This window comes from Bos indicus x Bos taurus, chromosome 19, assembly GCF_003369695.1.
Source record: "Bos indicus x Bos taurus breed Angus x Brahman F1 hybrid chromosome 19, Bos_hybrid_MaternalHap_v2.0, whole genome shotgun sequence".
NCBI lineage: Eukaryota > Metazoa > Chordata > Mammalia > Artiodactyla > Bovidae > Bos > Bos indicus x Bos taurus.
In genome coordinates this window covers 26,223,501-26,358,955 of record NC_040094.1, presented here as the reverse complement: position 1 = coordinate 26,358,955, position 135,455 = coordinate 26,223,501, and the positions used below count along the sequence as shown (strand labels likewise).

The 135,455-nt window shown below is 46.8% G+C and overlaps 5 protein-coding genes and 1 pseudogene across 13 annotated transcripts; 2 read left to right on the top strand and 4 right to left on the bottom strand.

Moving 5' to 3' along the window:
* Positions 1-16,168: 16,168 nt before the first annotated feature.
* Positions 16,169-74,324, bottom strand: KIAA0753 (KIAA0753 ortholog). Of its 5 annotated transcripts, none has more exons than XM_027517267.1 (18): positions 74,036-74,324; positions 68,481-68,643; positions 61,798-62,422; positions 59,889-59,995; positions 57,798-57,860; positions 57,171-57,386; positions 55,132-55,342; positions 47,318-47,553; positions 44,892-45,058; positions 43,140-43,259; positions 41,982-42,071; positions 38,766-38,844; positions 37,628-37,711; positions 34,171-34,356; positions 32,339-32,420; positions 27,251-27,371; positions 26,543-26,767; positions 16,169-17,673 (listed from the first exon to the last, which is right to left on the bottom strand). In XM_027517267.1, the coding sequence occupies exons 2-18, from the start codon at positions 68,571-68,573 to the stop codon at positions 17,556-17,558; spliced, it is 2,823 nt and encodes a 940-aa protein (XP_027373068.1). In that variant the 5' UTR covers positions 68,574-68,643; positions 74,036-74,324; the 3' UTR covers positions 16,169-17,555. The 5 variants fall into 5 exon arrangements, with proteins under 5 accessions (XP_027373068.1, XP_027373070.1, XP_027373069.1 ...); XM_027517269.1 differs by lacking the exon at positions 74,036-74,324 and adding an exon at positions 73,383-73,850; XM_027517268.1 differs by lacking the exon at positions 74,036-74,324 and adding an exon at positions 69,515-70,309.
* Positions 17,680-23,208, bottom strand: LOC113877277 (annotated as a pseudogene).
* Positions 74,325-74,419: 95 nt separating the features above from the next.
* Positions 74,420-76,673, top strand: TXNDC17 (thioredoxin domain containing 17). Its single transcript, XM_027517276.1, has 4 exons — positions 74,420-74,635; positions 75,235-75,316; positions 75,726-75,801; positions 76,434-76,673. Exons 1-4 carry the CDS (start codon positions 74,491-74,493, stop codon positions 76,500-76,502), a joined length of 372 nt encoding a protein of 123 aa, XP_027373077.1. The 5' UTR covers positions 74,420-74,490; the 3' UTR covers positions 76,503-76,673.
* On the bottom strand, positions 76,534-83,567 carry MED31 (mediator complex subunit 31). The gene is made up of 4 exons (XM_027517271.1): positions 83,453-83,567; positions 82,520-82,597; positions 81,956-82,052; positions 76,534-78,283 (listed from the first exon to the last, which is right to left on the bottom strand). The coding sequence occupies exons 1-4, from the start codon at positions 83,478-83,480 to the stop codon at positions 78,091-78,093; spliced, it is 396 nt and encodes a 131-aa protein (XP_027373072.1). The 5' UTR covers positions 83,481-83,567; the 3' UTR covers positions 76,534-78,090.
* A 57-nt stretch (positions 83,568-83,624) lies between these two features.
* On the top strand, positions 83,625-100,282 carry C19H17orf100 (chromosome 19 C17orf100 homolog). 5 transcript variants are annotated; one of them, XR_003506726.1, is made up of 5 exons: positions 84,304-84,620; positions 86,645-86,802; positions 90,843-91,475; positions 92,837-92,996; positions 96,992-97,128. XR_003506726.1 is itself a non-coding variant. In XM_027517272.1 (4 exons), exon 1 carries the CDS (start codon positions 83,922-83,924, stop codon positions 84,297-84,299), a length of 378 nt encoding a protein of 125 aa, XP_027373073.1. In that variant the 5' UTR covers positions 83,625-83,921; the 3' UTR covers positions 84,300-84,620; positions 86,645-86,802; positions 92,837-92,996; positions 96,992-97,128. The 5 variants fall into 5 exon arrangements, 3 of the variants coding, with proteins under 3 accessions (XP_027373073.1, XP_027373075.1, XP_027373076.1); XM_027517272.1 differs by lacking the exon at positions 90,843-91,475 and having other exon boundaries at positions 83,625-84,620; XR_003506727.1 differs by lacking the exons at positions 90,843-91,475; positions 96,992-97,128 and adding an exon at positions 97,686-100,282 and having other exon boundaries at positions 83,630-84,620.
* A 3,775-nt stretch (positions 100,283-104,057) lies between these two features.
* SLC13A5 (solute carrier family 13 member 5) lies at positions 104,058-131,330 on the bottom strand. Its single transcript, XM_027517216.1, has 12 exons — positions 131,202-131,330; positions 126,304-126,432; positions 125,904-126,040; positions 123,390-123,577; positions 122,211-122,376; positions 120,410-120,532; positions 116,494-116,703; positions 115,416-115,516; positions 114,269-114,387; positions 112,121-112,282; positions 109,228-109,365; positions 104,058-108,079 (listed from the first exon to the last, which is right to left on the bottom strand). Exons 1-12 carry the CDS (start codon positions 131,301-131,303, stop codon positions 107,954-107,956), a joined length of 1,701 nt encoding a protein of 566 aa, XP_027373017.1. The 5' UTR covers positions 131,304-131,330; the 3' UTR covers positions 104,058-107,953.
* Positions 131,331-135,455: the final 4,125 nt, after the last annotated feature.

Sequence of the window (135,455 nt, the reverse complement as noted above, 5' to 3'; positions counted from 1 at the left end):
CCGGGCTCTCTGCTGCTGGAGAGGGCTGGGGGTATCTGTTCTCAGGTGATTTTTCAACCCCCAAGCTAAGCTCCCTTGGGAAGATGCTTTCGGCTTCCTTCTGAGGAACCAGAAAGGGCTAAAACCCAGTTGCAACCTGTAGCCAATCTCCCCACCCACCCGGTCCCACTCCTGCTGTCCACGGAAAAGAATAATTCCATGCTCAGGCTAGCCATGGTCCCAACTCCAGGGTCCCATTAACCCGTCTATAGAAACAGGGCACATGTGGGGCTAAAAGGGTCCTCAGTGGGCATTTGGCCCAGCATTGACGCCTCACCCTGGGACTTTGTCTCCATCCACAGGATCCCCCTCAAGTGGCCCTTCAGCTGCTGGTTTATTACATCCAAGGACCAGGAGCTCAGTATCTCAAACAAGAGTTTTTCCATCTTTGGACACTGCTGATCGTGGGAATGTTTCCCTTTGTTTTAGCTGAAATCTGCAGGTTGTATGACCCCACCCCCAGTGGGTCCTTCTGGGACCTCATTCAACCAAACCAAGGACAATCTGTCCAAACCACCTAGTGTCGCTTCACCAAAGGAACCAACCAGCCTGATTTGCCAGAGACCCCTGGTTTTAGCACTGAAAGTCACGTATCCCAAGAAGTCTCTCAGGCCCCAGAGTGCTGGATCTTGGAACCAGACAGCAGTGCTGACCAGTAGACAGAATTTCAGCAGCTCTGAGGTTGTAGCCAGAGCTCTTGGCCAGCATGCGCCATCCGTCAGCAGCTGGGAGCATGTGAGTGAATCCCTGCAGCCTTTCCCCATTACTCAGGCGTGGTGGGGGTAGACTTAGCCATGCGTGGGCAGGCGGTATGCTCAGGGCTTTACATTTATCATGTCATTTAACCCTCAGGCACTCCCTATATAATATCCTCGGATGTCTTGTATTATGCCCAGTTTACACATAAGGAAGGGCTTCCCTGGTGGCTCAGTGGTGAAGCATCTAACTGCAATACAGGAGACATGGGTTTGATCCCTGGGTTGGGAAGATCCCCTGGAGAAGGAAATGGCAACCCACTCCAGTATTCTTGCTGGGAAAATGCCATGGGCAGGGGAGCCTGAAGGGCTACAGTCTATGAGGTCTCAAAGAGTCAGACACAACTTAGAGACTGAGCATGTAACACACACAAGGAAAGGGAGGCTGAGAAATTTCGGTGCTTAGTTTAGAGCCTGTGTTCTGTCCCTTGGGCTCGACTGTCTTCACCCTTCCCTGCAGGTGGGGCACAGTCAGAAACCTGACTGCTTGGACCATGTCCAGGTTTGGCCACCTGCTCTGTGGGTGTGAGTTGTCACAGGGGAACAATAAAGTGGCCTCAGAGCAGACACACCTGGGCCGAGCACCTCCCGGGACCCTTGGCTCACAGCGGCAGCAGTGACCACAGCCTAGCAGGGACCCTGCTTCCAGGCAGCACCTCGCATGTGTGTGCGTGCATGCATGCGTGTGTGTGTGTGTATGTGTGTGAATGCATAGGCAAAGACATCATGCATCCTGAGGTGGGCACTAAGACCCCTCCCACCACTCCATGCAGTCACCACAAATCCTTGCAGGGGAGTGTGGCGGGTAAGGGGATGCGCCAAGTTGATGGGAATGACAGAAATCATCTAGCCAGACCCTCCTCCATGTCCCCATTTCTCAGATGGGAAGGCAGTAGGCCAGAGGTGAAGGAGACTTTGCCACATGACAACCCACTTCCAGGCTCCATTCATGGCTTCCCCACTTCCAACCTCCGCCACAGTCCCAGCCCCAACATGAAGATCAGTGTTGCTGTGTGGCTCTGGAGTTCAACAGGGAATGTGGGGCCCTGGCCCCCCAGGGCAGCTCCCGAATGTGCTGGCTGTGACCTGCTGGCCCTGCCTTCAGACAGCAAACACATCAGGACACAAGGCCATTAGATTAACTGGTGGGAGTTAACTTCCTGCGTCAGAAGACTCGTCCTTAATTGAAGAAAGGAGTAACTAGCAATTTAGAGACGCTGACCTCGGCTGCCTGCAGAATAGAGAAGCCAGAGTCAGTCAGGGCTCCCAGCTCTGCAACCGAGAGAAGGTCTCAGAGTTCCAGACAGGATCCTTCCTCTGGGACCTGCTTCCCAGGCCCTTTCCCCTGCCTACCATCTGGTCAGCTGGTGCCTCTGGACTCCCAGGTGCCCCCAGGCTCAGCCAAGCTTGCCAGCCCAGAGAACTAGGGGAAAGGTGCAGAGGCCAGTGCTGCCTGTTCCCCAGGAGAACATGAGCACAGATGTGGACACAGCAGAGGGCTTCAGGCAGGTGGTGAGTGGGAGATGGCCGGGGAGACTCCTCTACACCATAGACGGAAGACCTGGGTGTCCATCCTGGGGAGCGGTTGCCAAGGCACTTGGACAGGTAAGTGACCGTCAACAGGAGCCAGTGTGGCCCTATGGAAAGGTAGCCACACCAGGTTATAATTATTTTCGGACACATGGCAGCTGGTGGACTTCGGTATTGCAGTGCCTGCTGGGCCTGGCATGGCCGCTGCCCAGCTTTCTGATGGTGACTTGTGGACAGTATGGGGGTCAGCAGCAGGATAATGGGCTGGTTAAGTGACTTACTCCTATCCACTGCTGATGGATGCTTGCAGAAGGAAGCCTGGAGCAGGACTAGGGCCAGTTCAAGCCCGGCAGCAACGGTGCCCACCACACTGAGTCCCCCAGCCTCTACCAGTTTCACAGGATCCTCTCTCACTGGAACCGCTGGAAATACCTTCCAGCTCTGTCTCCTGGCCTGGCTCTCCCCTTCTTGGCCCCCTCCTCACTGGTTCCATGCTTTTTTTTTTTTAATTCAAAGTCTTTATTGAATGTGTTACAATATTGCTTCTGTTTAATGTTCTGACTTTTTGGCCAAGAGGCTTGTGGGATCTTATCTCCCTGACCAGGGATCGAAGCCGCAGCCCCTGCTTTGGAAAGCTAAATCTTAACCGCTGGGCCGCTAGGGAAGTCCCTGGTTCCCACACTTTAAAGAACCTAAGTGGTTGTTCACTGCCATGAGGATCGCCTCCAATCACAAAAGCAACCTTAGGAACAGATGCTCTTCTCTGGAACCTTCTAGAACAGCTGGGAGGGGCTGGTTTGTCCTCACTATTGCGTTCTCTCACCTGGCTGCCCCCAATTCATCCGGGACACTGGAGAGAATGTGCTTTTTTTTTTTTTTTTTTAATTTTATTTTTAAACTTTACATAATTGTATTAGTTTTGCCAAATATCAAAATGAATCCATCACAGGTATACATGTGCTCCCCATCCTGAACCCTCCTCCCTCCTCCCTCCCCATACCATCCCTCTGGGTCGTCCCAGTGCACTAGCCCTAAGCATCCAGTATCGTGCATTGAACCTGGACTGGCATCTCGTTTCATACGTGATATTTTACATGTTTCAATGCCATTCTCCCAAATCTTCCCACCCTCTCCCTCTCCCACAGAGTCCATAAGACTGTTGCATACATCAGCGTCACTTTTGCTGTCTCGTACACCGGGTTATTGTTACCATCTTTCTAAATTCCATATATATGCGTTAGTATACTGTATTGGTGTTTTTCCTTCTGGCTTACTTCACTCTGTATAATAGGCTCCAGTTTCATCCACCTCATTAGAACTGATTCAAATGTATTCTTTTTAATGGCTGAGTAATACTCCATTGTGTATATGTACCACAGCTTTCTTATCCATTCATCTGCTGATGGACATCTAGGTTGCTTCCATGTCCTGGCTATTATAAACAGTGCTGCAATGAACATTGGGGTACACGTGTCTCTTTCCCTTCTGGTTTCCTCAGTGTGTATGCCCAGCCGTGGGATTGCTGGATCATAAGGCAGTTCTATTTCCAGTTTTTTAAGGACTCTCCACACTGTTCTCCATAGTGGCTGTACTAGTTTGCATTCCCACCAACAGTGTAAGAGGGTTCCCTTTCCTCCACACCCTCTCCAACATTTATTATTTGTAGACTTTTGGATCGCAGCCAGAATGTGCTTTTGCATCCAGAACTCTCCTTCTTGCTGGGAGCTGTGGCTTATCTAGTCCGTGCTTCCGCCTCCAACCTCAAGAAACGTTAGGACTCTGCCTGTCCCCTTTCCTGCTACATCAGGAACTGCAGCCTCATGTTCACAGCAAATGCTGTAAAGGAAGCATTGGATCAGCAAGGGTCTCATCTGCCTCTCCCTGCAGAGGCACAGAGGCAGGGAGATTCCCTTAGGATCAACACAAGTGACCTTTTAGGTGAGTGCCAGAGCCCAGGTATAAGAACCTCTGGCTAGGACAGAACCTCACCCAGCAGACCAAGCCAAATGCTCCTCCTTTACATAGACCATGGTCCACCCCATGCCCACAAGAGGGTGGGGGGTGGGCTGCAAAATTTAGATGACATTCACATTCCTGAGTCCTCACGGGTTTTAAGAGATGCTTGGAGACATCTTGCAGAACCTGTTGAACTGATACCTTGCCTGATTTTTTGAGTGCTGAGATGAACTGAGGCTCCAGTCTAGATTTTATCTCATCAATTGCTGTTTCGCTGGCACCTCTCTTCTTTTGAGTGGGGCACGCCGGTAGATGGGATTTTGGAGAGAGTGTCTGGAGAGGCTGAGGGTAGGTGTTTTAAGAAAAGAGGTAAGCTGTTTGGAGGCAGAAAGAGGTGGCCGCTGCTGTAAGGAATGAGCTGATTTAAGAGGCTGCCCAATAGGTTAGCAGCGATTTATCTCTGAGTCTCCCGTTTGCAGTTGGAGCTGCATTTTGTGTTTGTTTGATGTCAAGTCTGTTGAGATTGGCCCCAAGCAAACCCAGTTGTCTTCAAGTTATATTTAGACCAAATACAAATGAAGAACTGGGTGAAAATCGAAAACACACTGCAAGAGTGGTCCTTGGAGTCTGCGCTCCTGCAAATATCCATCAGTACCCGGGGCCTGAAACAAGCTCTTACTGATCCGCCCACCTCAGCCCTGTTGCTCTCCTGCCCTGGCCCTGCACGTGACACTGTTTATATATGACAGATTCCAGTACGCAGAGAACCAAACACAGGTATAGATGATAAGGCCCTAAGGAGACAATAGATCAATCAGCCTGTGGGTCCTGATTACTAATGTAACTGTATTGACAAGACAGGAAATCGCAACCAGATTATGTGACTAGATTATGTAATAGACTGGCTTTATCAGCACCTAGTATTAGTAATAGATTACCTACACCTATTCACCTATTAGGGCTCTTGTATACCTCAGATACAACTTTCCTCTGGCTGCACTACTCCACGTCGTCCTTGCTCTGAACCTCCACAAGGTCCTAGCTCTGGCCATGCTGACCGAGGACCTGGACGGCAGTGCTGGAAGGTCCTGAGGGAATCATCTTGACCTGAACCATCTTTATCTGTTTTGTTTTCACCCAAGGTGCACCTCCTGCTGCTGCTGCTGCTGCTAAATCGCTTCAATCGTGTCCGACTCTGTGCGACCCCAGAGACGGCAGCCCACCAGGTGCCCCCATCCCTGGGATTCTCCAGGCAAGAACACTGGAGTGGGTTGCCATTTCCTTCTATAATAAGATTGGTGTTTACGAGCTCATGGCATCTCCTAGCAGTCTGGGCAAAGTCTTTTTTTTTTTTTTTGGTCTCTTTTTGTCCTCATTCCCAGTCCATTCCTCTCCTCCAAATGCTTATGTTTTTCCAGTCTACCTTTAGAAGCTCTTTCTCCTGTCCGTTTAACCTGAGCGTTATATACCTGCATGTGTGCGTGCTCAGTTGCTTCAGTCGTGTCTCTTTGCCACTCTATGGACTGTAGCCCACCAGGTCCTCTGTCCCTGGGATTCTCCAGGCAAGAATACTGGAGTGGGTTGCCATGCCGTCCTCCCGGGGACCTTCCCAACCCAGGGATCAAACCCTCAGGTTTCTTGCGTCTCCTGCATTGGCCCTATATACCTGCGTGGATGTATTTAAAACTTTCCATAAGGGCACCATGGCTAGCTGGTTCTGCTTCTTACTTCCCCCCTTAATATTGTTTTTAGATCTGTTCACACTGATAGTGGTAGGTTTGGCCGGTTCCTTTCGATGATAGTGTTTCATAGTGTGGTAAGACCTCGCCTTGTATTCCCTCATCCCCTCTTGATGGGCATTTAGTTTTCACAGCTCCTCGCTGCTACAAATACTGCTGCAACAAACATCCCCTTGCGCTTCTTGGGTTTCCGTGTTGGAGATTCTCCAGGGCACATGCACAGCACAGGAGCCCTAGGGCCACTGTGAACACATAGATTCCCCAAATCATGGCAACAGCAAGCTGCTCTGAGAGAGCATGTTCTGCCAGTGCCCCATCCCATAATAGTAAAATGGAGGCCAAAACAGGGAAAAGGACTTGTCCTAGTTTAGAACCGGAGGCTCCATCCGCTCAGAACACTCCACAAAGCCAGCAGGACGGCCGCAGCCTCGCTGAGCTGGAAGCTCAGCCTGTGATAGCAGTTTTCTCTCTCTCCTCCAGATCGAAGCAGGGTGGTACCCATCACACACCTCCCTAGGAGGTGATGGAGAAGGAGGGGGGTGGTCTGAGCTGAAGTCAGCACAGAAAGGCCTCCTGTTCAACAGGAATAAACGCTGGCAGCCCCTGTGGCCCACGTGTGATTAAAACTCCCACTGCAGACCATGCCTCCTACCACTCTCTCTCTCTGCAGAGGCATCATCGGTATTTGTTGATACAGATATCAAAGTGTATTAGTCTTAACTCCCCAGAGAGGACCCCACACCAGCAGGGCTCAGATAACTGCTGAATAGAAGCCAAGACAGAGTCATTGTAGAGACTCGGAGAGAACTGCTAAGAAGGGGTCATTCTGTCCATCCTTCTGTCTCCAGACTTTGCTAAAACCTTCGGACCTCTCTGTTAGGCCAGCTGGGAAGCTCTTTACATCCACTCTGTTTCTCTCCAACAGTACAACAATAACAAGAGATACTTGCTGAGTGACTACTGTGTACCTGGAAGTATTTTAAGTGCTTTTCACGTGGTGCCTCATTTAATCCTTACAGCAATATAATGAGGGAGGCATTATTATCAGTTCAGTTCAGTCACTCAGTCATGTCCAACTCTTTGTGACTGCATGGACTGCAGCACGCCAGGCTTCCCTGTCCATCACCAACTCCCGGAGCTTGCTCAAACTCATGTCCATCAAGTTGGCGATGCCATTATCATAACCGTTCCCATTTCACAGATAAGAAACAGGCTCAGAGAGGCTAGGTATCTTTCTTTAGGTCACACAGCTAGTAAGTGATGGGCCAAGTATTCCAAACCAAGCCCTCTGATGTCTACAATTCTCTCCCTTAACCTCTACACAGAAGAAGATGAGAAATAAATAAGACAAAAGCAAGACACAGGAAGCTGAGATTCTGCCACTAAACTCCAGGTGCAGCCTCGGGCACCGTCCTTCTGTCTATGCTAGATTCTTACCCAGCATCTTTGCTGCTGGGCTCTGACTCTGTGGTTTTCCAAAGCCCACACTGGAGATGCTTTGGCAGGTGGAGAAGCTGAGTCAGCAGGACTCTCCAGGGCACTGATGCTGCAGCCTTGGCCAGGGCAGAAGCCTGCTGGGGCTATCAGTGCCTCCCTCCCCTGAGCTGCTGGCCCTGCATCCCAGGGCAGATCTCGTGGGTGGGCACTGCTGCAGCTCTCTATTCCTATTGGCATCTGAACACTTCTGGTCAGAATGACTCAAAGGCTGAATCTTACAAGGGTTCCAAAAGTGAATTGACTCCACTTATTAAAGATATACTAGATTACTCGCCCGAGTGAAAAGACGCTCGGGGGACTCTAGGCCTTTCTCGAAGACAGAAACATCCCTTTCGGAGCCGAATTGCTCCCCCCACCCTTGTCAACCATGGGGGGAGACATTGCACGGGGCAGGTGCCAATTAAATTACCGGCTGAAGGATCGCAGTCCATCAAGGAAACATTCAGGCCCAGAAGGACTTCGGGTGAATAAAGAGGCAGTTGTAGAAATTCCCTCTGGTTATTTTATGCAAATCCATTTCTAGAGGCAGGAAGGCAAAGACGGCAAGGAAAGGATTCACGGGAAGCTTTGACTTTCAGTCATGAAATGTGTAAGGAAGAGAGAGGGGGATGAGGGCACGTGGGATCCCAGCTCCCCAACTAAGGATGGAACCTGTATTCCCTGCAGTGGAAGCACAGGGTCTTAACCACTGGACCGCCAGGGAAGTCCCCCAAATCACTGAGGAATTGGGGGCTGTGTCAGTTCATGGATGACATAAACTTTGCTGCTGCTGCTGTTTAATCACTTAACTCATGTCCAACTCTTTAAGACCCCGTGGACTGTAGCCCACCAGGTGCCTCTGTCCATGGGGATTCTCCAGGTAAGAATACTGGAGTGGGTTGCCATACCCTCCTCCAGGGGATCTTCCCCACCCAGGAATTGAACCTGAGTCTCCTGCATCTCCTGCATTGCAGGAGGATTGTTTACTGCTGAGCCACCAGGGAAGCCTGACAGAGCCCCTGCCATCCCACAAAAGCTCAATCCTGAAGACTTGCTGAAGTTAAGGGTTCCAGAACCTTCTGGAGAGCACTGCTTCTGCTGCCTAGAGCCATCTGCGACTGGAGTCCTCAGAACATGAGAGTCCTGGTGTGTCCCCTGCAGGAAACTGCAGGGAAGGGGCCAGATGACCTCACAAACATAAGGACGGCTGTCAGTCCTTCCGTAGTGCTTCTTAGTCCAGGCTGCTGCAGGCTATAACAGGATTTCAAATATTTCAATGTTAAGATATTTCATACTTAGAAAATAAGAACAACTATGATTTCCAGAGTTCCCGTTATATTTCAAGCTCTAGAAAGTAAAATTTAGCCACCTGGCCTGAGATTTGGTGCACCTCAACTTGGGGAGGTAGATTTCTGCTCCCCTCCCTACCGTGAGTTATTAGAGATTTCTGGGGTGGGGAAATGAGATCTTTTCCCCCATGCATCAAAAGGAACACAGGGACGTCCCTGGCAGTCCAGCGGTTAAGATTTCGCCTTCCTAGTACTTTGGCCACCTCATGCGAAGAGTTGACTCATTGGAAAAGACTCTGATGCTGGGAGGGATTGGGGGCAAGAGGAGAAGGGGGCTACAGAGGATGAGATGGCTGGATGGCATCACTGACTCGATGGACGTGAGTCTCAGTGAACTCCGGGAGTTGGTGATGGACAGGGAGGCCTGGTGTGCTGCGATTCATGGGGTCGCAAAGAGTCAGACACGACTGAGCGACTGATCTGATCTGATCTGATGCAAGGTGTGCGGGTTCAATCCCTGGTCGGGGAGCTAAAATCCCACATGTCTCCTGACAAAGAAAACAAAACATAAAACAGAAGCAATATTGTAACATATTCAATAAAGACTTTAAAAATGGACCACATTTAAAAAAAATCTTTTCAAAAAAGAAGGCACAGTCTTAAAAAGTTAGAGGAAGCAGTAGTGGAGGTAAAGAGACCCAATTCCACTACTGATTTTCTATAAGATCTGTGGTTCAGATGGTAAAGGATCCACTTGCAATGCAGGAGACCTGGATTCGATTCCTTGGTTAGGAAGATCCCCTGGAGGAGGGCATGGCAACCCACTCCAGTATTCTTGCCAGGAGAATCCCATGGACAGAGGAGCCTGGTGGGCTACAGTCCATGGGGTTGCAAAGAGTCGGACACGACTGAGTGACTAAGCACAAAGAGGGTGATAAACCTCCTCTGTCTACCTCGGAGTAAGAGGTTAGGAAAAGCTTTGTGATGGGACACTGCTTATATACAGACAGCTTCAGGAGGATGACAGGGGAAGAGGTCAGACCCAAAAATCATTCAGTTCAGAGTTCAGGCCCCATCCGAGCCTGCCTGGATCCCCCTGACATGACACCATAGGTGTGTGTATGTGTGCATATATATTCAATATATATATATATGTATGTGTATGTGTGCATATGATATATATATATATATATATTATATATATATATATATGTGTGTATGTACTTGTGTTTGTATGTGTGTTTTTTGAGGCAAGAATCCATGATTTTTTCCAGATTTTTGAATGGACTCTGACCCTTCAAAACAGCCAGAACTCCTATTTCAGTCAAGCCCTTTGTGCGGCTGAGGAAAGAGGCCCCCCGAGTTAGTGTGGAGAGACCAGGGTGTGTTGGTGTCTAAAGCTGTGAACGATTATATGAGTTAATTAAAAGCTTTGGCAGAGCTGAGCCGGCGTCCCTGTGCCCTCCCGCAGCAAGGTGGCCTTCTGCCATGCCCGCCACAGACAGGTCACAGGGCTGCGGCAGTGCCCGACCATGTGTGCGTCTCAGGGCCCAGCATGGAGTGAGGAGTGGGCCACCCAGCTGCCCCGCCTTCCCCAGGCAAGGACCACAGAATCAGCACCAACGGGAAAGCTATATCCCAGGGCCCAGCCCCGATTGTCCTCGAAAAGCCCCCACGGCTCAGCGGGCCCCACATCTGTTCCAAACATGCCTGGGATTTCTTTTTGACACAAAAGTAAATGTTGGCTGGAGAGCCACCTCCGTGCCTGACGAGGCTGCCGGCTTCTCATTGGAGGGCCTAGAGGAGACTCTGCAGGTCTTGGGATTGCCAAGACGCCTCCGTCACACTGAGCAGATATAAAATCCATTACCAGGAGCTAATAAGGGCGAGGAGGCCAGGCGGAGGACGTGCTGAGGGCACAGCAGGGGCCCTGGGCGGGTGGGGCTCCCTGGGGCTCCCTGGGCCACTGCTTAGGCTTCAGGATCTGCCCCTCTTGCAGCACGTCCAACGGATCCCCATTGTTCTCATTTCAATAGTTTGGGCAGCTATTCTGTTTCTCATTCACTATAGAAGCCCGTCCCTGCAGACCTCTCGGCACATTTATTGCAAGGCTGGAATTTATGACGGATTGGATTTCAGAGGAGGGATTGATTAAATACAGATGGAGTGCTTGGCAGGGGCCTGGGGCTCCCAGTAGACTCCCCCATTTAGAAACAGAGTACAGATTTAGGCGGCTTGAGCAGGGGCAATCTGGGGCAAACGCTGCTTTCAAGGGAAGGGAAGGGAAGGGAAACTGCTTGTTTCAGTTCAAGGTATCTTCTCGAAGCCGGACAAAAATTCCTCGTTGAGAGGAGTCATGAGCTGCCGAGGTCACTCCCCACTGCCTCACATGCGCTCAGTCTCGGGTCACACAGGCTCCCGGTGCAGGCATCTCAGCTCTGGCTAAACCCCTCTAGCACCTTACCCTAATCGCATTATATTCACCCATGCCCTCCCCCTTTGAGAGTTCAGTCCTTGCCCTGCTGTTCCCTCTGCCTGGAGGATCCTTCCCTCACTTCTATAATTACTAGAGTTATCTTTCAAGGGCGAATGCAAATACCACCTCCTCCATGAAGACAGCCAGGATCGCAACTGTCAATCAGTAAAAATGAATCCCTCCTTTCAGCACATACTCTGTTACTTTTCTGTTTCACCTTGGTTTTCATTCTGCCTTAGGAGGCTCTGTGCCTTAACTATCTGAATTTCTGTACATGTAGTGAACTTTGAATGAATATTAGTGCAAACAAAAATGAATCTTGTGATCTAGTCTTAAGAAGACATATTACATTGTTTTTTTTTTTCTTTTTTGCCACACCATTTAGCTTGTGGGATCTTTGTTCCCTGACCAGCATTTGAACCAAGGTCCTTGGCAGTGAGAGTGTGGATGCCAGGACCCAGGGAGAGCCATTGCGGTATGGGGAACAGCCCAAATTTGTCATCAGACCTGGAACCACTTTCTAGCTGGGCATATCTCCATCTCACTTGGCTTCAGTTTCCTCTGTAAAAGGGGTTAATAATCTCTATTTCAGTTTAGTGTCAGTCGCTCAGTCCTATCCGACTCTTTGTGACCCCTGACTCCTGTAGCTACTTTTTGTAGCCTGCCTGACTCCTCTGTCCATGGAATTCTCCAGGCAAGAATAATGGAGTAGATTGCCATTCCCTTCTCCAGGGGATCTTCCTGACCCAGGGATCAAACCCGGGTCTCTTGCAGCGTGGGCAGATGCTTGACCACCTGAGCCATCAGGGAAGCCATGAGAATCAAATGAGATCATGTAAATAAAGCCCCTAGTACCTGGTCAGCACTCAGTGGATTATCATCGAGGCTCTGTGGGTGGGGTTCTGGGCGGATGGTTCAGAGCCCAGCAGGAGGGCAGGGAATGGAGACACAGACGACGAAAACTGAGGCAACAGCTCGACTCTGAGCAGTGGTGCTGCTGTGCTGGGCTGTGTCAGGAGGGTGGGAAATACATCTTAATCATCTTTGTACGCCCAGAGCAAACCGAGTGCCTGGCAGAGAGCAGGTCCGTAACAAGTGTTTTTAAATGGAGATTTCACTTACAATTATATCTACCAAGATTTTCTAGACTGTCTGAGAAATATCTGCTGGAGAGAAAGACCAAATGGTGTCACAGGATGGAAAGGTTACTAGATTTGAAGTTGAAGGAGGCAGATTGAGTTCTGGTCCATCACTGTGTGCCCGGAAGACATCTTCATTTCTGTAGACCTCAGTTTTTTCATCTGTAAAACAAGGCTGTTGAGACTTCCCTGGCAGTCCAGTGGTTAAGATTCCACGCTACCAGTGCAGGCGGTTGTGAGTTCAATCCCTGGTCGGGGAATAAAGATCCTGCACGCTGCCTGGTGCAGCCAAAAAAAAAGAAAAAAGAGGATAAAACAAGGCTATTCATACTTTATCCGTCTGCCCCATAAGGATGTGGTCTCTTTCAGAAGGTTTTCGGATCCCTAGAGCAAGCGTACAGGATCACTGTCCACGGTAATACAGTTAGTCCCATGGCCAAAGGGGACAGCTCTCTGAGGAGACCAGGGGACCAGCTGGAGAGGAAACCAGATGTGGTTCAGGGCAGCCATAGGTATGGCGAAGTGTCGCCGAGTGTTCAGCTTCAAGGCAAGAAGAGACACAGGGCTGTGAGTAGGAAGAACAACAGGAGCAAGGAGGCAAAGAAAGTACTTCAGAAAAAAGGCTATGAGAACAGCCAAAAGTTCCCCCTTTGTGATAAACCTAGCATTTACTATCTGCCGGGTGCTCTTTTCGATAGTCTACATGGATTATTTCCCTTAACATGCGTAGTATCCCTGGGTGGGGGCTACTGTTAGCCCCATTTTGCAGATTAGGAAACTAAGGGGCATGGGGGTCCTGGGAGATTTTAACTCACGGCTCACACTCTTCTGTAGTCTGTTACACAAAGCAGGATGGCTGCAGTGACTGAAAGAGAGAACGGATGTACCGAAAGGCATTTTGTGACTTACAAAGTGCTGAGGAGATGTGGGATGGGGTCAAACCCCAGGTATTCACTTGACCTTCCGGGTGTGTTGGACAATCGTGGTTAAGGAGAACCACTGTTTCCTCCTGATCCTGGCCCTGGAGATTGGTCTTTAGGGGCCGTAAAGGCACGGGATCCGGTGGCCAGCCTCATCTCCCCAGCTCTCTGGGCTCCCAGCTTCCCATGCCATCTTGAGGAATCGTCTGCTGGGGGCCTCTAGAACCCAGCCCAGACTCAGGGAACCCTGGGGACCGTGGGATAGATAGCAGAGCCCAGGTGTCCAGGATCTGGTCACAGTGTGTTAGAGAAGGGCACTGCTGCAATTCTCCTGTTCCCAAACAGGTTGCCAGGCGGGGACAGAGACAGAGTCGAGGTCTTCAGGGCCCCACCCAATGAGTGGCAGAAGTGTAGAACGGGTTTCTCGGCACGGGCACATGACTAGTGGGAGGCCTTGGGCTGACCTCACCCACACCCAAGCGAAGACAGAGGAATGGTGTGTAGGTGGAAGATTCCAGGGAGCCAAGCAGAGCAGAAGGGTGAGGTCCTAGGAGGGGGCAGTGAGGAAGGCTGGGAATAGGGGAGAGCAGGGAATGAGCAAGGTGAGAAGACACCCCCAGAGCAGGCGTGGAAGGGCCTGGGGGAGGGTTGCAATGGAAGCAAAAGTGCCTGGGGAGGCAAAGGCTGTGACAGAAGGGGCTCTGGGGGAGGGTGACTTCTGGATCCAGAGTGGAATGAGAGGGCAGCAGCCCCTCCGGCAGCTCCCAGGAGAACCAGGGCTCAGGGAAGGGTAGCGGGTGCAGGTGTGGGACACATTTCATGGCAGTGGGACGTGGAGGGGCCTGACCTCTGGCCACACCCACTAGGGCACTGGTGGTGGGGGTGCCAGCAGGTTCATGGCAGGAATGCATGGACTCAGCCACAGGAAAAAGTTCAGTTGGGTAGACGGTAAGTCAGTCAGAAAAGTTGGTGAGAAGCAGCAGATTTGGTTCAAGAATAATCGATCAGGGTTACTAAGCAGATGGGCCCAGAAACAGCTAAAGAGGACCCCAGGAAGAGCAGCAGATATAGGGGGTTTATCAGAGAAGGTGGGGGCAATTTGGGGGCTCCCTGCTCCAGGCTGAGGGTCTGAGGCCACACCTGAGGTCCTAGGAAGACCGGCGAGGCCAGAGCAGGCCCAGTGTTACAGAACAGGGCCCCCCGCAGGCTGGCGAGAGGGACTGAGAGCTGGAGCCACAGCGCAAGGTGGGGCCTGGCCACAGAGCCAGCCAGCCTAGGGCCATTAGCAGAGCTACGCACCGGGTCGGGGTGAGACCTGCCCTGATGGACCAGTTGATAGAGATCGCTTGGGGTCAGGCTGCAGCCCAAACTGGGATTTCCTGGGAAGATTATAGGAAACCCTCGAAATGCCTCAGACTCAGGATCTACAGTTCCTCACAGGCAGCATCCTACAGCAGGTCACCAAGAGTTAACAAAGATTTTCCTGGACACAGCAGAGATATGTGATAGAGCCCCCATCCCAAACCAAAACCTGAGGAAAAAGCATGCCTTCCTTAACTCAAAACAATTTACAGAGCACTACCTACCTGCTCCCAGGCTTCCCTGGAGGTTCCGAGGTAAAGAATCCACCTGCCAATGCAGCTGATGTGGGTTTGATCCCTGGGTTGAGAAGATCTCCTGGAGAAGGAAATGGCAACCCACTCCAGCCTTCTTGCCTGGGAAATTCAGAGGAAATGGACAGAGGAGCCTGACAAGAGTCAGACACAACTTGGTGACAACTACACGGCTAGGCAGAGGCCTTGCCCTCAAGGAGCTGAACAGACAACAGGCAAACACGTTAACAGGCGAGACCCCCAGTGGCCAGGGCTGTGAAGCTGGACAGATCAGGGTGAGCAACACAGGAATTTCAGCATGTCTGTCCATTGGGACAGCCTATGTAACCCAGGAATACTACACTCATGCACTTCTCTGTTTCTGAAAAGAACACCTGGACAGGTCAGGAGAAAATTGGAGGGGACTAGAGAATGACCTAGACAGGACCAGCCTTTGCTCATGAACAAATGCTAGAGGTCTGGGATAATTGCAAGGCTGTACACAGGAAAATTTATATTTGAAGGATTCAACTTCCATTTTCAGATGAAAGTTTTAATTTCTTGTGGTTATTTTTGCATCTTCAAAGAATAAGCTTTGGCTCAGGAGGTTCGCTGTGGGCCAGGGTGGTGGAGTAGTGAGCAGACCCAGAAGCAGGTGTAAGCCTCACCCCCAGGCAGCAGAGACAGGGAGTAGGAGAGATGCTGGAAAGATCTGCAAACAAAGCAAAGGAGTCTGGACTCCACCCTATAGCAGACAGGACTTAGCAAAGGACTGCTCCAGACCACAGCGTCTGGAGGGGTGGCGTCACACGCTGAGCGCAGACAGGGAGATGTAGGAGGATGCATTCAAGTGAACTCTCAAAACTTCAACAACTATCTTTACAAGAGTAAGTAAACGAACCCATGCCCATGGCGTTGCTGAACATAGCTTGTTTGATCAGATTATCTCCCCATCCTGGGCCTCATTTGATTCATCTAAAAATGGGAATAATAATGGTATCCACCTCACAAGGATATGAGGATTAAATATATTAATACAGGGAAAGCATTTAGACCTATGGCTGGTACATAGTATGTGCTCAATAAATGTTAGCTTTCGTTATCATGTATTTCTTTCTGGGGGTGAATGAGAGGTGGCAAATAATCCACTATACTCATATTAAATATAAAAGTATTCTCAGTGGTTCCCGTAAATCCCACTTCACTTTGCCTGAGGGGGAAAAAGGATATGTAAATTATTTTAAACCAACATGTAGCTACTTTAAAATATCAACTTTATTTAAAAATCAACAATAAAAACTGCCACACAAATTATCAGTAACAGACACTTCTATCAATTCAAGTGTACATTATGTAATTCCTCAAATTAAAGACCTATAATTTCCCTTGAGGCCTTTTAAATTCTGAGGTTATATAAAATTAAGCAGGAAAACATTAACATTAAACGAAAATCAATTTTGCACAAGTATGTGTGATCAAGCAGCTTAAATTACCACCTGAAATACTTGTACTTCAGAGGCAAACCCCAGATGACAACACTGCATGCGCTATAAAAAGATTCACATTATCCCGTGGGGTGTGTCTCACGTCACTCGCTCTCTACATTTCTTTCACCAAGGCCTCAGGCAAAAAAAGTGAGGGGAACTTTTTCCAGGCAGTGGCCTTATTTTAGACACGTTCCTTTTCTTTTTCTGAACTCAGTTTCTGAAAGCACAAGAGGCTCTCCTCCTGAAAAAACAGGACTCATATAAGATGCTCGAGGACTAAGCTGTCATGGTTCCTAAGTTTCTTCCTGTCTTGGGGGAGACCCTGTCGTCTTCACGCCATCCGGATCTACTCTGTCCTCCCACTCAGGCTCCCTTCCAGTGAGGAGACACGAGACACTCGTGACCTCAGCAGAGAGGAGAGTGAGCTCGTACCTCCGCCCAAACCCCAGAGAAGGCCAGCCTCTCCTGAGGTCCATAAACCCTCTGAATTCAGAGTTTTGTGTATCAGAATACGTCAACTCACAGCAACAGAAGACTTGAGGAACTAAAAATGTGAGGAAGCACCTAGCAACTGAGAATGAGAGGAGCATATGTTTACTGTTACACGCGGTAACTGCTGGGTTCCTGTTTTAATAACAGAGCAGGGTTAGGCAGCATAACCAAGTCCTGTGCTCGACAAAAGTCTGTAACTCAGCAGGACAGGTGTCCTGGTAGGAACTGTCAGAGCAGGGAACATGAGCCAGGTGATGGGACCAGAAAGTAACTGCTCTTGTGCTGGCATCAGGGCAGGTCAGCAGCAACTTGAATCCCTGTGTGAGGCAGACTTAATCTATTACCTTTCAGAACCTGCTCATCATCAAACTGAGCCAGTAGAATGACCATGGTATTTCAATGGGAAAACTACACATTCAGGAAATATTATACTGTCGTTGATTCATGTTTCCTGGGCACTCATAAACAGGACACATCCCGTCATAAGCTACCAGAACCATTCGCTCTGACAATGAGGATCAGAGTGAGGCACGTCCTTCCTCCCGGTGGGCAGCTCTTCTGGTCCTGGAGGGACAGCTGAGGACAAAGCCTTCCTGTGGCTAAAACCAAGCAGGGGTGCCGCCCCTTGGTCAGTGTGACATGAGGGGCCCCGCCTTGGAGAGCCATCACGTAGCAGGTTCCAAGAATTCTGAGGTGAACACGGCTTCTGCGTAATCTTCACACATGTCCTGCAGTTCAGCGGCCACAGCCCCCAGGGCTTCGTCGACCAGCTCTTCTGAAAAGCTGGAAGACAGACAACACAGCTAAAGGTACATACAGCCAAGTATGGGAGCCATTGTCACTCAGCTGAGGGACTTACCAAGCCACTTCTAAGATTTAAATGGAAATTCAAAAGGCCAAGAAGAGCTAAAGTATTTTGGAAGAAGAAAAACAAGGTGAGAGCCCTTGCTTCCTTAGACAGTAAGAAGGTGGTGCTTAGACTCCAAAGTCAGGCTTGAGGTAGGGGCCTGTAACACCTACTGGATGGACCTCACCCTCGAGACAGCTGAAGCCAGAGACGGCTGGACACTAACTAACTGGCCCAGCCCACTTCCCACGGCTTACCAACTGCCTGACAGAAGAAAGGATGGGGGCCTTCTCTATGGGACAGGGGCCAGGAAATTGCAAGTTTCTCTACACACACATACACACACACACGTGCATGGTACTTCTGGATACATTTTCCGAAAACATTCTCTTAAATAAGCCTGATACAATTATAAAAATCTTAACATTAACACTCACATAATACTATTATCTTGGAGAAGGAAATGGCAACCCACTCCAGTATTCTTGCCTGGAGAATCCCACAGACAGAAGAGCCTGGTGGGCTACTGTTGATGGGGTCATAGAGTTGGACACGACTGAGTGACTAAGCACAAGCACAATGCTATTATCCAATCTCACCTACAGACCTTCTCAATGTTTTTGCCAACTGTCCAAAAGATGTCCTTTGAAAGAAAAGATTCTGTAGATTGTCCAGGATTCAATGGAGGATTGCGAGTTGTAGTCGATGGTCAGTCACACGTCTTTAGTTTCATCTAGAATTGTTCTTCAGCCTTTGTCTTTTATGATCTTAATATTTTTTGAAGAGTAGAAGCTTTGTTTTTAAGAATGTCTCAGTGCGGATTTGTCTGACGCTTCCTCATGGTCAGGTTCAGGTTCTATGTTTCTGGAACAAATGCCCAGAAGGGATGTTGTGTCCCTTCGTGCATTATCTGTCTTGTTACAATGAGGTTAATTTTTGTCACTTGGTCATGCTGATGTCTGCCAAGTTTCTACCCTGCAGTTACTACCTCCCCTTTGTAATTAATACATACGTTGCAGGGAGATACTTTGAGACTATGTAAATATTCTGCTTCTCATCAAACTTGCTGATTCAATTATTACAAGGTTGCCAACACTGATTTTCTAATTTCATCATTCCTTCTCTGTTCAATAGTTGGCATGCTACTATATGGAAGAGCCTTCCCTTCTCTATTACTTATTTATGAATTTATGTATCCATTCATTCATTCGTATCAGCTTGATCTTATGGATTCTTATTTTATTCAACAGTTTGTAATCTGTTTCTTTATTACTTATTATGATATTTAGTGTCCCCCCAAATGGTCGGCAGGAGCCCCTTCAAGTCAGCTCCCACGTCCTCTTGAGATGCCCCCATCATTCTTTGAACACTTCAGTTCCGGAACAAAATGAAGTTTCAGGTTCTTACATTTTCCCAGCCCCGTTCTTGGAACTGGCCAATTCTCCACGGAGCCCTGGTGCCTTGTCATGGAGAAGCGTATTTCAGAAACCACAGTCTGGGTACCAAGTGTGCCAGTTGCTAAGTGTGTCACGGCTTCCAGGTCCTCTCAGCAGACAGGCTCAGACAGACAGGTGCACAGATGCACCACCCGTGTCTCTCTCTGTATCTATCAAAAACCGTAAGTCGTAATACCTCCAATCTCACTTCAAAACAGAGGATTCATTCTAGCCTTTCCCCTGAAACCTGACTCTCATTATTCCCAATATACTTATTCAATCAGTACTAAAATACAGAGAAAGTAATTTTAGAATTGTTAACCCATGCTGCTGGGTAAAAGAAACTTACTTATTAGAATCTAACATGTGTTTACAGTCTTTGTCTTTAGCCAGAGGGTACAGAGTCAAAATACTACATTCAAAAGTGACTTAGACAAGTTCTTATCTGTATGTATCCCTTTAGTGTGGCTACTTCTTGGATATACAGTCAGTTTCTTCCTGTATTCCAATTTAGGGTCGCTCAACATCCTCCAAACCTTGTTGAATTTGGAGGGTTGTATAGGAAACATTAACAGTTCCGAAGTATACAAAAGAGGAAATGAAGCTAAGTGTCCCTCCCCTTTTCCTCTCCCTTCTACCCCATTCCTGTCCCAGCTGTTTTCTGGTTTTGTTTTTTTTGAGGGGGGACAGCTAATCTGACCATCTTTAGTCTTTTAATGGGTGTGTAAAGTGCTCTTTGATTAACCTAATTCTGATACAGCCGAATTTCTACTACTAAAATACTAAGTATTTTCTTTATGTCTATTTGTTCTCTCTTTTTAACTTTTTTAGGATTCTGTGATTGTTTAAATTACTTTTTCACTTTTAATTTGGGTATTATACACTATTTTACTGTTCTTTTAGTGGCCACTCTAGATTACAATAAGCATCCTTGACTTAAAGTCTAACATTAATTGATATTCTTACCAGTTTCCCAGATAATGCAAGAACCTTAGGACACTAAGCATATTTATCCTCTTCCCAATTTCTATGCTACTGTTATCATGTACTTCAGTATATATTCATACACCCCCATAAGACATCAGTTTATTGTTTTATACAGTCAATATTCACTTGCCTACATATTGACTTTTTCTTAATTCATGCTTCTTGTATTTCTGACTTTTCATCTGTGACTGTTTTTGCTCTGCCTGAAACATACCCTTTCGCTATTTCCTATAGTGACGGTCTACTGGTAATAAATTTTTGCGGCTTTGTTTAGAACCTTTCCTGCCTTCCTTCTTGAGGTACATTTCACTGGGCTTACATCCAGACTGGCAGCTTTCTCTTTTGGAACTTTACACCAGGGCATCCAGCCTCCACTGTTTGTCCTTCTTCTGGCTGATTTTTAAGATTTTTTTTCTCTTGGTCTTTCATTTTCCAACAATACTGTGATATATGCTACATACGGATTTCTTTTGTTTTTCTTGCTTGGGACTTTGAGAGTTTCTTGAATCTGTGGCTTGACGTCTAGTGTTACTTTGGGTAAGTTATCGGCCATGATCTCTCTGGATGTCATTCTGACCCATTCCCTCTCCTTCCTCTCCTGTGACCCCAGCCACATGTGTATTAGACCTTGACCTTTATCCTCCATGCCGATCATCCTCTCTCTTCATTTTCACCTTTTTGTGTGTCTCCATGCATCACTCATGGCTTCCCAGGTGGCACTAGTGGTAAAGAACCCACCTGCAAATGCAGGAGGCATAAGAGTCCCAGGTTGGATCCCTCGGTAGGGAAGATGCCCTGGAGAAGGAGATGGCACCCACTTGTTTTCTTGCCTGGAGAATCCCATGGACAGAGGAGCCTGGCGGGCTACAGTCCGTAGGGTTGCAAAGAGTCGGACACAACTGAGGCGACTGAGCACAGCACGTGCTTCACTCCAGATATGTTCTTCTATTCTATGTCCAAGTCTCTAACTTTTTTCTCCCCCCACCCCCAAACAAGATACTTTGTCACCATTAAAGTCTGAATTTTAAGCAGATTCATGGACTGGTGGCTCGTATCCATCAGTTCGTCCAACTTTAGCACCTGTCTCTAGCTTTTGCAGAATGACCACCTTCACATGCAGCTCCATGAGTTTTCCCCACTCAAACTCAGGCTTCTTCAGCATTTTTACTTTTCTAACAATAATGTCATGGAGCAGATAAATAGATTGGCAAGCTTTTCTACCTTTTCCCATGCTGTCTGGAATCAACTTACTGACTGCCTCTTTCATGTCGCCTGTCTGCAGCTCTCGGGTCATGGTTTCTACCATCTTGTGGATTTGGTGAACCTGATGGTGCTGGGCGTAAGAGGTCTTCCAAATCTCTTTGTTGCCTTTTTTCAGTAAAACCCACACAGAACAGATGAAGCACACGACTGTTGGTTAGTCTTGACATCAACGTGAGCTTCAATCACCGTCTGCCATTTTTTGGCCACGGAGCACCTTTTGTCAGATCATATCATGGAAATTAATCAGGCAGCTTTTGCCCTGAGCATCCACAGTAATTAGCTTGAATTTTCTAAATGCAACTGCACCAGTCACAGATCAGCAAGGCTCACTTCAAAAACACAACCCTTGAGGCCACCATATGTGATTTGGGTTGAGTTCTCGTGACTAGTGTTTTCCCAATATTTCTTATACTGAACATAGTTGGTCCTCTCACATTATACCAATGTTTCTTAGAAAATAGGTCAACCACTTTCTTCTTGGCTCCCTTTTCACCTCCTTTCGTAAGATGCTTACTCATGCTAACCACCATAGGTGCTACTCAGAGAGCCAAAAGGCTCTAAATTTTTCTTTTGATGTGTCTAATTTGTTATTAAGCCCATTTGATGGGTCGCTTATCCCATGGACGGAGCAGCATGGTAGGCTACAGTCCATGGGGTCGGTCAGACACGACTGAGCCACTTCACTTTCACTTTTCACTTTCAGAAACTGTTCTTTTCAGTTCTTGAATGTCCACATGGATTTAGTTTTACTCCCAGTTCTCTGCCAAAATTCTACCTCTTTGTACACAGTATGCACAGGTATTTTAATATCTGAGTCTGATGGCTCTAATGTGTGGAGCTGCCGTGGGTCTGTTCTTGTTATTGTCATGTCTCTCCACAGCCAGGCTTTTTTACCATTTATCAGATACTAAGTTTGAAAACTGCAGGAATAATTTAAATCCTAAGATGGCGTTATAAATCTTCTGAGAAAAGTTACGTTTGCTTCTGCTCAGTGGCTGTGAGGCAACAATCTAGAATGACTTCAGCTCAGTCTCAGAAGTGAGACGAAGTGGAGCCAAGTGGAGTCCTGGGAGGGCCTGCCGGCATCCAGGTCACCCTTATTCCAGAGTGCCACCCTGCAGGGTCCCCATCAGAAGTGAGCAAAGTGCGTCAGGTCAGCCCTCGGCAAGCCCTTAATTCCCACCGCTATCCTTTGATCTGAAAAGACCACTGGAAGTGCCATTCACCTTCCCCCAGAACCGACAATCCAGGGTCAGACGAGGGCTAACTTCCTTGGGTCTCTGTCTTCTCCAGGATCCTGGCCCAGTTATTCCTTATTACCTAGTTAACTTCCTGGTGCCTTCAAGCATGTATGTTTTATTTTGGATCTAGCTTTTCTATTAACAGTGATCCTCAGTGGGAGAGGCGGTCCAAATTACCAAGTACATCCTTACTAGAAGCAGAAGTGATTATTTGTGCTTTTGTTTTGTTTTTATGCTCGCCTTGCTTTGCTTTCTATATTCCTATCACGAATTCATGCCCAAACTATGAGAGAAACACACATTCAATGTGTGCTCCCAATACAAGCTCCAAGGCACATTAGGTCATGTATCTGTTTTCTTCTTTGTTAACCTTTCTTACCCTGCCTTCCCTGTCTGGAAATTATTCCTCCTAGAGCCCTCTGTCCTCCTATTCTAGACTAGTTTTCTATGCTCACCGAAAAATTCTCTTGGAGGGACTTCCTTGGTGGTCTTGGTTAAGACTCTGCACCTCCTCTGTAGGGGGCTCAGGTTTGATCCTTGCGTGGGGAACTAAAGATCCCACATGCTGCGTGGTGCAGCCAAAATTTAAATTTAAAAAAAAAAAAATTCTCTTGAAAATAGCTTTTGCTGTTTTCCTGGAAGTTCCATGTTAGAGTTCCCAATTTCCCAAATCCTCTTTCTTCATGCCTTCCTCTTCCTCTTTCTCCTGCTGATGGTAAACACCCTCTAGAAGCTTACTGAGAAACTGCATTTTTCGACACTTTGCATACCTTAAACTGCCTTTATTCTACCCTTTTATTTGATAAGTTAGCTGGGCACAGAATTCCAGGGTAAACTTTGGAAGCATGCTCTTATATCCTGTAGCAGGGCTGCTACTGACAACACACCCTTCTCAGTTCTGATTATTTGAACGTGCCCAGTTCTAACTCTGGAGCCGTGCGTCACCTTCTCCTTACACGAGGATGCTCGCATTTCCTGTGCACAACAACATGTCATGAGGTGTTCAGTTTCATTTATTTATGCATTTATTCACCCACACACTCGCAGTGAACAACTAGTGAATCCTTTCAATCTAGAGACTAATGACCTTCTGGAGATTCTTATAGTATTTCCTTGTTCGTTTTCCATTCCTCCTTTTCCCCTCTTCTCACATTCTGTAAATCCTGATATTCCAATGTTTTCTGTTACTCTAGCCTCCGTAGCTTTCATGGTTTTCAGCAAATGTTGGGATCTTTTAGTGATCTGCTCTATTCAAGAATGAGAATCAGTTAAGCCTCCTATGCTCTGACTCCCTTGCACGCATGCATCCCCAGTGCTTCTCCTTCCTGAGTCTTACCAAGATTCTTCTGCACAAATTAGCTTGATTCCTGGCTCTACCCTCATCGGTTCTTGGCTCTCTCTGGTCTGGTAAGTCACTGCCCATTTGTCTAACTGCTTCATGGCTTCCAAAATTTTCCTGCTGGTTCTTACCTGCTGTCATTTCTGGTTTCATGCCTTTTATTCAGGTTTTCAGTGACATACAGTGGGACAGGGCTACAAGGAGTAGAGATAAATCATATGTGCAGTCTGTTGTTTTCAACCAGAAGTCTCCTGATTTGTTTTTCCAACCAGGAATCCTTAAGAGTTTGCTTTCATTAAAAGCATCATCACCTTAAACCTTTCCTTTCAGAATCATGCTTTTATTTACATCCAGTTTATATTATCTGCCCCTTCTGATCACTGGAATAGTCCTTTTCTCCAGGTGAAGGGAGGAATGGAGACAATAAAATAAAGAGGAAAAACTCAGCTGATTTCTCCCTCACCCAAGAGGCATCAGATGAAGCCAACTGTCCTTGGATATTTCTTCCAGATTAGATCAATACACTTCTCATCTTTGGAACACCCAAACAAGAAACAAGAGAGATCAAAAGCAGAGCTAGAATATTTAGATGTGCCGTCACTTGAGGGTCAGGGACAAGAGAGGAGAACATCTGTAAAATTCAGGCATATTTTAACAGCTCTAACTTCTACGTCTTAGGGTATTTGTCCTCACAGGGGGAGAGAGCTTCCTCCTACATCTACAAAACAACTGTAACAGAATGTATCACTAATCAAGTGGTAAGAATGTCATACAGGGAACAGTCTACCTTCTTTAACTTATTTTAAATTTCCCAAGATGCCAGTTAGCCTAATCAATCCAGACAGGCTCTGTGCAAACCAGTGGGCATGCTACAGGGCTGCAGGTTAATGCACGGAAGCAAGTCAAGTTCACTGTACTCTCCTCCCCAGGAAATACACGTGGCATCTCAACCAGAACAAAGGGTCTTCATATGCTTCAAAGGGTACGTACATTATGAGAAGTCTTAGGACTTCAGGTTTGACTTAAGGGAGTGGACATGTGATTATCTCTGATCCCACCCAAATCTCAGGAGATAAATGAACACATGAAACTACATGAAGAAAAAGACAAAAGTAGATGAGACAGGTAATCAAAACGACTCAGCAGTTCAGAGGAAATGCAGAGGAAGCAGAAACCTTAGGGTGCATAGAGAAAGACAACAAGGAAAAGCAAGCTGATCTGTCTCACAGAACATTACAAAGTCTCTGGAAGTAAGAGAACCAGGAACCATGAAAGTGGAAAGAAGTATTATTGGGTAGGGGATGAGAATGCAGATTGAGACTGCAGGATGAGCTGGTAGATTGATGGGTCTCCACCCCTGCTCGTGGCAGCTACGTGACAATCCCTCCTTCACCCCCACAAAGGAAGGGAGGCATATTCTTTGGGAAAAATTAACCAGGAATTTAAAACTCAACCAAATCATCAGTCAAGTATGAAGATAAGACACTTTCAAACATATAAGTCTCAGGAACTGTCCTGTGATACACAAAGCAGGATAGGCTCCATCAAAGTAAGGGAGTAAACCAGGAAGGAGGAAGACACGTGGAAAGAGAACACAAAGACCCTAACACGGGAGGGAGAACCTCATGCCAGGGTGGTGATGAAGACACGTGGCAGGACAAGAGCCACACCGCAGATCTAGAGAGTGCTTGGGCCAGGCTGGGACAGAAGGAAAGAGAGTCTCAGGAGAAAGAGTGGGGGTAGAGGTGAGATTAACCAACACATCGAATCATGAGGAAAATTATGTTGAGAGGTGTTGGCTAGAGTGTGAAGAACTTGAATAATATATTAAAAAAATAAGCAACTTAAAAAGAGGCAATTATTAACTCCTGGAACATGTGTGAAACCTGTTCAAGAAAGATGTCATAACAGTATACTCTAGGTTCACTGATGAAAATTATCTGCTCGTATAATAATAAAATGATACTCATAAGGACTTTAAATTTGAGCACTATTTCTAAAGAATGAATCTGCACACATCTCTCAATTGAATATTTACATGAAAGAAGGCTGCCCATTCTTCAAATGCCTAGCAGCAGTGGGACTGATTTCTGGTTGAGTCCCACAGAACTCCCCTTTCTCAGGGGAGGCAACAGCCAAAAGAAGGTCAAGTGTGAAGTCTATAGACCTGCTGTCCTGGTGCAAGTCTGACCTGACCATGAAGATTTCAAGATCGTAACTGCTTCCTGCCCAGTCATAATTCACGTTCTCTGATGATGCTGACCTCACTAACACCAACAGGAAGCCTGCTCTGAACGAAGTTTCTACTTCTGGCAGAAGGCTGCAGTATGCTCCTTGGGATGGCATCAGCCATGCTGTTTTCCCATCTCCTCTCCCTGAAGAAAGGCACTTGGCAGAGAAAGCTTGTTCCTCAGCCCCAGAGCAGCCACTGGAACTCCAGGGCCCAAAAGCTCGGCCTGAGACCTTGGCCAGGCCTTTCTGCAGTCAAGTTAACACATGGCAGCCTGTTCCCCAAGAGAGCACACGCCCTCCTACTGACCTTTCAGCTATGAGCCATGGGTTGAAGGAGCCCACGGCCTCGTGCGCGATCACCCGCAAGTAGTGCTCGAAACGGTGGCAGTAGTCACCGATGCTACGACGCATGGCCGGCGGGACGAAGAGGGCAGCTCGGCCTTCAGTCTGTTGAGCATCTTCTAAAAGGGAGGGAAGGGGAGCTTCTCTTTTCTCCGATCCCTCCTCTGTAACCACACTTTCATCCAGGGAACTGAGAGCAAATAAAAATGATGAGAGCATTCAAAATCATCTGCAAGTGAAAGTAAACTGTTAATGCATCCTGATGGTTAGACAACCAAAGGCTGACCTTCATTTCCCTTCCTCACGCTGCACCAAACCCAACATCACCACTCACTGTTTCTCCTTTACATGAACCAACCATCCTCATGGGAGCAACATCTGGACAAAAGAATTCTTAAAGCAAATCTTGCCGTAATGACCTGCACAAGTCACCTGTGCCACTGTGATGCTTTCAATCGTAAAATTCAGCTGTTACTAAAGGCTCCTTAAGATGCAACACACTCAGTGCCCATCTTATGAACACACTGCTTTGCTGGGCCATCTTGGAGTTTGGCAAGATCTTGGTCAAGAGAAGAATCTCTCTCTGTCTTGTGGTTATCAAAGGAAAGCAAAATCTAACAAGGTCAAAGGTAACCAACTACAAATGAAATCAGACAGGCTCGTGACCACTTACGCGCCATTGCAGGGCCCTTCTAACACGATGTTCACATCTGGGTCTTTTCGAGCTGCTGTCTTTGTGATCCTGATTGGATGAGGAGAAAGAGGCCTTTCACTCACCGCTGGAAATTTGTGGTCTAGAAAAGGAGAGGTATAAAATGACTATATGTAAAGAAATGCTGGAGTAGACATCAGAGCTGTCCTACTGGCCAGTAACCTGTGAGGAAATGCACAGGCATGTCTCTTAAGCGGAAGGGTTGAGCTGGCAGTGCAAAAGGCACACAATGCCTTTGTTCTACCTGAAAAGGTGAATTCAAAAGTCAGCAAGAAACAAACCAATGAGAAGTTAGTTTTAAAAAACAAGGAACTTGTTTCAAAGCTTCTGTCAGCTCTGAGGTAGACTCCTTGAAAAGGCCTGTGCAAAGCCAGGTTCCATTAGGATCCACTCCCCATTCAAGGAGTCTTGAGCAGTTGGGTTTGTTTTTAACCTTTAAATTATCTGATTACTGGAGAAGGGGAAAAAAAAACACTCACACCTGAACACTTGATTAGCTGACAATTTGTCTCAGCTTCGCTGGGAAAATCTGCATGATGACAGTCAAAACATTAACTTATTAACTATACATTGGGGCAGGCTTGACAGCTCTTTGGAGTTTCGGATTATTTATATTTTTAAACACATTTCAGATGTAAAAAGAAAATTGCCCTTCTCTTAGGTAAAGAGCATGTATAAGTCAAACACCTTTCTCTGACTCATGTATTTCTTTGTTTATGATTTTTAACACACAGGAATACAGTATAGGTCTTTCCCTGGTGATCTAGAGGTTAAGAATCCAGAGGTTAAGACTCCACACTTCCAATGCAGGGGGTGTGGGTTCGATCCCTGGTTGGGAAACCAAGATCTCACATGCCATGCAATAGTGGCCAAATTTTTTTTTTTAATTTTCAAAAAAATTTTAAAAATATTAATAAAAAGAAATACTGCATAAGTCAGTTTTTATAAAAATATTACTGAAAGTACAATCGATTTTTAATTGACTTCAGAAAAGACAGAATAAGAGATACAGATTCGACACTGCACAATTCACAAATCACTTTAAATTTGGTTTTTGTGATGCAATTAAACATACAATCAGAATAATTAAAGACAGAGGGTTCTTATGAGGATTTCATGATTCTGGATTTAAAGTATCCACAAATTTGTTTCAGTTCTTAGTGTTCTACAAAGCTCCTTTGAAATGCATACCTAGACTCCAGCAGAGTCAGAGATAGTGACTAATAATTTAAATTGTCCTTGAAAAAGAGAACACTGAGTCCTTGGTAAGGCTATCTTCTGCACGATGCAACCTGACTGTGGCCAATGGCCAAACCAACAGTGAAACAGTTGCCCTTCAGCACTCCCCTTTCCTCTGCTTCCAAACCGAAAGATGCCCAGTAATTCACCAGGCAATGATGAGAAGGCTCCTCCCTGGGTCATGCCCCTGCTAGGTGCAGCTGGGATACTACTTAATATGATAAACCTCTCTGGCTTATTTGGGAGACATAAAGACCCTCCCGGAGAAGGCAATAGCAACCCACTCCAGTACTCTTGCCTGGGAAATCTCATGGAGGGAGGAGCCCGGTGGGCTGCAGTCCATGGGTTGCGAAGAGTCAGACACGACTGAGCGACTTCACTTTCACTTTTCACTTTTGTGCACTGGAGAAGGAAATGGCAACCCACTCCAGTGTTCTTGCCTGGAGGGTCCCAGGGACGGGGGAGCCTGGTGGGCTGCCGTCTATGGGGTCGCACAATGTCAGACACGACTGATGCGACTTAGCAGCAGCAGCAGCAAAGACCCTCCACAAACATCTCTAACAGGGTAGGACACAGCAGAAGTCTATGGGAGTTCACAGGAAGAAGCGAACATAAAGCGGGCCTGGAAGAATGGTTCACCTGTCATGTGAGGACAAACACAGAAGCTAGAGTAGGGCTAGGGGAGAGAGAGAGAGAATGAGACGAACAAAGAATGGAGCTTGAAAGATTACCAGCACTGGGACTTCCCTGGTGGCTCAGTGGTAAAGAATACACCTGCCAGTGTAGGAGACACAGGTTCGATCCCTGATCCGGGAAGATTCCACATGCCGTGGAGCAACTAAGCCAGTACGCCACAACTACTGGGCCTGCGCTCTAGAGTCTGAGAACCTCAACCACTGAGTCCACACGCTGCAACTACCAAAGCCGGCATGCCTGAGGGCCCCGTGCTTTGCGTCTAGAGAAGTCACCACATGAGAGAAGTTTGCCCACAACCAGAGAGTGGCCCCTGCTTGCCACCCACGCAGCACCAAAGAGCCAGCACAGCCATAAATACATAAAACTATAAAGTGGTACACTTTAAAAACAATTACCCAAACTGAAAGGAATGAATCTCTATTGTGTTTACATGGCTCATTTTTCAGTCAAAATGTGACACAGAGAACATTTTACCTAAGACAATACCCAAAACTCATACTCTTTTAAAGAAGTGTATGTACATATGCTGCTATTATGAATCTTCTATACCCACAACTTCCTTTCCTTCTCTTAATACTCACAGTACCAAAAATCCTTTAGAGGTAATGTTTAACCACATTTTATTTTCCTTCTTTCGTTGAGTAAAGTACTAACTGATAAGCATGAGTCAAAGAGAACTTGAGCAACACACCCCAGCCCAAATTGCGACACTGGCCTAGCAACTGCAGCCAAAAGGCATATGTATGAATTTTTAAAAGTGGAAGAGAAAACTGAAAGTCTTTTCAACAAATAGTGTAAGAACAAATGAATATCCATTAGCAGAAGGAAAAATGAACCTCAACCTCTACCTCAAACCAGAGGCAAGTTTTATTCAAGATGGATCACAGGCCTATACATACAAGCCAAAACCATAAAGCTTCTAGAAGAAAACAAGAGCTTCTCTTCTCAACTTGGGAATAGGCAAAGGTATGAGATCAAAGAAAGCAAAATCTATACAAGAAACATTGGATAGCTTAGACTTTATCAAAATTTAAAATGTTTCCTCGTAACAAAACACATTTTAGAAAATACATACGTGAGCTACAGATGGGGGAAAACATTTGCAAACAGTCACCCGAGTAGATTAGTGGCTGCTGGGAAGAGATGGGGGAGAATGAGAAGTGATTGCTAATGGTAGCTGGGATTCTTGTCAGGGTGATGAAAATGTTCTGGAATTAGACAGCAATGACATTTGCAACATTCTGTAAATATACTAAAAACGACTCGACTTTAAAAGGATGAATTTTATGGTATGTGAATTATATCTCAATAGAGCTGTTTTGAAAATAGTATATATATGGCAAAGAATTCACACCCAAATGCATGAAGAATTCCTATAACTCAAACATAAAAAGTCAATCCAATTTTTTTTAATGTAAAAAAAAGACTTGGACACTTCATAAAGAAAGATATGCAAATGACTAATAATTACCTGAAAATGTTCTAAACTTCATTATTTACCAAAGAAATGAAATTAAAGCCACAAAGACATATTGCTACAGGTCCACCAGAATGGTTATAATGAAAAAGACTTTGACAATTCAAATGTTGGCAAGGATCTCTAGCAATAGGAACTCAATGCAGGGAGTGTAAAATGGTACAGTCACTTTGGGGAAATGTTTGACAGTTTTTTATAAAGTTAGACATGTGCCTAGCCCATAATCTGGCAAATCTACTCAGGTTTTTATCCAAGAGAAATGAAAACCTATGTCCATAAAAAGATTACACATGAATACACTCAGCAGATTTCTAATAGACCCAAATTAGAAACAATCAAATGCAGATCTCCAGGCAAATGGCTAAACTAGATGTGGTCCCTGTGCACAAAGGAATACCGCTCAGCAATAAAAAGGAACGGACGCTGACACAAAGTGGGCAGGCTGAACAGTGGCTCCCCAGGATGTCCAGATTCTGACGCCGGAAACCTGGGAATGTCTCTAACATAGCAGGAGAGACTTTAAGGATCCTGAGATGGGGAAAGTAACCTGGATCACTGGGATGGGCCCTAAAGGTAACCAACAAGTCACTGTAAGAGGCAAGCAGAGGAAGATGTGACTCGGGAGGAGAAGGCAATGTGAAGGCAGAAGCAGTCTGGAGCAGTACAGCCACAAGCCAAGAACGCAGGCAGCCTCAGAGGCTGGAAGAAGGCACCAGCCCTGCCAATCCCTTGCTTTTAGCCCTTTGAGACATTCAGACTTCAGACCTCCAGGAATTCATTTGAGAATAAATTTATTTTAAAACCACTACATTTGTGCTATAACTTGTTACTAACTTAAGCTTGTTACCCTAGCAACAGGAAATGAGCAATAGATAAATTATAAGACATCATGCTAAATCAAAGACAAAAGGTTAAATATGTGTATGATTCCACTTATATGAAATTCCAAAATAGGCAAAATTAATCTAAAGTTAAAAAGCACAGTGGTTGGCTGGGTAGGGGGACACTGACTGGGAAGGAGCACAGGGCGATGGAAGGAGTACGGGTAACAAAGATGCACCCATTTGTCAAAGCTCATCAAATAACACAGTTAAGATCTGCATATTTCATTAGATGTAAATTTTATCTCAAAAGGAAAAAGAACCCTAAGTAAATATGAAGCTCCAGTTGCTGATACACAGGTTGAAACGTTTCGGGTAAGATATACTGATATCTGCAACTTACTCTAAAATGCACCCAAAAATAACACAAATTGATGGGTGCTCATGTGTGCTCAGCCATCTCCAACTCTTTGCAACCCCATGGACTGTAGCCCACCTGGCTCCTCTGTCCATGGGATTTCCCAGGGAAGAATACTGAATGGGTTCCATGCCCTCCTCCAGGGGATCTTCCCAACCCAGGGTTCAAAACTGCATCTCTTGTGTCTCCTGCATTGGCACGTGGATTCTTTACCACTGAGCCACCTGGGAAGCCTGAGAGGCTAAGGAGATATATGATAAAGCAAATGTAGCAAGATTTTAATTGTAGAATCCAGAAGATGTACATATGAGTATCCACTGTACAATTTTTTTCAACTTTTCTGTATGTGTGAAATTTTTCACAGTACAATGTAGAGGGAAAAGTGGGGGAACACTCACCGTTTTTTTCTTCCTGCATCCAAAAATGAGGATCGGTATATACAATTTTATTATATCTTTGGCGAACTGTCTCCTGGTATTTCTTAAAAAAAAAAAAAAGATTAATTTATGCAGAAAAAAATTAGTTCGTTACAAACCAGAGACTAGGAAGGTTGTAACAGTCCAGCAGACATTTGATACAGACACTTCGCCAGCAAACAGGCACCTCCCAGGCCAGGAAGTGGTTAGCTCATGAGGGGAAGTGTAAAATAAAATGAGGCAATTAATCTATACTAATTAATCTAATCTGGACCAGAACTGCCCACTAGAATCTGAATTGATGATGGAAATGTTCTATTTTTGCCCTGTCCAATGTACTAGCCACTAACTATTGACCACTGGTAACGTAGTGATGTATTTAATTTTAACTGGTTTACATTAAATGGCCATGTGTGTAAATAGCCGTGTATGTAAACAGCCATGTGTGTGGCTACAGACTACCATTTGGGATACTTCAGGTCTAGACAGTTACCCCCAAGAAGGGGAAATCAGTTACAAGACTAGGATAAACTACACATTTTTAAATTGTCAAAAACCAACTAAATGTTGTCTTCCCTATGTTTTTGGTTTAGCAGCAAAGCCAAAATGAGATTTCATCCAGGTGGAGTTAAAATGATTCTCAGCTCCGCTCTGGTGGAAATTTTTGGGTAGCCTTGGCCACGTCACTCACTCCCTTACTGTATCTAAATTTCCTCCTCAGAACCATCCAGGGCTTGGTTTGCATAATGTCTGAGGTCTAGAATTCTCTACGAGCATTCTAAAGCAGTGTCACAGGAATTAAGAAAGGTAAAGCTATCTGTGGTTTGCCAGGATCCAATGGGAGGAGAGCAGAAGAGGCAACTGGGCAGCAGTTATAAGCTGAGGGACGAAGACGTTGTTGGTTCCATTTGTAGGACTGGGCTCTGGTCCAGCGTTTTTGGTATCACATATCAATGATGAGTTATGTGTCACGTAGTATACAGACACCTCATACCTCATTTTGTCCTTAAAAACACCCTCACTTAATTAAAAAAGACACATGTACTCCAGTGTTCATTGCAGCACTATTTGCAATAGCCAGGACATGGAAGCAACCTAGATGTCCATCGACAGATGAATGGATAAAGAAATTGTGGTGTTTATATATATACATATACACACACACAATGGAATATCACTCAGCCATAAAAAGGAATGCATTTAAGTCAGTTCTAGTGAGGGGGATGAACCTAAAGCCTGTTATACAGAGTGAAGTAAGCCAGAAAGAGAAAAACAAATATCATATATTAACACACATTTATATATTTATAGGGAATCTAGAAAAATGGTGCTGACAGGAATGGACACAGCGGGGGAAGGAGAGGGTGGGACAACTTGAGAGCAGTACTAACATATATACGCTACCAAGTATAAAACAGACAGCCAGTGGGAAGCTGCTACACAACACAGGGAGCTCAACCCAGTGCTCCGTGATGATGAGAGGGGCGGGGTGGGGTGGGGGGTGGCAGGGAGGTTCAGGAGGGAGAGGACATATGTATACTTATGATTCACGTTGCTGTATGGCAGAAACCAACACAACACTGTAAACCAATTATCCTCCAATTAAAAAATAAATTAAAAAAAGCAAAACCACCCCACTTATCAGAAAGGGTAAGTGACTTTATGAAGGCTGCACACTTGGCTGACAGTCGAGCTGGGATTTAAACTGAGGACCAGGTAACCCTGATGTTTTAAGCTACAAAACCATGAGGAGGAGCTGTGCTCAACAGAAGCCAGCCACCAGCAGCCAACTGGAGCTGCCACCTGCAACCTACTTCCATTTCCTCCATTCGGAGCATCATCGTCTCCAGGTACGGGCTGTCCTTGCCGTCCCCTAAGGTGGCTAAGGCATCAGACTCCCAGATCTTAGAGTGAGTCATGGGCCAGTGCTCATGAGTGGTATTTTCCAAAAAACCATCCAGCTGATGAATGTTACTGGATTCACCATCAACAGCTGTAGCCTGCGAAACAAGCAAAGGGGGTGGAAAGGCAATATGAAGACAGCACGAGACTCATACACACCAACTGTGCGATGATACAACAGGCATTTCTACACTAAACCTAGCCTCTTCTAAGTCAGTAAACATTGATAGCAAGACATCAGGACAGTCAGGACAGTTTCTACCACAGTCATTTCAGTAGTTGCATCAACTGAGTAACACCATTAATCTCCATGAAAATTATTGTTACTACCTGTTTTGCCAGCTGGTAAAGCAAGTATCTGCCTTGTGCTAGACTCAGAAGAATGTCCAACTCTGCACATGTCATGGGGCTTCCCTGGTAGCTCGGTTGGTAAAGAATCCACCTGCAATGCAGGAGACCCCGGTTCAATTCCTGGGTCGGGAAGATCTCCTAGAGGGCATAGCAACCCACTCCAGTATTTTTGCCTGGAGAATCCCCATGGACACAGGAGCCTGGCGAGCTATAGTCCATGGGGTGGCAAAGAGTTGGACATAACTGAGCAACTAAGCATACAGCACATGTCATATTCTCCAGAGGACACACCTACACTATTCTTTTTCAGTTCAGTGCTTTGTAAAAACGTCTGTTCACAACATCACAGTTGATGGTTCTTGTCTGTTTGAGACTTTCTACCACTAACCTGGGGGCTTCCCTGGTTGCTCAGACAGTAAAGAATCCGCCTGTAATGCGGGAGGCCTGGGTTCAATCTCTGGGTTGGGAAGATCCCCTGGAGGAAAGCATGGCAACCCACTCCAGTATTCTTGCCTGGAGAATCCCCATGGACAGAGAAGCCTGGTGGACTACAGCCCATGGGGTTGCAAAGAGTCAAACACGACTGAGCGACTAAGCACAGCACAGCACCCCTAACCTGGAAGAGTTTCACCAGCCTTTCTTGACTTTGTATCCTTTACATTGAAAAAGCACTTTACGGCTTGCAAAACATTTTTATATGTGTTGTATTTCTGTTGATTCTAATATGTGTCTATAATCTGCTCTGAAAGAAGCTTTTTAACAAAGAACGTCTGCTGGGGAAATGATCGTATCAGGCTCTGGAAGGAGACATTTCTGGGACCCAATCCTGGTTCTGCCACTGATAGGCCTCAAAGTGGGGGCGAGTATACTTAACCTCTCTGGGCCTCAATCCTCTGGTTTGTAATATAGAAACAATAACCCTACATTTCAGAGTTATAAGGATTATATGCACACTTGTACACTGGAACACTTAAAAAACAGTGATTGGCATGAAGAACGGTTACCGCCATAGTAATTTTTAAAACCTTTTAACGGTTTACAGAAGAAAATACATTAATGACCAACAAAGAAATGTTCAACCTTGACCAAAGTTAAAGAAATAAAAATCAGCTGAATAGCCAGTACAATAAAATTACCAAGAAATCTAGAGTTAACTAAACCAATAATGCAGGTCTAGTTAATTAAGATGTATGTATCTGTTATTTTCATTCTTAAGAATCAAATATCAAGAATCCTGTGAGATAAGGAAGGACCCAATGAGCTGATATGAAAAAGATCACCAAAATATAAAGAAGCTGGATACAGATGAGCATACGGTACCCACTGGTGGGGAGATTTTACATGATACTTTTCCTGAATTGTTTGCCTTTTTAGCCAGGTACAGCTTTTAATTAAGAGAAAACCTTACACACTTCGGAAAAATGTATTTCATGCGCAAGTTCAGTTAATGACAATAGTAGCAGCAGGAGACAAATATGCCATGATGGCACCCTCCCAAAATCTATTTCCTGACACCAGGGATCATCCTGTCTGCAAGCAAATCTACTGAGAGCTAGAGCTGATTTGCAAAGTGCAGCAAACGTCTCCTCCCTTTGAGAGATGAGAATTCTGGGTATCTGGGATCAAGGTCCCACAGCTCTTTTATAAGTTAACACAGCAAAATATCTCTTTTTTAACTTCATCATGCCAACTTCAACAAGTTTGCTTCTATTCAGTTATTTATAAACACTGACCCTCAATGGTGCTGCCAGGGAAACTCTTGTATGGTGATGCTAAAGTTTAACAGCAGCTGAGAATGGTAAATACTGGACAGAGTTACTTTTCCTTTTTAAGAAATTGTATTAAGGCCCATTTAATGCCTATATCATACATGGTTCTCAAGTACAAAGCTGATCATTTCTAGTAATACTCAAACATGCCTACTTCACTGACAGCATTTATGACCACTTCATTTCTCTTTCCTATGAAAATACCACATGAGTTGCCTCCCTAGATGAGAGGTGAGTCTCATTACTTTTCTAGGGAAAAAGGCATCACTGGTGGCTCTGCAGTACAAAAGACACAGCCATCACGCACTTGGTCTACAGAGCCATATGCAGGGTTTCAGCTTCCAGTCTCAGATGCCTTACCTCCCATGAGATTCTGTCCTAAAATACTGGTACAATAAAATTACAACTGCAAAAATTACAGAAATATGCCAAAGCTGAACTATTGCTTAATAATTAGAACTGGGATATATCCTTGGGACCGACCATCTTCCTGTTGCTCAGGTCGTTGGGCTGCTGGAGCTGCATCCAATTTCCTTCTCACTCTGAGCTCGGCCCTTGCTCGGCCCTTCACTTGCTCTGAACACAGAAAGCAGTAACTTCTCTCCGCCCTCCACGAACAGCCGCCCGAGGCAGCCTGCACCTTCCTGTCCCTACACCGAGGTGGAAGGGCAGGGAGGACAACATTCCCACAAATGGGGAACACACGTCCAGAGGAAGAGCACAGGGGCGGACAACCACATGCCATGCTTTCATTTCTCTCAAATGCTGTCATTTGTTCCTGGGCCACCTTTGGTCTCTGCCAGGCCAGATACTGGTCATTACTAGGCACTCAAAACATGCTTGCCTAACAATACATGTTAGGCCCTCAGTATAAAGGAAATTAGGCCAGTAATGAGCAAAAGTAGGCTGAACGAGAGGAAATGAGGGCAGTCATTGTTCTGCCGAGGGCCATCAACATTCAGGCTCATGCAGTCTACCCATGCTCTGTCATTGGAAGGAAAGCAAAGAGCTAATGACAAAAACCTGTGGCTCAAGAGCTTTCTGTGAGCTGTTCACAAGGCTCATGGAAGTCATAATGCTAAAGATACACTGTAGCATTAACATGCCAGATGTGAAAAACCTCCACCCTCGGGAGTGGGGCAGTCTAGTGTCTGTAGGGTCATCTATGTGTCATTTTTCCTTATACTCGAGGATATCATCATGTAATAATCCCAGTGTCAGTCCAGAATGCTAGCCGCACCACACGCACCTCCTCTGCAGGCTGGGCTGTTGTTGCAATTTCTGATGGCTGATCCTTCAAATGAGTATCTACTTCCAGAGAAGAATTGACTCTCTATTAAAACAGACAAGCACACTCATGAATTATGAAAATTTACAACCCATATTAGTACAAATGAATTCTGCTCCCAGAATAACTTCTGTGTGGAACTGTTCATCAGTTTTAGCTATATTAGGCTTTCTGTGGAAATTTAAGCACTCTGTCTTCATGAAAATAAATGCCATGTGCTGGTCTTGGCTTTCTGCCCCTTTTCTTCCCTCAATTTTGAAACTGTTATCAGAGTAGCTGTGTGTTTTTGTGCAAATTACTCAACTTCTCTGTTCCAGTTTCCTCATTGACAAAATAAGGAGGTTGAATGGTTTGGCCTCTATGAACCCTCCCAGTTCTATACTTCTGAGATTTTCATTGACTCTAAAAATGATTTAACATGTCTCAGACCAAGAGATAGAGAAGTTCAGTGCCCTACTCAGAGACCCAGAATGTTGTTCACTCCATTTAAGATTCTAGTGCTCTTCCATGGCTTCATCTAATCACACGAATAAGAGCATTCCTATTTACAGGATGGATTTACAGGGTCTGGCCATAGCATTCAGCTCACTACTCAGAGGAAGATGGCAAAACCTACTGGTGATGCTCTATACAATTTCATCTCGAAAAAAGCACTAATTTGTGCACAGAAGCTGTCCTCACATTTCTCTCCTCTGGAAAAAATACAGCAAATCATTCCAGATCACTGAGGTGAAAAAGCACAAAATTAAGAGTGGAAGCAGTGAACTGAACACTAATGCCAACAATAGCTTTATTTGATTAGGAACATAAATTGCAATCGAAACTCATTCCCTAAATGAAAATCTCACCTTTCGCAAAAGTGGTACTTTCTCTCTCCTCCCCATCTTGAACCCTCATCCACAAAGGAAGACACATCAGTAGTGTGGGTGCCGAAAGGGGCCCTGGCAGCACTGTGCCCACACCACGACACACAAGCAGCAGTGCAGCTGCTGACTGCCGGACAGACACACAGCCCCGCAAAGGGTCAGTGTGACCTCTGGGGCAACACTTTTTATTTGAGAGCTTCCAAAAGGCAAGCATATGGGATGAACTAGATTACCTGGGCCTTGGCCAGGAGAGGCTTCAAACGCTCCAGAACTGCCTTCTCTACCTTGTCTGCTAACTGGGTGGTAGAAACACTATTTAGAAATAAAATTGAAAATTAAAATCAAAAGCAAGAAAATATCCTATTGTGCATATTTATTTACCACCCCAGGCGAAGGGAAATTGAATGACTATAAAACCACAGTGCCGTTCTAATTTTCATACAAGATCCCAGGGGATCTTGTTAAACGTAGACTCTGATGCGGCTGGCCTGAGGGAGGCCTGAGAGTCTGTGTTTCCAACAGGCTCTCAGGTGATGTGATACTGCTGGTCCTGACCCCAACTTTGAGGACAAAGGCTGAGATAACATCTGAAGAAGTATATTAGGCTCTGAGTCCATTTTGAAAGAATAATGGCTGCCTCGAAACAACTATAGAGGGCACAAGACTCAACAAATGAAACTAATTTTGTTCCCTCCCAAACCCCACAATAACAGAATCAGACATAAACTCACAATGACAAGGCACGGGAAATGGTGCTAGTAACTCAAGGACAAAAGTGCTAAGTAACTTCCAACCTGAGAAGGCTGAATTCTAGGGTTGTAATGGGGAAAGCTAAGGACTCACACAATTTGCACTGCTGACTTAAGAGGCTCAAGACTGGGAGCACCAGGTACCTCGAGGCCTAGGGGTAACCTGGGAGGAGGTGGCTTAACTATAAAAGACAAGAGTCAGATGATGTTTGAGAAGTTAGGGTCCTAGGTCCCTTCCCTCCTTCACGCACTGGACCATGGCCTCTCCGCAACTCTGAGGGAAGATGGGTTGGTTGCTCATTCTCGGGAGGGGCCTCCTGAGATGCAACTGCATTGAGACTGTAGGTGCCCTACTAAAAAGAGGGATGCATGGATGCAAGCTGAATGCCTAGGGGTAAGACTCACAGCCTCCTGACCATCTCAGCTCCAAGGACACACAGGTCCTCACTCTCTAGGCAGCAGATCAAAAGACTCATCTCTGGAGAACGTGGTGTACCCCAAAGGAAAGACCTAAACACCTGCATGACGGTCCTTAACCAACAGTTCACCCAGATGACCCTAGTGTAGAGCTCAAGGTAAATAATCCTTTCACTGGATGGTGCTTAGACTAGTCAGATATCCACAAGGAAAACAATCAACCCTGATAAGCATTTCATCTCACACACAGAAATTAATCAAAAATGGGATCACAGATATAAAAAATAAAACTGAAACTAAAAGCATTTTAGAAGAAAATATAGAATATCCTTGAAACTTCAGCACTGGTCATGATTACTTAGTTCATAAAAAAGATTTAACTGTAAAATGAAAAAACTGCTAAGCTGATCTTAATCAAAATTTGAAACTTCTCATATTCAAAAGATCCCATTAAGAAAATACATAGGCAAGCCACAGGACTGGGAGAAAATATTTGCTGCACATATTCTGAAAGAGGCCTCAAATCCAGACCATATTTTTTGAAACTCTTAAAAATCAGTAATTATAAAAACAATAAAAAATGGATACAAAACTTGAATAAACACATCACAGTAAGCACTACCAAGTGTTCATCATCATTAGACTTCAAGGAAATGCAAAGTAAAATCCCAGCGAGATACCACCACACTCTCACCAAAATAACTGAAATTTTAAAAATCGGACATTACCACATGTCAGCTGGGATGCAGAAAAACTAGAAGGGAACTCCTATACTAACTAACAATGGAAAACAACCCAGAGGTTAATTCACAAGAGGATGTATAAACAGACTGTGGAGGTGTGTGTGTGAACAGTCACACGATGGAATACTACTTGGTAGCAAAATGGAAGACTACACCGGGCAGCCTGCTGTCCCCCTGCCCAGGCCTCTTCCGGAGGTCCACTGCACCTGCTGCATCTCCGGATGCCCCAAACGTGGTAAGCCCTACATCTGCCAGGACTCATTCATGATCTATAAACTTTCCGGATGGGCACCTAAAAACTCCCAGAAGTTTAGGAAGGACCCTGCACAGCCTGCTTTTCCCGGGAGTCCTCATCTAATCCCAGCAGCACACTGCCTTTCCAGGTTTGGGCCTGCGTCTCAGCTGTCCAGATGAAACAGTATGCCATTAGGGACACACACAAGGGTAACAGATTTATGAATACAAGAAATGAAAAGATGAAGACAGGAATCAGGACAGTGGTGAGCTCTGGGGAGAAAGAAGGAGATGCAACTGAGGAGGGACCCACAGGGGGGAGTTTGAGAGTAGGGGTGCTGACCTATCTCTTGGTTTGGGGGTGGTGGTAGTTCACAACACTCACCCTCTAACAAAAGGGCCACAGCCCTTCTAACCTGGGAGTGGACGCTCTCTCATGACTGGTGATAGAATGCACAGCTGTATCAATGAGGATTCTGTTCACGTGACTTCAGGGTGACTCTATGAGAGCGAGACAGATGAGCCAACTGCAGCGGTAACAACTAAGCCTGCTCATGAACTTCTTCGTGCCTGGATTTAGGTGGTGACACTCTTGGGGGCAAATGGGAAAAACAACCTCACTCGAAAACCTTAGGCTGCACTCAAGCTAACATGTGAAGCAGAAGTATCCTAGCAGACTGCATATGTATGCCCCACCTGGCCAAGAGACAAGCATCTCCAACGGAAACACAAACAGACATAACACTGGTCTTTCAGATAAAACTCCCCCTAAACTGTAGATATCATTCAAACTGCACACAAAAGAAATACTTTCTAGAAAAAATACTGTGCAAATACACGCAGGCATGCAGACACTCATTCATTCATTCATTTGGTGAGGTCAGGCCCACACAGTCCAGGATGATGGTGAAACTGTCTGGACCAATTTAAGAATAGGCAAGCATGCACCATCCTTCAGAAGCAAACACATATCTCAGTTTCTGACAACTATCCCTTTCTTCCGTTTTCAGCTCATTCAGTTCCTTTGTTCTTCTGGAAGTTTCAGCATCAAGCCAATGGAGCCTAAAGGATACTATCACAGAGACATCCCAACTCTCCTCAAACTAGCCAGGACTCCCAGGGGCTCCCGTCTGAGCTCCGCTGTTGGCTTCTCAGGTGACTTCAAAGAACTTTAAGCAGTCTGACAGACAATAGACATGAAAAGTGTGACAACACCAAAAAACAATCCCAACAAGTTGTAAAAATAGCTAGATGATATAAAATAGGCCTGCTGTGTTTTTCTCTACCTCAGAAAACAGACAGTTACCTCTGTTTTTGCATTTTGTCCATTTGTTCGGCTTTTAATTCTTCTAATTCCTTCAATCTTTTGGAAGTTTCAGCATCTAGCCAAGCGAGTCTAGCAGAGAATACAAAAGTCAGGCCAATTCTGCCTCAACCTGCAGGTGTCATTACCGCATAAACAGACCAGGAGTCAGGACCCCGCAGAGCACCCATCTCGGCTCCATCAAAGACTCAGGAGGTAACTCAGTCTCTGGGCCAGTGAAGCTCTCGGTGTAATGTTCCATGTAAAAAGACATTTACCCACAAGAGCATTCCTGGTTAGCATGCAGTGCCACAAAAACCTGGCCACAAATATTCTTGAGAAAACTAGCCTTCGCTGCAATTAGAACTTCTTGCTCAGCTGTAAAACAATGCTGCTGCTCTATCTTCCAGCTCAGACAAAGAAATGGGCTCCCAGGAGAGCCCTCAAGGCAGAGTGAAGTCAAATAAACACAGTAAGGAAAAGCGAGCTCCTAACAACCTTATTGTATGTGTTAGGGCTTGATGCTTTCAGCCCAGGACAGTGAACAGTATCAAATTATCTAATGGTCCACTTTCACCCTGGCTTCCCCATAATTGCAAGAACAATTCCAGCCAAATGAATGCAGGCAACCTGTTTTCACTGTTCTCCTGTCATGGAATGGCCTCACCTCATCACCCCCTATTTAAAGCCTATTCTTCAAGTCCTAATTGCTTTTCCATCTCCCTCCAGGAAGCCCAGATCTCTGCAGAGGTGTCCTGTCCGCCTTCTGAACTCTCTCAGCATTTAACACTTCAGGTTTCAGGGGACATACACCTTTCTGTCTTATAGTCAGTAACATGTCCTCCCTGTTGACTATAAATAAGCAGGGGCTGCGAGTCTGTCCTTTTTGCCCACCCCCTTGACCCCTGCAAAGGTCTCCAAAGAGCTCACAACTGTACCAAAACAAGCAATTGGTAGACAACTGAAACGCACATAATTTTTGAATGAATTAGGCAAGGAATAAAAGAGGGGCTCACTGTCTAAGCTGTATAATTTGACAGGAAAGTTTAGTAATTTCCATTTTAAACAGCCAACATTATACATGGGCAAGAGGAGAGCTCACTTCAGAATTCCATTTGAAAGGGAGCCCATTTCAAAGATCTGACAAACGCCAGCACAAACCTCACTGCTTCGTGTTCAACAGCACCTCTCAACCGACTGTCCTCTTGCGTATCTTCCTGCTGGAGAGACTGTTCTTTGGTGGTATCTTTGGGGCTAGATTTCGCCTTGAGCCAGGCGGCACTGCAAAACAAGGAAAACTTACACCTTTGTAACCATTCCCTCCACACCTGATCACTCATAAAAGGTGCCAGCTGAGAAAAGACAAGAGTGTCACAGTACTGGTGATCTACGGGGGGGCTCTACATTGGAAGCTGAATGTGAAGCAGAGTGACAGCATCCAGGATTCAGGTTCAGTGTCAAAGAGAAGGTCCTTTTTGCTTCACAGAAGCAATCACTATTTTAAATGAAAAAACAATTGTCAATTACAGAATAATGGGTGAAATTCAACAAAACCCTGTTCTAATATACAGATTTGGGTCACAAATTATATTTCACATTACACAGAAACTCTGTACCTTTTATCAGGTCTAATACAGCACTTTGAACCCCAAAGCCTTCCCCCTTACCTCCCCTATCTACCACATGTACACTCTAGAAGACAGTGCATTGTATATTTGGTTTGCAATATAAACTCCAACCAACTTCTGTTTTCATGAGCTTACCAACTGAATTTACATCTCTACACTAGTACATACATAAAAACAGAGAATTAAGAGCACAGAAATAAAGCAAAGCAGCACATATATTATGAAATCAGAAGACCTGATTTTAGTCCTGCTACATAAGCAAGGCATTAGATTCTCTGGACAGTTTCTTCACCTTTAAAGTGAAAGCTGATGAATAAGCATAACCGTCCACTGAGAATCACTCAGCCCTCAGGGGACCCCATCCCACCAAGCTTCTCACCACATCTCCTGCGGGCCTCTTAGAAGTGGGACCCTTCATGTCACCTACCTTCTCGCTCGCTCTCCTCCTCATGTGACTGCTTCTGCCTGCCTTCCTGTGACTGTCCTAGCTCCAGGTCCTTTCCACTGTGCTTCTGAGAACCACTGTCCATGGTACACGAGCTCCCATTTTTAACCACTTCCCTGAAGACTGTAATTTCTGCCTCACTGGACTCTGTGCCCCAGAAGGACAATGCCTTCTTCCCAGCTCTGCAGAAGATTGGGCCCTCATTCTCTATGTGCTGTGAGTAAGTGCTGCTGCTGCTGCTAAGTTGCTTCATGGCCCCATGGACTGCAGCCTACCAGGCTCCTCTGTCCATGGGATTTTTCAGACGAGAGTACTAGAGTGGGTTGCCACTGCCTTCTCCTGAGTAAGGGTGACAAGGCAGTAATGTCAGCTCTATCCTAACTGTCCTCTGCGTCAGGACAGCATCTATGAGGTTTGTACGGTTTTTTAATTCATGTTGTCTTGACTTGGACTAGGAATTATTTTTAAGCATTCATTCAGCAAAGATTTACTAAATGCCTACTAAGATTGACTACATCAGGCACTGTACATTCAGATATAAGGCACAGTTCCCAGCCTCAAGTAACCAGGATCCACTGGGTGTAGAGGCAAGTGAAGAGCAGCCCTCGAAGTCCACAGGGTACTGGAGTAACCTATGGGAGTTACTCAACCCACAGTCAGGTAGGAAAAAGGACCCAATGGGCTTCCAGTCAAAAACATTTCATGTATTACCCATCCAAATAAGCTTTTTTCCGTAAAGGGGACTAAGGCCACTGCTTCACTTGCTCTAAGCAATAGGTCACCTTTGATCTGTGGAGGAAAAGTAAGATCACATACCTGAATGCTTGAATTTTTACATACCATTTAGGAGATGCTGGTGGGGATGTGGGGTTTGGAGGTATCCAAGGAGCCCTACTGTCTTTCACAGGCTGTTGGTTCATTTTTAATCTGGAGGAGACTGTTGTCCTTTGCAACCTGCTTTTGCTGTAAGAGGGGATTAGTCTACTTTTTTCAGCTTTGTGGAGTCCCTGCAAGAGATAAATATGAATTATAAAGCCAAATGGATAGCAAAGAAACTGGTTTTAACCTCAGGCTTACTGAAGGTTCAAATGTCCCTATGCTGTTCATGCATTCATTCAGCAAAAACTTAAGTGGAAAGCACTGTTGTAGAAATTTGGGGACAGCACAGATTACACTAAAACAACCCTGGTTGTGGGGAGAGGGGCACACGTGTAAAACTGAATCCCTGGCTTGGCCATCTTTATATATATACATATAAAGAAATATATATTTATATATTTAATATAATTAAATATAAATATAATATATATTTAAATATAAATTAAATATTTATATTTTAATATATATAAAGTCACATATTTTATATTTTTTTTATATTTTTATATTTATAAATATATAAAATATATAAAAAATATAATATATACTATATAAAATATAAATTTATAATATACATTGTAATATATAATATATAAATATATATTTATAAATATATAAAATATATATAACGTCTTATATATTTATAATATATTATAATATATAAATATATGAATTTTATATAAATATATATAATATATAAAATATGTAAATATACATAATATATAAATATAAATATACTTGTATATTTAATATAAATATATTAAATATAAATTAAATATTTATATTTAATATATATAAAGACATATTTTATAAATATATATTTTATATATTTATATATTTATAAATGTAAATATATAAAATTTATAAATATAAATATAAAATATATAAAAATATATAATATATAAATATATATTTATATATATATATAAATATACAATATAAACAATATATTTATAAATATATAAAAATATATATAATATATATATTTATAATATATATTATATTTTATAAATATATAAATATATGAATTTTATATAAATATATATATACATACTATATATAAGTATATATTTGTATATTTAATATAAATATATTAATGTTAAATATATTTAAATATAAATATATTAAATATAAATTAAATATTTATATATTTAATATATAAATGTATATATATAAAGAAATATATATTTCTTCCTAACTAAGCAAAAGAGATAAATTGTAAAACATTCTTGGATAAACCACATCTCTCAGTCTTGAGGTTTCCTATCTGTAAAATGGGAGATAATGTCTTCCCAAATTTCTAGAAGATTAAAAGAGCTAATAGAGAAGGAGTATGATGAAGTCAGGAGAAGGCAATGGCACCCCACTCCAGTACTCTTGCCTGGAAAATCCCATGGACGGAGGAGCCTGGCAGGCTGCAGTCCATGAGGTCGCTAAGAGTCGGACATGACTGACCGACTTCACTTTGACTTTTCACTTTCATGCACTGGAGAAGGAAATGGCAACCCACTCCAGTATTCTTGCCTGGAGAATCCCAGGGATGTGGGAGCCTGGTGGGCTTCCGTCTATGGGGTTGCACAGAGTCGGACACGACTGAAGCGACTTAGCAGCAGCAGCATGATGAAGGCAGGAAGGTATATGCCACCTAAACAGAACAACTACCATAAAATGCTATAGAGAACAAGGCTGTTTCGGAGAAATATTCCAGGCTGAATTTGTATAAGCTCAACCCTGACTGCCCAATGATCTCCCTTGAGAGTCTGTTTGAAAAGCAATAAAGACTTGATCTTAATCCATAATTTATGAGTAACAGGTGATTATGTTACAGAAGCCTATGGAGAAGCCATCAAATTGGAGTAACCACATTAAGCATATTCAGACTAGGAGGTGGTCTTCTAGCCAGTTCTCCACTGGTAGGGCCTAAAGTTAAATTTTAGATAGGCGCTTAAGAATATAATGTACTTTGAAGCCAGCTGACTCCCAAAGCCATGTTAGAAAGTACTCACCCTAAGATGCCTTTCAATATCAAGTGATATATTATGTATCAATATTTAGCAGAAAATCTTCATCTTAAACCTTCAAATTTCATACTTCCAAATCAGAAGCAGAAAAAAATTGTATTTTAAAATAGCCTGCCCAATGAAGACCATGGTATCAAATCAGAAAGGCTCTTACTAAACCTGGACAAGAAAGAATGCCCTGTCCTTAGTAACAATACTAAAACTTGTTTTTTGTTTATAAGCTATGTCAGCTTAGACAGCTGGGCTTAAGGGCTCTGGCATTCAAATGCCCAAGAACTCAAATCCTGACTCCACCACTTACCAGCCTGTGTGACCTTGGACAATGTCAGATTAATACAAATGGGCCAAAAGAGAGGAGTGATTTCATACTTGCTGTGGTCTTGCTGGTGCCAGAGTATCTTTCTTCCTAGACGGTGGCACGTTCTCAGTCACAAGCTTCTTTCTCCCTGCTTTTATTTTTGCCAGGGCTAATGCCTCTTCTTTGAAGCCTGCATTTTGGTCGAGGATAGATGGAGCGTTTTCCTGAAGGATATCCGCCTCTAATCCATCAAGCTCATTTTCCAGCCTCTGGGTCACTGGAAGCTCTGTATTGGGTTGATACTTATCTACATGGAGATTTCAGAAGGACAAGCGGAAGGAAATGCTATTCAAATCAAGTAAGAATGATTATCCAGAGGCAGATAAGCTCACAAAACCCTGTTAAAAGCTGATGTGTCTTGCTGCCAAGAGTTGCTTCTGATCCTATGACTCCTACTGCAGTTCTATGGCAGAAACCTAAGTATCATGGGTGACTCCTAAATCTCACCTCCCACATTTACTTACTCACCTGGTCCCTCAAATCCTAATTCTATCAGTAAAATACCTCTTGCCCTTTTCTTCCCTCCTGCCACTCCCTAAGGTCAGGCTTGCAATAAATATCTTGTGACTGCAACAGCAGCATCTTCTAACAGACCCCTTCCTTCTCTTCAATCACACCTTCTCCTGACTACCATAATTATGTTTTTAATGTAAATATTTAAGTATCACTTCTCAAAACCTTCGATGGCTCCAAATTTGATACAGAATAAAGTCTGAAATCCATACATGACATATAAGCTGCAATGGGAAAGAAAGTAAAACTGTATTTGAAGATGAGATATTTTGTATATAGAAACAATCCAAAGAGAATCTACAGATAGGCAATTACAACTAAGAATAGAGTTCAGCAATGTTTCTGGATAGAAGAAGAAAAATAAACAAAATTCAGTATCATTTGCAGATACCAAAATAACTAATTAGAGAAAATATAAGAGAAAAAGTACCCCATTAACAATAGCAACTAAACTATAAGGCACTAAGGAAGAAATCTTAGGAAAGATGTATAAGACTTTTTACCAAACAAAAAAGTTCAAAGGTATTTTTGAAGGACAAGAAAGAAAGTCTGGATCAATTCTTTTCATGAATGAAAAAAATACTGTAAAGCGTCAATTCTCCCCATAGTGATCCTCAATTTCAAATGCAAGTTCAATTAAAATCTCAACAGATTTCTTTTTTGTGGATGTAAAGTTTTAATGCTAAAATTCTTACAAAGTGTAAAATCCCAAGACAGCCCAACTAATTCTGAAGAACAACAAAGTGAGGAGTAGGGCAGGGGTGGGAGTCTTATTTTCCCAGAGACAGTGTTCGTGATAAAGCTGTAATAATTAAGGCAGTGTGGGAGTGATGCAGGAACAGGCAGAAACCAACGAAGCGGGACGGGTGTGACAAAGGCAGTATGACAGATCAATGAGTGTGAGCTGCAGCGCTCAATAAATGATGCTGAGATCACTAGTACCCATAGGTAACTAAGGAAAGATCTAAGTGTTCCGTGTGAGAATCCTCACCCTCACACGGAACGCTTACATTCTAAATGTAAAGAAGACCTAAATGCGAAAGCAAAACTTTTAAAGCTTTTACAAGAAAATATAAGAATATGAGTATGACATCAGGGCAGAAAATGCTTTCTTAAAGCCAAATATAATGTTAACATATGTAAACTTAATTACACTAAACTGCACCTTGCTTTTGACAAAGACACCAAAAAAGTCACAGAGAAGCCAGAGTCTGAAAGTAGATTTCTGTAAGGTATATAATTAATATAGGCTTAATATCCAGAATAGATAAAGAACAACTGTGAATCTATAAGAAAACAAACAATGCAATAGGGAAACAGGCAAAGGACAGAAAATGGCAGAGAGAAAATCTAAACTGTCAATAAAAACATGAAAAGATGAGCACCAGCAATCAGAAAAATCGAAATTAAAGCAATGAGGTACCGTTTCAAATTCATCAGATTGGGAGGAAAATTTTTAATGTGACAATACCAAGTACAAACAAAGATGCAGAAAAACAAGTACTCTCATAGCTATTAGTGCAGGAGTGAACTGGCGCAGCTACCAGAAGATTCGCCCACACTGTCGCCCAGAAGCTTCACTCCTAGGAACACCCTCAGCCTTGAGGGAGCCTCATGCGTACACAGGAAGACATGAGATAGACAATCACTTCAAAGCGTTTATAATAGCAAAAATCAGACACAACCCAAAGGTCCATCAGTTTTACTACATTTAGACTGCTTTTAACAGCAGTAGGCTAAAGGCCAGGTTCCTCTTGCATCACTTTTTTAATCTGGTACTTTTCAAGGCCATGGAGGTTACACAGTAAGGATACATAAACTGAAAGGAAAGAATGCTTAGAACAAATCCTAGTCTAAAATTTAATTATTAACCCTCAGGTTTACATATAGCAAGGTGACTCTGACCTCTAGGTCCCGATGCCTTTCCAGTAATGATCTGTATAAACCAACTGCAAATGTAGTACAAGCTCCAGGGGCAGCTGAGTTTGAGGACATTGCTGGTGGTGGGGAGGGATTGTCCTTACGTCTGACGAGTTGTGCTAATGCAATCCACCACTTCAAGAACATTCCAGCAGCTGCTAAAGAAATGCATCAGTTACAGAAATCACAAGACCAAATCAGGCTCACACATTTAATTCAAATGAAAATGGCAAAGACGTGATTTCCCACCTAACTGGCTCCCTGTGACTTTTAGGGGCGGGAGGTCAGAATGGAGGAATTAGGTAGAGCGACATCTAAAACAGAAAAGACACCACAACCTTCTGAAATCCGGTTCATAAAGAAAAAAAAAAATAATACACATAAATAAAAATAAGAGGACCACAACCTTCGCCATAAGCAACTGTACCAAATTTGCCAAGTGGCTAAGCATAATCACACCTCAATTTGTAATGATGATAACAACAATGATTTTATCATCATCTCTTACATCTGTACATCTCTTCAGTTTCTAACATCCTTCACATTCACATTTGAGGCTCACCGTGACACAGAGCAGGCGGGGCAATGATTAACTTTCCAGATGAGGAAATGACAGTCAAGTGTTTTACTCAAGGTCAAGGACAGCAAGCAACAGCGTCACATCTTCTGACCCCCAGTCCAGGGTGAGGCCCATTCATCCTGCCGTCAGAAACTGCAGCGCTGTTCCAGACAACTGAAGCGCTGTTCCAGACAACTGAAGCTTACGTACTTCTGGATGAAATACCTAATTTGCTACTTTAAACAGCTCAGTCAGTCACACAGGATAAGGACCACCAGCATACCTGAGAGAGGTTGCAGGTTCGATTCCAGACCACCACAATAAAGCAATATCATGATAAAGTGAGTCACTCAAGTGTTTTGGTTTCCCAGTGCATACAAATGTATGCTTATATAGTATGTAGTCTAGTACGTGTGCAATAGTGCTGTGTCTTGAAAAAATGTACACACCTTAATTAAAAAATACTTTATCACTCAAAAATGCTAACCATCACCTGACAACACAGGGTTGCCGCAAACCTTCAACTTGTAAAAACCACGGTATCTGCAAAGCGCAATAAAGTGCAGCACAGTAATGTGAAGTATGCCTGTATTATCCGCATTCACAGATACAAAAATGAAGGTTCAGAGAGACGAAATTACCCACCCAGGATCACAAACGGGCCGAGCTGGGACCAGAGGGAGGGCTTTTTGGTCCCCGTCTTCCCCACAGTGGTCTGTCTTCCTGCTTTCCCTCACTGGTACCTGTGGTGAGTTTTAAATGAACAGGTTTCCCAACTTTTCTCTCTGAAGCTGGTCCCCGCCTGTTGGTGCACTCACAGTTACGGGTCCCTCTCATCTTTCAACTCATTTGGGAAACACGTCTCTGTGGGCAGGCCTGTAAAGTTCTCTACATTTCCTCCAGAGCGTGGTAAACGAGCCCCTAATACCCAGAACTGAAGTTACCATGATCTGTTGCTCAAAGCCTTTTCTTGTTCTACCACACCCTCTTCAGAGCTGGTTGTTTAAGCGCCTAATTACTGCCGGGCCCTGGGCTCCCACAGAGGATACAGCATCCAATAAGCATCACACCCACACTGAGCGGAAGGCGGCCCCTGGGTAGAAGGAAGGTGGCAGCATTGGTTCTACCCGCCTACCAATGAAGGGAACAGAATGCCCCGTTACAGCAAGTGAATATCTAACAGCGACTGAGGAGGTTAGGTTTTGTTACATTCACGATACAGGCAGGACATTATACTATGCAGGTGCCATAGAATTAGTGACAAATTGAGAAAGTGAACTGATTTATAACTTCAGATCAGTAGAGGAAACAAAATGAAACAAGAACTCGATTAACATAGTAAATTACAACAAAGAAAAAGAAGTGGCAGATCAAAATAAAAAGGGAGAAAGAAGTCCAAATGTGCCATTAATCTCAGTAAATGTCAGTAGGTTAAATATAGAACTCTACAACAGGGTGAAAAACACTGACAATGAAGAACTTACAACAAACATTCTTAAAAGAGCAAAGACGGACTGTACATAAAGGGATGTGAAATGTTATTCTAGGTAAATGCCAAATAAGTTGGGTAGATGAAACAATATTTGTATCAAACAAAACAGAACCCAAAGTGAATGACATTAGCAAGACAAATATTTAATAATAATATATAAAATCCACCAAAAAAGATTTATCAGTAAGGAATGCTTATGCATCTAATAGCATGACTTCAAAATGTACTAAACAAAAATGAATACAAATACAATGAGAAATTTTAAAAGTCTTCAAAGACTTTAACATACCTTTATATCAGTCGTCTAAATCAAGTAAATAAAACCAGAAAACCATAGAAAAAAAATAATAAAAGAAATAAAGATTGGAAAGGAGGACATAAACCAATGGTTATATTTATAGATGACATGACTATATACATTGCAAAACACAAATAATATGCAGATAAATTACAGAAATAAATTAGCAAGGTTGCTAGATACAAGATCAACACACAAAATCAACTATGTGTATACCCATAATATACGCTAGAAATTAAATTTTTAAAAAGACATCCTTTACTAGAGCGCTGGAAATAGCAATAATTCTAACTAAAGATGAACACACACACACACACTGTAAGTTACTAAGAGTATTTAAAAACAACTTAAATGAATAGAGGGACATATACCCTGCCTGTGGATTGGGAAATATAATTTTGTAAAGATATCAATTCCCCATCAAAATTTCAATAGGTTGTTTGTTTGGGAGTGTTGAGAGAGAGAGGGCAGGGAAGCAACAAATTCTGATCCTAAGATTTCTATGGAAATACTGAGGGTCACTGGTGACAAAAGCTGCCTTAGAATAATTAAGATAGTATACACTAGCCTAAGAACCTACTGACTTAGAATAATTAAGATAGTATACACTAGCCTAAGAACCCACAATTAGATCAGTGGAAGAGAAGAAAGGACCCAGGAAGTGACCCTACACATGTGGACACTTCACTTATGACAAAAGTGACATCGCCACTGCGGGAAAAAGGATAATGTTTTCAACGAAGAGTGCTACCTCAAGTAGATATCCACCCGGAAGAAAATGAACCTTTTCTAGAAAATAATATAGGAAAATGTTTCCTTAACTATAGCAAAGGGAAAAGCTTTTTTTTTCCCTAGTAATTAATTCTTTATTTTTTCCCCCAACCAGGGCGTTATTGTTGTTTCCTCGCTAAATCATGTCTGACTCTTTGTGACCCCATGGACTGTAGCCTGCCAGGCTCCTCTGTCCATGGGATTTCCTAGGCAAGAATACTGGAGTGCGCTGCTATTTCCTTTTCCAGGAAAAGCCTCTTAAACAAGATCCAAAAACAATCTTAAAAAACAAAAACCTTATATAGGAAAAGATTGCCACGTTGGAATTAAGTGAAATTAAGAATTCTGTCCATCAAAAGACACTACAGCAACATTTAAAAGCAAGCCACATCTTATTTCTAAGAGAATATCTATAACACAGGTAATTGGGAAAGGGCCCATATGCAGCATACTCCTACAAAGAACTCGACAAATCAATTGAGAAAAGTGAAAGGAAAAAAGGAACAGAAAATAAGAAAGAGAGGGAGGCAGAGGGAGGACTGGGAAAGAGACTTGAACTGGCACTTCACAAAAGACATGTAAATGGCCAATAAATATACGAAAAAGTACTCACCATAAATCATCCAGAAAATATAAACTAAAACCACAATGACAGCCTTACACACCAAGCAGGTGGCTAAAATTTTTAAAACTAATAACAAGTGCTGACAAGGATGTATAGCAACTATTCTCATAGGCGACTGGTTGGAATATAAAAGATAAAACTACTTTGAAAAAAATCCTTATTACAGTTGAACAAATACATACCCTGATGACCTAACAATAATACTCCTGGGAATAAACCCATAAGAAATACATACACACATGTACCAAGAGACGTATATAAAAACAATCACAGTAGTTCTCCTTAAAACCACTCCAAACTGGACAAAATCCAATGACTGTACATTCCACTTCAACTTATAAAAGGAAAACTGTTGTTGCTTAGTTGCTCTGCTGTGTCTGACTCTTGGCAAACCTTTGGGATTTTTCAGGCAAGAATACTGGGGTGGGTTGCCATTTCCTCCTCTAGGGGATCTTCCCAAACCAAAGATCAAACCCACATCTCCTGTGTCTCCTGCACTGCAGGCAGGCTCTTTACCCGATGAGCCATCATATATTCTACTTCAACTAAAATAAGGGAAACCAGCTTATTGGATTTGTCCATACACTGATATAATGGCACATTAAAAATTTCAATATTAAAATTTTAAAACTACTTTAAAGTACTATCAGTATGAAGTTTAACTATGAAGAAAAAAAAAGAGGACAAGAAAATCTCTCAGCAAAACAGGAACAGAAGAAAATTTCCTTAACTTCATATGCACATTTGCCAAAACTCAAGAGTCAGTATCATGTGTCAAAATGCATTCCCTTTATACTGGGAAAGGGGGACCCTGCAAAAGTCAAGCATCTTAAGAGAAAATATTTATGATATATGTAAACCAGAAAAGGATGAAGATCCAAAATACATAAAGAACTTCTGAAGCAAAGACAGAACCCAGCAGGGAGATGGCAAAGGATATGAACAGACAAATCACAGAAGAGGAAGAAATAAACAAGGCCAAGGAACATGTGAAAGAAAAATCTTCCTCACCAGGAACCAGGGAATATAATATAAAACAATAAGATATTCAGTAACATTTTCCACCAAGAGACTGGAAATTTTTTATATTTCATTGTATAAAGTACTTGGTAAGGATATGGGGAAATATATACTGATGGTCAGTGCTAGTTGAAAACATAACTGTACACCCATTTTCAAGGGCAAGTTGGCAGTGTCTGTTTTAAATGGGCAAACCACATAAGCTTGTAATTCTACTTACTGGAATAACAAGAATTTATTTATTACCTATGTTAAAAAAAAAAAAATCCATTCATATCAACCAAGTATGTGTTTGTGTGTATATGTATACACAGCTATCATTAAAATGTAAATAAACAAACTCAGAAGAGAAAGTAGGGTTCTAACTGTCAGCTCTGTAGGAATTTACTTTGGTTAGCCCAAATGCAGGAAAAGGAAATTTTACTTTCTTCACTCTCCCTCCTCTATGGAAATACTCCAGCCTCCAGCCTAAAGTAGCATCTTGGCTGCTGTTCACTTATCCTAGTTCAAGTGCACTTATTGTTGACCAGACATAAATCCTGTGGCATAAATCAATGTGGCAACTGTTAAAGCCCAGACAATGTCAAGGAATAAAGTATCTTGCAGTAAACACTTTAGGACACATACCAGCAAGGAGCTTCTTTGCCACTGAAGGTTGTCTTGTTTCCTGTGGAAATATCTCCTTTGCTACAAAGGGCTTCCTCTCACTCTTTGGGGATGTGTTTCGCCATCTCTCTAAAGCCCTTTGGCTACCAATGGGAAATCTGCTCCGAATTTCACCGAAACATTTCTTTGCCTTTTTTGGAGACAGTTTCTTTTCCAGGAGAGATTCCAAAGCCTGCCATGAAACAGTCAATCATTCTCTTAGTTTGTCTCACAGAAGTCTGACTGTTGATCACAAAATGGAAAATGGGGACCCTGGAAAAATATGTTATTAAATAGCCATCTCCAATTGTTAGTGAACCATCACTTACTTTTAAAACTTGGTTATATAGGACATCCAGTTAATAAAAGGAATTCTGCATGTTCTTTTACATGTTTAGCTCATGAAAACCAATGATCAACAAGTAAAGAATATCATTACTATTAAAGGTATCCAAATTCTAAAACTAAGGATCCCCGTTTAAAAACTAACCACAGTCTTCAGAATATAATCCAATATAATTTATTTCATTAGTTTCCAATGAAAACCTCATAAACTTAAATAATCTTTTAAGTGGGCACACAAACTATAACGCACATCTTCATAAACTAAAGGAAACTTAGCATGTTAATGGCTCTGATCACTCATCCACCACAATGGGGGAGATCTGTCCCTGCCAGCCCCCTTTCCTGAGAGAGGCATGTGCTCTAACAAGCACCCACTCACTCATCACCAGGCAGCAAGGGCCCAGTCTCCCATGGTCAGTACATGTTAATGAAAACTGAACACAGTCAGGGACATTTAGTTCAGATGACAGTAAGGATAAGAACATAAACTGTGGGATAGTGTAGTACACATCAACAAGAATAAATTTCTTGTGCTACTGAATATTTCCAAATGTAGGGGAGATAAAGGGTATGTTTAAGAAACATTATGTTAAGGTACTCTTGCCCAAACTTTGGGATAGACAGTTTCTATCTCTTGAGATCCTTTCTAGAATGATCAAGCTATGTTCTTCAAATAAAATTGCATTCCTGATAGTGATTCCATATACATAAATGTAAGCAACATAAATCACAAATATATTTGCTGGATAAAGGTAGAAAGGGTCTTAAGGATCACCAAGGGCTAGCTAATGGTAGAAATGGTCTGTCACTTGCTCTAGAATTCTTCCCACTACAGCGTGCTTCCCTATAGCTAACAGTTTACTATTATATATCTCACACCAACATAAAGGCTTTTTTTTTTTAATCTGTGGATGAAAACGTGTGTTACAGTGGAAATAACAATGGTACGGGAGTTCGAAGACAGGTGTTTGATTCCCAGCCTTCAAGAGAAGTGTCTGTGTCATGTCTCTGAGCTTTGCTTTTTTTAATATGTAAAATAGTAATAAAACCAACTGCAAATCACACCAATATAGTAAGGATGAATGGCAGCATTCTCTAAACTTCAGAGAACTATCAAGATTTAAGGACAGACTGTTTTTGTCGTCTTCATCACCAAAAACTAAGAACATCACCAATAAAAACAACTTAGTACACACCAGTTGGGATCTCCAGAAGTCTCTAGCCGTAGCACAAGACTTTAGGCTTGCTTCCATACATTTTTGTGCTTCTTTTCAAAAATCTATCTAGTTTTCAAAAATCTATCTAGTTGTACACTGATATGCTAACCTAACTACTAAACAGTGTTTTACTGTTTTCCTTTCATATGCTAATACATTCTTTATTAAATGGCATGGTCATGGAATGGAATATTCTGCTTAATTAATGGCCTGGTTATGAGTTGTTTTATGTCCTAGACTTAAGACACCATTTCTCAAAGAAGTAAGACACAATATTGACTAGACTATAAAAACAATGAAAATGAAGTGCTCCTTCTGCTCTCTGCAAAGCTTGAATTTACTAGGTATCAGACAAGTCTTGTATTCTCTGTGAACCTCAATGAAATCGGGCAGTGGTGAACACAACCTCCCCGCTTAGAAATAATACACTTTAAATACAAATCATGGTCAATTTCATACCTCGATCTGTTGCAGGATATCTATCACCACATCAGGGACAGAAGACTCAGCCTCCAGCTTGGCAGAACAGAGAGAGAGCTGGCGGATAAGACTGCCCAGCTCCTTGCACCAAGTAGGAACAGGGTACTCCCCTCCGGCAGTGAACTGAGTGACAAACGTCTGTAAGGCCCGAATTGCTCCTCGATGGGCAGCAGCCAGCCTGGACACTGCCCATGACTGGCAGTAAACGAGATGCAAGAGTTACTTCAATACTCAGAACATCTAAATGTTCACCCAACCCTTAACAAACATTTACAGTCAATCTTCTGTGTAAGAACGACTTCCATTGTGAAAACGTTTTCATAGTAAAGGGAACTGTAAAGTTTAAAGTTTTCCTAATGACAAAGTGTTTTCCCTCTCATGCTCAATTTCTTATACCAGCTGCAGCAACAAACAATCTATTTTCAGAACCTGTTTCTTGGAAGGTGATCCTCGAAGTCAGGATATTTAAGACGCTCACTCCCTAACAAGTTTCTACAAGTGTTGATGATAAATATCAGTGCAGAGAACCCACATGTAATACCATCAAAGCACTGGAAATGTAGTTTATAAATAATAAGAATTAAGCATAATTAAATTGCATCATACCTTCTTAGTGTGTTTAATCTTATGTGGACTCAATTTATCCAATTCTTCCTGGATTTCTTTAACCTGGTTCATAAAGGGGGGGAAAAATGAAAATCTTTGTACCTTTCCACTGATCTTTTTTGTAGAAAAGGATGCATCTTATCTTGTCCAAATATAACCATTATTGATTCAAGTCACTTGAAAATGAGAACAGACTCCTCATTCAAGCACTCCCACAACAGCTACTGGTTTCCAGTTTGAGATGGTGACTACAGCACAGGTCTCCCTTCCATCCCTTGATTCCCACTGAAAGAGGAATTTAACATAAAGGAGGTGACTCGGGAAAGGCAGGAGCACATCAGGAAGTTTGCAGTGCCGTGCTGCCAAAGAATTCAGCTTTTGGACTTTCCTGATGGTCCAGAGGTTAAGAATCCACCTGCTGATGCAGGGTTCAGTCCCTGGTCCTGGAAGATCCCACATGCTGTGGGGCAACAAAGCCCATGCACCACAACTACTGAACCTGTGCTCCGAGAGTCCAGGCGCTGCATGCGACTACTGAAGCCCACGCGCCCTAGAGCCCGTGCTCTGCAGCATGAAAAGCCACGGCACTAAGAAGCCTGTGCGCTGCGACTAGAGAGTAGGCCCCGCTCACCAAATACAGAAGCCTGTGTGCAGCAACAAAGATCCAGCACAACCAAAAAGAAAATAGTTAATCAATGATAAAGAAAGAAGTCAGCTTTCACCCTCTTAGATACAGACAGCCAATCACACATTTCAAGCAGAGCTCTGACAGGCTAAGATTCGTGTTTCAGAACAATCCCTGTGACAGCAGTGTAGAGTAAGGACCAAAATAGAAGCCAACAAGAATAAGAACAAAATCTCACTCAGGCATTATCTTTCAATCAAAGAGCCCAGTTCGGGGTTCAAGCAAGAAAGCTAACATGTGACCTAAGCGACCAGAAATAAGTTCAATGCTTACTAACAAGTAAGACATTAAAATTGAAAAAGTGAAGTCGCACAGTCATGTCCGACTCTGCAACCCCATGGGCAGCTCCTCTGTCCACAGGATTTTCCAGGCAAGGATACTGGAATGGGTTGCCATTTCCTTCTCCAATTAAAGTTGAAACAAACATTTTTAAAAATCTACCCATAATGTAAATAATATAAATGCCTATTCATGAGCCACTACATGTATCCTGGACAGAGAAGACTGGCATGCTGCAGTCCACGGGGTCGCAAAGAGTTGGACACGACTGAGCAACTGAACAATGACAAAACGTATCCTGAGTGACATTTAACATAGTCTTCATTCTTTACTATTTAGTAAAGACAACCAAACTATCTACTACACGGTGGTAGTGGTTTAGTCGCTAAGTCATGTCTGACTCTTGCAACCCCATGGACTGTAGCCTGCCAGGCTCCTCTGTCCATGGGATTTTCCAGGCAAGAATACTGGACTGGATTGCCATTTCCTTCTCCAGGGGATCTTCCCAACCCAGGAATCGAACCCGGATCTCCTGCATTGCAGGCAGATTCTATACTGACTAAGCTATGAGGGAAGCCCTTCTCCAGGGGATCTTCCCAACCCAGGGATCGAACCCAGGTCTCCCACACTGCAAGTAGATTCTTAACCAGCTGAGCCACCAGGGAAGCCCATCTACTGTGTACTAAGCTTCTAATATACAATAAACATGCAATGGATGGGAAACTAACAAAGTCCCTTTCCTCTAAGACTACAAGGTGCGTTACTGGGGACCAAGGATTTCAGGGTAACCGATACACTTAAACTTGTCTACAAAAATATGTGCTGTATAAGCATTTCTTCCTGGGGAAAGGACACACAGCTTTCAGAAGATCCTCAAGCATCTGTGACCCCCCAAAAGCAGGAAAAAATGAACAAAACAGTATTTAAAGAGTTTGGCTGTATACACACAGACACATAAAGACGGAGGGCAGAAAGAGGAAGAATTGCTTGTCCACACATTCAGGAAACTTAGACGCACAAACATATCAGAATCCATGTAGGATACGCTGATGCTGATACTTCTGGCACGAAAGGAAAGCACGATTCCCTGGGAAGCCCACCCCACCCTCGTCCCTGCGCCTCCGCACCTGTTGCTGGAGGACATAGAGCGTGCGGGCAGAACGGACTGCCTGCTCCTGTCTCCTGACCCGGATCCTCCGCTCCTCATCAGGATCCAAAGCTTCTTCCACGCGATCTGAAAATATTTTCCCCCCGAAAGTGGATTATAAACCATATATAAAAGCTGATTAAAAACTTCAATGGCTCAAAGAAATAATGAGGTTAAAGATCTTTAGTTTTACTAAGAAAAAAAATGAGGCTGTCATAACAAAAAATTTGTTTTCATCAGCCAAGAAACTAGCAACGGGCAAGGGGGCCTGTGTACTTGACTCCGAGATGGAAGAGACAGGAAGGTGTTAATCAAATCCAAATGCCCCGGACAGCCTAGCCCACTGTTGTGCAGTTATTACTTTTAAGCTATTTATACTGAACCCAAATCTATGCTTTCCATTTAAAAAAAAATAGTTTATTGACCTATTTTTATATATAGCAAAATTTCTTTTATACTTTCTGATCCTGAACCCAGAAGAGGAAACCTTTCTCTAACATATTAAGATAGCAAGGGCTAAAATTATTTGCCAAAGCCTTTGTCTATTTCTCAGAAAGCAGACCCTTGTACACAATGCTGCTCCGTATTTTCAAATGATTAGTTCAAAGAAATTATTTCTGGAAGACTACCTGAGCAGCTGTGCTCTAAGGCCCCCTATACAAGCCCCCCTCAGTAGGGCGGCATGCCTCGTGGCTTTGCTTCCCCCACCTCACCCCAGGAGCATGGTTTCTACCACACTGTTCCATGGGGTCATGCTACAGACCACCACTGAGCAAAGCTAGGAGAAATAAGCCAAAACATTTCTGTTACTGTGATGTAGGAATGTTTTTGGCTTGTTTATATTACACAACATATTCTTTATGAAGACCCACCAGAGAAATCTTCCAACCTCTATACCTGGCATAATTTTCTCCTTGTGCAATTTTTTTTTCTTTCTCTAATTGATCACATTTTCTTCTTTAGCAGACTCTGTGGAAGCTTAGAAACAAATCTTTTGCCCATTCCTAATAAGTCTTATTTTGTACTTTCCTTGTTTTTTTCCCATGCCAAAATACCCTCATTTACATATCTTTGTTCTATTTTGTTCAATCTGTTTCTGTACCGTACCTTAAATTCATTATGTAACGTGCATATGCATACATTACTTGACTTTAAAATGCAAAAGATCATCATAGACTCTACTATCCTGGCACAGTAGCTCCTTTTGATGCCAACTCCCTGTGCCTTGCAGTCTGAAAGCCAGGCTTGACTCCCCTACTTCTCAGCTATGGCAACCCCAAATTTTCCATGTGCAACCAATCCTCTACTCTCCAAGAAAATGCAATGGTGTAGAGAAAGCTGAAAGATTGTAGAAAACAGTATGAGAGGGTTATATACCTTCCTTTCTACTCTGCGGTCAGATATCTCATACATATTCTGTAGCTCCCTATCACTACGGCATACTCATCTAAACATTGCCCAACTTAGAACTGTTTTTATCTAGAACATACATGTTTATATAATGTTCTTTTCTGAACAAATTAAAAATAACTTTTCCAGAAGGACTTCTGGATACAGAAGCAAAACATTATAGGATGATTTGCACTCAGGCGCCAGAAGACAGCAGGTACTGTGATTACTAGGTGGGACCCTCAGTCACTCAACTCACCTAGCACAGCCTAAGGAAAAGGGGCTGTTCCAGGTGCCTCTGCTGGAGAGATGCTAGGGCAAACTCTTCAGAAAAAAAGACACTGGTCAAACTCAAAATTCACCTGTCTTGCCATGAATGCTCATTCTAGTGACAGAAGGACAGAAAGGGAACTGATGAGGGGCAGGGGTCCTGAAGAACGTATTTGGCCTCTACCCTCTTGGAGCGTTTTTTTCAAAGTCAAGAGTCCAATTTGTCTCACCTCTTTTAGCTACTTCTTCAATTTTACGGATACAACTGCTCAATTCTTTCTGGAGTCGCTGAACTTCCAGCAGGCATTTGTGTTCACATAGGCTTTTGTGGTCATCTATCCTGGAATGTGGCTGAAGGCCTGGATCATGCGTGGGTGGAGAATTTGGCACAGGAAGACCCGACTGTCCTGGATGAGATGTGTACAGGTATACCTTGGCGCCTGAGCTGGAAATCTCTACTTTGGACGGCTGGTGGCTGCCATGACAGGCTTCCCGACGCCTTGATTCCTCTCTTTCCACCCCAAGGTCAGACGTTTTATGCTGAGAGTGTCCACAGTTCCGAAAGACGTGGGGTGGACTTCTGAGGTGATGCTCTTTTCTATGTTCTTCTAACTGTCTTCGTTTTACATCTCTTTTGGCCAGATGAACCGCATAGCTAAGTCTCTCTTCTGATACAACAGAAAATGAAACGGAGCTGCCCAGGCCGGGACCATCTCTGAAATCCAAATCTCTACAGTGGTAAGACTCATTGTATGAGTGCTTCAGTTTCTCGATTTTAATTCCATGTGGGCAAGAGTATTGGGTTGCCAAGTTGCTTGAATGTGTAGGAACATTCCTATTAAACTGCAGCTGGTTCTTTAAAAAAATAAATAAAAGCAAGCACATGTTAGAAAAATACCATATTGCATAGCTGACATATGTCTACAATCAAGTTTCTAACATTTCACCCACACTATTATTAGTGCTTATGGGGTATTTATTTTCCTGTTGCAAAGAATTGGCCACTCTCACACCCTTGAATTGATCACATACCCCTGGTTTTATCCTACAGTCATCTGCTGCTGCTGCTGCTGCTAAGTCGCTTCAGTCGTGTCCAACTCTGTGCGACCCCATGGACTATAGCCCACCAGGCTCCTCTGTCCACAGGATTCTCCAGGCAAGAATACCAGAATAGGTTGCCATTTCCTACTCCAGCACATCTTCCCTACCCAGGGATCAAACCTGTACTTCCTGCACCTACACCACCCTTCAAAAGAGGACAAAGTTCATGAGAAAGTACAAATGCACCTGATCATCTGTGCAAAAACAAACACAGGGAAGAAAAATCAAAGATCCCAACGCCAGGGATCGAACCCATATCTCTTCTGTCTCCTGCATTGGCAGGCGGGTTCTTTACCACTGGTGCCACCTGGGAAGCTCTTAGAAATCACTGAGTCCCTTGTATTATCCTTCTGGTTACTAGCAGCATACTATGATCCTCCTCACAAAGTCAACCCAGAAAGCTTCAAGCAAAACCAGTAAGTTCTTCAACTGCCCAGTGGTGGACTTCTGCCCTGTGTCAAAATGTCAGGTTGCAGTAAGTGACCAACACAGTTCATCACAAGTGTTCCTGAAAATTGTTCCACAGACGTACCACCCAGAATCTAAGCCAGTGACAATACTTCTTCAGGTTTTCCTGAGACTTTCTACCTGGTGGTTGGACCACATCTTTTATCCTGCGCCTAAATGCATCTTGCTCTAAATAGTCCACTTACACCTTTCCATGCAGGTTGAAGTTTTTGTAGGTTATTATCATGATAGATGGGGCTTCCCTGGAGGCTCAGAGGTAAAGAATCCACCTGCCACTGCAGGAGATGCAGGTTCAGTCCTTGGGTCAGGAAGATCCCCTGGAGAAGGAAAAGGCAACCTACTCCACTATTCTTGCCTGGGAAATCCATGCAGAGGAGCTTGGCAGGCTATAGTCCATGGGGTTGCAAAAGAGTCAGACACAGCTTAGCAACTGAACATCATCCTCATCATAGACACAGGTTTTGTTTTTCACTTAATAAACATAGGCGTGCTTCCATCTTCCCACAAATTTTATTATTTTTCATAGTTGCATTTTCCAAAATCCAATGAATGGCCTTTTCATGCTTATCCTAACTATAATCTTATTATTAAAGACTGAGATTATTCCAGGTTTTCCAATAATAGAAATATTAGTTCAATTAATATTCCCATGCATTTAGTTTTTTTCTCTTTGCAAATTATTTCCTGAGGATAAATTATCTGTTCTGGGATTACTATGTCAAAGGGAGCAAATTGTTCTGTGGCTTTGGACGTGTCCATGTCTGTGGCAGGTCATCAGCCTTGGAAGATTCTGCCAGCAAGCTTGGCAAGGCCTGTACGAAGATGTCTTGTTCGTGGAGACAGCCTCCCCAACTCTCACAGTGCACATAATAATGTGTGTTTATATAATCATGTACATGAAGAGTCAGTTTAAAATAAACCCAGTGCGAGAAAACTGAAGGAAAGAATTTTAGGGAAAAGAAGTAGAGATTATGAGAGAGAAAAAAAAAAGTTACCATCTGGAAAGTGCAAAGAATGAGGAACAGTACTTGGAACTTGTGGCCTTATTAGAGAAATCCTTCCCCCCAGAGTAAAAAATGACCTAAAATACCTAGGAGATTTGATATACGTACTAAAGTAAATAAACAAAGAGTGAATTCCTATTTAACCTGGGTGTAGAGAAAGGCTTTCCAACTATAACTCAAAATCCACATGTAATAAGAGTGATAAATTTTATTACTTCAAGTAAAAATTTTAAAAACAACTTGTTTTTTATGGTTAAAAAAGAACACCATCTGGAAAGAACTGGAAAAATATCTGCAAATACAAAGGGCTCCCATATATAAAGAAATCTTAAAAACTGAGGTGAAAAAAAGATCAAAACTCAGTAGAAAATGGTAAAAACACATGAACAATTAACAACAACAAAAACAGATAGAAATATGACCCTTAAATGCATGAAATGTTGGTCAGGCTCATAAAAATACTAAGTGAAAATACACTGAGACAGAACAGAGCAGCAAACTCAAGAGACACACCACCACAAGAGCTGGCAGGGCTGTGGGAAGACAGGCCTGCTCAGGGGGTCCTGGTGGGAGCACAGGTCCCGGGCACGGGGCTCTGGCAACAATGAACAAAACCATATATGCATTTGCCTTCTGACCTAGCAGTCTCACTTCCAGAAATATATTCTGAAGATATACCCACAACAATACATGCGCACAGGGTATACATGTGTTGTTTGCAACTGCAAAGCACTGAAGTTGATCTAAATGCCCATGTAAAAGCATGTCTCAGTCTATGGTACACCCACGCAGAGAAGTACCATGAAGATGTAAAGAAGAATGAGAAAGATGTACAAGAACCCATGTGTAGGGATTTCTCAGGTATGCTGCTGCTGCTGCTGCTGCTAAGTCGCTTCAGTCATGTCCGACTCTGTGCGACCCCATAGAGGCAGCCCACCAGGCTCCCCCATCCCTGGGATTCTCCAGGTAAGAACACTGGAGTGGGTTGCCATTTCCTCAGGTATGCTGGTCAGTGCAAAAAAGAGTATCTGTAATATGTGCGTGCATGCATGCTCAGTCGTGTCCAACTGTTTGCAACGCCAGCGCACCAGGCTCCTCTGTCCATGGGATTCTCCAGGTAAGAACACTGGAGTGGGTTGCAGTTTCCTTCTCCAGGGGATCTTCCTGACCCAGGGATTGAACTCACGCCTCCTGTGCCTCTTGCATTGGCAGGCTATTCCACCCTTCAAAAGAGGGGAGAGATAGTTCATGAGAAAGTACACATGCAGCTGATCATTTGTGCAAAAACAAACACAGGGAAGAAAAATCAAATAAGATAAAGTATCTACAGGGTATGGGGAGGAATCGGGTGGAAAGGACAGAGGGAATGGTTGGGGGTGGGGGTGGTAATATTTCACTGTTCTTTTTTGCATAGATCTGTTTGGAATCACGTTAATGTTTCACATACACTGGAGAGAAAGGAAGGAAGAGAGAGGGGAGAAAGGGAAAGAGATAATAAACAAAATTCAGAAGGATGAAGGAAAACACTACAAATTAATACTAACAGAAACCAATGAAGCAAATTGAAGTTCAAAAGACTAACACAACCAGACTAAAAAGTGAGGGCTAAAAAAAAAAAATCAACCCAATCAACTTCTGAACATAACATGTGGACTATCTGCCCTCAGGCTAAAGACAAGTCCTCTGAACAAACACTGAGCTCTAACCTGTAGTGTTCTTTTTCTTTGCAGAGGCGTGGGTCGCATTTTCAAACAGTTTTGTACATTCTAGGATTAAGCAAATGAGTACACACACTGTGGGTAACTGGAAACTGGTTTTACTTGAATATGGGAGTTACAGATGCGAAGTGTTGGACTGGACTGGAGACACCTATGTGCATTCAGAGGGTTTTAATATAGACGATAGGCAGGCAGACAGGCAGAGAGACACAGAGAAAGGAGGGAAAGAAGGGAATAAGAGAGAGGAGAGGAGAAGGAAGGAGGAGGGATGCAGATGTAAGTGCAGAGCTGCATATGAATTGTGTTCAGGCACACGAGTGTACACAGCTATTCCCCATCTCAGTCCTAGGGGACAGCATAGGACAAAACACTGACATCCAAGAACTAACAAGCATATCCAGTACCTAGACACTGACTTCTAAAATCCATTCACCACCAAAGGGATGAAGGCTCCTTTCAAGAATGGCTGGGAAGGGGCAAAATACTCTGAGCATGGCATATCTTTTTATACCAAAAAGTGGTCAAAGATTGATGGCAACGTGAAAAGGACACTGGAATCAACTTGAAGTGACTCTCATTTCACTGACCAAATAAGAGACCGTTTGAATATCATATTTAATTAAGTAAAATGCTAAAAGTATCCTCTGATATAAGTAAATCACCACTTGTCAACTGTCATAATAAAAACCTGGTTCAGGCCAAAGTCATCAATGAGTGCTAAAAGCAAATGAAGTCTCGGAAGTAAAAGGATATTAACATGGTCTCAAAGACAGAAACTTCCAATTACAAAAGGTAAGAGAATAACTTTACAATGGAAAACTTGGCAGACACCACCTTAATTAAACAATAAAAGTGAACATGGTCAGTAACGGGAATGAATCGACCTATGTACCTCTTGAGGTGATGCACTGAGAAGAACTCAGCATCACTTCAGAGGTCTTCCCACCGCAGGGGCACAACCTGAATGTAACTGTGAGAAAATTTCAGACAAACCCCAATTGAGGGGAAATCCTCAAGTAACAGGTCTGCACTTTTCAAAAATGTCAATGTCATGAAATACAGACTCAGAAATCATTCAGATTAAAGGAAACTAAAGAAACGTAACAAAAGTCATGATTTTGGATTTTCTTTCACCATTAAGGACATTATTGAAACAACTAAAAAAATCTCAGTGAGGTCTGTAGATGACCCGATAGCATCATTTTAATGCTAACTTCCTGATTTTGGTCACTATACCATGATTATACAAGCTCAAGTACTTAGAGGCAAAAGGGTATCATGTCCTTAACTTAATCAGTTCAGAAAACAATTCCATGTGTGTGTGTGTGTGTGTATGTGTGTGTGTGTGTGTGAAGCGAGACAGAAAGAAAAGAAAAGAAAAAGGAAGAAGAGAGGGAGCAAGGGAGAGGGGACATGTAATAAAAAGTTAACATCTGGGAAATCCAGGAGAAGAGTATCCAGGAACACTGTGTGCCATTCTTGCAACTTTTCTGTCAGTCTGAAATTAAGTCAAAATTTTATCTGACATATTACTACACACCCACCAAAACAGTTACAATTAAAAAACATACCAAATGCTGGCCAAGATGTGGCACAGCTGGAGCTCTCATTCATTACTGGTAGGAACATAAAATGATACAGACTGCTTTGGGAAAGTCTGTTGGTTTGTTAAAAAACGAAATATACACCTACTCTATGAGCCAGTAATTTTACTCCCAGGTATTTACCCAAGAGAAATGAAAACATGTCTGCAAAAAGATTTGTATAAGAATGTAGCAGCTTCACTCACAATGGCTTAAACTAGAAATAGCCCAGGTGTCCATCAATTAGGGAATGAATAAACAGTGGTATGGAACAGGACTCAGTATTAAAAAAGTAACTACTGATACACCCAACAAGGTGGATCAATCTCAGAAACATTATACCCAGTGAAAGAAGCCTCACGCCAAAGAGTACGTAGTATATGATTCTGTGTACATGAAGTTCTAGAACACAGAAACTAATCCCGGTGAAAAAAAATCAGAATAGCGGTTGCCTGTTAAGGGTGGGCAGCACGACTGACTAGGAAGGGGCACAAGAGAACGTTCTGGGGTAATGGAAATGATCAGTATCTGAGATATGACTTAAACATGTGTGTACACACTGATCAAAACTTAGCAAATATGACAAAATGTATACATTTCAATGTAGTTGCTTAAGATGTAAAATATACATCAAAATAAAAGAAAACAGTATACAAAGAAAGAATTCTAGTCTATGATATGCATGCACAAGTACTTAGGGTACTCACATCTGCAATTTAGTTTGATATGCATCCTAAAGTAAGATGGACTGATGAACGGATTCTAGAGGCATGGACTGAAGGACAGATATATTCACTGTAAAATGCAGCTTGCTGTATGTGTGAGGATTTTCATTAATACAAAAAGACATTTAGAGGACAAGTGGGTGAGGCTGAAAGAAGACATTATTAGAGAATATGAGGGAGTTACTTTTTTCCATTTTCTTAGGTGTGATAATGCTTAAATCTAAACGGTGATTTAAAATGTGTTCACTGTCCTTTTCTCTTTGTCTGAAAAGCTTCGTAACAAAAATCGGAAGAGAAAAACAAAACAAAACTACCTGGGTGTGAAGTTTCCTGGGGTCACTCCTCCCATCGAGTTGGACACCAGATGCTAGATGAACGCAGGTTGAGGCTGGTCGGCCTGGTCCCATGGTGTCAGACAGTGTAGACGGAGAGTGAAAGCTCAGTCATTGGCCAACAGTTTTCTCCTAAAATCATTGCCTGACATAAAAGAAAGCACTTTTAGACCAACCTTTTCCAACAAAGTGAAAGAATAAGTAAAACACAATGCTCTGCTCACGTACGAGTCTTCTAGTAGTCCATAGCAACCTCACACTAGAGCGAATGCTTCTGCTGACCGTTTCTTTCATATACTAAAGCAACTGCACTGTTGAAAGTCTACTTTCCACGAGAATAGGGGACACACTAGCCTAATGACATGGGCTTTCCTCGTGCCTCAGTGGTAAAGCATCTGCCTGCCAATGCAGAAGACGCAGGAATTATACTTCAATTCCTGAGTCAAGAAGATCCGATGGAGAAGGAAATAGCGACCTACTCTGGTATTCTTGCCTGGGAAATCCCACGAACAGAGGGACCTGGCAAGCTACAATCCATACGGTCGCAGAGAGTCCCAGACAGGACTGAGCAACTAAACAACAACTAGCCTGATGACTACTTCCTGAGTCCTTTTCATTCCAAAGTTCACAGCTCAAGGGTCGCCAATAAGATGTTATTCCAAAAACGGAGCTCTTCTATGGTAAACATGCACTTTCCAGCAGGAGTTTTATGGATATACAGCCTATGTTAATAAATTCTAATTACCAACCAAAAGGCAGTACACTTCACTCTTCTAGGTAGCTCAAAAGGATCTAACTCTGAGTGACTCTAAATAAACCAGTGGCATCAGAATACCTAGACGGATGCCAGAAATGGCCAGGAACTAGCGGAATGACCTCTGTACCTCTTCAGGTTCACCCTAACTCTCCCCCACCCTACAGCTGTCCAAAGATAGGAAAGTGTTTTGTAAACCACAAGGGAGGGCCTCTCCCTGTTCTGAATGCCTCCTTATAGACACCACGCCCCCTGTACTCACCCACTTGCTTGCGTTGTTATTTACCTATTTCACAGGTATCTGTCTCAGCTTCCCAGCTAGACAAGGTTCCTTGAGGGGAAGGACCTTGTCGTGTGCTTCTCTGAGATTTCCCCCAACACAGTGTTTTGAGCACGGTAGACAATTCAACTCAACATTTGTCGAATTAAGCAGATTTTCCATAAGTTGACCGGCATTAAAGGTATGAGGAGAGCTTGTCCTCTTAAAGAATTCAATAGGAACTCAACTGGAAAACTCAGGATTTCCCAAACTTTTGAATAAAGCCAAGGATTGTAGACTGGATTTGCTTAAAGACTGATACACGGGTAGGAATATAAAGATTCCTTGTTTCTAAGGCTGTAGAGATACAATCAAAAGCGAAGACGGGAAGAGGAACGCGAGTGAGGCCATCGCAATTGGCCTGATGTCAACAGAGTTCAGGGGCTGGAGCCGCAGGAGGAAGGAGCCTGCAGAGTCGGGCTCTCGCAGCTGGGACTTTTACGATGTCAGTACTCCCTGGCTGGATGCCGAAGGCCTATGGGTCCATTCTCCAACAGGAAAAAACTAGGTGATCCCACAGTTCCAGAATACCTCGAGTGATGCTACACACACACACAAACACATGCACACACAAAGTCCAGGGACACCGACCCCAAACCTTTCCCCCATACAAAGTTTCCATACAAAGGAGAGGACATCCCTCTCCTTGCAACCTGTCCCTTTCCCACTGCACCAGGGAACCTCCCGATTTGCCATCCCGTATGTGTTGAGGTGTCTCCACAAAGCCTCTCTCCTCCATCCCAAGACATCCCTACACCACAGGACAAACCTCTCCCCAACCTGTTCCCTCCCCAAGAGCCCCAGGATCCCCCAACGCCATCCTTACTAGTGGAACACCCCCCTCAATCTGTCCTCCCCTTCAAAACTGTCTCCCAAATTGTTCCCCCCTGCCCTGACAGCAGACTCTCCTCCAGCCTGTCTCCTCCCACCCTGCCGTGCGTGATCTCTGATGAGGCCGCTGCCTGTCTCCTCCCGTGAAACTGGGGGCACCTCCTCAGCTCCATTCTCCCCCACAGTCACACCTGTTCTGGACACTCCTGGCACATTCTCATAGTCCAGTTCTTCCCCCGCTGACCTCAGGCACCTCCATAACCTGGTCCCATGCCCACAGGTGTAAGACACCCCCACTGGCTGGCTCCTCCCAGCCAGCGCCAGGACATTTCTACCTCCGATCTCCCCTGTGCGGGGAGCCCTGGGGCCCTCTGTGAACTGTCTCCTCACCCCTGTGAGGTCTGAGACAGCTGCCCTGGGTTCTTCTCCTGCAGGCCCAGTCACCCACACCACCGCAGGCCTGGGCCCTGCCATGGGAACTCCTACAGCTGCAAGCACCCCCAAAGACAGAGGCACTCTCGCAGCCTCAGGGATGGCTCCGTCAGGTCTCCTCCATGGGTCTGCAACGCCTTCAGAGCCAGTCTCCCCGTCCACAAGTCCTACAGCCCTGGCAGCCACGGGCACCTCAGTCACGGGTCTCCTTCCCCATTCACCTGAGCTATCCCCAGAAATAACATCGCCCACCAGCGGTCCAGGGGCCCCGGCAGCTGTGGGCACCCCCACCGTCAGGGAAATGCTGGCAGCCGCCATCGGCACCTCAGCAGTCTGTCTGCTTCCTGATAAGCTCGAGAAATGCCCAGAGAGCATCTCCTCCCCCACAGGCCCTGGCATCCCCATGGCTGTGTGCAGCCCCATGGCCACACATGCTCCCCCAGACTGTCTCCCTCTCACCAAGCCTGAAATGCCCCTAGGCCCCATCTCTTCACTCATGGGCCCAGGCACTCTGGCAGTGGTGGGCATCCCCATTCTGGTGGGATCCACGGCATCCATAGGTCCCCACACTGTCTCTCTCTCCCTGCACAAGCCTGAGACGCCTCCAGAACCAGCCAACTCCTGCACAGGCCGAGGCGCCCTGAGAGCCACGGGCACTCCAGCATCTGCAAACACCCCTGCAGTCAGAGAAACTCCTGCTGTCTGTCTCCTCCCCGGCAAGTGCGAGAAATCTCCAGAGCCAGTCTCCACCCCCAGGGAACCACACACCCCAGGAGCCCGGGGCACCTCAGCAGCCACGGGCACCCTGGCACTCTGTCTCCTTCCCCACAAGCCAGCATCCTCCCCCGCCAACCACAGCTCCTGGGGAGCCATGGGTACCCCTGAAGCCGTGGGTCTCCTGGCAGGATGAACCCCTGCCCGCAGGTTCCAGTCCTCCCTGAAGCTGTCTTCCTGACCCACAGAGTCAGACACCCACACAGCGGCGGGCACCCTGGCAGCTTCACTCCCAGAACTTAGCTCACATGGAGCTAGGGCACACCTGTAGCTGGACACCCCAGCTGTCTCTGGCACCCTCACGAGCTCAGACAGCCCTACAGCCTGTCTCCTTAGGCAGAGACAGGAAGAGTCCCCACAGCCAGTCTCCTGACACACAGACCCAGGACCCCCTACAGCGGCGGGCACTACAGCCTCCTGCTCCCCTAGGGCCTGCCTCCTTTCCAGGAGACCCAAGACGTTCCCACCATAGGTCTCCTCTCTGACCACGGCCGGCACTGCCTCAGCCAGAGGCACCCCCAGAGCCTGCTGTCTAGCCCACAGGCCCGGGACGCAGCAGCAACTGGTCTGCACTCCTCTGGTCCCCGATAATCCCACCGCCTGGGACACCCCCAATGGCTGCTGTGTTCCCCACAGGCCCAGGACACACCCACACCCTGTCTCTGTCCCGGGAGCCCAAGGTACCCCTGTAGCCTGTCCTATACCCCAGTGGCCTGGAACACTGCCAGGGCCTGCCTCCTGCTCCTCGGGACCACACATTGCCCAGCCTGCAGTCTGGGCAGCTTCCCAGGACCCTGAGTTGCCCCCAGAGCCTGTCTCTGCCCACCCGGCCTGTCCCCTTTCCCTGTAGCACGGGTCACCCCCACATCTCACTCCCTCTTCAATCGCACAAGGCACCTCTACAGGCTGTCTGGTGCCCGTCTCCCCCACAGCTCGTCTCCTCCGCCACACGGCTGGGGCATCCACAGAGGGGGTGTCCCCTTGGGCTGTTCTGTGCACAACTGCGGTCTGCCCTCTCCCCCAAAAGCCTGTGGTATGCCCACAGATCACCCCCTGTGCCAGAGCCCCAGGCACCTGTGCTGCTCGCTGTCTCCCCCAAGGATCTGGAGCCCCCCCCCAGCAGAGCTCTCCCGCCACAGCTCTGGGTACCTCCACAGCCTCAGGCCACCCCGTGACCCCGGGCACCCCCACAGTCAGTCCTTTTACTGAAGAGCTGGGGGCAACCCCATAGCCAATCCCCTCCAAGGGCCCAGGGACCCCCACAGCTTGTCCCCTCCCAGGCAGGTGTGGGGCAATCCCGGAACTTGCCTCCAGAGTTCCAGGCATAGCCACAGATGGCATCCTTACAGCCTGGCCCTGCCCACAGCAGCCCATGGCCCTCTCACAGCCTGCCCCTGGGCCCGGAGGGATGGATAGTCCCCGGCCCCGGGGGGCTGCCCCCGCCTGTCCTTTCACCCAGGGTCCGGTGAGACCTTCACGGCTGGTCTCTACCCACGAAGCCCGGCCAGGAACCCCCCTTTCAATCGGGCCCTCTCCTGCGGGCACAGGATGGAGCTCGACTCTGCTTCGTTGCCCACCTCCTGACGCTGCCCTCAGAGCCTGCACCTTCAACCACAGTTCCAGAATGCTCCCATGCCCCAAGGATCCCGGACGACCTTTTCTCTCACAGCCCGGGGGACTCCTGTAAACCGTCTCCTCCTCCCCAGTGCCAGTCACCCATACAGAGCCGACAGGCCCCACCACCTGCGGTTCCCCCACAGCCCCGTTTACCCACACGGTCCCACGGTCTCGTGCAGCCTCCTTCGAGACTACAGCGCCAGGTGTTCCCGCAGCCTCGTTTTCCCCCGAGGCCTGGGCTTTTCCCGCTGCTTGTCTTCTCCCCCATGGCCGCCGACGGTTCGGCAGCCTGTCCGCATTCACGCAGCGCGTCTCCCGCACGGAAGACCTCGCCCGGCGCCTAGTTCCACGCCCTCGGAACACCCCTGCACCCCATCTCTTCCCCCACGGCCGCCGGACTCCGCGTCCGGACCGGCTGGGTCCCACGCACAGGCCCGGTCTCTCCGCCGGGAGCTCACGCACGCTCGGCCCGGGCAAGGCCCCTTGGCCAGCCGCCCCACTCATCTATCCAGGATGACTCCCGCCTTCCCAACGCAGCCCCGGGGCACTTTCTGTCTCAGAACGAGCTCCGAGGGCGGCTCCACACACGTTCTCACACACTCAGCTCTAGCCCTCGAAGCCTTCTTCCCTCCCAGCCCCCTACTCCCGCCCAGTCCCGGACGCCCGCCCCCAACTAACGCCTCGGCAGAAGAAAAGGTAACTAGTGCCGACAAGCGGCAGGATCCGCCCCGGGTCAAAGTCTCCTCTCCCTCAGATCGCTGACTCCTAACGCAGGTTCCCAGAATCCCCCCAGCTCTAGCTGGAGCCCACCTGGCCTGGGGAGCGGCGCGGCTACCAGGAAGCCGGCAGGGGGTGGGTCGCGCCTAGGCCCCGCTTCCGGCCGCTGGCCCAGTCGCCATGGCAACAGACGCAGCGCAACTTGGGAGCCATTAAAGCTCCGGAGCCACCAAGGGGCTCAGGGACCGCGCCGCGGCAGGTTTTGCATCCACTGCATATGGGGCTGGTACCGGGACCAGACTGGGGCAGACGCCGGGGTTGCGGGGTACCACCGGGGCAGAAAGACCTGACAAACCAGAGCAGACAGATTGTGCGGAGGCGTTTTGGCCCTCAGAGGCTCCCATAGCACCGCAGAGCCGGGCGCGCTCCCCCAGGCCCCACCCCAACCCCCGCCCATTCAGAAACTGCTTCGCCCCACCCCGCACAGAGCCCCGCCCCGCAGTGGCGGAACCCGAGACATCCCTTGTGTTCCGAGGCACGCTTTCCCGATGGCCAGCTACGAAGAGGTGAGCGTGTCCGGCTACGAGGAGTTCATGCAGGTGGTGGAGCAGCACAGTGACAAGACCATTTTCGCCTACTTTTCTGGTTCTAAGGACGCCGAAGGGAAAAGCTGGTGCCCCGACTGCGTGCAGGGTGAGGCCAGGATTCGGGAGGCAGCTAGCTGCCCAGAGGAAGTGGCTGGAAGGCCGAGGTTATAGCCAGATAGCCGGGTGGAGAGGAAGCGGAGGGAGTCTTGCTCCTGGACTCCCGCAGGGCGATTTGAGCTTTCCTCTTGCCTTTTCCTGCCCTGTTCCGACTCTCAATATATTAAGACCTTCCTGCCCCACCAAAAGTGCTCTTCTAATCATTCGATCCAGGTAATCTTGGAATCTAGTCTTTTAGAACTTTTCACTTCCCTGGTATGACTAGTGTCTTGCAAGACACGTGAGATGGTCTCTTCTCCGTAATTCAGCAAAGATTTATGTCTTTGATTGTGCTGGGCGCTGTGGCCTGGGGACAAATCAGGACTGAGAGTCGGACCTGTGGCCTGGGGACAAATCAGGACTGAGAGTCGGACCTTACCCTTAAAGGAGTTCTGATTTCTCAAATCCACCTAACTTGTGTTAACCTCAGTTAACTGCACGGTAGTCTAAGTACTTACCAAGACTGAAGGGGAGAGGGACGCCGATTGTCAGCGCCTGATTGTAGAGTTGGTGTGTAATTATTTTCATTTTTATCAACTTTTTAAAAAGCTGAACCAGTCGTACGAGAGGGGCTGAAGCATGTTGGTGAAGGATGTGTGTTCATCTACTGCCAAGTAGGAGAAAAACCTTAGTAAGTGGCAATGGGTACTCTATTTCTCAGACACGCACTAGACTTTTGCATACAGGTGAGAAGGGCCTTTGTGATTCAGCTTCTGAGTTCTAAGGTTCAGTCATGGATAAGTCAAGCAAGTAAAAGATATTTTTGAATGTTCAGCCATTTGTATTAGGTAAGGGCAATTCAATAATTTGGCCTGATGTTAGTTCAGAACTTAATTGCCTTTACATTTATTTTATATCTTAGTATATATTCACTTAAATGAAATTTTGCACAGGAGAATAGGTCATAGACCTCAAGGTTTTTTAAATGTTTACAACAAAAATGATTACTAAAGGCTAAAAGTGGGAATGTATCAAATATCCAGCTGACTTTAAGATACCAAGTAAATCTTTTTCATGATCATTTTCTCTTTTTGAAATAGTTGGAAAGATCCAAATAATGACTTCAGGAAAAACCTGAAATTAACTGCAGTGCCTACACTACTTAAGTATGGAACAGTGAGTATCCTTCTTTAACTGTTTTGGAGATACAATTCACCCTATCAACACTCTTCACTTGTTCTGGATTCAAATTTGAAAAGATTTTGACATTTCATCCCAAACATCATACTGCTCTCTGCAATGCATTCAAAACAGACAACTTGGCCGTTCATCCCTATGGCCAATCCCAATAACATATTAATAATGCAAATACTGGGGTTTTTTCGTGCCTTTTAAAAGCCACTCTTATTTTAAAATTCTGTAACCACTGCTGAAGAAGGCTGATTCACATATAATTCCTTAAAACAGTGGCATCAATAGTTGTTTTCAACTTAATTCATAATCCTGGAGGAAATGAAAGGGCACCTCCTCTAGTCATGGCCCTGGGATTCTCAATTAGAGTTAAGGGGAAGGGGTGAAATTGGGCTTGCTCTCTCCTGTTTTAGTCCACGGAACCAAGTATTTTAATGATTCACCTTAAGGTAAATATCTTAACTATTTCATAAAACTTGTTACAACTAGTTGATAGTTTCTGTATGGCCTAATTTCTCTGTTCCAAGACTTGTGTCATTCAAAGCGTAACAACTCATTCCCTTCCTAATAACATTTTTGTAACCGTGGGTTAAGATATGACTGTTCTTCTCTTACAGCCTCAAAAACTGGTAGAATCTGAGTGTCTTCAGGCCAACCTTGTGGAGATGTTGTTTTCTGAAGATTAAGATTTGCTGATGGCAAATTATGTCTATTTCCTGATTTGCTCTACTATAAAAGAAACTGTATGCCTACTTTGAATTCATGTTAACAAAAAGTAAATTAATAAAGGATGATGTAAAAGAAATCAGTATATATCTAAACAATAGAGCACTATTAAAATGCTCATGAACCCTCAAGTTTGCTTTAATATAAGGGTATTTTGGGGCTTCTCCATTGGCTTAGCGGTAAAGAATCTGCCTGCAATGCAGGGGATGTTATGGGTTCTATCCCTGGGATGGGAAGATCCACTGGAGGAGGAAATGGCAACCCACTCCAGTATTCCTGCCTGGAAAATTCCATGGACAGAGGAGCCTGGCAGGCTACAGTCCATGGGGTCGCAAAGAGCCGGACACAACTTAGTAACTAAACAACAACAAGGGTACTTTTAAGCTACCGTAGATAAAGTAAGTCTTTAGGAGTGGCAGTAGTAGCACAAAGGTATTAGTGGAGATGACAAATACCTAAAAGACCCTAATAGTCCAGTAGACAGCTTCCAATTTGAGTTAGGATCTTTTACCTTAAATTCCATGAATTTACAAAGAATCATCATTCCTAAAACACCTTTGGCTTTACAGTGTAGAACTTAACCTAACCACTGAAGGAAAGTCCAGCGCCATCTACTCCAGCCTCTGCCTAATGCTGGCAGTGTTGTTACAGCTCTCTGGATGTGCTTCACTGGGATGAGGTGGGTGGCCGAGAGATCAGAGACTGTATAACCTAGTGGTGGGAAGGACTCCAGTCTGTGAGTCAGTCTCACTGATTATGACTAACTGTAACCCTAGGCAAGTTATTTAACCTGTCTAAACCTCAGTTTCCTCCTTTATGAACATGGATCATTCTGAGGATAAAATGAGAATGCAGCTAAGCCTAGGGCCTGGGTTTGTGGTATCTGCCAAATAAATGTCAGCTTTCTCAAATGAGTACAAGTATCTGAGGCTCCTCACTTTTGTTCTAGTCCAAGGTCAAGAGTCCAATTAGTAGTTAACTACCAGTTTTCTCCCTGCCGTTACTAGGTCAGTGACATACCAATGATTCTTCCTTAAAGCTCTCCTGCAAAGCAACCCGTGACACAGGTATGTCTCCAGCCTGTAGAATTTAAGAACCTTAATGCAGTTCCTAGTGTCTGATGTCAAGAGGTCACTGACTATCACTCGGCAGAGGACGGGTCGGGTAGCTGATGTGAGGGACCGCAAGGCTCCAGGAGACAGACCTGTCCCAGGCCCCACTGTACATGAGGAGCAGGGTTTGGCTTGGTGGCCCTCCCCTTACCTCATGCCCCACTGCCTTAAATAGGTCTGTAGCACCTAACATTTCTGTTCTTCAGACATTTCTGTGTTAAATACTAATAAAAGCTTACAAATCCACAGAGAAATCAAAGTAAAACAATTCTGGTTTAACAAATAATCTAGTAACAATAAGAGTTCAATTAAATAAGCACACTAACAGTTCTGGCTGCTACCATAATAAAGGTACGTAGGAACAGTCTTGTTTTTTGTCTTCACTGTACAAAAGCAATATATACATGTCTTAGGAGCCTGGTGGGGACCCAGCTTTTTACTTTCCCGAGGCGTTATTCTGCTGTTGCTGCTCCGCCAGGGCTTGCTGAAGGCGCATCCGCTTCCGGGAATAGTGCTGCCAGTGCAGAATCTGCTGCTCGTCAATAAACTTCGCACACTGAGCGTTCACCAGCTCCTTGCGGAAGTGCTCGTACTGGAGCAGCTCTAACATGTGTAAACACTGAGGGTACCTGGGGTCAAGTTTATAAGTTAATGATTGACGTCGTAATACCACGCTCTAGTTAACTCACTTAAACATGCTTTTGCAGTCTATCATTTCTGTAACATTAACTTGGTATACTTTGGTGATACATTTTTTTTTCCTGCTTATACAGAAAAGCTAATCATCAAAAGTCAGCACAATTTTCAAATGTGAGAAAATGTAAGCTTAGAAAAATTAAATAATTTACCTAAGACCACACAGTAACTGGTAAACAGTGTAACTGTCAACTGGTAACACAATAACTGGTCAACATCTGGGGGCAAATCACACTATTCTCTTCTGGTGATTTCCAAGGTAAGGAACAGGAACACTTTATTTTCATAATTATGTGTTTAATACTTATTGGTTTTCCATAAACTATGGTAAGAAGACAGCTTTTAAAAGTGAGTCAACTTCAGAAAAAACTATGCACAGATACTGTATTCCTGTTTTCCACAGGGATATAACAATTCTGAAATTATGTACATATACTCTGACGTTGAGCAAGTACACTATAAACAGAAAGCCAAACTTCTGGCTCTCAGAAAAGTAGTTTCAGATAAGGAAGGGGGAAGGCTAGAATGAATCCTGTTATTAAGTTGGAATTGAAAACATCAGGATGAACTCATGGCTTTATACACACACACACACAGATATAGAAATAGATACACACAGACACATTTCTAGCTTTATGTGTTGAGAAAGCCTTGAATCAACGACACTCCAGGACCAATGAGCACACCGGGTACCCAGATCATGGGTTTTAAATAGTATTATCCAGGGTTGGTTGGAGACATGGCTAATGCTACGGCTAACACAGGAAAGTACAAGATGAGCCTGGACTATTACATAGTGGCAGAAAGAAAAATGCTCAAAAAATATACGGATTTGTTGAAAGTACACAGGAGCCAATTTGAAGGGGCTCCCATTGGCTATATCTGGGATCACTAGTTCAAGAAGATACATAATTATAACCCACAAGATAAAGAATCCAGGAGTCCATACTGATGTAACTTTATAAAATGAATAAATCAGGAACAAGGAAATATTCTGTCCTTACAACTGAATTTCAACAAACAAAATGAATAAAGAATTATGGAATTAGAAAATCACCACAGAAAAAGCTTTCAAGCAAGTATTTTCCATAGATTGCCAAAGTTAGGTAAAAGACTGAAATATGAAACACGATACTTACATAGTCTCAAAGCATTGCCTCACAAGATAGGTATTAAATACAAAGCGAAAAACAAGTAACTTGATACAGAGAAAACTAGCAGCCACCAGCTGAACCAGGTCATCAAAAGTCTGGGGTGGAGCCTGAGCTCTGCATTCAATGCTGCTGGTCTGAGGACCACAGCAGGGCCCAAGGCCATGTTTCTTTATTGAACATTTGCTTCCTATACTCCAGAGATACATAGTTGGTTGTAATTCTCAGCAGCTAAGCCTGGAAAGCCCTACTCACACCTACTCTAGCTATTTCCTTCTCATGAGGATGTTCTATCAACAAAGACCTAGGTTTGAAACCAGCTCTGCCCATTCTCCAGCTGGGTGTCCTTGAATAGGGTACTTAACCCTTCTTAAGGATTAGTTTCTTCCTCCGTAAAATAAATTAATGTGATACCCAAGAGGACTGTCTTCAAGTAACAAATGCTACTTCTCAATAACTGGAACTTAAGACATACAGTGGTCATTTATAAGACTTGGAGAAGACCATGCTCAAAATAAGGGACTATAAATATTTTAATAGGCTACAATTATAGCATCAACCAACAAGATGAAATAGAGGACATACAAAAGCAAAGTTTGCATTTAGATTTTTTTTTAAACAAATTAGAAATAAATGGAGAACTCAACTAACATCACTGATGAAAATGAGAACTGAAGGATTTTAGCTGACATAAAGCTCCCAGCAAATCAACACTGTGAATCTTTGAATGTAAGAGATAAATTACAGCTGCAGGTCATGGCTATTAGTGAAATTGTGGAGGAAATTGTCTAGAAGAGGTAGCTGCTCCTCTGCTCTAGCCAATGACTGACCTGGGAGAACAAATACCTGGGGTTACCATATCTTCCAGAATTTTAAAGAGAAGCTAGAAATCTGAATCAAAATATGAAACTCTCCAATCTTTAAATGTTGGCAACTAGTAAACAAAAACCTTGTGCAGAAATGAAATGGGGGTTAATTTGCAGCCTCTCTTAAATTTAAATATCTGAATGGTTATTCTTCAAGAAGGCATAGATTGGTTCTGGATTAATTCAGGGACAAAACTCAGAACATGAGTTAAAGTTATATAGAGGTATATCATGTTATAGGACTTCCCTGGTGGCTCAGACGGTAAAGCATCTGTCTACAATGCGGGAGACCCGGGTTCGAGCTCTGGGTTGGGAAGATCCCCTGGAGAAGAAAATGGCAATCCACTCCAGTACTATTGCCTGGAAAATCCCATGGACAGAGGAGCCCGGTAGGCTACAATCTCTGGGGTCGCAAAGAGTTGGACACGATAATACAAGGAGGAACTTTATGGAATCTAGCTAACAATGGAATTGGCAGCCCCTGATGGAGTAGTATGTGTTCACTGGAAACCTCCAGCCAGTAAACAGATGACCATCTCAGCAATGTTGTGGGTAAAATTGAACCTGACGGTGTCTAGGGCTCAGTGTCCAACACTGAGTCTCTAAGTCTATGATACATACATATAACATGTTGCAATCTAGTAAAAAAAACAATCTTTTCTCTGGATTATTAAATGAATAAGTGGTTCTTTTATAAAGGGCCAGTAAGGTGGCAAGGGTCCCACAGGCAAAAGGAGGATGTGGACTTCATAAATCAGCTGTTATTAGACAGAGAAAAGTGGCTTGGCCAAAGTACAAGTCTGAAACATTCTCCTCTCAAACTTGTTTGTTTAGGGGGAAAAAAAGACTAGACGTGTCAACACTGCTTTTTGACTATCTATTTAAGACAAAGCAGAGGTGGGAGTTCAAGGCTTATTTTTTACCATTAAAAAGAAATGTTTGTGATTATAATATACTCCTTGCATTTCAGTAAGCCTTAAAACGAGAGTATCTATTGCACAACCTGAATGATAAATTCATGTATTTATTATGTAAGATATATAAAATAAGAAAGCAGCTATTAAGACTTGGGTAAGGTTACCTTCTTCAGAAACCCTTGCTTACAAGTAAGTGCCCCTTTCTATGTTCTTTCGTTTTCAGGCTATGGCTGTCATTGCATATATAGACTGCGGGTTCCTTGAGGTCAGAACTCAGTGAGATGCAGGGAGTGGTATAAGATAAGGTCAGAGAAGACAGGGACAGATCACACAGGACTAAGAGACTAGATTTTCTTCTGCATGCAATTGGAAGCGACGAAAGGGTTCTAATGGAATGTAATTTCTATTTTTAAGAGACCAAGTTGGCTTCTGTGTAGAAAATGGTTCTTCTTTGTTTGGCAGGGCAGGGAGAAAGGAGGAATACCAATAACTAGATAACTGCAGTTAAGTTAGAGATGAGTGTGTCTCATATTAAAATGGAGGCAACTGAAAGGAGACCAGAGATTCAACAGGTATTTTTTCCAACGTGAAAGTAAGAAGTCTATTAAATATCAGTGCTTTGGGGTATAAGAAAGTACACACACATTTAGGACTATAAAAATTAAACTTACTTTAGATACTTGGCATATTCTGGTTCTTTCCAGTAAAGCAAGTACTTAAGATAATTAACAAAAGCTTTATCTTTGAAGTAACCTCTTTGGGCAAGAACTGAAAGGCATAAAAAAAAACAATACATCTGTAGAGCACACCAGTCCTTGGACTACTGATTTGTGACTCACATAATCGTAAAGAATTTACTTACATAACATTCCCACCACCAACACACACTGAATTCAAAACAGAAGTCCCAGTTTGCTCAATTATATATACCAGTATAAGGGCAACAGTCATTCCATTCCATTGAGAATGTGTCAGACTAGATACTAAAGTCATCCCTCAGAATCCATAGGGAGTTGGTTCTAAGAGACCCCGCAGACACGAGAATCCACAGGTGCTCCAATCCCTTGTACAAAACAACACAGAGCCGGGATGGTGTTGTCACCCTCAGGATGGGCAGATTCCACCAACTGAGGCTGCATCCAAGGATACAAAGGGCCGATAGTACTATGAATTTTGACTCTTCTATCAGAAATCACAATTAGCTACTCAATTCAATGAGGTGCTCAACAACTTACAGTTAAGGTAATTTGGGTTGGCTAAACACTGTACAAATTCCAACTCCAACTGAAACCGCAGTCGATTTCCAGCATCATCTAGGACAGAAGATAGCAAAATCATCCAAATAAATGTCACTGTATATAATACTGATTTGTAGACAGAAAACAGCAGTACAGACACCTGACTAATGCTGGGTTACATGAAGAAGAGCGTGCAAAGGTTTTCCTAAACTGGGTGTGGGAGGAGAAAAACCTTCCTTAGAAGTCTAAGGAAAGCAAAGCCCTGATTTTAATTTTAAAAAAAAAGGTTTCTCTAAAGTTAAATTATCAAAGAAAACAAGATCATACATGGAGCAGAACATTAATCACTCATGAGCCACTATGTTGGAACTTCACAGTGATCACTAGGATAAGCTGCAGCAATGTGCCTTGCCTTAGTTTGATAATGCGTTACAAGCTGTTAAGTGATCAAGCTTAGCAAAAACAAAGTAAATGCTAAATCCATCAAGAGACGTTCAGAATGCAAGATGAAAGAGACCCTGGTGAGTATGCAAGATCAAGAAACGCGTGCTTAGGTGAGACCCGTCAGTGGCACAGTAATACAAGGGTTCGCTGACGATATCTTAAACTTAGGCAAGCTCATCTGAGATGCAAAAATACAACTCGAGGAAGCGGTTTATGATCCAAAATCTCTCCTTTAGTCTTGCCGGAAGCCGGTGGGGCCAGTGTTTGAATAACTAACGGGGAGAAAGGATCGGCCAACAAAACAAATTCTGAAAAGGCCAAATTACCTTCACCCTTGCAGACGCTAAAAAAGCCCTGGTCCCTCCCGCTCCGATCACTCCCTCTGCCGGGAGTTGGGCCTGGATTCTCAAAAAATCCCGGGAAGCAGGTGTCTGGGCCCGGGACAGTTTCTATTTGACAAAACGCGAGGCTCAGAGCGCTACTCACCTGTCTCCATAGCGACGGCCGCGGCCATCACCAGCAGACACTCCAAGTCCCCAACAACCCCACACAGCCAGGATCGGAGAAACGGGGAAGGTCCGGAAGTCGCGGCGTTCCCTTCCTGCCGCGGGGCGGTGTGGGATGCGGGGGCGGGCACAGCTTCGCAAGGGGGCGGGTGGCTCCGCCCATCCAGGGCCCGCCCCGCCCCAACCCCGCCTCCACCAGGACAGGCTCTTGACAGGATAGGGGGCGGTGCGGGGGCCCTCGAGCGGACTAACCCAGGGTTCCCAAGGAATCTTAGGCCTCCCCGCCCCAAGATCACGGTGCCTCCACGTGGGTCGCGGGACCCTCGACCACCGCTCTCCCTGCATCACAATGGCATGTGACGTCGTTCCTCACCGTATAAAATAATCCTTCGGGGATCGTGGGGCTGTGGGGCCTCCAAAGGTCAGCTTGGCACTGTTACCCCCATAAGATGGCCTCACCCCTTCGGGGAAAGCCCTCTCCGGCCCGGGCGGAATCCATCTGCTCCGAGGAGAAGGCGACGGTCAGCGTGGAGACCTCGTCCCACCGCGTGGAGACATCCTACCGTCACGTGCGGACATCTTCCCGGCAGGTGGAGACCACCTATCGCAGCAGCGAGGGGCCCTCCGTCTCCCCCTCTGGGAAGCGACTCCCTCGAGTCCTCGAGGTGTCCTCCCAGCACGTGGAAACCGCCTCGCAGCTCACAGAGACGGCTTCCCGCCACGTCAGGGCCTCGTCCCTGCGTGTGGAGACGTCTGTGCACCGCATGGAGAGCCCGCCGCGGCGGGAGAAGCCGGCCGCCCGCCAGAACGTCCAAAAGGCCCGATGAAATGCTGCCTTCCTTGGGGCCACAAGAGGGCCATGGCCCTTGGCCAGGGCAGAATCGCCTCCAGTTCGCAACCTGCCTGCTGCCAGGTGGACCGATCATCTTTGGTTTCCTGGAAACAGTCCACAAATCAATTTAAGAAAGAGCCAAGCTGCGGTTTCGGGACTTAGCCAACATTCATTGACCCTCCTGCACCTTGGACCAAAGGCAAGCCTTTGACCCAGTGAACTATTTTAATTTGAAGCCTGCATAAAAAGTTTTTAGGCTCTAGATACTGTATGTGTTAAGCTGATGGAAAAGAGACTGTTTGAGCCTCCAAGGCAGGTGAGTTTTGAATTTGGGGCCCCTTGAATGACCTTGGCTGCTTCAAACCTGGAGAAGGAAATGGCAACCCACTCCAGTATTCTTGCCTGGAGAATTCCATGGACAGACGAGCCTGGCAGGCTACAATCCATGGGGTCACGGAGAGCTGGACACAACTCAGCGACTATCGCTCACTCACTGAATGACCTTGGCTGCTTCAAACTTAGGGACAAGGAGCAAACAAATCATAACAAGTGGAATTATATGCCTGCTGTAAACCTGAGGTGCAAGCAACAGACTTTCCTTAATTAATTAGTTGGCCTCTGTTTATGTTTCAATATATTTCTCTTTATGCCAAGTCCTTGTGCCTGGTAGCCATACACACAGGTTTTAATAGAGGTCACATGTAGTTCAAAGTGAAAAGTGAAGGTCAAGAATAATCTTGGGAAGGAAACCTGACCTGTGATTTGAGGAGGTGCAGGGGAGGAATATTTATTGAGCACCTACTCTGTGCCGGGCGTGCATTTGGGCTATAGCAGTGAAGAAGGCAAACAGGGTCCTAGCTCTCTGGGAGCTTACACTCTAGTGAAAAGGCAGACAACAGATGACAAACCAAGAGTTTTCTATCGTGATGAGCACTATGAAGGAGACAAACAGGTGATGTGATAGAGAATATGCTGACCAGTACCTAGTTTTTCTAAGTTAACCTGGTTAGCAGCAACTGAAGGCAGGTCAGGGCTACCCGCCTAGATCAGCAAATCTTAATAGATTAGTAGGTGGAGCCATTCAAGGTGGCCTTGGCTGGGAATGAAGGGACATCCCTGCTTTCAACAATATGTGCTATTTATCCCATTTAGCAGGATGTAAAGACCTGGATTCTGTGGGACCTCATTGGGAGATAGAGTACTTGCTGTTGGCAGGCACTGTGATTCATTACTCACATTAATTCATGTAATTACAGGGGAGTGCACTGGAATAGGACTCAGGCCAGGGGAATGTCATAAAACCCCAGAGGCACCCCTGATGCTTCTGCTTCATCAAACTTCTGCTATAGACTAATGCTTTGGGATTTTAGTTTTTGGTGAGCTTATTCACTCTTTTTAACGTGACAGACCATGTGCATTAGATACACACTCTTAATCGGTGTTTTTAAATGAGTAAAGTGGTTGCTTTTCTTTAACTGTTCTTTATCAATGTTTTCATTACAAAAGTGATAACGTGCTTAATGTAACAAGTGAAATAATTCAAGATGTGTAAAGAATCTGTCATCATTGCTTTCCATTTTCTCCCTCTGGAAATAATTCGTGTCAGTAACTTGGTGTATACCCTTCCAGACCTTTCTGCAATAAATGCTCCTGATCTCCTTATTAGTCGTACCTGGAAAACTGGTAGAAAGGTTACTGTGAAGAAGCCAAGAACTTGATTTCTAGATGATTGACTCTCTTGGAATCTAATCCCTTTGTTTTACTTAATAAGGAGACTGAGGCACAGAGTGAGAGCACCTTGCCAGTCACATGGCACTTAGCCTACCTGCAGCAGCACTGCCTCCACTGGACTCTCAGAACAGCAAAGATTTTTCCACTGGAAACTCATTCATTTAGTTGTCAGTGGCCTGTCCACATTACCCATTAAAGATACCAGGAGAAAGGGCTAATTAAATGGTTCTTTAGTGTGTCTTTGATGAGATTCTTTACCAGTCCCAGGGCCACTTTATTCATTAGGCATGGCAGGCTGTAATCCTAGGACCTGCAAAAAATTGTTGAAGCTTCAAAAATCCATTGGCTTCAAAATACAAGTAGAAGAAAATAGAAAAATTGAAATTAATAAGGGTCAATGGGCACATCTTGTAATACATGTGATATGATATGGATCAGGACCTCCAAAGATAAGAGTATCTAAGATCCAGGCTTAAAATGGCTCTGCCAAGGTAGCTCTACACTGATATCTGGGCTCCGATGAGATTACAGGGTAGGGCCTCTCTCCAAAAATGTTAAGACTGATAAGACTTTGATTCCTTTATATTCTCTTTTCTCTCTCCTGACCAGACTGACCTTCCCACTGACTGAGAAACTAGACCTCCGAAAGTGAATTCATCCCTCTGGGCCTCACTGCCCCCACTGAAAATGAGATGTTTGGACCAATCTTTGAATATGTGATTCCCAAAGTGAGGAATGCAGACACTGCTGCAAGATGATTTTAGGAGGTATGAAAACATTTTTTATTTTGATAATTAAATTTTTTTTCAGTGTTTTTCTTTTGTTCAGTCACTAAGTCATGTCTAACTTTGCAACCCCATGGACTGCAGCATGCCAGGCTTCCTTGTCCTTCACCGTCTCCCAGAGCTTGCTCAAACTCCATTGACTCGGTGATGCTATGTAACCATCTCATCCTCTGTCGCTCCCTCTCCCCCTGCTCTCAGTCTTTCCCAATATCAGGGTCTTTTCCAATGAGTTGGCTCTTTGCATCAGGTGGTCAAAATATTGGAGCTTCAGCTTCAGCATCAGTCCTTCCAAAGAATATTTAGGATTGATTTCCTTTAGGATTGACTGGTTTGATCTTGCTGTCCAAGGGACTCTCAAGAGTCTTCTTCAACACCACAGTTCAAAAGCATCAATTCTTTTGGCGCTCAGCCTTCTTTATGGTCCAACTCTCACATCCATACACGACTACTGGAAAAGCCACCTGGACCTTTGTCAGCAAAGTGATGTTTCTGCTTTTTAATGCTCTGTCTAGGTTTGTCATAGCTTTTCTTCCAAAGAACAAGTGTCTTTTAATTTTGTGGCTGTAGTCGCCGTCCACAGTGATTTTGGAGCCCAACAAAATAAAATCTGTCACTGTTTCTACTCTTTTCCCCATCCATTTGCCATGAAGTGATAGGACCAGCTGCCACGATCTTCATTTTTTGAATGTTGAATTTTAACAGTGAATTATATATAATATAAATATAAATGTATTATATATATATAGTTATATATATGTATATAACTAACATTCATACTTGTTATTTCACCAATATTTTACTTCAGCTATAGTGGGCATTTTTAAATGTTTAAATGAATTGATTTAAAGAAAAAATAGATTCCATAAACAGTCAGCCTTCAGTGTGGCCAGAAATTTGAAAGTGATATGGAACACACTGATTAGTGTTTGGGAAATGAGGCACTAATTTTGTTCCCTAAGTGATTGGTTTTTTAGATGCATGAGAAAGCCTGGGACTGTGAGGTCTATTTATTGTATTGTAATCATAATTTTTCTTACTCATGAAATAAAAAATAGAAAATACAGAATATATCAGAGTGTTCACACATAGTAAAGGTAAGAGTTGCTTTGTGAAATTTTTCTGTATTGTCACAGTGTGCTAAGTTTCCTCAGTCGTATCTGACTCTTTGCAACCCTATGGACTCTGTCCATGGGATTCTCCAGGCAAGAATACTGGAGTGGGTTGCCAATTCCTCCTCCAGGGGATCTTCCCAACCCAGGGATCGAACCCGGATTTCTTAACATCTCCTGCATTGGCAGGAGCGTTCTTTACCACTAGCACTGCCTGGGAAGCCCTGTCACAGTGTAAACTATGTTAATATTGGGAGTCACTGTCCAGAACGCTGAAAAAAGAAAATGCATCCTCTGAGTCCATGACAGTGTCTGAGTTTGTGCCATGACAGACCGTGGACAGCAGAGGTCAGACCATCCCCACACCGCACGGCAGCAAAGGCTGATTCTTAGCTGAGCAGAAATCTCAGGGGCATGCCAGGCAGCAGAGAGGCCTGAGGCCAGGCCTGAGGTGACAGAAAATCACAGTTGTTAACAGATAATCTAGCTTGTTTGCCTGCGGCAGTGACCACTTCTGAGAGGGACCAGAGCGCCAGGAGCTGCCTGGCCCTCCCCGGGAGCACTCCAGGCGGCACTACCGCAGCCACTTCCCAACCTCCACCCGCAAGCTGGATTCTCATCTCTGAACTTTTCCTAACACCCTGGAGCTGCTTCCATGTCTGGTGCTTCTCGGTCTAAGGCCCCGTGATTGAGGATTACGCCCAGACACGTTCATCTTGAAAGTTAAAGCATCTTCGTGTAATTCGCCCACACTGATTTAATTTGAGTTACATGTTCCATTCCAAAAGGAGCCTTGAGAGTGGAGACCAGCCAGCACACGGTGAGCACTCCCTCTCCCCTAGACACTGTCCAGAGCACCCCTATATCCTTCACACCAGCATGAGGTGGATCAGAACACGGGAGCACAGAGACGTTAAGGCACCTACCCCAAGTGACCAGCCAAGAAGAAGAGGGGCTGAGACCCAAGCTGACTCCAGAGCTTGTGCTCTTTAACTACTAGCTTCTGCTGACACGAGAGGCTGGAGAGCCTGAGAGCCTTCCCACATCTCTCTTTTTTTTTTAATTTCTTTTTTTTTCCAAGTCTCTTTCTGCTAGTCCCAGTGTCACATCCGGCAGCCTCTTCGGTCCACATCCTCTCTGATCCCCCTGTAGCATTTGACCTCCTGTAACATCCCCCCCTTGAAATTTTCTCCTCCATTAGTTTCCATGGAGGAGAAAATCCTGCTTGTCCTCAAAGCCCTGCTCCATTTCCACCCCCACCAAGGAGCCTGGTCTTCCACCCGACCCTGAGCCTGCTTCCCGAATCTTCTCACTCCCCATTGCTGCTCCCTCTGTTTATAGCAGCCATGTGATTGCTCTTTAAATTACTCCTCGTTGTTTACTCCTGTCTCTCCCATGAGACTGAAAGCACATCAAGGGCAGGGACTATCACAAAGCCTCTTTGTGCCCAGTAACTATGCCCTGGCCGAATGAACAAGGTTTGGTTTGTCTGGACACAGGCATGGTCACTGAATGTTCTTAGCCCCCCTGTAAGGCAAGGGCATCCCCTGGCAGTAAGCAGGGAAAGCACAGGGGATGTAGCTTCTCCAGAGCACAATTAAGGACACATTTGCAAAGCCGGACGGGCTTTGAATAAAGACAGAATTGTTCAGTGACACATGCTCACTCATACTACATGGTCTTTTTTCCCTTCTTTTTATTCACCCACGATTTACTGAATTCCTGCTCAGTGCCAGCTTCTGAGATGGTCGCCAGGAGCTAGGGGAAGAGGAAAACTGGATGATTCAAGTCCAGAAGCACATCTGTGCCTACTGTTGGGGTAGGCCAGGAAAGGTGACCCCATGAGCCCTCCTTCCCTTTGCCTTCTGTTATAAATTGCCTTCACCTCATGATGCTTCAGCTGGGAGTCCAGACTGCAGCTGGCTTAAACAGATTGCTGTGCTTGAAAATAGCAAGACACTTCAGAGCCTGCAAAATCAAACTTTATCCCTTTTCTTAAATAATAATGCAACTCCATGGTGTCAGTTCAGGCTTGACTTCTTGGGGTATGACCTTGGAGAGACTCAGCGGGCATTACCCAGATTCTCTGGGGCCACCCAAGTGAGCTGGCCAGGTGGGCAACCTCAGCTGAGACTGTCTCCCCACCAGTCTGAGGTCTGCGGATCAGGCTTCATGGTTAGAGAGCTCCAGACAGGGAGCGGCAGGGCAGGTCCCTTGGGAAGACAGGAGTGTGTGAGGAGCCAAGGACCACTGTTCCCCACAAGCAAGGGTGGGGCCGCCCAAACATCCAGATGGTGGGATCACGTATGTATTATTTTTTATGTACTGATAGTTTTATTTTCTGTTTATTTGCATGTACCACAGTCTTCATATTCTCTATTTGTGTAAATATTTATAGCAGCCTTCCTATAGTGTGTTGGACAGAACGGAGAACACTGCACTCGTCATCCTTTAATGTACAAGCCTGTTATTTTTCTGTTGAATTGTTTCCTCGCAACCCACTCCCAGGAGTTTAATTACCACAGGCAAGGGGATGAACATTTTAATAGCTCGAGAGCCGTATAGCCTAATTCCTTCCCTAGAAGACTGTGCTAATTTGCAGGGCCCCTGACAGTGTGTTTAAGCTGGCTTTACCACAGCCTCAGAGCATGAGATGTTGTCATTTCCCTAATGAGTGCTAATTTAGTAGGTGTGGAGTAGCACATTCAGCTACTTTAACGTGCATTTCCCTGACTGCATCGAGGATGAGCGTGTTGTAGGTACTGGTCCCTTCTTTCGATGGCCTTCCTGCATTGTAGGCCCTGTGTGTCTGTCTCTCTCTGCCTCTCACTGCGTGTCAGCCTCTCTCTTTCTAAGCCGGTCTCCATCTTTCCACCTCTGAATCCTGTTTTTCTCTGGTTTCTAACTGGGCAGACACGTGGCTGATCCGTGACGGTCCTGGACGAGCCCTGACACGCTGCCGGCTGGACCCAGACACTGGGCCCTCCCCAGTGAACTCAGACGAGATTCTTCCTTCCAGCGGGGGCTCCTCTGGGCTGACCTCCCAGGAAATGGCTGGGAATGACCAGGCTGTCCCTCCTCAGTGAGCCCTTCTAATGATGTGTTCCAGGCTCTCCATCCTCGGGACAACGCGCCAAAAGGACCTGCATGTCCTGGCAGTTGGGAATGTAGGGTCTGACAGAGCCAGTGAGCTGGGTCCCAAAGTCCAGATAGGTGACAGCAGAGGGGCCCATAGAGGCGAACGGCTCCAGCGAGCCTTTTGCCCAAAGTGGCAGAAAGAGCTCACCTCTCAGGCAGAAAACCCCCTTGGCCCCAGGTAGATGGAGAGCACCCAGCACTCCATAGTGTGGCAGGAATGGGGGGCTGGCACACTGCTCCACTTCCAATGGTCTTGAAGGTTCTTGGGCACTTGGGAAGATTCCAGAAAGACTTCAGAAAAGCAGCTGACCTCAAGGGGAGCTATGCACTTGCACTCGGCGAATCCCCGTGCTTGGCGAGTTGCTGACTCCAGGCACCAGACCTGCCTGCCGCCACTTGTCACTGAAGGTAGACGGGCCTTGGGGGGTCTGGGCCTCTGCAGTCACCTCTCAGACTCCGTGGATGGTTCTAGAACGTTAGAGTCAGAGAGATTGTTAAAAGCCAGACAGGAACTCTAACATCAAGCGTTCTGCCCTTTCATTTAATGTTTTCAACATAACTCAGCTCTTTCTAAAACCATTATTATATAACAAATGCATGATAAAAGTGAAAGTGTTAGTTGCTTACTTGCGTCTGACTCTTTGTGACCCCATGGACTGTAGCCCACCAGGATTCTCTGTCCATGGAATTCTCCAGGCAAGAATACTGGAGTATATAGCCATTCCGTTCTCCAGGGAATCGTCCTAACCCAGGGATCGAACCTGTGTCTCTGTAATTGCCGGCAGATTCTTTACCAACTGAGCCACCAAGGAAGCCCATAAAAATGCATGCCCACTCTTAAATATTTGGAAAACACAGAAAACAACAAAGAAGGGAATACAGTACCATAGATTCACCAAAGATCATTTTAATTATAAGTAAAAATAATATTTTTATTATCACCAAGATCATACAGTATATATTATACAATTTTGTATGCACTTTATTCACTTTAAATTATACATTATAAGCATTTTCAACATAGTGAAATATTCTTCATAAACACTTTTAATTCTTACATACAAGTTTTGAGTGAGACACAAATAAATACTGAGTTAGCCAAAAAGTTAATTTGTTTGGGGTTTACTATGGAAAACCCTGGATGAACTTTTTGGCTAACCCAATAGTTACTGTCGGAGAAGGCAATGGTACCCCACTCCAGTACTCTTGCCTGGAAAATCCCGTGGACGGGGGAGCCTGGTAGGCTGCAGTCCATGGGGTCGTGAAGAGTCGGACACAACTGAGCCACTTCACTCTCACTTTTCACTTTCAGGCATTGGAGAAGGAAATGGCATCCCACTCCAGTGTTCTTGCCTGGAGAATCCCAGGGATGGCAGAGCCTGGTGAGCTGCTGTCTATGGGGTCGCACAGAGTCGGACACGACTGAAGCGACTTAGTAGTAGTAGTAGTAGTAGTAATACTTACTGTTATCCCAATGTTTGTCATCTATGTGTTTTGTTTTTCAAGGATGTAAAAACACACCAGGGTGGTGGGGAAACACTGAGGTAAAAATCTTTTAAATATAAATCTTTGTCCACAATTTGAATTTCCCCTTAGATTATTCATACACATAGAGTATAAACATGTTTTTAGTCTTTCGACTTTGCTTTCCAGAAAGGTTGAGCTAATAACACATATTTGTCTCACCACATACAACTACATGAAGAAATATCACTTTAAAAACATTTACTGATCCGAAAGGCAATGAGTCTATCTCTTCCTTTTAATAGGTAATTTGAGACTCGGTGAGGAAAAGAGACATGCCTGCGGTCATCCCAGGAATGTGTTATCTCATGCCATCCTCTCAACAACCTACAGTATCAGGGAGCTAAAGCACGTGGATGGGATAACCTGCTCAGACTCTCACTCAGCTCATGAGACATGGAGCCTGTGAGTTTAATCCCGCATAGTTGGGAACCCCGGGCCGTTCACCTCAGTTCTATGGCTGCTTCTTGTTCCCAGACAAGATGCTGAAAGGTGGTTTGGGGCCAAGACCTGAAAGAACTAGGAGTTGGATGGATTTACCCTATAGACAGAGGGGCACCACCATTAATGGGTCTTAAGCCTCAAGACTGTGTTTTACAAAGATATTTCTGGTGGACTGGCTGGGGGAGGCTGGAGGCAAGGAGGCTGGTGGGGGAGACGCGGGGCACAGATAACGTGGACGACAGAGGCCTGCGCGGAGCCATGTGCACGTGTGCTTGTGGGTTACGGGCCGTGGGCAGTCGGGAACACGAGGGGTCTGGGGAGGCCTCCTGCCATGCCCTTTTCACTGGGCAAGGGCCATTTTTATCTGCTACACGTCAGGCAGAACCTGTGCCAACTGCCCAAGACTGCACCTCAAATCTAGCAAATAAGAGAGAGGACGGTGTGGATTACGTTATATTTAAAACAAACCCACACAATGCCTGTAATTTTTCATTCTGACTCCGTAATTATAGCCCAAGACCGGTCAGATCATAGTTATCCCCACACCGACCCGCTGTTGAGACACATTGAATTAAAGGCTCTGCTGCTCCTTCAGATTCTATTTTGGACGCCAAGCACTGGCAGGTAACTGGCCTTTCACGAGACCCGTCTCAGTGGAGCCCCTCCCAGAGCAGCCTGCACGAAGGCCAGGTCAGCACTGGGCCCTTGAGAAGACCCCTGATGCTGTGATGCTCTGCCCGGCCTGAGCCTTGGCCTGGAGCCAGGGCCTGGAAAGCTTTGGAGGCGCCATCCTTGGAGCAGGCCTGCTTCCCACAGTCAGGCCCATCTCGGAGCTTCTGCACTCTGAAAGATTCCTGCCCCAGACCTTGACCAGGGTCCCAGGGTCAGATAGGCCAAGCCCTGGCCGTCGGGCACAGTTGTCACAGATAGGCTGGCATTGCCCAAAGGGGCCTGGTTTAGAAAAGAGGAGAGAAAAAGCACAAAGAGCACAAGCCAGCTGGGCTCACACAGGCAGCCCCTGTGACTAACCCGCTCTGGGATCCACCAAAGAACACCACCTCTTAGCCCCTGATAGAGCAAGAGTGGGCTTGTCCCTGCCCACAGACCTGGAGCCCCACTGCCCTTCCTCCCCGTGCCCCCCGCCCCCACACACAGGCCTGCCTCCAGATTACCCTGGCAGGGAGATCAGCTAGCTCCCACTTTACATAAACTGCATGTCTGGGCTCTGTCGGAGGCCCTTCACTTGTATCATCCCATTTACTCATGTCACCCCTGCCAAGTAGGTGTGACTAGTGTTATCGCAATCTCCAGTTTAGACTTGAGGACGTGGAGCTGAGAGGTCAAGCGTGGGGCTTCAGGCCACTAGTTCATGTGTGAAGGAGTGGGAACCGGAATCCAGTGGTCAAACGTCTCCCCAGATCTCATGGCTCGTCCACAGGCAGCTGGCCTGAAACCACCAGGCTTGCACCCAGCTGCTGGGTGGTGGTCTCACACTCCCCCTCCCCCTCCTCCCACCGCCGGCAGCTTGCTTAGCACTTGGGCCCAAAACAGTCCAGTCCCAGTACCTGAGCACAACTCTCCTGCTACACACGGCTCCGTGCCTCAGCCAGCTCCCTGCTCCGACCCTTGCTCTCACGTCCCGCTATAGAACGAACAGTTCCTTCCTCTGGCCTTTGATGCATCTTGCACACGCTTCTGCACTTCTGTTTTTACATCTAGGACATTATTGTCACTATTCACATGGCTCTCCTACCAGACTTCTCAAAGGGAAGGGCCTGTGTCCTGTCTCTCAGTTACTATTTTGATACCTGTGGCTGCCTACTCTTTGTTGTAAGAAAAAAGGAGAGTCTGAAAAACTATTCATCCTTCAAAACTATGGCTAGGTCAGTTCAGTTCAGTCGCTCAGTCGTATCCGACTCTTTGCGACCTCATGAACCACAGCACACCAGGCCTCCTTGTCCATCACCAACTCCTGGAATCCACCCAAACCCATGTCCATCGAGTCAGCGATGCTATCCAACCATCTCATCCTCTGTCGTTCCCTTCTCCTCCTGCCCTCAGTCTTTCCCAGCATCCGGGTCTTTTCAAATAAGTCAGCTCTTCACATTAGGTGGCCAAAGTATTGGAGTTTCAGCTTCAACATCAGTCCTTCCAATGAACACCCAGGACTGATCTCCTTTAGGATGGACTGGTTGGATCTCCTTGCAGTCCAAGGGACTCTCAAGAGTCTTCTCCAACACCACAGTTCAAAAGCATCAATTCTTCAGCACTCAGCTTTCTTTATTGTCCAACTCTCACATACATACATGACTACTGGAAAAACCATAGCCTTGACTAGACGGACTGAAAGATGAACTCCCCAGGTCGGTAGGTGCCCAATATGCTACTGGAGATCAGTGGAGAAATAACTCCAGAAAGAATGAAGAGATGGAGCCAAAGCAAAAACAACACCCAGTTGTGAATGGGACTGGTGATGGAAGCAGGGTTCGATGCTGTAAAGAACAATATCGCACAGGAACCTGGAATGTCAGGTCCATGAATCAAGGCAAATTAGAAGTGGTCAAACAGGAGATGACAGGAGTGAACTATGGCTAGATGGGACCTAAATTAACTTAAACGCTTTTGCATAGCAAAGGAAACCATAAACGAAAAGAAAAGACAGTCCTCAGAATGGGAGAAGATATTTGCAAAAGAAGCAGCTAAAAAGGGATTCATCTCCAAAATATACAGACAGCTCATTCAGCTCAGTACCAAGTAAACAAAGAACCCAATCAAAAGATGGTCTTCAAAAAATGGCAGAAGACCTGAATAGACATTTCTCCCAAGAAGACGTACAGATGGCCAAAAACACATGAAGAGATGCTCAACATCACTAGTTATTAAGAGAAATGCAAATCAAAACTGTAGTGAGTTATCACCTCACACCAGTCAGAATGACCACCGTCAAGAAAATCTACAAATAATAAATGCTGGAGAGGGTGTGCAGAAAAGGGAATCCTCCTACTCTGTTGGCAGGAATGTAAATTGGTGCAGTCACTATGGAGAACAGCATGGAGGTTCCCTAAAAGATTAAAAAGAGAACTGCCATATTATTCCACTCCTGGGCATGTACCCCAAGAAAACTGTGATTCAAAAAGATACATGCTCCCCAATGTTCATTGCAACACTATTTACAATAGCCAGTACATGGCAGCAACCTGCATGTCCATCAACAGAGGAATGGATAAAGACGATGTGGTACATATATACAGTGGAATACTATTCAACCAGAAAGAGGAACGGAATTGTGCCGTTTGCAGACATGTGGATGGACCTAGAGACTGTCATACACAATGAAGTCAGAAGGTGTAAAACAAATACCGTCTATTAACACATATGTGTGGAATCTGGAAAAAGTGGTATAGAGGAACATACTTGAAAAGCAGAAATAGAGACACAGATGAAGAACAAATGGACAGCTACCAAGGAGGGAAAGGGGTGGTGGATGGCATGAATTGGGAGACTGGGATTGACATATTTACACCACTATTATGCAATAGATAACTAATGAACACCTACTGTACAGCCTAGGGAACTCCACTCAGTGCTCTGTGGTGACCTAAATGGGAGAGGAGAAAATGGGAGAAAAGAGGGGATATGTTTATAGGTATAGTTAATCCACTTTGCTATACAATAGAAAGCAACACAGCATTGTAAAGCAAATATCCTCCAAGAAAAATAGTCAAATAATTGAAAAAAAAAAAAAAAACTATGCCAAGGGATAGATCCTGGGAAGCCTTCCCTAATTCTGGCCAAACCTGTCTGCTCCAGTACAACCAGGAGGAGGATTGTTTACCTGGGTATGCCTTAGGGGGCCAGGAGAGAACCCCAGTCTTCCCTGTGACCCCATCTCTCAGCGCAGAGAATGCATCTCGCAGGGGTCAGTAAACGTAGGACTGAATTGCTCTTTGCTTCAGAGACCCAGATCAATGGCACCGTGACCTGAACCAGCCAGCCGCCCAAGTCACCAGGCTGAAACCACCGAGAGCTGGCATGCCAAGGATGTTTGCTGAGGAGGGGAACACAGAAATAAAACCTGACTTTAAAAAAGAAACATGCCCCATAGGTATACTATTTATACGAAAATCAGCTGTGATTTTAGTAACTGCCCTCCCACCTCACCTCTCCAAGGTGTGCCCTGCCTTCCAATTCCCACAGGGCGCCTCTACACCCCACACACCCAGTAATCATGGCCCTATCTGCCCCGTCCCCTCCTCTGTTTGCTCTCTGGGGTTTCCCTCGATTGCAGGGTGAGAGTTTCCAGACGCCCCAGGGGCCTGTCCCCTGCCTGGCCCCAGACTCCCTCTCTCCCTCCCTGACCTGCCCTCGTCAGGGCCCACGGCCCGTGGGGTGGCAGAGGGGCAGGGCAGGGAGTCAGCCCCTTAACTGAGCCAGAGCAGGGCAGATCCAGGGCCCCTGGCTCCAGACGCCAGGCCCTGCTCCTCCCAAGTCTCTGTTGAGCCACAGGACCCTATTCCCTAGTTCAGACCAAACTCAAGGTCTGCATGGCACGGTAATGGGAATGGGGTTTTGGGATCAGGCTTGGGGTTCTCTGGTTCCTCCTGGGCTGCCGGCATCTAGCCAGCTCACCTACCTCCCACCCTCCCCCAGCCTCAGACCCCTCCCTGGCCAAACGGAGCCACACCTGCTGCACCAGTCTGCTGAGGGCCACACCACGAGGCACGGAAAGCACAGGGCTGGCCATTCTAGCACCGGAGCCGTGTGTGAAACCTGGCAGGGTGAGAAATTGCAACTGGAGAGCAGCCACTCCATGCTTCCTGTGCGCTCATCAAGAATCAAGCTCCAGGCACCTTCCTGGTGGTCCAGTGGTTAAGACTCTGCACTCCCAATGCAGGGGCATGGATTCGACCCCTGGTCAGTGAACTAAGATCCATCATGCCGCATGGTGCAGCCTAAAAAAAGAGTGAAAAATAACACATAATCTTTTTTAAAGGTTGTCTTTAAAAAAGAAGAGAGAGAGAATCAAGCCCAGGGCACCCCCGCCCTGGTTCTGTGAGCCTCTTTCTCTAGTCTCACCCTCCCCTCCTCCATCAGCTCCCTCATCCCAGAGTCCCACTGGACACTTAGGGAGCACCCCACTCTCCAGCAAGGTTCCTGCTCCTCACGGAGGGCCAACTGGGTGAGGGGTACCAGGGGGCCCTCAGTATCATGGCAGGTCCCTCCTGCTTCCAGCCAGACCTGGGCAAGCCTGAGGCAGGGGGCTGGGGCTGAGGCTCACCATCCTGGGAAGCTTCTGAGCCTCCCTCACAGCTCAGCACCCAGGCAGGCACCCAACAACCCACAGCTGCGGTTTCCAGAGAGCCGGGCCTCCCACCGCAGGGACAGTAAGCTGAGAAGCACTGGAGCTATAAATGTGAAGTGGTGAGCCACAGGACACTGCCGCAGCCCCACAGCGGCCAGGAGCCGGCCTCTCCCCTTCTCCCTGCCTCCCTGCCTCCCTGCTAGCTCCAGGGCCCCCCGCCAAGCCTCTGAGACCGCCCAGGCCTGCCCACCGGCTCGGCTCCAGCTCCGGACTCCGGACTCTGAGATTTGCTGCCGCACCCCCACCTCGGGAGGCCCCAGGCCTGGCTGGGGGCAGGGCAGGCAGGACAGCACACAGCACTTTGTACTGTCAGGGCCTCTGGTCTGACCCCCCAAACATCATCTTATTTCATGTTGACTTACACAAGAGGAGAGAAAGAGAGACAAGAGTGTGTGTGTGTGTGTATTCAGTCACATCCAACTCAGGGACCCGATGGACCATAGCCCACCAGACTCCTCAGTCCATGGGATTCTCCAGGCAAGAATACTGGAGTGGGTTGCCATGCCCCGCTCCAGGGGATGTTCCCAACCCAGGGATCGAACCCTGTCTCCTGCATTGCAGGCCTATTCTTTATTGCTGAGCCACCAGGGAAGCCCCACACAAGAGGAGAGGGGACCATAATCTGTTGGAGCTTACTGCTTCTAAAGGTCTTCCTCCAGCCGGGGTGGTACCCAGTCACAGCTTCAGATCCATCTGGAGGCCACCTTGACCTTGGGGACCTGAGGCTCCTGTGGTCCTGACGGGCATCCTCATAGCCCCTGTCAGAAAGGAGACTCCAAGAGCAGCATCGATGGCTGACGATGTAAGAGCAACCCCTTCACCAAGTGCCCGCTCCCCCGTGTGCCCCGCCCAGAGCTCTCAGACTGAGGGAGGGCCATTGTTCCACAAGCAAGAGACCACACCCAGGGGGAGGTCCAGAGCTCCGCTGTGCCTTGGGTCTCCCCGCTACTCCCACACTTCAGGCCTGGCTGGGAGTGCAGTGTGAGGTGGAGAGCAGGGGCCCATCTGGAAGGGTCTTGGAAAACAGAGAAAGGGAAGGAAGGCCCCTCTTTCTCTCCTCACAGACAGAGCCTGCCAAGGACAGGCCAACACCCCAACACCCCTGCTCTGCTGGACAGTCTGTCCACTAGCACAGGCCCCTCCTGTCAGGCTGACCAGGAAAGGTAAGGTCACCCTCAGCGTGTCTGTCACCTGCCCCACACGAGAGCTCAGAGACTAGCCCTTGGGTCTCTGGGGAGGCCGCACGCAGTAGGATTGTCCTGAGCCACTCTCTTCAATGTCCCTGAGCTGGCCACCTTTCAGGAAGGAGGACAGAGACTGACGCCTAGGAAGTGCCACTATCCAAGGTGGGGGCCCCGCCAGGAGCCTGTGAAGAAGCTCTCTGGTCTGGGTGATGGGGAAAATGGGCAGCAAGGGGCCTCCAGACATAACCACATGCCCAAGGGTCACTGACAAAGGAAATCACCGGGTCTGGTTCCGGGCTCACAGCCTGTCCTCCCTTCCTGTGAGCCAAGGAGTTTAGCTTCCTAAGTACACAAATGGAGAAAAACAGCCTGGGCAAATGTTTAGTGCAAAAAGCATTTAGTATTTCTTATTTGTAAGTATTTCTTATTTATTTCTGTCACACCTTGAGGCATGTGGGATCTTAATTCCCTAATCAGGGATCAAACCCCGTATACCCTGCAGTGGGAGCTTGGAGTCTTAACCACTGGACTGCCAGGGAAGTCCCTTGTTTGTAACAAATTTTAAAACTTTACAGGGGGACAAAAAGTTGTAATGTGTGGGAAAATACCATTTTGTTATGTAAGATGGATCAACATTGTAAAGATGGCATTTCTCGTCTAACCTAATATATAAACCTGCTGTGATTCATTTATTCATCTAATATGTGTGGAGTCATTACTATGTACTTGGTATGTTCTAGGCATAGGGGAACATAGGAATGAACAAAACAAAAATTCTTGCCTTTGTGCAGCTTACATTTTTAAAGATGGGAGAGAGAGAGACAAAGAGCTGGAGAAGTAAATTATATAGTATATTAACTGAGAAATGCAAGAGAGAAAAATCAAGGACAGTATAGAGAGCATGGGATGGATGGGGAGTTATAATTTGAAATAGGCTGAGTAGTAGTAACATTTGAGCAGAGATTTGGGTGGGGGCACTGCTGTCGGATCTTAGTTGCATATTTTGTTGTGGTGCACAGACTCTAGTTGTGGCTCTAAGGCTTAGTTGCTTCCTGGCCTGTGGCATCTTAGTTCCCTCACCAGGGATCAAACCCATGTCCCCTGCATTGCAAGGTGGATTCTTAACCTCTGGACCACCAGGGAAGTCCCTTGAGCAGACATTTAAAGAAAGTGATGAGGCAGGCGCGCACTTGGCGTGCTCTAGGAGCATCGAGGAGGCCTGTGTGGCTAGATCGGAGCGTGTCAGTGGTTCTCAGATACTGGGGATGCCTGGAGGCATTTTTCATGGACACAACTTGGGGTGGGAGGCGTGGGGTTGCTGCTGGCATCCGGTTAATAGATGCCAGGTTGCTATTAAACACCCTGCAGGGCACAGACAGCTTCCTACAACAAAGATTTGTGTAGGAATCCCAGTCATGCCGAGGTCAAGAAACCCTGCAGAATGAGACCAAGTTGGAGAAGAGAGAGCCAGAGAGGTAACTGCAAACCCGGTTTTTGTTTTGTTTTGTTTGAGCTAGAAAAGCTGATTCAGAAATTCTTATGGAAAAATATGTGAGAATAGCTGGAGGGGGGCAGGAAGTGGGAAGGATTAAAAAGAAGAATTTTTTTTACCAGATTATAACATACACTATAAATATTTTGGGGCGTCCCTGGTAGTTCAGCTTGTAAAGAATCCACTTGCAATGCAGGAGACCCCGGTTTGATTCCTGGGTTGGGAAGATCCGCTGGAGAAGGGATAGGCTACCCTCTCCAGTATCCTTGCCTGGAGAATCCCCATGGACAGAGGAGCCTGGTGGGCTTCAGTCCACAGGGTCACAAAGAGTCAGATGCAACTAAGCACAGCACATAAATACTTTTATGACAAATGACTAACTTCCTTAATATATAAAGAGGTCCTATACGTGAATAAGAAAAGACCTTTTAAAAAAAAAATCTCTTAGAAAATAAGAAAAAGGGAGTTTACCAAAAAAGAAGAAAAAGGATACACAAATGGATAATAAATGTGTGAAAAAATAAGTGTTACTTGCAATTTAAATAAATAGGAGTGAAAGTCATGAGAGCATTTTGCAACCATCAGAGTAGCAATGATTGAGAAATTTGATTACTTAGGATATGTGAGAATATGGGTTCTTGCACAGTTCTTGAAAATATGAATTGACAGACCCTTTCTGGAAAGCAAGTTGGCAATATGTGTCCCTGATTTTTTTTTTCTTTTTTCTGCAGCTTGTGGGATCTTACTTCCCCAACCAGGGATGAAACCCCGGCCTTTGGCAGTAAAAGCAGAGAGTCCTAATCGCTAGACCACCAGGAATTCCCCTCTGTTCCAGATTTTAAGACATATACCTTTTCATCCAGCATGCCATTCTCAAAAAGTATTCTACTTTCATAGGTTTACAAAGGTTTAACTACAGCCATGTTTACTATAGTCTTAGCAAAAGATTGGAAATGACCCAAATGCCCATCAACTGGGGTCTTGTTTATTATACAATATACACCTGCCAATATTTGATCCCTGGGTTGGAAAGATCCCCTGGAGTAGGAAATGGCAATCCACTCCAGTATTCTTGCCTGGAAAATCCCATGGACAGAGGAGCCTGATGGGCTACAGTCCATGGGGTTGCAAAGAGTCGGACACGACTTAGCAACTAAACACATACACACACTTACCATGGAATACTATGCAGCTTTTAAAAAGACTGAGGCTTACTCCTAGGCACACAGCCAAGAGAAGTGAAAACACATGTCCACAAAAAGATTTGTGCAGAGAATTTTATAACAGCTTTATTCAGATAGTCTTCACTTGGAGCAACACTAATATCCATCAGAGAAAAATAAACAAATCGTGGCATGGTCATACAATGAGAAACTACTCGACACAGCAAAGAAAGGAAGGAATGCGTACACACAACGGGAATGAATTTCTAAAGTGGTGTTGCACAAGATAAATCAGACACCAGAGTACACACTGTATGATTCCACTGATGTGAATTTCAACAGGCAAAACCAACCCATGGTGATAGAAATCATACCGACGATTGCCTCAGGAAGATGCGGATTCCTACAAGGGGCAAGAGAAACTTCAGGGCGTTAGGAAATGGAAATACGGTTCTGCTTACATGTTGTATACAGTGTGTACAATCCCTGAATCGTACACTTCAGATCTGTGCGATTCACATCTCATTTTACCTCACTTTGAAAACAAAACCAGGAATCCCCTGGTGGTCTAGTGGTTAAGACTCCATGCTTTCTCTGCCAGGGTTCTGGATTCAATCCCTAGTCAGGGAACTGGGATTCCACAAGCTGCAAGGAATGGCCAAACGATAATAATTTTAAAAAATAAAAGCAAAATTAACTATTGAGTGAGGGAGGGGGAGTCTAACTTCACATGTGCTGAATGTAATGATCTCCAGATAAATTAATGGGGAGGAATGGCAACCAGGACAGAAATGTGTATAGTATGCTTGCAGATGTAATAAAGAAGACAACCACCATGCCAGATCATGGACATGGAGGGCTGACTGGACTAGGCCATTTAATATAAGGGACTCGGGCATCCACAGATTTTGGTACCTGGGGGGTCCTGGAGCCAACCCTTGAGAGCTAACTATGCATGTAACACGTCTGGAAGGACATGTAAGAAACTGCTGGACAAGTGTTGCCTTTCTGGAAGGGCCTGGAGGCCCCAGGGTCTGAAGGGGAGGGGCATGTCTCAGTGCTTTTTTGACCTGTTGGAATTTCTTTCACTGTGTTCATGTTAACTTTTTAGATATAAAAACTAGTTAAAATTTCCTGATTGGATAACAGGCTCTCCACAGGTTGGGTTGTCGTATTTCTCTACCCTTGGTAGCTGAAAAAGCATGTGTGTGTTAATCGCTCAGTCATGTCCAGGTCTTTGCCAAGTCTAGGACTGCAGCCTGCCAGGCTCCTCTGTCCATGGGATTCTCCAGGCAAGAACATTGTAGTGGGTTGCCATGCTCTCCTCCATGGGATCTTCTTAATCCAGGGATTGAACCCGGGTCTCCTGCATTGCAGGCAGATTCTTCACCTCTGAGCCACCAAGGAAGCTTTCTCTGGTAGCTGGATGCAGAGACAAGCCTGCTGCTCTAACACTGCCAGCAGCGGGAGGCCTGTGTCTCTGAGAGTGGAAGTTGGCATGTGCACAAGCCTATCAGAGAAGCTCCTGGAAGGCATGTCCAGGGCAGGGAAGTGAGAACCTGAATCCTGGGTCAAGACACCACGGTAAATAAACAAGTATATATCTATCTGGGCACAAGGATTTCAGCCATAAATGATAAGCTTTCTGTTGAAGAATATAAAAACCCATCCCATGACATGGAAGATTTATCGTGATGAAAAATTTTTAATGTGAAAAAATGCATCATTGGTGGAAAGAAAACAAGGCTTCTAAGTTGATATTGAACCAAGGGAGAGAGCACCATAGAAGGAGTTCTGAGCTAAGAATAGGACTGCCAAGTGTAGTTTTTAAACAGACAATCCAGCATTTGATCTTTATTTCCACAAACAAGAATATGCCATCAAAGGTCCTACCTGGGAATGTCTGTATTCTTTCTGAGAACCGGACTCTGTGCCACTGTGCTGACTCCCTGCAGAGCAACAGCTTCATTATCCATGCTTTTTGTGCATTAGCGATGGTAGGGAGGAGACTTCACCTGCCAGGGAGATGCCCTGCTCACTGGCTTTGCCAGAGGAGGCCCTAAGGAAGTTCTCAGCTCAGAGGGACAGGATCCAAGAAGGAATCCTGGAATGCATAGGATCCTTGTGGAGTCCTAAGTCCTTGGCAGAACAGTTCAGAGAGCAACACATATGGTCAGGATATGTGTTCGGCTCACCTTGGGCCCATATGTCTGCTGTGTGCCGAGAAAAATCAAGGGTCTTGTATTGAACCTCTTGACAAAATGGAAGAGGCAAAATATCAATGGGGAAAAGGTGTCAGAGTTTTCAGCAAATGGCTGAGACCCAGATGGGGGCAGGGAACGGGCCATGTAATAGACTTTAAGCTGAGACACCATGGGGCCACACCTGGCCCAAGCAAGTGAGGGGTCAGTGGGCTAATGGTTGACATGACTCTGGGGAAAGGCCCTGACAGATGCTGTAGTCCAGCCCCTCCCTGATGGAAGCTGAGGCCCAGAGAGTGGGCTTACTTATTCAGTATCTGACATCAGGACTGAGCTTCGTCCATGACTCAGACTCTAGCCTCTTGAACCAGTGGTTCTCCTGGAAGTGGAGGCAGAGGTGAAATTCTTGACCAAACACAGAATGTGTTTCTACTGAATTCCATGGAAAGGGAGCCACTCAAGTAGCCTGGAGTGAGGTAGCCCTCTGAAAGAGTCATAAAACCAGACCCTGGTTCATCACCTACCCAAGGGCTCCCAGCGTTTTTTTTCCTCCTCCTGCCAGACTCATATTTCATAGTAAGTAGATATCTCTTGATTTCAGGAAACATAGGCCAATTTCCCGAGCCCAAAAGGTGCATCCTAATTGGTCTCATGGTATTCCAGTTCCCCTTTGTCAGCGATTGGCCTCAATGTGGGCATATGATTTAGTTCTGGCCCACAAGACATAAAAGGAGGACTGAGGGGCTTTCTGAGAAAACTTTTGCTCTCCTACTAAAAGCAGAAAATGCAGTAGGCACCATCAGCCCCCATCCCGTACACCTGCCTTCAATGCAAGTGTATACAGTGTGAGTCAAGCGTGACAGTGAAGCCACAGTATCCTTAAGATGGCAGAGTGGATGGTCAAGCCCGAGTCTTTGGTGGCCCAAGTGAACTGCTGGTCCCGTGCCAGCAACTGTCTAGCTCCAGACTTCTTGGTAAGTAGACATTAGATGCCCTTAATAGGATGGCATCATCAACTCAATGGACATGAGTTTGAGCAAACTCCAGGAGATGGTAAAAGACAGGGAAGCCTGGTATACTGCAGTCCACAGGGTCACAAAGAGTTGGACACGACTGAGCGACTGAACTGCAAATGCTGCTCTTATAATTTAAGTCACTGCCAGCTACGTTTCCTCTTACTTGCAGCTGAAAGCAATCCAGATGGCACTGGCCACAAGCGTTAGTGCAACTCCAGCCAAGTTCAAGAGAAGCTGTTTAAAAACAGCCTTTGGTCAGCCTCCTCGACCTTGAAATCTGCTCTCCTGAAGCACCACCCAGCTTTCTTATCATTCCTCAATCAGTTGGAATCTCCCCACCCTTTCCCCCACGCCACCACATCCTCCCCCATCAGCTCGGCCAGTCTTACTCATCCTTCGCTCCCCACCTTGGATGACCTTCACTGACCTTGCTCACTTACCACCAGGCATGCATCCAATTGACCATACTGATCATTTATTTACTAATCACGCTTGTGGTGGCCTGCCGTAGTGGCGGCACTGGACCCCACAGGCTGTGCAAGTCCTCGGAGCCCTCACTGTGGGGGCGGGGGGGAGGGCAGACATGTCAGCAGCAGCAGTGTAGGGAGTAGTGATAAAGGGGTGGTGCGGTTTCACCTTGGTGGGAGAGCAGCTGGCCCATCTCCACGCTGCTCTCGCCAACCAAAGGCTTTGTTTCTTCTAGGGCAAAGACCAGCCCAATCTGTTCCAGGACAGCTCTGAGCCCTCTCAGAGGAGGCAGCAGCAAGGGGCTCTTGTTGATGATCCCTGAGCAGGCAGGGCCTTGGGTAGACCTGCTCTTGGTCACCCACCTTTCCCTACAGGCCCCACAAGGCCAAGGCCCTTAATGGCTAAAGGAAGCAGCAGTGGACATAGCGGTGGCAGGTCTGAATCAGAACCTCAGCCGCCACTAACTGGATGTGTGACTACTGGACACGATGTGGCCTCTCTGAGCCCCAGTCCGAATGAAAGACAGAGGAGGTGAATAACACCTGCCTATCTCACAGGCTGCAGCAGAGATTGAATGAGATCGTTAGCAGGGTGCAGGGAGGCCTGGCACAGTGGAAGTGGGCAACGTGTAAGTGTTCATTCATCCACCTGCCTCTCCCCACCCCACCATCCTGCACAGAGCAGAAAGCCAGAGACAGCCTGGGGCACCTTCCACTGGAGACAGGACGGTCAGGACTCACCCCACCGCAAGGAACCAGCTGTATATGCTTGGCCCTCGAGTAGAGAGAGTGGGGGTCTTTAGGTTCCCAGACTTTCTCCTGCTCTGAAAAATACCATCAGTGGCGCAGCACAGGAAGGAAAGAAAATTGGGTTGGTGGGCAAGAGGACAGGACTCTCTCACGCATCTCTCCCCGAGGTTCTGAGGGTTCCCAGGCCACTCTGGAGTCTTGGTCCCACAACTTCATGTAGATTCACGCATGGGCAGGAGCTGTCTGCTCAGGAACCACTGGGCGCTGCTGGTTCTCAGCAATGCTCTGTCCGTACCAGGCTTGGCTGCCAGGACCAATCAGCAAAGGGAGCTTTCCCCAGAGGAGCCCAAACTCCGGCCTGACAGACAGGCTCTGAAGGAAGCCTGCTCTTGGTGGTTAACAGCTATCCATCCCCCTGCGCCTGCAGGTGAGGGTGGACCGAGGTCTCCAGCTATGGGCCCAAAGGAGCCTATATGTAGTATGACCACTGCCCATAGATAGTGTGACCCCAGCTGTCATGGGGCAGGAAAGCATCTTCTGGAAGAGACAAACTAACCTGCCGGGGAGGATCCCAATAAATGTCAGCCAGACCATGAAGGGGTCTGAGGAGGTGTCCTGCAGAGCTGGGGAGTGGGTCTAAATCATCAGTTACAGTTGAGCAGATTACAAGTGGGGTGCAGCAGGCAGTGTCATCCGGAAGTTAGCAGCTCAAGTTCCTCATCCTTACTGCCAGTGGTCCCAGGAGGCTCTCATTCCCACTCTCACTCTAGTAGTGGGAAGATGCCCAGGACCAGACACTCCATCCCTGGGCTGTGGACTGACCCCTCCTAGTGCCAGGAGGGATCCAAGGTAGCCTAAGGGAAGCTGGGAGAGGCACGGGGCCTGGAAGGTTGTTTTCTCACCTCCCAAGCTGGGATCTGATTCCCATGTGAATGACAAGTGAACCCCAGAGCCCAGCCCCGGGGGGCCAGCTCGAGGCTGAGTGGGGACAGGACCCTGACCATCTCAGAGGTGATGGCAGGCCCCCAGCAAAGATGGACGCCAGCAGACTCACGGCAGGCTCCCTTCACTTCAGAGCCTGCCCTCTCAAAGCCCATCCCCAGCTGAGACCCCAGGCCTGGAGGAAGAGTTGGCCTGGTCAGCTGGGTCTCCGTAGGGTGTGGGCATCACGGGGTCACTTTGGGACATGGACCCCAAAGCTCTGGGGCAAGTCATACTGGAAGGTTCAAGAGTCCTTGGGAGGGTGGGGGCCATGGGCATGGTCTTGCAACTCTTCCAAAGTCTCAATGTGTGGTCACATTAGCCCAGTCAGGGAATTGATCCAAGTCAAATATGACCCGTCCCCAGGTGTTGATGGCCAAAAACACACAGGTGATTCCAATGACGTTCATTATTAGTCCTGTTTTCATCTGGAAAAGAACAGGGTCAAAGTTAGCGCTCTTGGGTCTGCCAGGCTGTCAGAACAAATGTGAGTGGGACACGGGGATCCGTGCTCTGGAGAAGGGAACCAAAGCTGTTGGTTGGGCCTCCTGTCCCCAGGCCAGGCTCTGTCCTCAACCCACCCCCAGGCAGAGTAACTTCGTCCAGTACAAGTCATCACTGCTCAAAGCAGCCTGGGAAACAGGCAGGACAGGCAGACTCTCCAGGCCCACTGGGACGCCTGGAAAACTGGGCCTCAGGGAGGCAAGCAAGTTACTGAAGAGCCCTGGTCCAGAGCTCACCCCAGCACCCTCGCCCTCCCACAGACGCACACCAGCCTTTCCAGAGCCTGAGCTGCCTTCTTTGCGTGGTCATTAACCCCTGCCCTCAAACCCTGTGGCAGGTTTTTCACTGGGGATCAGAATTGAGCCTGCAGTCCCTGGTTTCTGGGACTGCCATCTGTGTGAGAATGCCCCATGAAGCCCCAAAGATACCCAGTGGCGGTGCTGAGATAACCGACACCTGACTGGGCCGGGGAACGGTCCCTCTTCACTGGCCGCCCCGTTTGCACACTGGCCTCTCCCCATTCTGCAGCTGCAGACCTGCCCTCCTTCTGCCAGAAGAGTCCCTCCTTTGGCTGCACTTGTTTCTAGGGCAGCATCTGCTCCTCCCAGGCAGTGGTGTCCCATCCCCAAGCCCCGCCCCCCACCCACCCGTCGACACCGCCCCCCACCGCCTCCATCTATAGCCTCTATCAGTCTCTTTGGCTGCCATTCGTCTTTCCCCTATTCTCAGCCTCGTCCCTCCTGACTCTCCTCTTGGGTTCTTGCTTATTTGTGAAGTCTACATTGGCCATATGGGACCCCCACCCTCACCCCGTCCAAGTGCTCAGTGAAGGTTCCCCTGATAGCTGCTCGAGCACCTCCAAATGGGAGATTCTGTAACCCACCTCTCAGCTTTGGGAGACAGAACAGTCTATGAAATAAGAGATGGTGTCAGAAAAGAAGAAAAAGTTGCCTATAAGTGCAAAGAAGGAGTTAGGTCTGGACATTTGGTCCCAAACTGTTTAACATCACAGGGCATCCCTCAGGACCAAAGGATCATAGTTGATGGGAGTGAACAAAAGCAGCAGCGTTACCATGTCGGAAACCTTGAGGTGTCCATAGGAAAACACGATGGCGTTAGGCGGGGTGGCCACAGGCAACATGAAGGCAAAAGATGAACTCAGCGTACAGGGGATCATGATGTACAGCGGGTTGAGGCCGATGGAACGTGACTGGGGAAAAACACAGCACTGCAGTGTCACAGGTGCAGAAAACAAAGCTGCCGGGACCATCAGTCTGAAAAGCAGTTCCCTAACATGCTAAGCGCGTTCCCACCTCTGTGCCTTTGTCCTGCTGGGTCCTCTGCCCTTTGCCACACCTGGATAGTAACTCTGCTGGACGCTGAAGGCTAAACTCCCCAGCACGCCTTTTTGAACCCCCTTGATTCATTCAACATATATTTCTTGGCCACCTAGTATATGACAGAGACTGCTGGATGCTCCTGCCACCCATGTGTGCATGTCTGTCTCTCCTGATACAGGCAGAGGGAGCCTGGAGGGCAGGGACCATGTCACTCATCTGTGTATGTGCCTCAGTATGTATGTGTTTCTATACACATTTGGGTTCATTTTGCATATGGAATTTGGTATCCATCTCTTTTACTCTAAAGCTTAAAATTGAGCCACACCTACTCTGTCTAGCACAGAGTAGACAGATGCTCATAAATATTTGTTGAATAAATCAGTGATATAATTTGTAATGTCTGTCAATATCTACCAAAATGAATAATTCATCATGTGGATCTACATGTACTTGAGGGCAGACACACATGCAGAGCTGTTTGGTGCAACATTGCAACAGCAAAACACACAGGAAAGGGTCTCAACAGCCATCAATAGCAGGATGGTCAAATAAAATACATCTATACAAACAATGGAATCGTCTGCAGCTGTAAAGAATTGAGTAGGTTTTACATTTTAGCAATGGAATGATCTCTAACATGTATGATACGATTTAATACATTAAGGTGCAGAGCAGGACTATGAAATGACATTTTTTAAAAAGAGAGTGTGTGTGCATGTGTGTGCATTCTTGCATGTATGTGTGTGTGTTACACACCCAGAAAGATATCTAAGAAATTAATAATAGGAGTTATCTCTAGGGAGGAGGCTAGAGGGTAAGGGTCTGTATGCTCTTTGTATTATTAGACATTTTCCAGCCATGTGTATGTACACATTTGAAAAATTACATGTCCCCATTTTATGAAGTATCCTTCAAGACTATGATTTTTTAATGACTTGATAGTATTCCATTGTCTGAATATGTAACTTATTTCACCAATCCCCTACTATTATGGAAGTCTTTTTTATCACAATTCTGTGATGTGCATCTTTATGGTATAAACTTGTAAGCATCTCTAATAATTTTTCTAAGATAGACTCCTGAACATAAAATCCCTAGAGTCAAGGGGTGTGAGAGGGTTTCAGGTTACAGTTCCTATGAGTAAACAGGTCTCAGAAAAGGCCGTGCCAGTTGCATCCCTCCAGGATAACTAAGAGGAACCAGTTTCCTTCCCGGTTTCCCTCATGATGTATGCACCCCACGTGTCTCTGGGCCCACCTGGGAAGTTACCACCTTCCCCTTGCCCACATGTGGTGCTGAGCCAGATGTGAGGCCTGTGGGGACTCTAACTCAGGGCTTCTGATTCTAGAAAAGCTTGTTTCCGAAAGGCCTGACCACCCGCTCCAATAAAGACCCCCATTTATCTGACTGGTCTGGGAGCGAAAGCCAGGCCTCTGTGAGTGGAGGGAGTCCTCACTACTGCATGGCCAACATCAAAAGAGGCTCCTTGGCATCTTTTCATTCTAGGCCACCTGCTGAGGGTTGGGGGAGATGGGCTCTTCCTAACTCTTCCATCTTCACTTGGAAAGAAAAGAGAAAGTCACTTGAGTTTGCTCTGTATACACATGGACACCCTGGCAACTGAATGAAAATTTACCAACTTCAGTCTTGTGCTGAGGCCTTTGTAAGTCTGTCCTCTGAACTCCAGAGCTTCTCCCAGGCTCATTTCCCATCTACACAGGGTTTTCATAGCCCTCATCCTATTTGACCCTCAGTGCACACATAGGAGAAAGAACTTGAGTGATGTGTTTGGAAGATCCTGAACTTGAACTCAGGTCTTCTGACTCTAAACCTAGGCCTTTTTCTGTGCCACCTTGAGTTGGTACTGCCATGTGATGAGAGACAGAAGGAAATGCAAGAAAAGATGGCAGTCGAGCTTCCTATACACTCTGCTTTCTTCTCAGGCCCAACTCAAAACTACGCTTCCCCAGAGAACACAGTTCTTTAGCCTGACACTCAGCACCCTCATTCACAAGCTCTCTAGGCTCAGTGCACACTGCTCCACGATACCTGAGCTTGCCAAGCAGGGCTTCTGGGAGTTTATGCAACCATTTCCTTTACATGGGTTTTGTCCAGCTGGGCCCTCTGTGCCTTTGTCCTGCTGGGTCCACTATCCTTTGCCACTATCAGGCCTACCTAAGATGCCACTACTCCATCTTTGCAGAACGTCCTCTCCCCTCCCACCATCCCCAGGCTCCAGTTTCCCCAAGATCTCTTCCTGGTGGGTTCCAGCCTGTGGTGTCCCCTGTCCTGCAGGCCTCCCACCCACCTGTGCTACATTCTGAGAGACGCTCTATCATTCCCCCATGGCATCCTTGGTGCCAGCCCTGCCTCCCGAGCTTGAGAAATAATCAATTACATTTATAAACAAATTTAGAGCACCTGGTTCTTGCTGAGCACTTTGGGTCAGCAAGAGGATACCAAGAAGAACCAGCAAAGCGCTAAGGGCAGGACCAGGGCCAGCAAGGGCTCAGGGACCTGGGTCTCCACAGCCTAGCTAGGCTTGGGCCCCTGATGTCACTGCCTCTCTGGGGACCCAGTCAGCTTCCTATGAAATGACGACTCTCCCCCAGCCGAGTCACTTACCATGGAGGCAAAGATGGGCAGGAACAGGGTGGTGGTGGCCACGTTGCTTGTGCACTCGGTGAGCACAGCAATGAGTGAGGACATGATCAAGGTGATGGCTGTCGGGGACACAGTGTGCAAAGGCTCCATCTGCTTCCCCATCCATTCTGACAGCCCTGAAGCCTAGGAAGCACAGGGAGGGCAGTCACCACAGGGCTACTGGCTCACAGCTCCTCCAGAGCCCAGAGGGAACTTCATCTTTCTCCGAGGAGCTCAAACCAGACCTCACTTCCAATTCTCTTTCTCTGAACATGTACCATAGGTGCTGTCATCCATGCCCACAGTTTCAATCTCCAACCTCACTCTGCTGTCTCTGAAATCTGTTGTCTCCAGCCCAGCTGGCCTACTGTCTGGATTTCCACCCAGATGTCCCAGGAGCATATCAGACTCAACACGACCCAACCTGAATTCACCCTCTCTAGCCCAGAATCTGCTCCCCCTGGGCTCCCCACCTCAGTGACTAGACTCACCCAACCTAGAAGGCTAAGGAGTCATCTTGGGGTCTCTCTCCCCCTTATTCTTTATGCCCGGTGACCATGTCACCCAAACAATCTCAAGTCCATCATCTCCTCTCAGTCTCCCACAGTTTTTGAAGCTCAACAGAATGATCTGAGCCAGAAACTGGGGAATTTCTATTTGGGGCTTTAGGCTGAGAATAGATTGTCCAGGGAGAGAATGAAAAGTGAACAGATAAGAGGCTAAGGATAGAACCTTCGGGAACACTCATATTTATTGGAGAATAGAGGGAAAGTCAGCATAGGAGGCAGAGCAGGAACAACCAGAGTTAAAAGTAGGAGAGAATGGTGTCTTGGGGATGAAAAGAGGAAAGAGTTTCAAGGAGGAGAGAGTGGTCCATGGAGTCCAGTGTTCTGAGCCTGTGTTAGATGAAGGCTGTACAGTATCTACTGGTCTCCCCCAAGCCCCACCCTTCTTAGGCCTCCACTCCAAACATCCAAGAGATTTTTCCTAAGTGTAGATCTGACCAAGTCACTCTCTGGCTTCAGCCCTTCAGTAGCTGCCACCACTTTCAGAATAAAGTCCACACTCCTTATCTTGACCCTCAGTGAAGCAGTTTCTGGGAGGTAACACCAGCCTTATTATCTTCTGCTGTTCTTCAGCTAGATTATTTCACACTTACTTCTTTACTCGTGTGCCACTTCTTTCTGAAATGCTCTTCCAGATATGCCCCCCCTGCCCCCGCCTAGGATGGGAAATCCTCAAAATCAGAGACTGCATCTCAATCTCCTCTGTAATTCCTATGCCTGACCTAACATAGACATAGTAGGAAGGTTTGATGATGAATGAATGAGAGATAAATAGGTGGATGAGTGGATGGAGAAGTGACTAAATGGATGGATATGTTCATCAAAAAAAAAAAAAAAACAGTTATGAACCCACTACTCGCCAGGCTGTCCTAGATACTGAGCAAACAGCAATAGTAAGACCAAGTTTATAACATTCTATTCCCGGATGGATGGACAGATGCACAGATGGATGGACAGATGGATGAAGGACAGCAGCACCAAGGCGGCTCGTCCCCTCCCCCTCTAGCTCATTTCTTCCCTATTAGGGAAGGAGAGAGGGAAGAAAGTTGCATTTTTGAGGGTATTTTCTTCCAAATGCTGTTCTTCTCTTCCGATGCCACTACATACCTAGCTAGAGAAAAAATTTCTAAATGGCAACTGTATCAACAAAAGAGGTCAGCAGGTAGATGAAGCAAAGGAAATGGTGAAACTATTCACAAAGAGTTGAAAGAAAGAGTTGCCTTGAATAAATCAAAGCAGAGATCATTATTCCCACAGCCCCCCAGGAGACTTCCCAGTGTCCCCCACCTCTCTTGGCTAACCACGATTGTTCACTCATCTCTGAAATCAGTCAAAGAGTACTCTCTCTGTTCCAGGTACTATGCATGATGCAGGGTTTGCAGATGACAAGACAGAGGCACTGTCTTCCTGAAATGTGCAATTACGTGGAGGAGACAAACACAGAGGCAGAGCCCTGGGGTGCTGGGAAGGAGGGGTGCAGAGGCTCTCAGCTGCCCTCTCGGTGAAGGAAGAGGCCCTAGGCAGCCCCCCAACCCTGCCACCGCCCCAGCAGTGAAGAAGTTACCTCGCATCCGTTAGCCACAGCAAAGCCGCCCCCCAGGAGAAGCACGATCCCCCAGGGCACTTTCTCCTGGGCCACCTTCCAATTCAGCAGTGGGGGTGGATAGAATGGAGTTTTCCTTTCTGAGAAGAGACGATAAAAACACACACATACGTTAGGAATTCCAGTGGTGATCCAGTGGTCAGGACGCTGCGCTTTCACTGCTGATGGCCATGGGTTCAATCCCTGATCAGGAAACTAAGATTTCACAAGTCGCATGGCACAGCCAAACAAAAAATCACACACAATCCAGAGCAGCATTAGCAAGAAAAAGAGATAAAAGTGATCTCATCAAGGGGGCATAAAAGCCTGCAAGGACAATGAGTACCATCTCATAGCTATAAATCAGCTAAAATGTACAGTAATCACTACATCAACTGCTGGTAAAGACATGATATATTAAAGCTATTATATGCTCTGGTAGCGTTATAAATTGGTACAGCCTGTTTGAAAAGCTATCTCCCAATACATGTTAAAAGCCTTTAAGACATATATACTCTTGTACCCCAGCACCATCACTGCTAGAAATTTATCCTACAGAAGAAACACCCTCAAAGAAAAAGCTATATATACAAAAGCATTCATTTATAATAATGAAACATTCAAAATAGTCAGAATGCTCCAAAACCCGGGAATGGTTACAGCCCCCTGATACAATATAACGCCATAATTAAGAAAATAAATTTGAAGACTGCAACAGTAACAGGAAATGTTTATAGAATAACTACAAACAAAAACATGAAAACAAAATCCAACAGAGAAAACAGATTGAAATGTTTTGATTATAGCTATATAATATCTATATGCATATTAACAAAGACTGGGAGGGAGAGAGAAACCCCCAAAATACTGATGGCATCATGGGAAATCCCTTTCTGTTCCTCTTATTAAATAAATGAGATTGCAAATGCTTAAAAAGCAAGAGAAGAGGTCCTGCGCTGAACAATACCCAGGGCAGTCTTGGAAAACACCCAGTGCTCAGACTCTGTAATCTAGCCAGGCCTTTGCTACAGGGTGAGGTTTTCTCCCTCCTGGGCCCAGGGAATCTATGGAGACCCTTTGCTGCCAGGGCCCAACCCTGATGAGTGGGAGGCCAGGACAGGAGCCTTACCTTCCTCAGTCTGACTGCAGAAGTTGAACTTGGGCTTCTGCGAAGGCATGATGAATAGCAAGATGGCCACAAAGATGGCCACAGTGGCATCGGAGGCGTACCTGGGCAGAGACAAGCACAGAGGATTAGCCCAGCTTGGCTGGAGTGACAGTCACGCCACGAAACTTCTCTGTATCTGAATGCTCCTACATGCGGAAGCTGGCTCCTCTGAGAAAGAAAACTGATACTCTGGGACTTCGCTGGTAGTCCAGTGGCTAAGACTCTGCGCTCCCAATGGAGGGGGCCTGGGTTCAATCCCTGGTTGGGGAGCTAGATCCCACGTGCTGCAACTAAAGCCAAATAAATAAATAAATAATAAAAATTAAAAGAAGAAAGAAAAGAAAGAAAATTGATACCCCAAAGGCCAAGACCAGGGGTGCTGAGATGGACTGAATCCAGGCTGGAAACCAAGATGCCTACATTCTTGGCCTGGCTCTGCCACTGTCTTTGAGTGACCCTGAGCGACTCATTTCCCTCTGTCAGCCTGTGTTGCTCTGGAGGTGAACTTTGTGCGTTCTTCTCAACCAGATTTTCTGGATTCTGGGGTCACCAGGGTGACCAGAAGGACTCTGGGGTGACCCCAAGCAGACCTTCAGAATGAAATAAGGCACGAACAGGTGGCTATCTCTCAGACCACATCTTCCTTCTTTTCTAGGATATGCATGGTCTCAACTTTTCTTCCTTTCTGATCACATAACTTAGCCAGAAGAGAAACTCCATATCCCCCTCTTTTCTTTCTAAAGAAGCTTCTGGACCCTAGATGTGCATCTTCAGAGGGACTCATCTGAATCTGGAGAAAGATAAGAAAGGAAAGACAGAAGAACAGAGACTGGGAAACCGGAGCTCTGGGAGCCCCAGTCCTCGCCCAACGAACTTCTATCATAGCCTGGCTGCCCTGAGGGACCACAGGAACACATCTGTGAGCTTGTTGGGAAGACTGGTGAGACAAAAGCAAGTCCGGAAACCAACAGAGCGTTCCAGAACTGGACGGCAGAAAAGGAGGAGAGCCACAGAAGGTGCTGCGGGAGGAGCCACTTACTTTGTCTTTCCTTCTGTCCAGGCGATCGACACCCAGCCGGGCATGAAGCCGGGGTCCCGGGTGAACCAGAGGCCGACCAGCAGAAAGAAGCAGAGCAGGACGTTGATCTCAGCGAAGGAGAGGGGCCCCAGCTTCCTGTACTCCGCCCACAGCACCTCGTGGGCAGACTTCTCCTCGCTCTTCTTCTCCAGGCTGCAGCCCCAGGACAGACTAGAGGAGGCAAAGATGACAGGGCGGGGGGAGCGTGTTGGTTAGCCCAGGACTGGCTGAATGGAAGTGTGAATGCCGGGCAGCAGAACGTGATAGAAAGCCGCAGCGGGCTGCCCGTCACCAGGGGGCCTTGAGCAAGTCCCTCCCCACTCCCCTTCTCTGTCATCTGCCCACCCGACTTCACAGGACGCAGTGGCAAAGTCTGTTTTGTGTGCCCAGCATATGCCCCAGGGTGCCCTCAGAACTGGAGGGTGCCCCCAAAGGAAGCCTGAGAAGGCACAGGTCGGATGGCCAGTCTAGATCAAGACTCAGGAAGAGAGGATGGCCAGGAAGGTGGGAGACTGAGCGAAATGGACTGGAGATGGACAGGAGCAGAGGGGGCAGAAACAAGCAGAGTCGAAGCCACCGCTGGCAAGGGCGTCTTGGCCGGTACCAGTCGCCTAGAGGCCAGCTGCTGCCATCATCTAGGGGACGCTGAGAAATATGGAACCAGCTTGCGGTGGAGCCAAGGCCCCCTCGCAAGCTCCCTGTCTTCTTTCTCCCACTGTGGCCTGGAGCTGCTTTCAATGGTACTGGCATGCCAGTCCCCATCATCAGGTGGCTCAGGAGGACACAAGGAACAAGGACAGGTCCCAGCAGACTGGGTCAGGCAGGAGGAAGGTGGGTGCTTACATTCCAAGGAGCTGAGGTGTAGGATTAGGGACACAGCAGATGCCGGGGGCTGGAAGTGAGTGTGGCTAAGGCAGGGGGAGAAGCCAGCCAGGTCCTGCTCTTGGATGGGCTCTTAAGGGACCAGGGCCCATTGGCCAACACATTTGCCCAGGGCACCCTGCAGCACATCTCCCTGGGGAGGATACCTAGCCTTGGGGAGAGCCGATTGATTGGAAAAGACCCTGATGCTGGGAAATATTGAGGACAGGAGGAGAAGGGGGCAATAGAGGATGAGATGATTGGATGGCATCACTGACCCAATGGACATGAGTCTGAGCAAACTCCGGGAGACGGTGAAGGATGGGAAGCCTGGCGTGCTGCAGACCATGGGGTCACAAAGAGTCAGACTCGACTGAGCGACTAAACAACAGAAGTCTTGGGGAGGGACTGGCTGGGGCCGCTGGCACACAGAATGCCGACCCTGAGGAACCCATCAGCCTGAAGGTGGTGGCAAGGCCAAGTTGCTTGTCCCTAGAGAGCCTTCCCTTCTGGGAGTCCTTCCTGGGACCCTAAGTCAGACTTCCAAGGAGTACAGGAGTTGTGGAATAGGTGCCGAGGTGCTGAATGCTGGAGCCAGGGGCGGATGCAAACCGCTTTTAAGAGGGCGAGAGCCAGCCCAGGATGCAGCACGGCCTGGAGCAGGGGCTCAGGGATGTTTGGACATTTCCTCCCGTGGTGCTCAGGGGTAAGGAAAGGACGCGACGAGGGTGAGGGCTGGGAACTCAGGTCTACACAGCCTGCCAGGATCTCCGCTTTGGACAAGAGGCCAGGCCGTTTGTCCCCAGGGTCACCCACCAGGGACACCTTCTAGATCATCCAGCAGGGGGATGGCTCCACTGGGGTGGGAGGTGGCCTCTCTGTCCTCGCCCCCAGGGCATGAGAGTCTATGTTCTACCCGCCACCAATCTACTGTCTCCTGTAGTTCCTGAGGCTCTGGGGCTGGGCCAGAAGCTTCAACCTTCCAGAACAGGATAAGGGGGGGACTCTGGTAGCCGTCCAGCTCTTTTCTGATGCTGGGGACAAATCTTGACAACACAGCGGCTGCAGACTCTGGGGGCAGCATCATATATTCAGTTGTCCAGTGCTGGCCCTGCCGTAGTGGTGCCGCCAGGCCTTCAGGTCCCCCTGAGGCTAAGCGTTCCACGCTTATCTTTGGGTTAATCCATCTGGTGACCTCTGGGCTGGTATGAGAGAAAGGCAGGTGGATCCAGCCTTCCTGTGGGATTCCTGGGGGGCTAGGTGGGTCCACAGTATCCTTCTGCAGTAGAATGGCCTTCCTCGAGATGCTGATGAACTGGGTAGACATGCTGTTGGAGAGGCCAAGGGACCCCGAGCTCTGGAAGAGGTCCAGGAGAACCCTCCTCCCTGACTCAGGGCTTAGCCTGATAAGGAGGGCTGGGTGTAAACCAGCAGCAATATCCCACGAGTCCTGAGGGGTCCTGGGGTGAGCTGCGGCCTCCTTGGCTGGACAAGGCCTAGGAAGCTGCCCATAAACTCTGCAAGATCCATTTTTTTCTGAATTAGGCTGGAGGGAATGGCCCTGACATTGCTCTCCATAACTAACCAGATAAGGATTCAAGCTGGGCAGGCAGGCGCCTAAGGGAGCAGCTTCCCTTTCACAAGGGGGTCCAGACACGGGGCAGGGTGGGGATGTGACGGAGGCCTAAGTCTACCTTTATGTTTTTATTACAGCTGCTCTGATTATGGATAGAGTTTGTTGTTTTTTTTTTTAAACTGTAGTTTTCAAAACAATTCCTCCTTCAGAAGAAAACTTAACCAAAATGCCCCCTTTTCCCCATTAACTCACAGGTTTTCGTGGGCATCTTTGCCTTTCATCTCTGAAGTCTCCTCTCCTGCCACATAGGCCTATTTTTCACTGAAGCTCAAGCTCCCCATGAATTAAGGCACAGAGCACGCAGCTCACAGAGAAAGTCCGTGCTTTTAAAAATGACAGCAACAGGGGCTTCCCTGGTGGTCCAGGGGCTAAGACTCCTCGCTCCCAATGCAGGGGGCCCTGGTTTGACCCCTGGTCAGGGAACTAGATCGCGCATGCCCCTATGAAGATCCCATGTGCCACAGCAAAGATCGAAGAATCCCAAGTGCCGTAACTAAGACCGGGGGCAGTCAAATAAATAAAAATAAATTAAAAAAAAAATTGAAACGACAACAACATTTTGAGGTGTTTGTCAGCCACGCGTCATGGTTTCTGTGCAAAGCCTGGCTGCTGTCAAGGTTGACCTTGGTAAACCATGCCTGTGTGCTGGGAACCAGAAGGTAAACTTTGCAAAAGTGGCGTGCTTCTGGGAACATTGTGAGCTTTCAGTAAATCTGGGCTTGGATTGATTGGGACGCTCTCAGGTCGTCTGCCGTGACCTGGCCTAAAAGACACTTGCAGCCAAGTGGAAGTCTGTCCAGTCCTACACCAAGAACAAGCGCTCGTTAATTGCTTTGACTCACGTTCAATGGCTCACCTGCTCCTTCTCCCTAGGCTGGGCGCTGGGCGGATGCGGGGGTCAGAGAGGACTTACCCGCAGGCCACAGAGGAGCTCGGGGTGGGGGGCAGTACTGGAGCATGACTGCAGGTGCCAGGGGATGGCAGAGGGGGGCAGGTGGGCAGAGCCTGGAGTGTCCAGGGAGGCCCGGAGCAGCGAGAAAGCTAGCAATCATCAGATTCAGAATGGCGGGGGGCAGGTTGTGGGGAAGCTGGGAAAGGAGTTGCCAAGGAAGAAATGTTGGAACTGGCCTTGAAGACTGAGGAGGTTAGAAGGGAGGAAGGCAGGGAATGGCATTCCGGGGAGAGGCAACAGCACGTGCAAAGGCATGGGGAGGCACAGGGGTGGCAGAAAATGGAGGGCAAGCCAGCAGGAGAGGGGCTGCTGAGAAATGGTCAGAACCGGACAGGAAGCACGCTCTGGACTCAGCTGCTGAGCCAGAGGGGTTTGCTGCAGGACCCGGCACGGTTAGACCCACTACTGTGTCACCATCTCAGACTTACTCGAATCTCATGTACATGAAGCGGAGCCACAACCAGGAGAGCAGGAGCATGATCAGCATGTTGGGGAAGGCGAATCCGAACCAGGAGGCGAAGTTCACGATGTCTTTGCTGTCCGGAAACAACCTTACAGGAGAAGCACCAGTCCGCCCACGTCTCCACCAGACACTGGGCCGGGAGAGCGGGCAGGCCAGGCCCTCTGGGCAGAGGCTGAGCTACAGCCGGGCCCCTAGAGCTGGCCTGAAGCAAGGGCCCCAGAACATAGCCACGCACAAGACAAGCCTGAGGTGTGACCAACCAACCCTCCTAGGGGTCCACACCAGCTGAGAAGCTCGTGAAAAGCAAGGCCCTTCAGTACAGAAGAATACACCTTTGTACACACATAACTGGCCAACAGGTCCAGGGTGTCCACGAATTCCTCAGAATCAACCAGTGGGTGTGGGCTTTCGCAAGAGAAGGGCCCCCTTAAAAGATCAAATCTCAAAAGCTTCCCAGGGTGGGATCAGACAATGTTTCCTGGGGGCTAGAAGAGGGTCACTTCCACCCCCAGCCCCAGGCATTGATCCCTTTAGCCCAAGAGTGAAGTGGCACAGAGCTTCCCTGCTGTCTCAGCAGTAAGGAATCCACCTGCCAATGCAGGAGGCATGGGTTCGATCCCTGGGTCAGGGAGATCCCCTGTAGGAGGAAATGGCAACCCACTCTAGTATTCTTGCCTGGGAAATCCCATGGCCTAAGGAGCCTGGTGGGCTACAGTCCATGGGGTTGCAAAGGATCGCACACGACTGATGAACTCAACAACACAGCCACAGAGTTTTTCTCACTCAGAGCAGATAGGCAGCTTTGCCCAGAGGAGCTCTGGGGAGAAGCATAAGGCTGTCATTACAGAAAACACTTGCAGAAGCAAAGCGGTCTGCTTGTTCCATCTCAAGTGTCCACCCTGCCAGGCTGCAGGCCTGCCTTCCCACCCTCAAGCCTCCCTCTGCACCCCTGTCCAGGGTGGTTGTCTGCACAGGACAGGCACCACCATACTTCTGTTCCTTCTCTCTGTACCTACTACGATTTGTACTTATCTTCATTAACACATTTACACGACCCATCAGAACTCTCCAGGCATCTGCTACCCTCAGTTGCCCTCGAGTATCCCACTGGCAGGCCCCAAGACCCTCTCACTTCTGTAATCCCAGCCTCACAAGACCAGGCACAGAACTGAGTCCTCAGAGCCTGGTTCCTTTCTGGTCAAGGCTGCAAAGTTCCAAACAGCCCCCTGGTCCACCTGGAGCCCCACAAGGGCACACATCCCCTCAAGGGCAATTAGAAGGGTCATAGTGAGTGAGCCGGTGAGGCACCAGCTGACCTAACCACTAACCTTCGCCGACATCATAGGACCATCATCATTAAACAGCAAGGTTGTGAACCAGCTTTGAGGGGAGTGTCTTTAGAGGTGTCTATTTTCTACAAGTTTTAACCAAGGACCCTGCTTCTTGGACTATGTTGTTTCCCCTGGCTGGCTCTGGGTTCAATCCACATTCCTTCTGAGCAAGAATCCTGAGCCCGGGAAAGAAAGGTGGGACTTGCCCCAGGGCGAAAAGCAACCCTGTCTATGGACATCAGCTCCCCCGCTGTGGGGTCCTGAGTGTGTGCAGGGGGGCTGGGCCACAGAGGCTGAAGGCAGCCCATCCTCCCTGCTCTGATATGTCCCCCCAGCCCCAGGGCCCAGCTGAAGAGGAGGCAGAGGTGGGTGGGCCCCTCCAGCCCTGTTCCTCTCACCCTGTTATTGTCCCCAAAGTCATGGCCAGCGACTCACTCTTGCATCTGGCCCAGGAGCACAACGTTGGGTCCCGTCCCGGTCAGGGTGGCGGTGCCTCCAATGCTGGCCGAGTAACATATGCACAGGGTCATGGCCTTGCATGCGTTCTTCCTGTTGACCTCCTGCTGCTTCATGGAGGGACCTTCCAAAGTTGCTTGATTCCCTGTCATGGGCATACCGCCATGAGCTGAGCCAGCCCTGGGGGCCGCCTGCCCAGCTCTAGCTCCAGCTCCTGACCCAGCTGCTGACTTGAGGCTCTGGGCATGCCAGCTCTGCTGGCTCTTCCCCCAGGTTTTCCTTCCTCAGCCTCAAGACCCAGGCAGTGGTCTGACCCCATCTGCCACCCATGGTCACGTCCCACGGCTCTTCAACGTCTCGTGCAAAAACTCAGCAGCTTCAGACACACTCCTTTCTTTCCTGCCTCCTTGCTCTCACTCAAGATGTTCCCTTTATCTGGAGGGAGTGGGGGCAGGCGGTAGTCCCAATCCATCTCAGATGTCCTCTCTTCCTAGCAAGTCCTCTCCCTGTTCTGCGCTTCCTCCGTGTCTGGTTTATGGCATTCTGTGGTCTCTCCCAAGTCAAATGAACTGTCCGAGGGACCTCTTGACCCCACCCCACCAGGCTCTATGAATCTGCAGTACAAGGGTGTCTGCTTCATCTATGTAGCCCAGGACCTGGCCCAGGGTCTGGTCATCAGCACAGGCCCCAAGAGGCCATGCAAGGCCCTGGGGATGAACGAGGCAGAGGAAAGACACAGGCACTCTCTGACTTCCTTGAGCTCAGTGTCCAGCGGGGAAGCCAAGGTGTGAGCACCAACCCCAAAACCTGTGGGAACAGAGTGGCAGATGGACTTGGCCTGTTCAGAGGAGGCCTCCCTAAGGATGAGTAGGGGTAGAAAGGATTCCAGGGCATCCAGTAGGTGCTCAAAAGATACCCAAATGAATAATCATATCAACATGTATTGACTTCTGTCATGGCAGGAACAGATGCGGGGGGAACTTGCTGTAAGCTCCACGAAAAGATGGAACTTTTATACACTAATCACATTCCTAAAAGTTAGGAAAACAGCATTTCAAAGTATTTCTCTATGTGCTTGTGAAAAAAGAGGGCTCCAGAAAGCAGGGAGGTGGCTCAAGTTTTTGGAAACAGAGAAGACTTCCCTGACCAGGGGCTCACCTGGCAGCTCGCCGGCCTTGCCCTTTTCTGCCAGCTCCAGGGTCCCCAGGCTGGCCTCGGTGGCTGCACTCGTGGCCTCCATCTGCTGCAGCACAGCCTCCACGATGGGCACCATCATGGCCGTGGTGGCCGTGTTGCTGATCCACATGGAGAGAAAGGCCGTGGCGCACATAAAGCCCAGCATCAGCCTGCAGAGGAGGAGCAGAGAGGAAAGCCAGAGAATTCCCCACCCCCGGCCACCCCCAACTCCTAGGGAACTAGGTCCTGCCCCCTGCTGGGACGCCAGGGGCCAGCACCAGGGTGCAGAGGCCTGTTTGGGACAGTGATGCCGTGTTAATACCTCCCTCCCCACCTCCCTCCCTCTGCCACTCTCCACAAACATTACTGACGTCTACTCTGCTGGCTACTGGGACACCACGAGGCCTCAGCTCCCGTCGTGGCTCTAAGGAGCTCACGGTCTAGCAAGGGAAGCACAGGCATGCAGTTGGCGCCGGCACAGTGTGGAGTTGGCCCTAGTACAAATCTAGGGGCGCACAGGAGGAGCAGTCCCAGCTTCCCATTTCTACCTGGAGGATTCCCAGCCCCCCAGATCCTGCTCCTCCTGAGTTCAGAAGGCCTGCGTGGAGTCAGGCTTCCAGAAGGGGGAGAGCCACGAGGGGCCTGGGGAAGCGGGACCTCCCTGGTGGCTAACCCCTGCCCCACCTCTCCACTCACACTTTGTACCCCCCTCCACTCTGCTGCGGATCAGAGCCCCAAAGAGTACTCAAAAAACATGTTTCCTTCCTGTATGGCACCCCACTTTCCACCTCTGTCCCCGCTGAGTCATCTGCCTGGAAAACTCCCCTCATGGCCCTTCAGAGCCTTCAGGGTGCTGCCTGAAGTGGACGCCTCCCCCGAAGTGGACGCGGGGTAGGGCTGACCACACCCTCCTCCGTCTTCTCTAGGACGCCCCTCCCTGGCTGGAGACGGAACTGTGTCCACGTCTGCTCCATGAGCACAGAAGTTCTGATTCTTCTCTATGGGTCCCGCACACTTGGCACAAAGCCAGGAGCAGGAGGCATTCCAGGGTTGGGGGGCAAGAGGGGGTTGGCTGAATGGAACTCAACTCCTTGGTCCCCACGCCCTTCTGCAGTCAGGCCCCTCTCCAGGACCACTCATTTATTCGCCTGAAGAAGGGTCTGGGGGCTGCCCTGCACCGTGGTTTAGCCGATGTCCCTACAGGTAGGCCTCATGGCCTCATAAGTACAAAGGTTGGAAGCCAGGCTTAGAGGACGGAGCAGTGACCGGGGGGAGCAGAGAAGCGTGAATGAACATCCTGGATTTGGTGTAGGAGCGAGGCACTCCAGCGCTCCAGAATAAGGTCCACCCGCTGATGGAGAAAAGCTTCCCACTCAAAGGATTCTAGGAACAAGAATTCGGGGGCCTGCAAGGCCTCATGTTTCTAGGCAGTCAGTTCTGATGTGACTCTGAAAACCAATCGCTGGAGGGGCTCGATGTCAAGAAGGGTCACAGGTCAAAGAGTCACGAGCCCTCACTCAAGAGAGCTGGGATGCCAAGGGTGCTCAGACACTGGCCTCCTGGAGGGCAGGCAGGCCTCTGCCTTCAGGGCCCAGCACGGTCCTCGACACAAGGACATCGAAGGACAGACTCCCTGTGAACTAACCCACCCGCCTTCCCAGGGCTGGGCTGGGTCACGGCATCATTTAGAAAGATGCATCCTGAGCTCCAGATTAGAGGGGGCAGGGCGCCATCAGACAGGCCAGGTCCAATCCCCATGTGAGGTCAGCAGACCATTTAATCCCTCTCTGCCTCAAATTCCTCATCTACAGAACAGAACATGGGTAATGAGAACAAACCCCAACTCTCAGAGGTGTGGGAAGAGTTAGAAGAGGTGATGAATAAGTCCCTGGTATCATGCCCTGGGCACTGCAGGCACCACAGGGTGAGTCTGCGAGATCACCTCCATGACTTGGCGGGAATGGCCTGTGACTCGTGGGGAGACCTTGGAGAGGGGTGAGACCACTGAGTGGCCGGGGGAAGGTGAGGTGGGCAGCAGCTTTGCAGAGGGAATAGATGTGCCAGCTTTGGAGAGATGACTTTTCTACTTCCCCCTGAGCAAGGTAGTTGAGCTTTCTTTCCTGCTTTCCCCCACACAACTCCTAGGGGTATCAGGTACAGCTTGATCCAGCCTCCATCCCCCTTGTCCCTGGATCCTGCAGCCTTTCCCCCAGGAAGTCTTCTGAACATGCAGGGACCCTTGCGGAGCAGTCTCCTCTAGATTCAGAGAAACTTTACCCGCTGCTGCTTACCATACCCCTCCTCCCCAGTTGCTCCCCGACTCCCACCATCCTTGCATCTGGCCTCCCTAGCTAAGATTGTAACATGACCCACCCAGGGGTCTGCCTGGCTGCCCTGCCCAGGTAAGGCCATGGTCAGCCCTTGCCTGTGAGTCTGTGGCACACATTCCCCTCCCCAGCCCTGGGCCTAACTGTGAGAAAGAGGAGGCATAATTACTGTGCAGGCTTGGTCCCCACCCAGAGGAGCGTGCGCAGGGCAATCCTCTTGTGCAGCTTCCAGTGCTCCACGGCCACAGCCACGATGAGACCGCCAAGGAACAGCATGTTGGTATCCTTCATGTACTGGATGCTCACCTGCGGGTGGGCACAGAGGCCCCATCAGACCCGCCCGCTGGCCACACACTACTCGGGCTCAGGGCCACCCAAGTCCCCAGAGACAGGCGAGCAGAACAGATGCTGACTTCAGAGCAGCTTGGAGTGGGGATGGAGGGTCAAGGGTACGTCCCTCTGCTAGAGAGAGCCCACAAACAGGGTATGATCTGGTCCCCCGGATCCTACGCAGCTGAGAGCTGAGCTCAGAGGAAGAGTCATACGGAGAGATGCTCTGGGGCGCTCACCTGCTTGAAGTCCAGAATCTTGAAGAGTGGGAAAAGCAAGGCAGGCAGGAGGGCGGTGACAGCCAGAGGGATGACTTCTGTGCACCAGTAAACGGCCATGATGATGATGATGTAGGCACACCGGACAAACTGAAGAGACAGCCCTGGATCCTGCAAACTGCTGCCATCTCGCCCCCCAGCCCAGAACACTCGGCGCGGCAGCGGGCACGCATGCCTGTGTGCTCAGTCCCCTCAATCACGTCCGGCTCTTTGCAACCCCATGGACTGTAGCTCACCAGGCTCCTCCGCCCATGGGATTCTCCAGGCAAGAACACTGGAGTGGGTTGCCATGCCATCTGATTTGAAAAGCCAGCTCATTGGAAAAGACCCTGAGGCTGGGAAAGATTGAGGGTAGGAGAAGAAGGGGATGACAGAGGATGAAATGGCTGGATGGTATCAACTCAATGGACATGAGTTTGAGCAAGCTCTGGAAATGGTGAAGGACAGGGAAGCTTGGCGTGCTACAGTCCATGGGGTCATAAAGAGTTGGACAACCTCCAGGGGATCTTCCTGACCAAGGGATCTAACATGTGTCTTTTATGTCTCCTGCACTGGCAGCTGCGTTCTTTACCACTAGTGCCACCCAGGTGCACAGCACAACTATCTTCTAATTCGATCTTTCTACTTGCGTCACTCCACACTGCTGCTGCTTTTCTTTTCTTTTGCAAATCAGATCATATCACTCCTTTGTTTAAAAGCCTTTCTTTGCCTTCAGGACAGAAGCCAAATGCGCTAGCACTCTTTGAAGACCTTCTGCTGTGGAGCAGGCCCCTCCAGCCACATCTCCTTACTCCCACTTCGAGGTCCACGACCCCAGAGCCATGGTGAGAACCGAGGCTGATGCCCCACCTCCTGCGGCTGCAAGACGCTCCCTTGGCCTGGAGAGAGTTCTCAGGGCTCAGCTCACCACTGCTCCTTGGGCATCTCCCCCTTCCTGCCCCTAGCCTGGGTCTGCACCCTTCCTCTATGCCCCTGCCCCCACCCCCAGCATGCAGCACACTGAGTTGGCATTATTTGTTTCACCAGCACCACTCCTGACCCACCCACTCCCTCCCCTGAAGAGTGGAGTCAGCAGTGGAAGGCAGAATCCGTGTCACTCAGCATCCAACACAGGCCTGATACCCCAGGGACACTCAGCAAGTGCTGATTGGAGGAACGACCAGCACAGCATGGGCTGTGACAAACGCACCTGCACACAATCAGTTTATCATCACCCAAGATAACATGTGTTATATGCATGGAACATCGCACAAAGACACATTCTTTGTCTGAATTGTGTTATCAGTGATAAAATACGAGCACCCCAGGACACCTCCCTACTCTGATGCAGGGTTTCTCAACCTCAGCACTCTTGGTGTTTGGGGTTAGATGGTTCTCTGTTGAGGGGGAGGGGCCTGTCCTGTACATGGCAGGGTGTGTGGGAGCACCCCAGCCTTCATCCCTCTAGATGCCAGTGGCACTCTCCAGTTGTAACAATAACAACAAAAGGTCTCTAAACTTTGCCAGATGTCCCCGAGTTGAGAAGAAGAGGGGAGTCAATGCTGGTGACACCACTGGGCTGAAGGCAGGACAAATATGGTTAGAAGCCCAGCCTTTGACACCGGGCAGGCCTGATCAGTGATCTGCCATTGTGTGGCCTTCCTTGTCTTTGAGGTCGAAAAAGAGAAGCAGGAATGATCTGCTGCAGGGGTGGGCAGTGAGGGAATGTGCTGCAGAGATTTCAAACACAACTGTTGAATCATTAAGTCTTTTGCAACCCAGTGGTTGTATGAGGTTGAAAAAGAGAAGTAGGAATGATCTGCTGCGGGGATGGGCAGTGAGGCAGGGGTGGGCAGTGAGGGAGTGTGCTGCAGAGATTTCAAACACAGGTGTTGAGTCACTAAGTCTTTTGCAACCCCGTGGTTGCAAAACCCCACCAGGTTCCTCTGTCCATGGGATTTCCCAGGCAAGAATACTGCTGTGGCTTGCCATTTCCTCCTCCAGGGATCTTCCAGACCCAGGGATCGAACCCTTGTTGCCTGCATTGGCAGGCAGATTCTTTACTACTGAGCCACGAGAGAAGCCTCTTAAGCACAGTCATACTGTCTAAAACTCAGTCTCCTTCTTATCATCATACGATAGCAATTCTCAACAGTGTCTTTGATAAAATACTCCTCCCACTCCCAACCCTGGACCCTCTCCCTGCTTGTTTCACGTCCTCACTTATAAATCAAGGATTGAAGAGCACCCACTCTAAACGTATGCCACATAGAAAGTGATGTTTTTATTATCTAAACGGCAGGTGACACATGTAAGCAATTTTCCCAGACAGTTCCTGGAGGCTCCAAATGTAGCCAATAGAAAGCACAGGAGACTAACTACCCCTTCTCCTCCATGCTTCTATCAGAAGGCTCAGGAGATGCCCCTGAATAACGTGCTAAGTCACTTCAGTCGTGTCCGACCCTTTGTGACCCCATGGACTGTAGCCGGCCAGGCTTCTCTGTCCATGGAATTCTCCAGGCAGGAATACTGGAGTGGATTGCCATGCCTTCCCGCAAAGTTGACCCTCCCTCATCTAGAATGCTCCAGAGGGTTGTGGGGAGAGCAGGAAAGGACAGGTGACCTTTGAGAAGCCTGAAGAGAGGCTGGCAACCGTGCAGAATGAGATGGGTTCTAATTGCAGGTGGGAGCCTGGACCCCGGTGAGCTCAGAGCCTTCTCTGCAGCAGAGAGTATGACCAGAGGAGTAGTTCAAGCTGAGCTCAGAGAATGGGTAGAAAAGTGGAGGAGAGATGATGACTAGAAGGAAGCAAGGTGTAGGAGAAGAATAAAAGAAGGAAGCCTGCAGCAGAGAGAGTTCGGGGCACCGGTGGAGGGGGATTCACCCTAGGAGTCCTACCTTCCCCTTGGATGGTGCTCTCACAGCCTTCCCTGCCACTCTGCCCCTGACCCTGGGTTTCCTTGCAAACTTTGTGGCCCTGGGGGTGGGGGCAGGGAGCTCTTCAATGGTGACCAAAACAGAAGCTCAAAGGGAGAAAAAAAGGAGACAGGGTTCCAGGCTCCCTGGCACCTGCCCCACCACCAGGCAAGAGAACGCAGGAAGGTGGCCTTTGGAGTGACTGTCACTCACGGCTCCCCTTCCCTTGCCTGATCCTCCCTCCCAACGTAACACATAGACACAGACACAACCTGAGCTGGGGGTCCTAGCTCAGGGTTTCCAATGTATGCTGGCGGGGTAGGGGGCGGGTGGTCTTGGTCACACTCTCCTGGAGCAGGAGGGTCAGCAAAGTGACTGTAGTTAGTCCGGGGAACATTACTCCCACCAGCAGGACTCAAATCACAGCTCCCTGCCTGACTCCCTCCCATAGCCGGTAACAGCCTCAAATCTCTTTCTACAGAGGAAATACTGTGGACCACAGCTGATGTGGCAACTGAAGAGCCACCCTTGTTGAACCCGATGTCCTCAGCCCATCACGGGTCTATGATCAGCCTACCCAAGGGCTCCTCCCCCACCTAGGAACCAGCATGATCTCTTTTGGACCCTATGGCCATAAAATGTCAAAATCAAGCCTCCTTCCTCCATTGTACAGCTGAGAACATCAAGGCCCAGAGAACACAGGGGCTTGACTAAAATCACAAGGATGGGTGAAAGAGAAGTCCAGTTCTCTCGAAGCCTGGCTTCCTGATACCCAGTACAATCCCACTGCTCCAGGACTGCCTTCAGAGCGTCCCCCAAAGAGATCCTCTGTTGCCCAAACTTGCCTGGGTTGTGGGGGGTGGGGGGAGCAGAGGTTTCCTGTCTGGGCTGAGAGTGAAAGGCTGAAAGAGGGAATGAGTAAGGAGCAGCCAGCAGCCACAAAAGGTTTCAAAGGGCTCGGGCCTCTGCCAAACGGGCCTCTCACTGCCCAGCGGGGCCTGGGCCAGCGCTCCCGGCACCGCCCCCATCCTGCGGCCAAGGCCATTCATTCTCTGCTTCCTTCCCGGGAGCCCTCGGAGGCCAGGGCTCGGACGCAGCTTCCCCGCAACCCTGGGTGGTGCCACCCAAGGCGTGAGTTCTGGGAACATGTCCTGCCTCCTGCCTCAGCCACAGCAGGCAGTGAGCAAAAGCAGGCCAACCTGACCTGCCTTTTCAGCCGGGAGCGGCAGCAGGACTCTGATTCAGCTGTGGCTTCCTAAGCTTCAGAGCTGGAAAGAAATGTGCATCATAGATACGAAAACTGAGGCTCGAAGGAGGCCCAGAAGGGGACAAAGATGGGACTCAGGATCCCCTGGTGGCTCAGATGGTAAAGAATTCGCCTGCAATGCAGGAGACCTGGGTTTGATCCCTGGGTTGGGAAGATCCCCTGGAGGAGGGCATGACAATCCACTCCAGTATGCTTGCCTGGAGGGCTACAGTCCATAGGGTCACAAAGAATCCGACACGACTGAGCAACTAAGCACAGCACAGGATCCACCAAGGTCATAACTTTTTCCTGTCTGTCCCTGAGTGGCCTCAGAAGCCATCTACAGCTGGGAAGTCCCTAAGTGAAGAGACAGGAGCGAGAAGGAAACAAGTGCCCAAGCTCCCTGTTGGTACAGGTGGCATTTAGGGACCCTGGGGTCCGGGTTATGCGCCTGGGAGATTCTGAGCCTATGGATGGGCTGTGTGGCCAAGATCTGTGCTAATTTCTAGGTTTGTGTGCTTTGCCAAGACAGTTCTTGTTTCCAGGGATCTGTGAATCCCAAGATCCAAGCCCCTCAGAACTCCTTGCAGGGCACCTCCCACAGCACCCGGAGCTCCAGAAGGTGCGTGCCCCCGGGGGAAGTCGTGCCCACCCGGGAATCCGTGCGCTCCACCTAATGGTCCCGGAAGCCACCGGGCTGTCCAGAGACACAACTGACCTTGGCGGGCATCAGAATGATGAGTGGCAGCAGCAGGATCGGGGTGAGGAACAAGATCACGAAGGACTTGAACTTGGAGACATAGCTCAGTGCCGAGGCCATTGCAGAGCGGGAACCTGGCGGGAGAAGCTAGAGAAGGGCAGCCAGTCGTTGCACGGGCTTAAGAAGGGGCCGCAGTCCAGAGGGGGGTTGGAGGGGGCGGCGGCAACTCCGCCTCCCACGACGGAGCCTCACCTCGGCCCCGGGGGCGGGGCCATCCCCGCAAGGTCGGTGGGACAAGCCTGCCCCCAACTCTGCCTCCCGGGCGGGGCCTGCGGTCTCCAGCGCTACCGGCCGGCGCTCCAGGAGGGGTCGGGTACCCGGCACATCCTGACTCTCCAAGCCTTTCCTGCAGTGCCTTAGACAGGCGGGCCAGAGGGCGTCCCCCTAAGCGGTAGGGATCTGTCATTCAGTCTGGGCTTAGACGTTCGGGTGGCCCCCCGACCCCCCTCTGCTTCTTCATCTGCCTTTCCTGGGCCCCGTCTGGGTCCCAGGTGAAGGTTCCCAGCGGTTTCTGAGTCTTTCAGATCCATCTCCCCAACCTCTCCCTCCTTTTCACCTGGTTACTTCTGCTCCTCACACGCCGATCCCGGAGGGGTCTCCCGCAACGGCAATGACCCACCGAGCACCCAGCGCGGTCTGCTCCGGGGGCCTCTTCTCCTCGCCTCCCACCAACCCCACCAACTCCGTCGCGGTCACGCTCGGCTTCCCTACCGGGAACCCGCCGCTCTGGGCACAGGACCCGTCCCCCGCGCCCACACCCTCTCCCACCCAGCACATCCCCGGCACTCTCCAGCGATCGCGCAGGAGGTGAGGCCACTGTCCTCCGCTGTTCCAGCGGCTTTGCGCTGTACCCGCGCAGCGGGTCAGACGCCAGCTGGCGCTGCGTCCGCGGAAAGCCGACTGAGCCCGCCTGAGCAGCTACTGTCATTCTACAGGGAAAAGAGGGTCCAGAGAGGAAGGGACTTAACCGAGGCTGCACTGAGAGGGTCGTTCATTCCCTCAGCCGCCGCCGCCTGCAGGGTACTGAGCAGCTATTGTGTTCTGAGCCCTGTTTTGTGTGCTGGAGGTACAAGGATGCAGACGCTGCCACCACCCCCAACTAGCACTTTCCTTCCTTCTCTGCCTCCCTGTCTTCTCATTCTGCAGTTTTCTTTGGAGGAGTCCTACCACTGTTTGTGGTTTAACCATAGCCTGCTCCATAGAGATTACTATCCTCTGTCTGTAGAGGATAAGATGTCTGAAGAGGAGGACAGAGGATGAGATGGTTGGATGGCATCACCGACTCAATGGACGTAAGTTTGATCAAGCTCTGGGAGATAGTGAAGGACAGGGAAGTCTAGTGTGCTGCAGTCAATGGGGTCGCAAAGACTCGGACACACCGATCCACTGAAGAACAACAATCCTTGGTCTGATGCCAGAGTCCCAGATTCTCCATACTCCCAACGTCTTCCATTCTGGATGTGTCTCAGGCCCCTAAACTCATCACATCTTAATTCAGGTTCTCAAATCTCCTGCTGTCACCTCCACCTAAGGACAGGTATTCCCCCAAGTCCTTCCTGCATCTATCTGCTTCTCATATATCTTCTGCTTTGTAATTCTCATTCATCGAACCCTGGCTTTCCTCCCATCCCACCCCCTGCCCCATCCCAGAGCACTTAGCACTATTTGTTCCTATTTATTTATTGGTGTGATTTTTATTTGATGTCTATTTTATTCGTCCACATATGTCCAACCAGCACCTTTCACAGTACCTGATCCAATGTGTGTACACAAAACTTTTTCTCTGGGATGTGTGAATGAGTGTAAGTTGTCATCAAAAAAAGTCAATAGTCAACCTAAGAAAACAATGGAAATTTTTATTCCAGCCAGCTGGAGGATTATGATTCAAGAAAGTCATTCAGAAAACTCTGAGCACTGCTCTGTTAGAGGTCAAGGCACTTGCGTTTTTGAGACAAAGTGTATTACATCAAAGTAACATGTTGATGGTTTATATAGTCCAACGAAGCAAGTTGGTTACTGTGACCCCTTCCAGGATTGAAAGAGAAATGCTATCTCCTAAAGAATTATCTTGCTGGTGCCAGGAGAAAATCTCCCTCCTTCTCTTTTTTTTTTTTGAAAGTAGGCCTTCCTCTGTCTTCTAGGGGATCTAGTTAATGTATAACAGGCTTCCCCTGTGGCTCAGTGGTAAAAAATCCACCTGCACTGCAGGAGAGGCAGATTTGATTCCTGGGCTGGAAAGATCCTCTGAAGGAGGAAATGGCAACTCACTCCAGTATTCTTGCCTGGGGAATCCCATGGACTGAGGAGTCTCGTGAGCTACAGTCCATGGGATGGCAAAAGAATCAGACATGACTTAGCGACTAAACAACAATAACACAAACAGTTAACGTATAATGCAGGTGTACAATGCACACTACAGGGAAGAAAGTAGTGGTTCAAATGGGCAGAGAGAGAATTTTATGTTTAAATTTTTTCCTGCCTTAAAAATAATTTTATTTCATCCAAGTAAACCACTTCCTTACAATGATACAACTGCTTTTGTTACCCAGCTGAACTTGGGTCCATTTGGCCAACTCTATTCTGGCCTGGAGAATTCCATGGGCTGTATAGTCCATGGAGTTGCAAAGAGTCAGACACGACTGAGCGACCTTCACTTTTCACTTTCACCAAAGCCTATCTACTGACATTAGGTTGTGGGGAATTGTGATGTTTATTGCAGGTGCCAAGCAAGGAGATCAGGCAGCTTATGTTCAAAAAAATTCAAACTCTCCAATGACTTTCAGGGAAGAGCTTTTAAGGGCAACATTTGGGGTGAGAGTCGCAGGGGACATGACTTTCTTCTCATTTGGTTGGTAATGGTGAGGCAACAGGGTGGTGTTTGGGACTCTTAATCATCAACCTTCTGGTTCCAACTGTCAATTTTTTAAAAATGCACAACGTGAGAGCTGCAAGTTAAGTTTTATTGGGGCAAAATGAGGACTGAAGCCTGGGGAGACAGAACCTCAAATAGCTCTGAGAAACTGCTCCAAAGAGCCAAGGGGGCAAGGTGAGTGTATATGTGATTTTTAGTGAAGGGGAAACACATGCAGTCAAACACATATTTTTCCAGAAAGTTTCTACTAGGCTCATGAAACCTTTGCTAGTCACAAGGAACAGTTGTCACCATGAAGGATTTTGGTGCTTTTCTAGATATGGGGAGATACAAGAATTGGGCTCATGAAATCAGTTCCTGAAAACATCTGACTATCTGAACATCTATCCTTCCAGTTTTGCCCCCAAGCACCAAGTGCCTCATTTCTGGTCTCCACCCTCAACTCCTTTCAGGGAGTATTGAAGGTCAGCAGCTCCAGCAGCATGCAACTTAATCCTTGTCGTGGTTGATAGGCAGACGGCAAGTGCCAATTTGTAGTTGACACAAACTAGTCTGGGGTCTATGTGCTTGTGGTCAACATGTATGCCCATCCTTCAGCTGGTGAGAGGGGTCTTATTTCTTGCAGAACAATTTGAAGATTTGTGTCGGACTGTATGTATATCCCTGGAAGAGGTACTAGTGCTCTGTTTTGCTGCTGAGCTATTGTTTCCTGACTACTTTTCTTTTGTTTCTGCGTTCCCTTACTTTCCTCATTCGTATCTGCTTGACTCTGCTCTGCGGAATTCAGGGAAGATCTAGGAGGCCAAACCCTTTTTCTACAAATAAGAAATGGACACAAGGCGGGGTGGGGGGGGGGGTGTTGTTGTTTTTTTAACCCAGGAGGGCCCCACGGGGTCTTGTTTGGTTTCAATTCCCCTTTTCTTTGATTCTCCTCATATATCATGCTAAATGCCTGGCTGGATGACTCACAAGCTGGAATCAAGATTGTTGGAAGAAATATCAATAACCACAGATATGCCACCCTATGCCACAGAGTGCCACAGATCATACCACCCTAATGGCAGAAAGCAAAGATGACCTAAAGAGCCTCTTGATGAAGGCGAAAGAAGAGAGTGAAAAAGTTGGTTTAAAACTCAGCATTCAAAATACTGAGATCGTGGCATCCAGTCCCATCACTTAATGGCAAATAGACCAGGAAAAAATGGAAACAGTGACAGATTTTTTTTTTTTTCTTGGGCTCCAAAATCACTGTGGACACTGACTGCAGCCATGAAATTAAATAACACTTGCTCTTTGGAAGAAAAGCTATGACAAACCTAGACAGTGCATTAAAAAGCAGA

Coding starts and splice junctions, on each gene's coding strand:
- KIAA0753 (XM_027517267.1), bottom strand. CDS start 68,573: ATGGGACCAGGCCGACCAGCCTCAACCTGCGTTCATCTAGCATCTGGT. Junction 57,387..57,797: donor AGATTAAACACACTAAGAAG/GTATGATGCAAT, acceptor GTTTACTGCCAG/TCATGGGCAGTGTCCAGGCT. Junction 27,372..32,338: donor GATGCAGGAAGAAAAAAACG/GTGAGTGTTCCC, acceptor CTCCTTTTCTAG/ACCACAAATTTCCAGCGGTG.
- MED31 (XM_027517271.1), bottom strand. CDS start 83,480: ATGGCCGCGGCCGTCGCTATGGAGACAG. Junction 82,053..82,519: donor CAACCCAAATTACCTTAACT/GTAAGTTGTTGA, acceptor TATGCCTTTCAG/TTCTTGCCCAAAGAGGTTAC. Junction 78,284..81,955: donor GAATATGCCAAGTATCTAAA/GTAAGTTTAATT, acceptor ACTTGACCCCAG/GTACCCTCAGTGTTTACACA.
- C19H17orf100 (XM_027517272.1), top strand. CDS start 83,922: ATGGCCTCACCCCTTCGGGGAAAGCCCTCTCCGGCCCGGGCGGAATCC.
- SLC13A5 (XM_027517216.1), bottom strand. CDS start 131,303: ATGGCCTCGGCACTGAGCTATGTCTCCAAGTTCAAGTCCTTCGTGATC. Junction 126,041..126,303: donor AGATTCTGGACTTCAAGCAG/GTGAGCGCCCCA, acceptor GCCCACCCGCAG/GTGAGCATCCAGTACATGAA. Junction 116,704..120,409: donor TTCATGTACATGAGATTCGA/GTAAGTCTGAGA, acceptor TGCCTCCTCTAG/TCTGTCCTGGGGCTGCAGCC.
- TXNDC17 (XM_027517276.1), top strand. CDS start 74,491: ATGGCCAGCTACGAAGAGGTGAGCGTGTCCGGCTACGAGGAGTTCATG. Junction 75,317..75,725: donor CAAGTAGGAGAAAAACCTTA/GTAAGTGGCAAT, acceptor TTTTTGAAATAG/TTGGAAAGATCCAAATAATG. Junction 75,802..76,433: donor CACTACTTAAGTATGGAACA/GTGAGTATCCTT, acceptor CTTCTCTTACAG/CCTCAAAAACTGGTAGAATC.